This window comes from Poeciliopsis prolifica, unplaced genomic scaffold, assembly GCF_027474105.1.
Source record: "Poeciliopsis prolifica strain line A6 unplaced genomic scaffold, Auburn_PproV2 SCAFFOLD068, whole genome shotgun sequence".
NCBI classification, from domain to species: Eukaryota; Metazoa; Chordata; class Actinopteri; order Cyprinodontiformes; family Poeciliidae; genus Poeciliopsis; species Poeciliopsis prolifica.
This window is the reverse complement of record NW_026562443.1, coordinates 2,011,982-2,130,314: the sequence shown is the minus strand read 5'-3', so window position 1 is coordinate 2,130,314 and position 118,333 is coordinate 2,011,982. Positions and strand designations below refer to the sequence as shown.

General features: G+C 40.8%; 3 protein-coding genes across 6 annotated transcripts; 1 reads left to right on the top strand and 2 right to left on the bottom strand.

The window, feature by feature from the left end:
* Positions 1–15,380: 15,380 nt before the first annotated feature.
* sfrp1a (secreted frizzled-related protein 1a) lies at positions 15,381–29,190 on the bottom strand. Its single transcript, XM_055020554.1, has 3 exons — positions 28,495–29,190; positions 24,338–24,418; positions 15,381–16,564 (listed from the first exon to the last, which is right to left on the bottom strand). Exons 1-3 carry the CDS (start codon positions 29,003–29,005, stop codon positions 16,239–16,241), a joined length of 918 nt encoding a protein of 305 aa, XP_054876529.1. The 5' UTR covers positions 29,006–29,190; the 3' UTR covers positions 15,381–16,238.
* A 3,675-nt stretch (positions 29,191–32,865) lies between these two features.
* LOC129351600 (golgin subfamily A member 7-like) lies at positions 32,866–80,249 on the top strand. Of its 3 annotated transcripts, none has more exons than XM_055020530.1 (7): positions 32,866–33,878; positions 34,963–35,059; positions 64,750–64,875; positions 69,875–70,027; positions 70,636–70,737; positions 73,206–73,260; positions 78,898–80,249. In XM_055020530.1, the coding sequence occupies exons 2-6, from the start codon at positions 34,994–34,996 to the stop codon at positions 73,245–73,247; spliced, it is 489 nt and encodes a 162-aa protein (XP_054876505.1). In that variant the 5' UTR covers positions 32,866–33,878; positions 34,963–34,993; the 3' UTR covers positions 73,248–73,260; positions 78,898–80,249. The 3 variants fall into 3 exon arrangements, with proteins under 3 accessions (XP_054876505.1, XP_054876504.1, XP_054876506.1); XM_055020529.1 differs by having other exon boundaries at positions 32,866–34,108; XM_055020531.1 differs by lacking the exons at positions 32,866–33,878; positions 34,963–35,059 and adding an exon at positions 62,600–62,705.
* A 6,490-nt stretch (positions 80,250–86,739) lies between these two features.
* On the bottom strand, positions 86,740–117,193 carry loxl2b (lysyl oxidase-like 2b). Of its 2 annotated transcripts, none has more exons than XM_055020547.1 (14): positions 117,113–117,193; positions 114,537–114,896; positions 113,066–113,241; positions 102,520–102,731; positions 98,771–98,987; positions 93,779–93,962; positions 92,625–92,776; positions 92,170–92,337; positions 89,811–89,976; positions 88,931–89,171; positions 88,577–88,692; positions 87,385–87,521; positions 87,185–87,296; positions 86,740–86,874 (listed from the first exon to the last, which is right to left on the bottom strand). In XM_055020547.1, the coding sequence occupies exons 2-14, from the start codon at positions 114,883–114,885 to the stop codon at positions 86,804–86,806; spliced, it is 2,301 nt and encodes a 766-aa protein (XP_054876522.1). In that variant the 5' UTR covers positions 114,886–114,896; positions 117,113–117,193; the 3' UTR covers positions 86,740–86,803. The 2 variants fall into 2 exon arrangements, with proteins under 2 accessions (XP_054876522.1, XP_054876523.1); XM_055020548.1 differs by having other exon boundaries at positions 93,779–93,959.
* Between the last annotated feature and the right edge of the window lie 1,140 nt (positions 117,194–118,333).

Here is a 118,333-nt window from a genome sequence, read left to right as displayed (position 1 = left end):
ATGAATGGCAGAATGTGTGGGCATACACACACACACACACACACACACACACACACACACACACACACACACACACACACACACACACACACACACACACACACACACACACACATACCTAGGGAGAATTTAGAGAGACCTGAATCTGTACATAATAGAAAGAAAAAAGCCATGCTGGCAGTTTCCAACTCTAATTTCAAGTAGTTTATTTTGTGACCCATCTTCAGATCATTACAGTGCTGATTGCATGCTTAGAAAAACGTTCCCTATGTGCTTTTGACCAAGTGTGACGTCTGACATTAAATGGTTTTGTACCTTATGCCATACATGTGAAGCTTGAAAACTTGTCCCTCAGAGCAGAACCGCCTTCCGGTCCATATAGGCACACAGACCTTTACACTTTGTATGTACAGACATTACAGAACTGCCCTCACACAGATACTTGTAGTGCCGGATCATTTTACGAAGAATGTGAATCAATTTACAATGTGTGATCAAAGGACATAAATTATTGCAGAGATACTGTGTGAGCGTTTCATTCCTGAGTTCCAGAAAACAGGCATGTCTGCAGATCCTTATATATAAAGTCTTGGAAATGCTTCAAATCTAAAATTAAGGATTCAAAAGGTCTTTAATTAAACAAAATACTCAAAATTGGCCTTAAATATATCAGTCAACCATCCACCCATCCATTATCCATTGTGGGGTCACCAACACCCCTGATGACCTCACCTCAGCATGTTGGATAATGGATGGGTGGATCTCAGCAGTTAAAGGGCGAGAGGCGTCATTATGTCATGTGTTTTATTGTGATAATTAACTGCAAAGAAATAAATGTTAAGGAAAAGTATTTTACAGAGCCTGTTCATTTGTCTGTGGTTAATTATTTCAGCTGAGGTTTGTAGAGCTTTTTAGGCCTGAAACTTATTCTGAAAAACCACCTGAACTCCTTCCCTTATAAGTGACAGTTGTTACTGAAATTTACCTGTAAAACTCGCTAAATTATCTGGGTATTAAATTCTTTAAAGATCATAACAACATAGGTTATAATTTTACACCTGTTTGTGAATCTATTAAAAGGACATTTAACAGACGGTTAGCCAGGAACTTCACTGTTTATGGTAGAGTTCTGTTTGGCAAAGCAGCGTCATATGTTCTTTCGTCACTAGAGGGCAGCAAAGTGCTACGTTCTGATCTGGATGAGATTCTCTTCAAGTGCGTGTGGAAAAAATAAAGCACAAAAGATAAAATGTAAATCTTCTTCAGCTAAATTCATTAGCTGAAGAAGTTTTACAAGTTTTGAAATTTAATGTCTTTTTGTCATATATTCAAAAATTAATTATATTAAAATATTTCAAAGAAGAAGAAGAAAAAAATATGTGAATATTTTCCCAAAAACATCCTTTTAGAAAACGAGGGGTTCAACATTTTTTGTTGCATTGCTCCTTCTCAGTTGTACAACTTACAGCCAAATTAGCTTAGTTCCACCAGCAGGTTCTGTCATGCCATGCTCTTCTGTATAAACATATCTAATCATAACTGCATCATGCACGCATAGACAAAATTGTTGGGACCACTCGGTTAATGAAAGAAAAAAACCCACAATTGTCGCAGAAATGACTTGAATCTGAAAACGATGATGAATAAAAATTATATAGAAATGAACAAATGGAAGTGAGTCATTGCTTTTCGAACATGCTTCAGCAGAGTTATTTAAAAATATAAACTGATGAAACAGGCCTGGACAAAAATGATGATACCTCTGGAAATAATGGGACCAAAGGGGCATGTTGACTCAAGGTGTGTCCACTGATTAGCATCACTGGGTCTATGTTCTTGTAATCAGTCAGTGGGTCTATATATAGGGCTAAAGGTGCTGTTTGGTGACTTTGCTATAATCCTAGCAAAATATTATATAAGATGAAATGAAGTGAAACAAAAATTCCCTCATGCATTAATTTTGAACAAACTAACTTACAAATATGTTGCTTCTATTGAAAAATTCAAAACTTGCAAGAACAATAATGCTACTTAAAAACTGTCTCATAAGCAGATACCTTTCTTTTGTCATTAACTTTTATTTTCCTTGTCGTCGTTGAAAATGGGCTTGAATGCACTTTTGCAAATCTGAAAAGAACCAGTAAAAATCGAGCAAAGCACACAAAATTCCTCTTGCAAGACCCAGCAGAAATGATCATTTACAACCTTTAGCTACAAACCTCGAATGTTTTATGAAATATTCCTGACTTTTATTTCGACTAACTGAAGAAAATAAAACATATTTCCACAGCAAAAACGCAAAATCTTACCAAGTATTTTTTTAAATCAAAGTTTTAGAGCAAATATCTCAGATCACTTGAAATAAGACAAAATGTAAAAATGTTGTTTAATTAAAATTCAAAACAAAGAAGACATTTTCCCAGGTTATATGTGAAATTATCTGCCAGTGAAACATTTTCAAGGCTTTTTGAGCTCATGAACAGTGAACATGAGCCAAATGTCAACTTGGCTATATATATAAAAAAATACTGTGCTGATTGTGCAAAAGTAGATCATCTTTGAATTACTCCCCATCCCCTGGTGCATAAAATCTATGCTTCATTATTGGAGCAGTTTATGTTGAAATTAGAAATGGGATTAAGTCTAGGAATGTGGTGAATGTTTTGACAAACCAGAGTTTATTTAAAGTTGGCTGTGGGCTTCTGGAGATGTTTTAATTAAGATAAACATTCACCAAAATCCACAAGCTGCTCATGTGGAAGAAAGCGTCTGAGCACAACGTTGGAATTAAAATCACATCACCAGCGTTTAAAAACACCCATCCGTCTCAGATTTTTGCTTTTATTGCGTTGTCACGTTTCATGTTTCCTAACATCTTCTTAATATAGACATTTGTTAGAAAAAGGAGCACAGCCAGATTTTTTTTTTTTTTTAGAGATTAAAACAAACTTGTCCTTATGATGTTTAGAGAGAAGTCAAACAAAAGAGTCAGAAGGGATTTAATTTCTCCTCGATGTTGCTGTTTTTAACAGTCCGGACCATCACTTGGCTATAAAACATGAAGGTGAGATCAACCTTCCTATTATAGAAACTTAGAAACTTATCGTAATCTAAAAATTGTCCAGAGTGAATTTGTTATTTTTCAGTTCTTGACTGTGTTTGATCTGAGTAGATAACAGCGGTGTTATAAAATGATCAATGCATCTTCTGTTTGAATCCTGACAGGGACTTTGCCTGCTGAGTTTTCGTGCTCCACAATTTAATCATAAACTTTCTCTCAACTTTCTACTGCGATAAAGATGCTCACAGTGGGGCTGAAACGATTAATCCTGTTATCAAAATGTCTTTTCGCAAATCATATTTCTAGGGTTTATTAAATTATGTTTCATTATTTAGTGCATTATGTTCTGCCTGGATAATTATTTGTGCTGCGCAATGCTCTCAGTTCTGCCAATGAGCTGTCAATGAATGCTAAGAGTTATTAGCAGCGTGATAAAATGTCTTCTTGTTGAAAAAGAGAACTGAAATGGCTTTTTATGACCATTTTCACTTTTGTGTTGTAGCTTATGTAGCTACCATTGAACAGGACCACTTCTTTTATTAGATTACTCGATTGATCCTAAGGATAATTGATAGATCGCACCATTACCCGAAATAGTTGTTTCCAACAGTCCGAGTTCACAAGTCATTTACAAAAAACAATTAGTCTCAACTGAACAAAAAACCATGTCATTTTGGAATTCAGACCTGCACTGTTTGTCATTAGAACAAGCATCAATATTTAACTTACATCTTTAATCAAATGCGTATTTTTGTATTTTTACTGTACATACAATGGGTAAAATGAAACATGCTCAATAACACACATGTAATTACATACAAGCAGCTGGTCCTGATGGTTCTTATATAGTCTCAAGCTGACTGCCTTACCTGCCAAAATGTAAGCAATGTGAAGAGGCCTTTGCTTTCCTACTTAAGTGGTTCAACAACAGAACTTTGAGGGACACCCAATATGATCTATGATGTAGTTGTTCCAATCTGCCAAGATAGGATTAGTAAATCAGTTCAGCATAGCACCAGACAATTACAGTTGTTTCTCCTGTTCAACATTCAGAAGTTACACTCAGCTGTGTGCAACACGCCACTGAGATCCAGTAATGGAATAAACCTGTAGCGTACTGCAGTGGAATGTGGATGAATTTGTCTCAGAAATGTTCCTAGGATCCTCGTTTCTTATCCGATTTCTTTTAAACGAGGCTTTAATCAAAAGTGAGAGAATTGCCAATGTTTTCAGATGAATGATCAAACAAGGCAATTAGTCAAGTTTATACTGTTTATTGTTACTGTCAGAAATGACAGCGGCTGCAGTGCGCCGCAGCAAAGTGAAAATAACGCCGAAAAATGGGTGAAGCACAACTCAAAACCACTCAAATTCTGCCGTTTTTCTCCCTTGCTCTCCTGTCAGGGTCACTCCACACACACACCTTTTGCCATAGCAACCGGTTGACGAAAGCAAACAGAGCAGCTCGAGTGTACCACAAACAGAACATTCTGCCCTGCATGGTTTTGTTTTCAGGCCTGGTGTTTATTTTGCGATTAATGGGAAGCGGTCGCCTGTACTCCAACGGTGGTTGATTAGCCGGTGAGCTCCCACCAGCAGAATCACTAATCGCCACCCTGGTTGTGAACTTTCCTGAAGATGCTGTTTTTATTTTTGGGAACCTTTTGTCATTCTCATTTTCAGAGTTTGTCAGTGATGTGCTGCCGCTGCCATAATTACCGGTATCCAATCAGTGGCGATAAACAAACTGGTCAAATAGAGGAACTGAAGAAAGCCAGCATCCAGAGTCAAGCAGAGGATAATTACTGACTTTCAGGTGGGTCTCATGTAACAGAAATTTGCTGATGACAGAGTGTTAATATCAGCAGTTGTCCAAAGTACATAAAGTGTTGTCCCTGCTTTTGATTACTGCCATGAAGACGACAGTTTGAGAAACGCAGTACAACACCATGACAGTTGGACCACACAGGGCACTTAGAGGTAAGTCCAAAGGAGAGAAGCCGAGGCACGGTTTTCACTTGATAAGTGTGTAAGCCTGTGCACACATGAGAACGACGCCCTCAGGGGATCTTCCTCACTTAAGAGAGCTGTATGAATAGAGCTGGAAAAATCCTTCTAGTGAAATATTGTTCCTACATCTAAATTTATGTGTTTCCCCAGGAGCTTGTGATTTCAAAGTTTACTTAATCAAAGCAATCTCAAAGGCCCGAGTCATCAAACATGTTGCGAACAAACCAATGTCAACAGCTGTGCCTGGGCTTGATAGGTTTATCACGAGGTGCCAATAGCCCCAGGTTCTCTTCCATGGGCTGGGAGAGTCAGCGGCGGTGATGAGCAAACAGAACGGGTTTTCTGTAATGCTCGGTGCACAGACGATATGTATTCTGTCTAATAGGATGTATTCTCTGGGGGTTATTCAGAAAAGCGTTTTGATATAGCTTAATCTCTGCCATGATATGTTGAAATTAGAGTTGGGTGTGCTCACACTTCTTAGGTTTTCTGGACCAAAACAGAAATGTAATTTTGAATGCCTTTTTTCACATTTAGAACGATTCTGCACGCTGAAAGTTTTCTCAATCAATTTTTCCTCCACTGCACCAGGAAACTCCTGCACTGTGCTCAATAGCGGTGTGGGATAGTTACTAATCTCCAGGTTTATACTATTCCTGCAAGTTAAAGTCGTAAGTTAGGATATAGTTAGTAAGATTCCAGAGTCCTGCCATAAAGCGAGCCTGGTAAATAATAATAATAATAATAATAATAATAATAATAATAATAATAATAATAATGATAGTAATTTAATATAATTTGATTTCTCTGAACAGTTCAGGGATTTTGAGATATCTCACATGTTTCTATTGCCACTAGTAATAACAGAATTATTACTGTTGGTAGTAGTAACTGCAGTAACTTTTATAAATAATAATTTCTTTCATATTTGTTGAAACTATCACTATGTCATGATGGTACAGTATGAGACAGATGATCTGGGAAAAAATATCAAGCTGCCTCCTCTTCTCTCAGTGCTAACTAGAAACAATCAAAGCCAGGAGGCGGGTCTTAGCACTGTCAATCAGACTATGCATGTCGCTGCTCATCCCCTCATTTTGCTCATCTGCTAATCTGCAGCTAACATAGTCAGTTGTGAATTCTCAGACTGGTTAGCATGTAGCAGTACGTTGTTTTTCTACCATAGTCACAATGAATAGTAGATGAGATTGATTGACAGCACTAAGACCCTCCTGCTGACTCTGATTGGTTGTTTTTGGTCTGGATGACTCTGGAGCAGTTCATTTTTTCAGACATTAATAGTAGCTCAAGGAGGTGGAGGACATGGATCTTTTCACAGATTATGTGCCTCATAGCAAATTGTCACAACACGGTGACAGTTTTTAACAAATATGTAAAAAAAACAACCAAACATTCTTTGTCAAAGTTACACACTGTATTTTTAACTCAAGTTAGCTGGTTTTATTGCATATATTTGTCGCAGCTGTCTATAGACTCTTCAAAGGTCTTTCAAGTGGTTTTTAGTCAACACTTTGTATTTATCCCACAGCTTGGGCCTAGATTTTATTCTTAGATTTTTCTAAATATGTTTTTCTGTCATCTTGGTTTAATCATTGACAGCTGTAGATTCATCCCCCACTCATGGCATTTGCTGAAGTAAAGAAGGGAAAACAAGCATCAACAAAATGTTAATATCACTACAATAATCATATTTGATCTCCGGTGCTCTACAAATTCTTCCAATTCCGCTTTACAAAGTGACTCTGTTCATATCAATGGTTTGTCATCTTTAATATCAGTTCATAATAATGTGAGAAAACGCAAAAAGAAGTTTCCAAATGAAGAGTTAATTTACCCTAATCCTAACCCTAGGAAAGGCGTTAGGAATCTGGGATGCTTAAACAAGTGACAAGTGCAAACTTAACGGCATTGAAACTTTCAGAGCCAATCTTTGACTAAAGAGTACGTTTATAATTAGTGTGGAGACATCAAGCCTTTTCATAGTTAGATAACATATGAATTTTCTGTAAATCTGATTTTTCCGATGGGAACAGAGCCAGGAAAACTAAAGAGGCACCGTATTGTCATTTCAGACGGAAAACCCCTCTGAAGCTGTAATTCTTCCATCTGTCATTATTATTTTAAAACGACATAATGACTGGGGAGTTCTCAGTAGACAGTAAACCTCAAAAGTGCAAAAATGAAACTATACAGAAAGTGTTATCAGAACACAGAAATGACTGCGTCTCAGGAGGCCTGATCGTAACAACGGTCAGGGGCGACTTTCCCTCCATCCAGGACCTTCACAGCTCTTTGGTCAGGAGGGAGGCAACTAAGAATTCTACGGACCCCACACATTCTGGACAAAAACCGTTTTTAATTTTACATTTGGGTCAGGTCCACACAGCGCTATCATCCCTGACAAAAACAGTTTATTTTGGTGCATAACAGATTGCATCAGAAACAACTTCCTTGTTTGTACATCTGTGATTCTTGAGAAGAGGGACAAAACAGGTCCTGTGGATAAAGCACAAAATTTGAATAAAATATACACAAACTATAATTTTTTCCAATACCTGACTAAGCTACGGTAACCTGGGCCATGTGAGCACAACAATGTATGTTTCCCTTGTGTTTGCTGAATATTTTTTATATACTAAGCTAATATATTATGACAATTAAGTATAAGTATTCAAATAAATAATTATAAAAGTATCAATAAATTGAATTAAAAGTCATTTTTATATATTTTCCAACTGAAATTTGTCCCATGTTTTTGTCAACACCGTCAGACATAAAAAGAATGTAAAACAGAAATGAGGGATTATTGCAAAGTGCCTGGCGTACGACTCTAGGCAACAGTGACAGCAGCGCCTGCAGGCAGCACTGCTCCATAGCAGGCCAGGAAGTGTTGTGTGATTCTCCACATGACAGTGTGACTGGTGTAGCCCAAAGTGTATGGCCACTGGGATTAGTGCCATGGGGCTATTTTGTCTGTTAAATGATACCTTTGTCAGCCAGTTATTTGCACAAACTCCATTTATTTTCTTGCCTTTATTTTCTGTAACTGTAGTAGCTGTTGTATCATTTTTTTAAAAAACTTTCCACTCTGACTTTGTGCAGGAGACTAAAACAGCCTTTGTTTTTAACATTTGGTGGGCCAAAAGCCACATCTTTGATGTAGCAAGACATATTTCCTAATCCTGTCTATGACACCTTGTAATCAAAGCTACACCACTTCTAAAACACATCTTTTCTTTTTGAGGCAGAGCTTTTTTTCTATCAGTTTGCCTCAGAGTGCTGTTGATGTTTATAGGGAGCTGGGTTTATTGTGCTGTACATTGCGTGAATTTTTCTCTTTGATGCAAGAAACTGTAGTTATAGTGAAGTCTCCATATAGATGCTGAGCTTTATCAGATCCGCGTTCTCGATGAACACTGGGTCCTTACTTCCTCGCTATTCCACTTCTTATGCATCAAATTTTTTCTGACACAGTAATGACAAAAATATCTACGGAGCTGGATTCAAACTAATACTACGCAATAGACCAACGAAATATGTCCATCATCAGCGTTCATATTTTTAGTTTGCCATCAGTTTTCTACAGGCCTAAATTTGCAGTGAGCTACACTGCATCCAGGGCTCTGCTACAGAAAGGAATTGAAAGGCCCAGATGGAGCTTTGGACTTCCATTACGGAGCACATGGTTGAAATTTTTCTTTTGTGCTTGCGTCCAAATCTTTATTAGCTGGCTCTGGTTTCAGCTGTAATAGCTTTGCTGCACACACTGCTCATATCGTAGCTGATCGGGCCTCAGCCTAAACACATCCTGCTGTGTTGGATGGGAACAGGATCTTGACCTTAAGGCTTTGTGTGCCAGCTCTCAATCTGAGAGAGCCTGTAAACTTTTGGAGGACTATTTGAATTATTATATTATCGATTCTTTTCTTTTTGTTTTTTTGTCAAACTCTTCATTAAGGCACCAATATCCCTTTGATATAAATCAAAGAGTTGCTCTTTAATGTGAAAAATGAATAACTGATAATAACTTGGATGATTTGGAATATAAGTGTGAGTGAATTAACACTTTTTGACTGTTGTGAACTGGCACTATGTGTAAACTGAATTGAATTTTAGCAAAGGTGCTTGCTCATAATCTTTATTAATGAGGATAATGCTGACAAAGTTTCAATTTGCAGTGTTTGTTTTTGTCTTTTGTTAACTGAAATATTCAACACTCAAGCTTTTGACATCCCTCTCTGTACGTACATTTACACACGTTGCAAATCATTCCACTTCTCCTTTTTTATGCATCCATAAGGCTCGGAACATCTTTCACTAAGAATGAAGTGTTCAAGCTGAGGACTGAGTAAACTCATTTTAAGTGGTAGTAAAAGAAGAAGAGAAAGAAGAAAACAACAGTTCAGAATGGGTTTACCCCTCCTTTTTTTCCAAATAATTTTCTGAGTAAGAACTGTTTGTTTCTGTGAGCAGAACTGATGAAATTCACCTGAGAATTTTGGCTTCAGAAACCCGAGAATGCGGCGTTGAGCAACAGCTAAACATTTCTGTTCTGATTATCTGAAGTTGAAGTCTGAACGCACTTGACATTTACCGCATTTAAATATCAAGAGTAAATTTTCCATGTAAAACATACTTAAAGTAAAAGCATAGAGTAAAAGTAAATGGCTAGAATTTAGAAAATAACATTTATTGGGTGCGATATTCAATGATAAAAGAAACTTTTAGAAAATTAGAACCGGACAATGAAAGTTTTCCTCTCATCTCTCTCCAGTACAGAACTACTGTATATAGATAAACAGAGCTTGTCTTTGAACTGGTATGGAGCTGAGTAGTTAACTGAAGCTGTAGAGGTGTTTGTTCATCTTCAGAAGGAGTTGTTTTTCCAAAGTTGTGTGAATTCAGTCTTGCTCTTCTTGGACTGAAGACAAATCCTGCAATGCTTAAGAGATTTTCGTCAGCTGCTGAGGAAGGGGGAGGAGTTTTCTAGAACTTTATTCCAGACTAACGGTGCATAAAAGCTTAATCCTACTTCTCCATGGTTGGTTCTGGGGATACAGAGCAGAACCTGAACCAGAAGACCTGACAGGTCTGGAAAGCTGATACAACAACAGCAGATTTCAAATATATTGTGATGTTCAATAATTTATAAACTGACCAAAGTATTTTGAAGTCCTTGCCATCAGTTAAAGACCTCACAGGTTTATTAGAGAACAAACCCGTGAGGCCTTCACAGAGCAGCTGGATTACAATTAAACACAGGTGTAGTGCATTCACTGACAAGGTGACTTCTGATGGTAAACTGGATTTGCTAGATCTGACTGAGAGATCCCAGAATAAAAATAAAAAAAAAAGGCCACACTGAATACACATGGAACACTTTTTGTACTTTTAAAGAGAAAGAAAAGAACATTTCTTCCACACCATCAAACATAGAGAAGTTCACAGGGAGTGAACAGTTTCGCAAGCCACCGCAACAACAGACAGTTGTAGAATTAGCCATTGAAAACATTTTTTTAAGTCTTCAAAGTAGAAGCAGCTGTTTCTGATTCGAAGTGGTGTTTTTTGTTTTGTTTTTGACAAGTCTTTATTGGTTTTAAAACAATAATAAATCTTCATTTTTCACGCCGCAGCTCTATGTTGTTTGGCCGGTCACACACGGCTGATGGTCACCCACAACTGAACCCCCATGTTGGCGCTAGCAGTTCAGGACTGCATGCAGAAAGTTATACCTTTTTAATGCTGTGGAATTCTAGATATGATGTTTGGATTTCTCTGATTATGCTAAAACTAAATGCTCTCTGATAACTGCTTGGTAACTAATAACCTCCTTTACTGAGAAGGAAGACTCAAGCTATGCAGGAAGTACTAAAGCCAGAATCGGGCGAATATGGTTACTGGAACAACAATGCACCTACGATGATATCACCCTCTTAAAACTAATGGCTATTATTCAGAAACATGTGGCTGCTGCCCATATGTGGCCCACACTAAACACACACACGCATTTGCATGGCTATCTTTGTGGGGTCTTTCCATTGACTTCCATTCATTTCTACACCCTAAACCTCTTATTCTAACCCTACCCATTACATACCTAACCCTAACCTTATCCAAAACTCAGTAACACCTTAGTCCTGAATCTAAGGTGTGAATTGTGGTCCCCTTGTGGGGACCAGGCTTCAGAGCGGTGGGTCCCCACAACGTAGTAAGTGTCAGGAAAATGGTCCCCATAAAGTATTAAAAACAGACACACACACACAACTCCTCCTGGCTCCTTGTGTACTTCTGTGAACACAAAGGTAATTGCTCCTCTGTTTTCCTTAAACTGGTGTCTGGATTTTGATGACTGTTCATGTCATAATTGTATGCTTTAAGTGCTACTACCAACATCAAACTGCCTGAAGTTCAGTGAAAAAAAAGAAAAAAACCAAGATTAATGGGAACAATGTGCCATATTTTACTACGATCTTAGAATTCAGCAGCGATATGCTCTGTAATCCCTTTTGCCGACTCATTCCTCCTCAATCCTGCAGACAAGCCAGAGACATTAACTAAGAGCTCTGTGGCAGAGAGTCAACCACAGAGGGAAAAACACACTTCTGGATTTCAAAGACAAAATTTATGTGGTGACACACACACACACACACACACACACACACGCACGCACGCACGCACACGCACACACACACACACACACACACACACACACACGCACACACACACACACGCACACACACCCCGCGCGCACGCACACACACACACACACACACACACACACAACACACACACACGCACACACACACACACACACACACACACACACACACACACACACAGACGAAGCTTCAGTAAAGCCAGTGGTGCTCTTTTGAAATGACAAAAGTCAGCCCAGTGTGTTAAAGAGGGCACATTAAACTTCATGCTGCATCAGGAAATTATTTTATTCCGACATGTGAATGTGATTTGTGAATACGTTCTTGATCTGTGATGTCAATCTCATTTCTTCCATCAATCATAATGGACGATGCTCACATCCCAGACCCCAGCGTCTCTCTACAAGGCTTTAAATCTCTTACAACAGAGATTTAAAGGAGTGGATTAGCAGCGCTGCCACCGATTGATAGTGAGAACCAGGATATGTGGAATTTTGTCTTTGCTACCTGAAAATTGAGCAGTTCACATGTGATCACTGTCACACAACAGCAGGCTTCAGTATGTCAGCTTCAGTCCAAGACTCTCCGCTGCCAGAGATCCTTCTTGCACACAACCATTCTTTGAAGAAACTTGGATGACATGAATTATGATGACATTTTATTTTCCTTTGGAATAAATTAAGCATTTTTGAATTGCTCTTGGTGGATTGTATACAATCCACCAAGAGAATACAACAGACTCTTGGTGCAAGTATCCAATAGGGACTTCACTTCTGGTGATCTAAAAAAGAACAACACTTTGTTTGGGTCCCCATGTTGATGTCAGAATAAGGTTGGGGAATCTTTATAATAATCACCCAGCTCTGCAAGCTCAGCAGAGAATTAGTGCATAAAGCATAAACTGAATTGCTCAGAACTGAAAGTGGCTAACCTTCTAGTTTCTATTGCCCAGCCTCAAAATGTGTCCCCTAGAAAAATACTAAATAATGCAAAAATAACAAAATCCTCTGTTAGTAAGTGATTTTGAAAAACCAGTAGGTCCACCAGCAGTCTGAGGTTTTCCGTGAACAGGATGCTATCTCTCACATCACCTCTTAATTGCACAGATGCTCTGGATTTTCTGGCGCTCCTTCAATGGAAGTTAATGTAACGATTAAAAAGTAAAATCCACATCTGAGATATATTTTTCCACGATGAAGCCATTACTGGAACCAGATGGGCAAAATGTGGGCCTGTTAGATACCTCCTGGTTTTTAACAGGTTTTTTTATTGTCAAGCTGGTTTTATATTTTTTTTCTGTTTCAAAAAAACGTGTTTTTGCTTAGCTTTAGATGGTTGCACACATTACATGATTCAAATGAAACGGCCTTACAAAAGAGACCTGTTGAGTCCGCCCATCAAAATTGACTTTATGAAAACATTTCCTTTTCAATTCAGTCCCCCTTCGGGAAGTATTGTTAGGAACGGTTAATGATGCTCATCTCTGGATTAGAATTTATAGGGCAACATACCGAAATGCCAACAGTGTGTGAAGCAGAAAATCCAAACAGAAAGACAGTGAGATATCGTCCAAAAAATGGAGATAAGACGTGTCACGCTTCAGAGATTTTCTGGTGCAGAGATCTGGCAACCTCACGGCTTGTTCTTTCAAAACACCGTGAAATTGATCGTTACAAACAGCTTCGTTTGATACATTCGTCAAAGCAGCAGCTGTCTGCACCGGCCTTTCTCTGCTGCGTTCTAACAGGGTCACAGGTCACACGTAAAGACCCAAATGTGGGCTGTGACAGATAAGAGATCGCACAGTTGAGGAGATGGTTTCAATTTGGCAAACATTCAGGTATAAGCCTGAAGATGCCTGCTTCTCACACATGACTTGCCTTTTGAAAAATGTAAATAAAAAAAAGTGTCACAACTATATTGTTGTATTTTTCTAACTTCAACATGTTTTATTGTTAAGGCTGTGGAATATTACTTTCCCAGCACTTGAAACATTAACAGTTGGGATTTATTGTTCAGATTGCGACTGATAAACACTTCCCTGTGCTGTTATTTCTGCCCAAAACACAATCTACAATCAGTTCTGAAGCTGTTAGCATGTTATGACAACCCCGTTCTGGGGTCAAGCTGGAGTCAGCTTGTTGATGGCAGTCTTGGGAAACTTGTAATTACAAGGCTTATCCTGCAGAATTCACAAGAAAACCAGAATGAAGGTGTATTTCTTCTGTTGGGGCAAATGCAGTGCAGTCACCTGTATGTTTTGGATCCAGAGCTCCTGAGACATGGAGTGGACCTTCTCTCTGCCAGCAGGAGGAAAGGTTTTCAGATAGCAAGGTGAGTGCTGGTCTCTCTGATTTTGCCCTCCTCAGAAACAGGAAACAGAGACGACTACTGCCTTCTGCTGCCCAGTTTTGTAATCAGATGTTGGGTTTTCATGCAGTGATATTTCTCTTCCTGTTGAAACTGAAAGGAGGTTAAAGCAGTGCAATATTTTCACAGTAGCCTCCCGTAGTCAGTTGTCACTGGGCTGGAGGTCCAACACATGAACTGTTTTGTCTTTAGAGGTTTTTAAGTTTAGATTTGGTGTGAACACTCTTTCAGTAAGCTGCCTTCACATAAAGAACATTGTGTTTAGTATAATGTTTGTCATTTAGAAGTCAATATTGCTTTTAACTGTAGGGATTTAAGAAAAAATAAAACTGTAAACTGCAATGTTAAATGCAATGCAATCAGAACTTCTCTGCAGGTTCAAGTCAGATAAAAAGTTGCCATGTTGCTGTGTGACCGTCTCATTTCTGTCATAACATCCTAACAGCTCAACATACAGGCAGCAGAGGTGATATTGAACAATAATGCATCCATACATCAGTTGCTAGCAAGTACCGTTAATCATCTTCATTTCATTAGGGAGAAAAAAAAATGTGATTGTTCTCATGGAAAATGTGTTTGAAGCGTCACTTTGAAATCTGTTATGGTCGTTGCACATCCTTCATCCAGACCGAACACCTTGGACTTGTGTTTTGTTGTATTTACACTGAAAGTATCAGTTTTCAGTTGGTGCTGTTCCAAGTGACACATTGGGAAAACAATGAGTTCTGCTCACATTGCACTTGTTAGCCAGCCTAGTAAAGCCGGTGCTTTTTGCATCTTGAAAATGGTCAAAGCAAAAATGTTCACGAACAAGATATATGTGTGCAACTCACATCAGTGATGGACAAAATATAAATGAACACTTTGTTTCTAAATGAATTGTTTTGGTACTGTGGCCAAAACCATTTTGCTGTTTGAGGGTTTAGAGGCCCTGAGAAAGCTTGGAGTGTCAGGCGGCTCTGCTGTGCAGAGGCTGTTCTCCTGGATTCGATTCCTTCCCATGGGTCATTTGCTGCACATCTACCCCTTCTCCCTCTCCTGATTTCCTGTCTGTTCCCTGCTCAATAAAGCCCATTAGAGGCTAAAAACAGCATTTTTAACAAAGACTCCTCCAGTTGTCCAAGTGAGATTCTAATCATAACATGTTAGCATGTTTTCTACGACCACATGTGAAAAATTGAAACAGTTCAATGACCACATATTCCACATGTGGCCATGTGAAAAATGACCACAAAACAAGTCAGCATCCTACAGGGAATTAATACTTTGTGACACCGTTTTATTTTTTCATATTTTATGTCAAATTTATATGTACAGGATACGTAATAAGCAATACTGACATTCAAATATGAAAAAAGAAATTGTGCTAAAGTGGACCAGAAATGTCAAAGCAGAACAGACATGAACACCAAGTTTAGATACACTGTGCCAGATTTTAACATTTTAAACAGAGAAAAACACAAACCAATGCTAAAGAAGACTTTGCAATGTACATCATAAAACCCAACAAAAAGCAATTCTTAAATGCTAACTGTGTATTGCTCAGCTTGACACTTATTTATCATACAGAAGCTATGTTTCATACTTTTTGTCACTGTCAAAGCTCAAGCACACACACAAAGGTTAGAACAATACATTTTCTAGACTCATGAATAGGTTTTCTTGCCTATTTTCAGGGTTAGCCAGCATATATTAGCATATTGAAGCAGGAACATGCTGGTAAGGCCTATCCATAGCAACAGTTATATAATGCTTGCTACTTTCAGCTACATACATCAAAATAAAATTGACATAACTTTATATTTACCATAGAAAATTTGTAAGTAGAATTAATCTGACTCTTAGAAATACAAGCATTTGGTCAGAAAAACCAACCCACCCTCATGACTCGGCAGCCTTTCCCATTGACCTGCAGGGCACACAGGAAACTCACCTTTTGTCGTCATTGGCCGCCGAGTTTATCCTGAACCGAACAGGGGACATTCTGAAGAATACGTGTAAAAATACAGAGATATGCAGGAATATAAACGGGACAACAGAAAGCAAAGTGTGGCGTTGCTTTTGCCAGTTCAAATGTAGAATGTAATTCGACCAGATTCGGGGGCTGCGGTTGTAGGCTACTATTTAAAGACGTTGGTGAATTCAGGACATTGGTGGCTTTTCAGTGTCTTCATGGCCTTTTTGAACTCTGTGTTGGACTTGTCCCACTTGTGGATGCCTGTGAGGAGGTACTGCTTATCCACCTTCCGGCCCATGATTAGATACTGGTTCGCTGTGTTGTCCAGCTGTTGGCATGGGCAGTCTGCGCCATTCTTCAAGTACAACACCAGCTTTTTTAGGTCTTTCTTCTTCAGGTTCCCTTGTTTTATCAACTTCTTTCTTTTTTGTAGGAGCACCTTGCGGTCAGCGTTTTCTCTTTTCACCTCCTTTATCTTGGCCTTGATAGCTGTGATGAAGACATCGACACAAAAACATAAGATAGCTTTAAATCCAAACGTGAGGGGGAAAAACATTTTGTCTAAGCATATCCCTACCGTCATGTTAGAGTTTAATACGCAGGAAAACATAGATTTAAGACTGTCTTCACACTGCAGGTCTTGATGACCAATTCAGATTTCCTACTGAAATCAGATTTTTTTTTTTTTTTATAGGGTGATGTTTGCAAAGTTAAAACTTTACAAACAACAATTTGGATTATTTAGCCAGTCGGAGAAAAATCTGAGGCTCATTTCTCAAGGTCAGATTTTCACAATGTTACACTTTCAAACTAAATATTTAGCTCCAAACTAAATGCTAAGATTGCTAAAAAAGTAGTCCAAACTAAATATTTAGTTAGCAAGCTAAATATTTAGTTTACACACTGAATTACATGGTGATTAATTTAGCATATAAAGTACTAACAATGATTAATGACTACGCAAAAACAATCTCATTCATCTGATGAGCACCGTCAGAAATCTTAAAACCAAAGTCTTCATCATTAGACCGCTACCAACGGTTCAACGTGAAGAAGAGAGATACACTTAAAACATCAGTAACCTCTGGCGACAATCACAGAATCTTCCATCTCCAAACCCGACAGATTCTGTCTCAGTAAAATCTGGACCGGAATGAATCACATCAACCACCTTCTGCTCTGTAAATCAGAAACGGGACTCCATGAACCGGCAGAACATGTGAAACAACGACCCGGTGGAGAGAACACAAGATCTTCGGGCACAGATGAGACAAAGAAAGATTCCCACATTATCACAACGGCTGATACCAATTGTACACCAGGAGCTCGCTGTTTCACAACAACCAGATAAGACGCTGTCTCCTAGAAAACCACCGGGTAACTGAGCCGCTGGTGCTCCGTCTCCTGGCTCACCCTTTCTAAACTTCACTGGAAGAAAATCAATGGATGGCATATAAATGGCGTGACCAAATATTCAAACAACAAAGACCATATCCTCACCAACTTTTAACTGGATGTCTGATATACTGACATGGACAGGAACCAGACATCAGTCCTGCACCTGATGTACCCCAGATACAGTAGAAAATACAGTAGAATCCCTGTAAGAGAAATACCATAGCTGAAAAAAATGTAATGGGTCTGAGACCAAACCTCATTTTTATTCCATCTCTGAAACATTCTTTAAAATGTCAGCAATGCTTGTGCCTTGTTGATGACACCAAAACAAAAAATGAGTTCAACCACCAGGGGACTTAAACTGCGTGTGCTGAAAATCAGATCTTTATCAGAAAAATATGTCTTAATTATGACTTTATTACTGAGCATAATATCCATAATATGCTGTTAACAAAATCATGGCTTTATGGAAATAGTGAGACACAAAACTTTCAAAAGTGTTGGAAATATATATAAAAAAAACAAGTTTAAATAAAAACGACAGTAATGATATACGTTACAAGATTACAACAAAAAACACTGAGCAGTTATCAGAAATAGAAAATAGACCAGCGAACAGAAGAAGGGGTTGCTTCCAAGTAATAAAGTGCTTCTCTTTCCGTCCACTGTATTAACGGCATCTGAACACCACTTTACCAGAACCTGCAATGGGTTTGCTAACTTCTTTGCAGAGAAAATTCAAAGATTTCCAGGCATCACTTTAAGAGGAATGTTTGCAGCAGGAGGAACTGGCAGATCAGCCAGGATAGAGGAAATTGTGAATGTAGAAATGCACAAAGATCCTGATGAAAACCTGCTGCAGAGCATCTTGACCTCAGTCTGGGTGATGTCTCATTTTCCAGCAGGACAATGACCCAAAGCACATGGCCCGAATCTAAAAGGCTTCAGAACCACCGTGTGAGTCCTGGAGACAGAGCCAGAGTCCAGACTGGAATCTGACCGAGCGTCCCCAGAGGGGATCTGACCAATCCCATCCAACCTGAAACGAACTGCAGAGAAGAACGAAGCAAACTGCCTAAAGACAGGAGAGCTGAGCTGGAGGCTTCATGTTCAAAAAGACTGCGAGATGAAACTGCTGCCACAGGAGGACCGACAAGGTATTAAATTCATTTAATAGAATACGGAGACATGCTGTAGCATGACAAAATGAGGGAAAAGCGAAGAGTTGTGAAAACTTTCCAGGTGCACAGTAAACCCCACACACCCTGAGAACACAAGACCAAGTCACAGCGCTACAGCTGGGAAAAAAAACAAAGCAAAAAAAAACATCTGACTTTGACATACAGCGCAAATAAAATAGATAAGAATAATTGTCAGCCTCCAGCAAAGAACTGAAGCGGTTAAAAATTAAACAAGTTTTTTATTTTTCCCCAGTTTTAAAACATTACATCCCTTTTGACTTTCTGAACTTTCCCTTTCCACTTGTGTCTTCCATCTCTAATTAAAGTAATAAAGTGCTTCTCTTTCCGTCCACTGTATTAACGGCATGCAAGGGATTAAAAGATTTATCCCCCTCGCTGTGAAAGGGCTTAGTGCTCTATGGAATCATACTGGACAGCATTCATAATTAGTGAGCCACGATGGAGACATCCTGGCCAATACCTGCAAGACGTTCATCTAGATAAGTCTTCCAGCACCTATAATCTCCTGAAGTTTGAACTTTCTTTGCCCTTGCTGTTGTCGGGGGACCTGATCTTTTCAGCCGGATCACATAGGAACAGTGACATCAAGTCATTGCTTTGAAACGGACTCTGCTATTCCTCCAAAAGCTTGGTGTCAGTGGCACAAAATCCACCCTGGGTCCATTACGGAGGAAAATTGCTGAGTTAAAGCTTTGTAGTTAAAACCACTCAGTTTTAACTACTGGGTAGTTAAATACAGTCATCTACGGGTAGCTTTAATTATTCAGTAGTTAAATCTACTCTGTATTTTTAACTAGCTACTCAGAAGCAAATGAGTAAATAGACAAGATTCAAACCAGATGCCAAAGAACAAAACTACCAAATCTGATGGAACCACGAAGCAGGCAGCATAAAGTGGCTGCTACGTGTCGTCTGCATCAGAAACTATGAAAAACCCAGGATCAGAAACGGAACTCCAACTGAAAACTGTCAAAAACGAGAGACCGTTTTTACTGTCAAGAATGGTGATATTTCACCTGTTCCCTAGCCTGGCTATTGCCCTGTTGTGCAACTTGGCTTGATTAAAATCTCGCTTCACAGACAGTCTGGGCTTCCTCCCATTGACTTGGATTCCTCACAGAAAGAAATCCATTGGCCAATCAGCGAACAGAAGAAGGGGTTGCTTCCAAATATTGAATGAATATTAACAGCAATCTCTCCTCGCAGTAGAGGATGGTTGTTTTCAACTCAAGGTATTTCCAGTCAAATGTTAGCAACTGGGTATTAATTGCTGACTTCAACAGAGTCCATGCCTCAGCAACCACTGAGAGTCCAGACCCTCTGGATGAAGCACAGCGTAGGACAAGGGGCTGGTTCCCAAAAATCCAACGAAAGCTGACATTTTGATCAAGACAATGTGGGGTGTCGCTGGCGCTGGTAGCATGATCGACCTTGGCACTATGTTAGCTGAACTTCAGTTACATTATTCCAAGTTCAGTGAATTCAAAACCCAGCTGGGCACCACAGATAACTGTCACCGTACATAATAACTCTAAATCAAGACATGTTTACAGAAACCACTGTTTGCAGTCAAAGACACGAGTTCATGTGATGGAAGGCTACAAGTTCAGCTCTCACCAGATCTCAACAAGCCTTTTCTCTCTGCTGCACTTTCCAATGTCTGCAAATGTAAAAACAAGAGCTACATTCTAGCAAAAGTTCAATTTAGTAGAGTTTCCAGCTCCATTGTGTCTTGACATGCTCAGCCGAGCAATTTAAAGATTCTGGAGTTGCTGTCATAGTCTGTGTTTGGTTGTGTGCTTCAGGAAATTTGCCATTAATATTGCTCACTTGTCTGTTACGATATGAACTTTTTTTTTATCGGCCGATCAGCAAAACACACACGCCTGTTCGAAATTATGGAGAGATGCCAGATGTCCATCTGCAAAACAATAACTTCCAAAACACTGCAACCTCTCCATCAACTCAACAAGAACGGCACCCCTAAGGTAAAAAAAAAAAAAAAAAAAAAGATTCACCAGACTAATTCCCTCTTTGGTTTAGATCTGTGTTGCGCTTCTGGGAAAAGACAATTGCGCAATTACTTGGAAGTGTGAAGAGAACAGCAGCATTCTACTTGACATTTACCTCAGCTAAGAAGAACATGTCTTTCCCAGATTCCAGTAAATGAGGTTTAAAGAGAACCAAAAAAAAAAGAAAAACATACTCCCTTGCTGCCAGGTCGTGAATATTTTACACGCGATTGGTCCGTGCCGCTTAATAGAGACTCCGGTGTGAGTCGCTGATTCTTTTCCCGACCCTCCCCGCAGTTTTCCCGGCCGAACGGTCCAACGGGGATGAGGAGCAACATCCTGTCCATCTATCATATCTGCTTTTGCGTTTTCCCCCTCGACAACAAAGATCAGGCAAACATGCCCGTAACCGCGATGCAGAAAACCCCCTGGATCCTAAAAACACACTTTTTACCCACTAAACACTGTAGAGTCAAGTTGAAACCAGCAGAATGGAATCCGGATGATGGCCTTATCTGTTGGGGAGGATAAAGTGTTTTGTGATTAGAGCCAGGCTTTTTCCACCAGTGTGTTTTCCTTTCTACTCAAAGACAAGACACTAGCCCATGTTTGGCCTTAGGTATCCAGAGGCATATTTATAGTTGCAGTTTTCTCTTTGGACTGAAACCTAACTCTTCTGGAAGAAAGAAAAAAAATACCAAAAATTTTTTCATGTATATTCTTCTCGTGTCAGACTCTCTCTCGCTTTTTGGTCTTAATAAAGTTAAATTGACCTGAAGGAAAAATCTGATGCTTTGCAGAAATGATGAGCTCTCCTCCCCCCGTTACACACACGTTCACTTAAAGCGGTGTATCGTCTTCAGCCTGACAGTAAATCTGTTTGTGTATCCTCACTTGTCAGCTGGTTAGGGGACTTATTGCAAGCAAGCAAAACAACATTTGTCTTCAACAGACATGAAACGAGCCAAAAATGTCCCTCCCCACCGACCCCTTCACCACTCGCCCCGCTTTCCTTCTGGCAAATGAGGACACAGAAAAAAAAAAGGCGAGTCCCATCGCCGCAACATAAACACCAAGGCAGTTCGTTACAACAAACGTAACCTTAAACTCCTCTTGAGAACCGCTGGAAAGTCTGGTTCCAATGTGCGTCCGGGCGGGCTGTGCTCACTTGGCATGGCACTGGTTCTCAGGGTGTCACGGCTCCAAGTTCCAGGCTCCAGGCCCCAGGCTCCGGGCCCCAGGCTCCGGGCCCCAGGCTCCAGGCCCCAGGCTCCGGGCCCCAGGCTCCAGGCCCCAGGCTCCGGGCCCCAGGCTCCACGCTCCAGGCCCCAGGCTCCGGGCCCCAGGCTCCACGCTCCAGGCTCCACTTGCAAGTAAAACACCAGGGGACTGGCATGTGTTGCTGGAGTCCCCTAGAGATGCAGTTCCAATGGCTGTTTTCTGTTCAACATGGGGAGTAACGGTGAACTCTGCAGCTGCAGTTTCTTTGTACTTTGTCCATTTTTTTTTTTTTTTGGATTTGTTTGGTTTGCCACAAGCATTTCAATGTGCAGATACATGCAAGGTGTAACATTTTGATTATCTCTGTTGAACTTGCTGAACCCGATTGGATTACCAAGGTTACACTCTTATAAATACCCACTGCAGTCAGCTACGTTCCTTCCTCGCTTGCTTTTTCGGTTTGTTGTTTATTGGACATTTTCCATTCAAGTCGGTCTGAAAACACTCTGCTAGACATCTATTTTAGCTGATGTTAGCAATTTAAACACAATTCAAACTGGATCTACGGGACATAAAGCTTCACTGTCTGATATTGGCCATCTATGATTTCACAAAAGACTGATGTTAGGATGCATGTTCCTCAGCAGAACAATTTCCCCATTGCTATGCAAACAAACAAGCACTGGATCAGAAGACCTCATCAGCATGGCTGTGCATGTGAGGAGAATCACCAAACAACAGAACCCAGACAACTACAAAACTGTCAAGATGCAAAAGATGCAAAATTCCTCTGCAAGCTTTCGGACAGACAGACCCGAGGCAGACTCAACAAACAGAGGTCTGATAGCAAAGCAAAGCTGCTTGAGACCTCCAGACCTTTTTCTTTTTTGAAAATATGTGCATTAAATGTCTGTTTAAATACATGTAAATCCCAAATTATTTATTCTGCTGGTAAAGTGAAATATTCTATTATGTTTGTGAATTTTTTCTGATAGGAAAATATACAGGATGTATAATTGAAAAAAAAAGTCCTATTTATGTTTTATCAAAACAAACTGCAGGTCAATAACCTTTAATGCTGTATTTAAAGATGAATAAAAAGACCGTTGACGACATTAAAGAAACTAAACCATTCTTTGAAATTTCTAGTCAGTTCTGGTTTTCATCTTTTGTTATAAATCTTTTGTGTTTTTTAGGTTGGAAGACCATGTCTGGTCGCTCGACTTCAAACATTAATATTATTTCCACTCAAAAGAGTACTTTAAATCTCCATCTGTCAGGAAAATAAATAATTCCAGGCTTCAGTGCAAAGTATTGGAAAGATATGTACATTTTCAGTCTGAGTGGTTTAATCACTTTGATCAGCTGAAGAGGGGGATCAGTTTGACTTCCTGTAAACTTTCTTCTGCTGAGGATTCCTTCACTTTTGTAAAATCTTACTGCATTATGATACTTGTCTGCTCTGCATAGACGAGCCATTACTGATGAGGAATTCACTGAACTTCTCTGGACTATCCCTTTAAAGTAGCAGTGGTCAAAGCTTTCCATTTGTCATTGGTGGCGTCGCTAAATGCTAAATAGCTCGCAACAGGCTATGCTAGCTGCAGCATAGCCTGTTCTGTTCCTTTCTTTGTTTTACGTGACCAATCAAGTTAGCCAAACATTTTGGCTGAGTTGTAAAAAGGCATCACTGGATTAAATATGACACTTAAATATCGTGGATGACTTTAACTAACTCTTTCCGAGCACGGCTAAGAATCAGCAAGCAATGTTTCGACAAACTTTTACAAGACAAATATGTTAAGAAAAAATGGTTTATCCAACAGAAAGGGCAAAATCAAGAACCCTGTTCAGGAATTTTATGAACTTCTGCTTAAATTTCTAGCAAAATGTGTCACCCTGGTACAAGTTTTTCCATGTTACTCACTCGCCTTTTATTGGCTAACAAAGTCCTTTTTTCTTAATTAGGTCTCGTAAAATACGCCACAGTAAAAGAAATGGCAAAAGCATTTCGAAATGACTGTTGAATTCAGTGTTTTCAGGAGATCATTTCTCGTCATTTTTAACGTTCTGTACAGTTTGTTGCGGCTGACCGTCCGCCATATGGAAAAGTTCGCCTGTAACACGAACCGGCCCAGACGGCAGAGCAAACATCCAGCTTTACTACTGCCACATAAAGACTCCAATGACCCCAATTCATTAGTCAAACGACCTCGTCCTCCACCAAGGCCCGAACACAGATAACCCACATTTAACTGAAGGGCAAAGTCTGATGAAACGTCTGTATCTATGTGCGTTGAAAGCTTTGCTTCAAATATTTGCGCAATTTCCCCTAATCAGAGAAATAACCTGAATAAAACCAACTGAACCAGTTAATAGTTGCCAAGGTGGAGAAGAACATCTTTAGTGAATGTCGGCGGGACGCTTACCAAACTCGCTGGCACACATGTGCTCCAACATGGTGTCTGTTTTCATTTCATTGTCACATGGAGGACAGATGGGAGAGGAGCCTGGGAAGGAAAACAAAACAACAACAAAAAAAACACAAATAAATGGAAATATAATGAATAAAGCTGGTGAAATGTCAGAAATTGATTAGTCATGACCCATCTGAAAGAACTAAAACTTCTGTGCTTTTTGGATTCCAAATTTTCCCGTGTCTCTCTCTCTCTCTCCGTGTCATCTTGTTCTTGATGTCATTCAACTTGTTTCTTTAGCTTCACGTGTCCTGGCGACCTGACCTCAGAGAAGAATGTCCTCCGCTTTTATAGCCAGCTGTAACTAAGTGCGGCAGTAAACACTTCTCTTCACTTTCTATGCAGCCTTCGCAGCGAGCCTGCTCAACGGTAACATTGTTCTATGTGGAAAACAACTACAAAGATCTGAGAAATGCATAAAAAAAAGAAAAACGAAGAAGTAGAATTGATATTAAGTTACAGCTTACTGGAATGGTCAGACATTCCAAGAAATGCTAGCTCATGGAGAACAACAAGGAAAGCCAACATAGGTTTAGCCAAAAAGTTCTGTCTGGAGGCATATCTGCAAATACTTTACTACCACAGTTTAATTTTTATAATACTGCAAACGAAAGCTTCATGCCAAACAGCAGAGCTTACTTTTCCGAAGTTGAACCTTCTATTTTTTTTCCCTGTTTGTGGAATCCTGCAGCACTGACCTTTAACAGAGCCTGGTATCTCAGTGTTGACTGAGATCAATCAAAAGATAGGGGCAGGTAAGGTGGAAACTAATAGCCTCTTTTAGTTGCCAGATGTCAGTTACACATGTTTAACGGAGGCTTGTGAAAGTAACACCCAAGGCGCAAAGTGTTTGGTGCAAAGTAGGCTCTGTTTTCAGAGTCACTGGATCTTTTGTCTGTCTGTACCCTTTAAATCTATTAACACCAGACTACCGCATGGAAACCTCTGCTAATATTCAGTGATGGCCAAGAAGATCAATCTGGATTTGTTCTGCCTTCATCCGCCTCAGCATCAGATGCAGGCCCTTTCTGAGCCGTTACCGATAACAAAAACCACAAAAAGCTTTGAGCTGATTAGCTATGAAGGGGCGTTTTTATGCCTTTATATAGGTCAATCAAAAAACTGTCATATTCAGTTGTTATAAAGCATGTTATATTTATGAAATATGACTTAGAAGAAGCTTAACTTCATAATTTAACTTCTCTGCCTCTTTAAGAAACGCTTCATCTTTCTGAAATTCCGCCTTCAGAAAGTCGTCACAACATGGCTCCTCTCTTAACCCTTCAGCAGTGTTTCTACCAGCGATGCACTGAGAAGCAGCTCCTATCATGAGCTCAGCTGATGCGCAGTTCCTTCAGGTGTTTGCTAATTGGTGCTGGCTAGTCCGAAGAAGCTGAGTGTGGAAGTCGCAGGGGAGGACTGATTTGAAACGGTGGTGCATGGTCCCACCGGATTTCTCAAACATGGACGAAAGAATCAAGGCAACAACCCTGGTATGTTTTTGATGGGGGAATAACAATAAAACATGATGTAAAGCTAAAAAAAAAAAAAAAACTAAAAACTATATAACACTGCCCCTTTAAGGAGCTTGCGTGAAATCACTGTCTTAGTTTATTCTTCGAGTTGACAAATGACAGCAGGTGGTGTCTGGGGATGGCAGAGCTTGTGTGGTCCCTGACCTCAACCTGCAAATGCAAACTTTTACCAAAAATCCCCCTAAGTCCCTCAATGCCACTCTAGGAGTAGGTACTCCACCCCCCAAAAAAACAGTTAAATGTTAACACACACACAGAAACATTAAACTGCCCTGAGCTCTGTCTAAGTTATGTATTTTAGCCTAATGTGTTCAGTAAAATAAAATAATAAAACGAAACGTCTCTGAAAGCTCCATTTACACCTCCAGGTGGCAGTAAAAGTAAGTTGATGATGTGATGATGGAAGGTCACACGGTGTAGTGCTTAATGTGAATGAGTCAGTTGTGCTTTCTCCACTCCCTCCTCTGTGCAGTTCGTTAAAGTGCCCAGCGCCGACGCTGCTGGCACACCGGCCCACCTCCCAAACCTCAAGTATTTAGAACCGGTCCAAGCTTGATCCCTTTCAGAAACTGTGTTATGTTTGTTTGTGGTATTTTATTTGTTTCGTTTCACAACAACCTGAGCTAAGCCGTCTGATTCTGACAGGACGCGTGAAGTGATGGTGGGGCGCGTCCTGGGCAGCGCCGCTGGAATCCACCCTCAGCCTAGGTTGCAGCTCGTATCATTATTCTGACCCGACTGTCTTGCGGCTTTTCATCCCTCATCAGATTTAATGTCTTTGTCAGACAACGAGCATTAATATATGCAGGTACTGGCTTTTTCACTGCAGCTGGACTACCTCCCAGCATTGTCCTCCAAAACTCGGCAAACACCTTAAAATAATCACTACCATCTGGAGTTCCTCCCCCACTTCACCACCCCCTCCAATATTTCGTGATCATTCAAAGTCAACAGCAGGCAGCTTCACATTCACACTACAGGGAGTGCCTAGGTAGCCGATTATGTTGAAAATAAACTATTCACCTCTAGTTTTAGCAGTTCTTTGGGCGGAGGGGGGATGGAGGATGTTAAATGGGAGCAGATTTGGCTTTTCACAGCTCAGTTTTCTCTTCCAAAAGGTCCTATTTGGTTTCTTTGTGGGGGATTTGCATGTGCAAATACACCGTTACCCCTAAAACAACATTCCCAAGCTCATTTACGGGTGTTACGAGGATTAGAAGGGTGTTGACTTTTGCACAACAGCTAAAGTGCCTGGGACTTGTTTTCTGTATCGGGTAATTTATTATTTTATTTTAATTTTTGTTGGAGAGCAAAATCCTACATTGTGTTATGATACAGAACATAAAAATAAAGCCGATATATTCGATATATTCCAATTCTTAAGGCGCATCTGAATAAACATACACTGCTCTGCCGAAAACCCTTGTATTTCTGTTACAACATAAAGAATTTTTTTTTAATTCCTGATTATTTTTCTAACATAAAAAGCTGCCTATTAAATTTAAACATCTAAAAAGCGCTGCAGAGGATGGATCTAAGAATCATCATATTGTGATTGCACATTTTAACTGTTTGTCCCCATGATGGTTGTTATCTTACAGTCTGGTTTTGTAGAAGTGACGTTTGCTGGAGATTTCTAGTCTGAAGTATTAACTAACTGGTGGCCTTTGTTTGTAATTCAGCCTTCATCCAGACTGGACTAAAGTTGCAGCATTTACACTGGAAACTCACCGATTCCTCGACAATCAATCACAGTTTCATGCAGCATTAATAACAGAATTAACAGAGAGGCGTTTATTTGTACAACTTTAAATCAACTTTCTAGACAACAGATTTATGGACTGATTTAGAGCCGAAGTTCGTAAAACTCAGCTCCTCATCCAAACAGCGTTAACATTTCAGACTGAAGATCGAAAAGAAAAATCCTCTCTTTTTTATTGTTTTCTCTTTATTTGTTGTCATAGCAGCAGATATTATATTAATGCTCTATATCATTTCTTTGAGACCTTTACAGACTGAGGGATGATGTTGATGAATGTTCAGGTAAATGATGCAAAACTCTAACTTCTCCCAATTTGTAGGAGTTGAAATGTTTTTCATTTGTCCTCTTTTACAGCAGAAATCTATTTTTATCAAAAGTGTTGATTAATTTGCAAATACCACATAATACTGAACCTCCTTCAACTAACAATACATGCCAAGAATTCAACTTGAAAATAATCCTCTTTGTCAGCATCATATCTGGCTTTTGTTTTTTTTCATTGTCTTGTAATAACAGAAATGAGGGAAATGGTTAACTGGGTTTTTTTCTTTGTCGCTTTTTTGGAACTCGTATAAATAATTCATTGAATCATGATAAATATGTTAAACTTAGTCATCATCTTCAGTCAGAACCGAGGTGAAGAACTAACCTTTCATGTCGTCACCTTTTAGTAAAAAAATGATTTAGGCAAAAAAATAATAAAAAGGACATTAATTTTAGGAAGCCAATGATATTAAATCAAAACTATCAGTCGTAATTTGCTTTTTAATTAATTAACTAAATGATTATGATTATTAATGGGGTGTCGTTACCGGTGGTCTCGGGGGTCTCGGTGACGTTGGGCGTCATGGAAATGCACACGTCATGTTCTGGAAACTTGTCGCAGGTGAGCATCTCCGGCCACGGGTAGCCGAACGCCTCCATGATCGGGGTGCAGCCGTCCCGCACCGCCTCGCACAGCCTCCGGCACGGGTAGATGGGGCGATCCAGGCACACTGGAGCGAAGAGCGAGCAGAGGAAGACCTGCGTGCCCGGGTGGCACCTCTTGTGCACCAGTGGCACCCAGCTGCTGGCCTGCTGCTTCACCTCCGCCATGGTTTCGTGCTCCAGCAGGTTGGGCAGCAGCATCTCGGGGTAGCCCACGCCGTGGCAGAGCCGCAGGTCCTCCGGGATCCCCACGCACTGGGGGGTCTTACCGTAGATGGGCCCCGCGATCTCCGTCTTCCAACTCAGGTACTCGTACTCCGATGCTCCGCACGCCGACATGAACGCCACCGTCACGACCGTCCCGATCGTTCTCCAGAGAGCAGAAACGGACCTCATGTTTGTTGTTGTTTTTCGAGCCCGACGCGCGGCGTTCACTTTATCAGGAGACTCGGGAGGCGAGTGCGGAGGAAGGCTCTCCAACTTCGCTCTGCCGCTCTGTGCGTCTGCAGCTCTGTGCGTCTGCGTCCGACCGGCCTCCGCGAAAGTTGGACGAGCCGAATCCCCAGTGCGCGCTGAGGGTGGAAACAAGAGGGGATTGTAAAGCGCTTCCTCCAACCAATCACAGCGCGTCTGCGCCTTTTGCTTCTCTGCTGTCAGTCAAAGGTTTTAATTACCTCCAGAGTAAAACACCGCAGGAGCCTTTTGCCCACCTTACACTCCCCCCCTGCAGTCCTGCTGCGCGCTTCCATGTTCGGTTCCGTTGATGCTTAGAGGGAGGAAACACATAGGTGGTTTTGAAGGTTTTACAAATCAGACTACTTATTGATTTCACAGACCTCTTCTTGTCGCAATTACAGCTGCGAGTCTTTTGCAGGATCTAAACAGAAACTGTTCCCGTTTCTGTTAGATTGTTCGAGCCCAGACAGACTGGAAGGAGAGCGACCCAACAGCAGGTTTTAGGTCCTACTGTCGATTTGCAATTGGATTTGGCTCTGGACTGGACTTTGACTACGCCACTCCAATGCATGACTTCAGGCCTGTCTGGCCAGACAGTTTAGAGAAATTTCAAAACGAATGAAACGACATAAAAGTACAGAGACCATGTAAAAATAGACAAAGAGAGAGAAAGAAATCATAACTCACAAATTCAGGGACCTGATTCCTGTGGAGGTCAATCATCTGTTGCTTTTAATCCCAGGAACCCAAACCTCCGCCCAGAGTCTAACACCACAAATAAAAATCTCATGAAAGGGAGGCTGTGCTATCCCAGTTGTCTGGTAGCAATTTTGTTCACTCAGTTATTATTCTGAACACTCTCCATGATGCTGCTGCCTTCTTGTCTCGCCGTGGTGATGATGCGTTCAGGGGTCAGCCTCGTGTCACCTTTGAACCTTAAAGTTCTCATCACTTGTTTTTTCAGCTCTTACTTAAAGTCTGCAGACAAAAGGCTGGCTGGCTGGCTGGCTGGCTGGATGGATGGATGGTTGGATGGAGTGATGGATGGATGGATGGATGGATGGATGGTTGGTTGGATGGTTGGTTGGATGGTTGGATGGATGATTGGATGGATGGATGGTTGGTTGGATGGATGGTTGGATGGATGGATGGTTGGATGGATGGATGGTTGGTTGGATGGATGGTTGGATGGATGGTTGGTTGGATGGATGGTTGGTTGGATGGATGGATGGATGGTTGGTTGATGGATGGGTGGGTGGATGGTGGTTGGTGGATGGATGGTTGGTGGATGATGGATGGTTGTTGGATGATGGATGGTTGTTGGATGGATTGGTTGATTGGATGGTTGGATGGATGGTTGGTTTGGAGGATGGTTGGTTTTGGATGGATGGTTGGTGGTTGGTGGTTGGTTGGATTGGATGGTTTGTTGGTGGTTGGTTGGTTGGTTGGATGTGGTGGTTGGATGGTGGTTGGTTGGTTGGATGGATGGTGGTGGATGGATGGTGGTTGGATGGTTGGTTGGATGGATGGATGGTTGGTTGGATGGATGGTTGGGTGGTTGGTTGGTGGTTGGTGGATGGATGGTTGGATGGATGGTGGTTGGATGGATGGATGGTTGGATGGATGGATGGTTGGTTGGATGGATGGTTGGATGGATGGATGGTGGTTGGATGGATGGTTGGTTGGATGGATGGTTGGATGGATGGAAGAATCCTGACATTTCCTCTCATTACAATCAGAAACATCTGACTGGGTTTTGTATCCCAGACCAACACCAGTGACTGTGACGATGTCGCTGTCAGAATCTGGGTCTGTTTTGTGTTCATGGTTGTGATTATTTCTTGTCTGTTTGTCTTTGGTGTTTATTTTGATCAGATCAACCTTGTGTCTGTTCCACTTTAGTTCAGCCTGTTTTAGTCATTTTAGTTCGACTCTTTTTAGCTCTTTGTCCTCGTTGGATTTGATCTCTGTGTTCGCTCGCCCCCATGTGTCAGGCTCTCTCTCTCTCTTCATACCTGCAGCCTGTTAATCAGCCTGGTCTGCTGCTCTCTCTCTCTTTCTCTCTCCTGGTATCGACACGTCTTTCTCTGAGCTGTTCTCTGCTACTGGGTCCAACTTCGTGTATGGCAGACACACGATTTTCTACATTTTATGCAAATAAAAATCAGAAAACTGTGGTGTGCCTCGATGAACCTGGTAAGCTCAAGTCGTGTGAATACTCCTTAAAGCAGCTGCAGATGACTTAACCTGCAGTTTGATCTTTTCATCTACGTGTTTTCATCTGCTGCGTTTCAGGGAGTGACGCACAGTGAGTCTGCAATCTTCTTCAGTTGACCTTCATTCACGCAGGTTGCCTCGTTGTATAAGATCCGAGATCTCATTTACATCCGGCGCCTAATTTTGAGGAGAGCTCACCGTTTCACAGAAGACACGCTGTGCAAATTGTCAGCCGCTGCTGCTAGTTTGCAGGAGCTGAGCGTGGCAGTCGCAGGGCCGGGCTGCTCTGCAATGTGAAAGCTCGGCCTGGAGGAGCGTTGCTCGGCTGAATGGTTGCCAGGAAAGGATTACTCGAACATAAAAGAAACAAAGCAAACGCTCCAGTTATGTGTTTTTTTTTTCCTTTTATGAGAGAATACGTAAAGCTAAAAAAAAAAAAAACGCGGATTTAATCTAATACTTTAAAGAACTTTCAAGTCAAGCCTCGCCGACACGGTCCAACGATATGTGCTGTTCCTCTGGCTTCTACGTTCTTAGTCACATCTAACACACTTCCCAACAAGAGGCAGTAAAACTCTTTGCGAGCAACTCACATCTAAGTGCTTCTTTTTTGTTGTAATCACCCAAATAAAACTGCTGACGGAAGACAATTTTACCGAGGGGCCCCAGAGAGACCATGTCAGTCTGTCCCCACGCTGCGACAAAAACCCTGTAGTGTGAAGATCCTCCAGTTAGAGAAGAGCCCACTTTGCAATTCCAGGTGTTCCTGAATGACGGTACGTTTCTCCGTTTACCGCAGCAGCAGCTTCAGCTTGTTCATCAGATAAATGTGTTTTCACCCTATTCTCCTTTTCCTTCTCCCCACATAAACACACACACACACACACACACACACACACACACACACACACACACACACACACACACACACACACACACCACACACACACCACACACACACACACACACACACACACACACACACACACGCACACCCACCCACACACACACACACACACACGCATACACACACGCACACACACATCGTGAACCTCAGCCAGCAGAAGCTCCTGTGGAGCGAGACGCGGAATGCGTAAGGAAGGTGACAGGTGGCGCTGCAACGCGCTGCTGAGTGCGCGGGTTGGAGCGAAGCGCGTAAATGTCAGAGGAACCGCCGTAAATCACCCACAAGCTGTAATCACATCCGAATCAAAAACACAACCTGGCGACGCTCATCAGCTAAACAGAAAATTACTTTGAGCTCTGAGCTAAATAAATAAGTAAATAAAATGTAAAAGAAAAAAAAAATAAAATCCGCATACCGACGTGATGGTGCGATAAAAAAAGAACAAACAACAACAACAAAGAAAGAGAGGAGCAAGTCATCAGTTAACATATCTGAATAACTGATGTTTTAACAAGGATGCTTGTGTTTTTGGAAACGCTACACACACACCGCCTAATGGGCTGATGGCACTAAACAACTGTTTGTGCATCTGGTTGCTAAAGCAAAGAAAAAGAAAAAAAAGTTTTTTTTTTCTTCTTCTTCTTCTTCTTCTTCTTCTTTTCCCCCCTTCAGACAAGAACCTGGCTTCGCTCGGCTGCAAGAGGAAGCGTCCTATCTGGATGAGAGGCTCTCCCACCGGGACAGCGTTCAGCCAAAAGACCCGCGGAGCCAAATAAACAGGAGGAACGCGAAGTGGGAGAAAAATGCATTTTGCAAGCAAAAGCAGATGAGTATCGGAGCGTGCATGTCACTACAACATTCAGCCTCTAAACCTCGGTGCCTTAAAAGCTTATGGCGAACAATAGAGAGACTAAATATTTACACTGTTGGGCCCCTGGGAGCGACAGTTTCCCAAAGAAGCGGCATTGGTCCACCATGGGGTCTGGTCGGCTATCGCGATGTTCGAACAGTTTTTTTTTTCTTCTTCTTGTCTTTTATTTTTTTATTATTTATTTTAAACCCATACATAAAAACCAGACCCGTCGCCCCCCGGACTGGCATTTCTTTCATTTTGGCCCACTTCCTGTTAGTTCTATTTTCGCATTTTCCATGTCTGTGCCCTCTGCCTCCCGCGTTTTTGATTAATCCGTTGTTAACGTCTTGTAGCGTGTTTTCCGAGCCGCATTTAAACGCAACATGAGGGCCGAGACGCTCGCGCTGTGTTTACGCCTGGGTGAGCGTTCGAAACACGGCAAAGAACTGTTAGCTCAGTTTCCCCCGCAAGTGTAACCTGGTTGAATTTATATGTTGTTATAATTACTCAAAATGTTTTTCTTTGGTTATTTGTATGGGTTCCTACCTGACTGAAAATCTCTGTTATTGTTTTAACTGTGTTACTTTAAGAACGGAAGCCCCTCCCCTTTTGTTTCTTCCTCTGTGGTATTGCCTTTAAAATGTTTGCGTCCCTTAGACCCTCCCCTTTTGTCATGTTGTCCTGTGGGAGAGGTGTGTATTATTTATTTTGTATCTAAATACATCCATTTTATTTATAGATTTATTAAGTTAATTTCTGTTATGTACTTTTGTTTATGTAGGGCTTGGAGCGGGCAGCCTGTAACACGGCTATTTCCTATTTGTTATTCTTGTCAGGTATGTTGTATAGAAAGGTTTATTTTGCATATTTAACATGTTGTGAGCTAAGACCGCCCCTTTTGTCATGTTGTCCTGTGGGAGAGGGCTTGGAGCGGGCAGCCTGTAATACGGCTATTTCCTATTTGTTATTCTTGTCAGAATAAACCCTTTTAAAGGTGAACCACGGCCTGATCATTTAAAACCAGCACAACGCAGATCGGATCCGGTTACACAAGCTAACAGAGCGAGTTGAGTAAAGCAGCTAATGTTAGCTACAAGATGACCAATATATCACCTTGAGCTTGTTAACATCGACAGACTACTGATTTTGTTGTTATCTGTGTTCAAACGTGGGCAGTACTGGTAACATTTACTTTAGTAACTTTTCTTCATCATTATTAAAATTCATGGGCTCAGTCCAGTGTCTCCTGTACTAAAGGGAAATGTGAGTGGCCACCCAAAGCGTCAAAGGGAGGAATAAAGAGGAGTGTGTAAAATTAGCCAACATACCACAGCGAAAGAAGAAAGAGGGGAGTGGAGCTGGAAAGCCTAGAAAGAAAAAGTTAGTGCGGGACGCAGCAAATGTGCAGAATTAGTAGATATTTTCCGTGACGGTCGGTAATGACGACCAATCAGCAGTTCCGCAATAGGCTGTCAGGCTGCAGCATCCCGTCTCAGGCTTGGCGTGAAGAGTGTTAGTGTGTGTTCAGGGCGCACAGGACGTTAAAGGCGGCCGAGCAGCCGCGTGAGACCGCAGATGTGTAAGTAATTAATCTGCTTGACCAATTAAAGTGAATCCATGTGGCTGCATGTCCACAATTTATCACAAACAGACATTTTAGGAGGCAGTCTGTGTTCAAAGCAGGAAAGACAATATCTGAATTTACAAACTAGGACAATATGTTGTGTTTTTCATTAATAGGCAACATTGCTTTTAAAAATAACAGCTAAAGACCAAATATATAAATAAATCCAAACATTGATCCCTGTGTGTTTAGTGCTTTTCTTAAGTTGATTGTTATGTTGTTTTTTGGCTCAACACAATAAATTCTGTGCAAAAGAGCAATAAAGCTGATCATTGTTACTGTCAAACAACTGATAGGACTGCAGAGTTGTGAAAGAGGAACAGGAGAATGTCAGCAGGAGTGAGGAAGAGGAGGATGAAGGAGGAGCGGGTGCAAAAAAAGAGCCAGGTGGAGGTAAAGTGTGTTCTTGTCTCTTTCTTTCAGATTACCTTTTAGGAGCAAAGGATTGTGGTCAAAACATCAGTTTTTTTTGTTTTTTTTTTACATTTGAAGGAAGTCTAAAAAATTATTCGTTTCCATTCTAATATATTTAATTGTGTCTACTGACAGACCTGCAGTTGAATTTTAACCTGGTTGAATGTTTTGTATCCTCAGCTGTTGGGTTTGGAAGTTCCTTAGATTTTTTATATATTTTTTTATAAACTGCTTGATTAATAAACTGTTGCTGACTAATTTTTACTCTAAATTTTATCATCAGATACACAAACGCATTAGTTTTGATTGTTTATTAAATGCTGTGCTTCTATACCACAAATGAAACTGCACTGTCTTTAGTTCATGGCTCGTATTAAACTAAGACCCTGGGCTGAATTTCTTTGCCCTCAGTCTGTTCTACAGCAGGAGTTTGACTTTTCACTAGAAGTTAGATATGTGTTTCCTCTTCCGTTACAGAGAAAGATGTAATTTATTTCAAAGGTACGTGAAAATATGTTCAGAGGATCAGGGCCACTGACAAGAAAAAAAGAAAGGAAGAATTCTGATTTCTTTCTCAGAAGAATAAAGTCAGAAATTTGAGGGGGAAAAAAAATCAGAATTTTGAAAAATAAGGTCAGAATTCAGAGAAAAAAGTAATTTTTTATTGGCCCTCATTCTCTAGAGATGAAGCACCTGCTGTGAAAAAAGCAGCGCCTAAGCAATTAATGTTCATCAGAACTTGACTTCTCAAAAGTGATCTTCAGATGTATCGTGAAAAACGACACAATGGGGAAAACATATATTGAGTTCATGATGACGTAAAGAAAAAACAATCAACATCTTTTAGCATGTGTATTTTTCTCTGATGCTACAGCTACTAGAACACTGGCAACCTATATAAGGCCGTATGACATCAGTTTATTGAGGAACAGACTGTCCTAATCTGATTCTTTCTGGACTTGACTCAACTTTCCGTGATCAGATTCTGACCGAGGTTGTCATGGAAAAAATTATAATTGCTGCATCATGGCTGATGGGCTACATGCCTGGATATAAGTGCGTGATTTTCAGCCCCGAAATTGTCTCATCAATCTTGTTTATTGTTTTCAGTTGTTGTTTCAGTGTTGCTCATGACAAATTACGTCTCGGATTCTTTACCAGCTTGGCGTTAATTGAGAAAACAATGAAGCATTGAGAACATTTAAACGAGCAAAAACACTAAAACTACATACCAAATTTTAAAGGTTGATTTCTCGCTTCATTGGCTCCTAAGCCTTCCTGTGTCAGACTGAATTTGGTAATTCTTTGTTTGATGTAGAGTTATGGGAACAGAACGTGTGATGTAAAGCATTCCATTTTGTTTAGGGACACGGTTGCATCTTCGTCATGAAAGACTTATGAAAAAGTTAATTCATCACTACAGGAGTTGAAAAGAGAGAGAGAGGGGAAAAAGCCTTTCCGCCTTTTCTGGAGCAACTTCTTTAGAGATTTTTTTAGCTTTATGTCAGGTTTTAATATTCCTTCATAAAAAAAAAAAAAAAAAGCAGACGTGGAGTGTTGCTTTGATTCTTCCATGCATGTTTGAGGAATTCTTCAATCTCCCATGCCAACCATGACTTAGCGCTTGATCTTACCAAGAGTTGGCTTTTCTTCACAGCTCCCCCACTCAGCTCCTTCAGACTAGCCAGCAGCAATTGGCAAACAGCTGGTGGAACTGTGCGTTTGCTGAGCTCATTGTAGGAGACTTCTCAGTCCAATGCTCATAAAAACAGTTGTAAGCAGCAGAATGGAGAAGTACTGTCTTGATGGCACGTGCCAAGACGGAGTGTCGGAAAGAGTAAGAGTAGGAGCTTCTTAAAGAGACAGACGTCCAATTTCAAGGCATAACTTTGAAAAGTCAAATTGGATATGTACATTACTTTTACAACACTAAAAGTAACTTGATTTTAAAAAACGATGTTCCTTGTCATACAAAATAGCAACCCTTTAAAAAATGCTTTCTTTATAAGTGTGGACTGTAGATGCTGACATTAGTGTTGCAGATGTTTGTGCTGCTGCAACATGTGTTGTATTGAGATTATATTTTAATCTTCAATAGCTCCAGTGACAAGCCAACCCCTATCTGGAAAGTACATAACACCGCTCCTTTAAAGTCAGATTTGACTCCAAGCGATTTTTGTGACAATTACGCAAGATTTCAGTCTTGATCATTACATTCATTCTTCATCCATATCGGCCTACTGGGCTGGTGTATCAGTAATGATCAGGAATAAATTTTAAAAAATCAATTGAATGTGTGTGTATGTGTGTGTGACTCAGGAGATCTCAAACTTCATTGCATGGAAAGCTGTCAGGCCACAATAATCAAAATAGCCACTCTGGCTCCACAGAGCCTTAGAAAACCATTGTCCTTCAGCTCAGCTCCCCACAACAACCACAAGAGAAACCTGAAACTGGATAAGGCAGGAAGAAAACAACACATCAGTTCAGCTGAGAAAAGCTGCACAGTTCTGGTGATGTTCTGCATGTTCTAAGCTCAGATGAAATTACCATAAAACTTGTGTTTCAGCTGTTTTGGGGAGAAAATTTTAATAGTAAAAAGATATTTTCAAGACAATTGAAAATCCTGCGAAAAAAAACAACAACCCTATATCTCCGTTTCCATTAGCCATAAAACTTTTCAAATTGAAATTCTGAATCTAAATTTGCATAATGGAAACATGGCAATTTAGAAAACGCTCATGTTTTTTGCTAAACATTTTTTCCACAAGGGTGTCGTGGTAATATGGCTGAGAAACCATATTTTGATTCTGTTTCTCAGCCGTATCTAAACGCTGTACTCAGTTACGTGGAGTACCCTCAACAGGTTATGTTGTACAGAGAATTGGTGGAGCGGAAGTTGAATTAAGAGTTCACTGCTGGATTTAGTTGGGAAACTCCCTGGTTGATGTTTTTATGAATTACAATTAGCAAAAGACACCTGCCTGTTAGCATTGCTACAGACTGGTCCCAGGTTTGATCCACCTGCAACTACAATCTCTATTACCAGAAAGGGGTTTTAGTGGATGTTATTCCCTATATAACCAGGAAAGGAGATCCAGTGCTGTTATGAGAGTATATATTTTTGGCTTAGTAAATTACCAACGCCTTAACAAGCTTGTCGTCTTTGTGCGCACACTGAAACGGCATCTCAAGAGAGGATGAAATATAGTTCACTCTCAGTGCGGTGGCATAATTCCAAACAGACTTGACTGAAGTTTATTTTTACATGCTCAATGAAACTTTTTCATCCTGTTATTTCCAGCAGATGAGTAGCAATCTTCCTTTAAGGGCCTCTTGAACAGCTTTCCATTGAGCAAGAAGGAACCTGTAGCATCCGTCTCATTCAAGCTCACACCAGTTGTTTGGGCTCTGCCCAATTCCGTTCTATCAACAGAGTTGTGTGCTGGTGGACTTCTTGGTTTCCTCATTATTCTCCTTTTCCAGGGTGAGGCTGACAGGTGCTGCTCCCAGCTAAAGCCCATCAAGCCCCATCAGGGAACTTTCCTAAGACACCCGAGTGTCCGTTCATTCCCACAGGATTACTCCTGGTTTCTTGGTCTTTGTTCATTGCTTCATTGTTTGTCTGATTATTATTTTTTTTGCCTGTATCTGATCTTTTACTGACAGCCTGAACAACACAGATTGGATTTTTACCAATGCAACCCAGGCCACTTGGATATATCATTCTAAATTCAATCTGAACTTTATAAATGTGACCAGAGTCTGTGTGGCCAGATAACATCTCCTCAACCTGAACGTCATTGATTCCAAAGAAAGAATCATGGAGGACGATAACGAGGACTAAGTTGGTCAACAACTTTGAAATGACAACATGCTCTCCTTCATTACCATCCACGTTTTCTGAGCACATAGCTGAGCACCCTAGCTATGTGTGACACCACTGTGTCCTTTATAGCGCACGAGGGACACTTTTAGCTGATCTTTCATTCACACAGGAGATCTCATACAAGTTGCATATTTATTGAAATTGAACATTAGATTCCTTGTTTAAAGCAGCTGAACTGCTACGTCAGCAGATAATGTCTGCCTGTGGTTTCTGTCCAGTGATGACCTGCCCCTTGATCCCCCTTCATCTGCTCCGGCGAACATACATCACCATCAACCAGCCAACCTCAACACCTGCGGATACACTTCCTTCCTTCTTGAATCTCCTCCTCTTCACTTGCAGAAAGATCTCCCTCCACAAACATCCTGCTGTCCCCTTATCTGCATTATTAATGACTCACATTTCAGTTTTTCTCCCCCACAGCCGACAATCTCCAGATTCAATTTTTCTGTTCAACAAACTCTGCGTGTCCGTAACCGTTGCCTGCGAGATAAGCTAACTTCCCATTGTGACAAACACATGACGTCGACCTAACACAAAGCAGGGTTTTTTTTTCTTTTTTGTTAACATTAACACGCATAAACATTACAATTAATGAGTCCAAGTGACAGCAAAAGGTATATGTCTTTCACTCTCCCAATAACGGAGGCATTTATCACGCGATCAATTATATTCTCTCCTTCACCTCGAAGGAAAGACTTGAAATGTAATGTGGCTGATAAACAAACCCAGCTGCACGGCCTCCCTTCAACTTGCACAAACGCTGCAGCTACCAGCACCGTTTCCTACCCAAACACTGAATATGTGGGGCCTTTTTTTTTTCTTCCTCCTTCTCACTCCCACCTAAGAAATGTAAAACTGCCCATACTGCAACCACAGAACAGCCAACAGCTTTTCAAATACAAAAACAATCCTGCGTCACGACTGCAATGCTCCAGCTCACAATAGACAAACAATTCAAGAAAAACTATCAGAATGTAAGTAACGTGATCCAAACATGTCAATTTGGATCAAAGTGGACAAAGCATACGTCCGTTCCATGCAGCATTTGACTGAGAACTCATGCCAGCCTCTGTGCAAGGTATTTGCCGTGTGTTTAATGAGTGCCTACGGTGTTGCATTTCATTATTTGCTGCTGCCCATAGCTCAAGGGAAATGAGCCAAATGCACTATTGTCTAAGGACAACCAAATAGGAATCCTTCCAGCTTCATTTCTGCTTTGTTTTCCCAACCAACCCCAGAGTAGCTTTACCAGGAACTCAGTGCAGTTAATCAGGAAAGCATGCTGACCACAGTTCATCAGTTCACAACTGGACGTTTTCTCCACCACATTAGCCTTTGTCTTTATGACAAATTTACATCTCATTCTGAGACATCTTACCCATGCCAAGTTTAGTCAAGTTTATTTATTTAGCCTGTGTCAGGAACAAGGAAGTTCACGCTTTAAAGCATAAGAACATACAGTAATACCAGTTATGAAATAAGCATCAAACTTTACATTTTGTCAAATGTTATCATCAAAGTCATCAAGAATAATTGTGAAACGTATTGATCAATGTTCCAGTTATTAAAGGGGCAGTATTTTATGTTTTCCAGGCACAGAGTGCCATTTTATATAACAGTCCAGCATGTGACTTTCACTTGTAATGAAAATGCTGTGTACGTCAAATATAAGTTAAAAGAAAGTTTACTTTGTAATTTAACACCTTGCAATTGGGCGTCTATCTCTTTAAAAACTGCTGCGCTTTCTGAAACTCCGCCTTCAGGAAGTGATCGCAACATAGCTCCTCGATTAACCCTTTATGAAAGCTTTTACCAGCGAAGCACGAAGAAGGAGCTCCTATAATGAACTCAGCTGGTACACAGTTCCACCAGGCGTTTGCTAATTGCTGCTGGCTAGTCTGCAGGGACTAGATGGAGGAGTCACAGGGGGAGCACTGCTCTGAGAGGCGGAAGCTTGAATACTGCAGCAGTCCCACTCAACATTTTGCACAGCTGAACGGTTACCATGGGAGATTAAAGGATTTCTCAAACATGCATCAAAACAACACGCCAGGTGTGCATTTAAAGATTACAACATGATGTGAATCTCAAAAATGTTTATTGTACATAATACTGCCCTTTTAATAACTAATAATTTACTAATACCAGTCTAAATAGTTGACAGAACAGTTTTTGGCAATCTATACAGAGCTTGTGTTCTACTATATCCCTTCATTAAGGGAAAGAGATGAAAAGAGACGGTCTGGAGGGAGGTCAAAAGATTGTGTGGCCTGGTCGTCATCTACTGGTTTTCTGAATGGACAGCTGTTCTGTCTGACTACACTACAAAGGGTTACCAGACCTTGCGGAATGTTTTGAAAAAACCTGCAATAGAGCATCTGATCTCGTCAAGTTTGATATGAGTCAAAATTTCCCTAAGCCAATTTTTATGTGAGGGAGCATGTTTCCATTTAAAACAGAACGAGACGCCTGGTTAAAAGGGTTTGTAAAGACAAGTACTCTGCCTTTAATCTTTGAGAGCTTAGATAATTCAGGAGGTCGGGTACCAAGCAGAGCTGAGCAATGGTGAGAACCCATGTAGGAGCGCTTGATACTTGGCTTCAACAATTAGAGGGGTTTGGACAGGACCAAAACATGTGGATGTAGATGCCTGGAGATTGTTGACATCTGTTGCAACAGTCAATTGTGCTTGGATCATTTTTGTTTTTGCCAGCCCAGCATTTGTGTTGTGCACTTTAAAAAGAACCTTATATTGTAATAAACGTCCTTAGAAAATATAGAGTATGAATGCACTTGCACAAAAGTACCGATACGGCGAGGAACTAACTTCTCCAGAATCGCATGTACAAATCCAAAATTCAGTATAAAAATTTATAGTTCAAATTGAACTGAACTGATTAAAGCTTTTAATTATGTCTAAATCAATTCCATACAATTGGAACTGATTGATGCACATCACTTCACTGAATGGGAATAATTGAGAACAAGTTGTTATTCTGTCTGATTTTTCCTTTTCTTGTGTACTGCTGAGTTTCTGTTTTTCAGTCATGCAGGGGTTTAGCAATACGCAAATGTCTTTGATCAATTGCCTTATAGTAGCTTAAAGGTCAAAGAATTACTCTAAGCTCACCAACAGTACATAGCTGCTTGTTCCTCAGAGATGGCACTTCAAGCTGCCGTGTCGATTTGCACTCCCCCCAGCAGAAACAATTCTGCCAAGATATCTACCAACCGTAGACATCTTTGACTTTTTTGGTTTGAAAAAGTCACATTTTCTTGGTTTGAGCCTAATTCCATGGTCTCTGAGGCATTGCAATAACTTTCTGACATCCTCAACATGGCCCCCAAAGGTCCTGTTGAATATCTCATCCCATCGTCCTTCCAGGCATTGCTGCATGCATTGCTTGAATGCACCAGGTGCACTCATAAGGCAGGATGGTATACCAAACCATTTGTAAAGGCTCCAAGAGGTCACAAAGGTGAACATATATCTGCTCTCTTTGGACACAAACCTCTGGTGGTGTGCCTTACCCTGATCCAGTGGCAAGAAGATAGTGTTTCCCCAGGATCCCCATCACATCCTGCAGCTGGGGGATGGGGTGTCTGAGTGTTTTGCAGTTCAATTCCCTGTTATCAATATCTAAATGCTGCAAACCGTCTCACTTTCTTACACAGACATCAGGAGACAAGCAGGAGGAAGTGGACTTTTCCATCCATCCTTCTGTTATAAATTTCTGTAAAGGTGCTTTTCCACTTTCAAGTTGCTCGCTAACCAGTTAATGTGTAGTTCAATTCTGCCCCAGGCAGCGAACTTTTCAATTATATGGTATGTTCCTCACTATTGTGGGCGGCAGCTGTGGTCACCTCTCCTCTGATGTTTGCAGTGAAAACAACCCTCCAGATTCTGGTTCTGATCCTGTACTGTGTCTTTGGTACAGTTGAGGTAGGTCTTCAAAACTGATTCTCTCCTTTTAACAAAATATCCACATGTAAATCTTTCACACATCCCATGTTGTTTTGCTGTGTAGGGTTATGGTTACTAACCCTAATCCTAAATTTGCTGTATTTTGCTCATTTTGCTGATCCCAACCCCCACATTTGTTTTCAAAAAGGACATTGATTTCTCTCTTAGTATCCATTGAACAATCTGTCTCTTGTTTTCATCCAGATGAGGATGAAAACAAGAGACGCACTAATGGGGGTCCATCCTGTGTGCAGATCTTATTGACAGCAGTGAATAGACTCAGCCGACAGCACGGTACCAGTAATCTCCCTGATGGTAAAATGTCATGGTTGGTAGGATTTTGTACACTAACATTAATCTTGGGAATAGACCTTGCTTTCACTGAAATCAATCTGTCTCAAAACTCTGGGTCATCTGGCCACTGCAGATTTTCGCACAGCTAAAAAAAATCAGTGTCTCACTTAGACCCTACATTCAGTAAACAATATACTCCATCAAAGCTCTCCCATTTGCAACTCCCAGTTATCACATTGTACTCATGTGTTTGTCCCTCCCAAACTCCTTGTATAAAGGCCGGGGCCTTGCTGTTTCTGCTAAGAGCTGGAAAAGCCGATTTCTCTGCTCAGAAGTTTCTCTTTTCAACCTGAGTTAGTCGCATCGTTCTTACTTTCCAAAACCAATTGGTTATTGATAATGTTAAACACCATAATTGGACACTGCTGCTGGTTACTTTCAAGCGCTAAAACAGTTATGAGTAACTCTGAATCATTGGCTGTAAGCTTAAATAGTACCTCAACCCACCCCAAAACGGCGTTGTTGCAATGCTGACTGCTTCTTGACGAGGGCTTCATTCGGGCCAGTAAGCTCACCCACATTGTTCAGTGGTACCTCAGAGAAGTTTGTTATTCCATGACTCATATATAGTGCAAACTTGTGAACCAGAGTCCCAAAGTGCTTCAAGCTTGTGTTACCTAAAAAGCACCTAACCAGACAGACTAATTGCCTGACGCAAAGTATTTTGTCTTTTTCACAGATTTTCCTGTTGACTGATGTCTCAGAGAACTTCCTACCCTACCACATCTTTATGCATACTATCAGAGGTGCAGGGCATACTTTTGGTTTTGTGTACGAACCAATACGCCCCCTGGTAGTTTTAAGAGCAGTAAAAGGCGCTTTTACACACTGAGCAACATTTTAAACTGTGATTTTTACTTTGCATAGTGCAACCATAACAACACTGGAACCTGTCAGTGTCAATGTTCACACCATATCCTGTAGGAGTGACCCCTTCTAGTTTAACTGGCTAATAATTGGTTTCATTGGCCTCTGTACAGCCAATGTCACTGCTCCCTTATCTGACACAATGCTGGCAGAAATCATCGCTTGTCTGAATACAAGAATAACACTTTGGTTGTGGGTGAGGCAGATAGTACCGCCGAGGAGCAAGGTGATGCTGGAAATGTGAAGTACCTCTCTTTGGTGCCAGTCTAGGCATTCGATAGTAACCCTGAAGAACTGCATGGGAGCATTGAGATTAGTACTGGTTGGGCAGATGGGTCAAGCTGGTACGATGAGTGAGGCATGGAGGTCTGCACTGGGTAGAGATCCTCAGGTCCTCTGCTGGTATGCTCCTGTCATGGCATTATCTTTTTCATGGTTTCTTTGATTTGCAACACCTAAGTTCACAGGTCTTTTAAAAACCCCATCTCAGACCTCACCTCTTTAAACTTGGACAATAGATTAGGTAGCCAGCGATGTGCTGATAAAAGTGCTTTGTTTTCGGACAGTGGGCACTGAAGAGTCGCTGGGATGGACAGCATTCACGGCAGTCACTCATTGGGGGAACAGACTATTTTTCAGTTCTTGTCGTTTCTTTTCTTTTAAACATGCTTTACTCACTTTCTCCAGGAAAAACCACATTACACTATGTTCCAAATTATTATGCAAGTTGGAATTAAGTGTCATAAAGATAAATTTTTTTTGTTGTGCTATTAAATTTGTAGATGGTATTGTGTGGGAGGACTCTATGAATCACTGTAATTCATTTCAGAGAGCTGGTTGATTCATTTATCTGATGAGCTCAATTAAAGGGAATCTACTTTAGAAGGATGTTCAACATTATTAAGTTTCAAGCAATATGGGAAAGAGAAAGGATCCCTGCTGACAAAAATCATCAGATAGTGTAGTGCCGTATGACAAGGTATGAAAACATTAGATATTTAACTGAGGCGTTATTGTACTATGAAGAGATTTGTGGCTGATTCAGAACAAAGATGGGTTTGTACAGATAAAGGCATAATGACAAAGGTTTCTGTTAGACAAATTCATCAGATTAAGAGAGCAGCTGTTAAAATGCCCTTACAAAGCAGAAAACAGTGATTTGAAGCTGCTGATGCCTCTGGAACCTCAAGGTGGAGGATCCTCCAGAGGCTTGTGGTGGATGAATTTACTATTGGTTCTACTATTGGGCCCCTAACCAGAGTTTACAAGCAGAAACGGTCACAGTGGGCCCAGCTGTACATGAAGATTAACTTTCAAACAGACTTGTTCACTGATGACTACAATGCAACCCTTGATGGTCCAGATGGACTCAGTATTGGATTGGTGGTGGATGGCCAGCATGTCCCAACACGGCTGTGACGTCAGCAAGGAGGTGGTGGAGTCATGCTTTGGGCTGAAATCATGGGGAGAGAATCATTGCTAAACCCCTTCAGAGATCCTGAATGTGTGAAAATGACCTCAGCAAAGTATATGGACTTTCTGACTGATCACTTTCAAGAACCGGACCTTCAGTAGCAAAGTCATCTTCATGCATGATAATGCACCGTCTCATGCTGCAAGGAATACCTTATCAAAGAAGGGATCCTATGTTAATATGTAACTGGGTTTGTTAAGATGTTTTTGATTGAAATAGCTTTTGATTTTAGTAGATGTGACCACTTACATGTTTGCAGTTCTTTATAATCCATAAAATGTTTAGAAAATCTGCTGTGCATAATAATTTGGAACAGTGCATGTTGTTTTTTATTTTTGAAAAAAAATACTGTTCTCATGGGGCGCTTTGTTCAGTAAAATTTGATTTATACTGTAATAGTTCATGACTTGAAAATTATACTGACCATCATTTGCATTGACTGTAAGAAAATCGGAGAAAATATCACTTGCATAATAATTTGGGGCACAGTGTAGATGTAGTGTGCTGGAGAAGGAAGGGCTGCAAGTCAGTCTTTACATTGTCAGTGTGTAAACCTGTTAGGATGGTGTGCCGGATCGAACTCTGAACCAAGTAGATCATATTTTAGACCTGACTCAGCCTCTTGGGATGTGAAGAAAATCTTCTGATGAAGGTCCACAGCTCTCAGAAGGACGTTTTAGTCACCAAACTCATAATGAGTTTACATGGTGAGTAAACTCATGGGTTTACTGCTGTGAACCTATGATGAGGACTTGTTTTGTGGCAAAATAATGCCTTCATGATTTGGCATTGTGTGTGTGCATGCGTGTGTTACTGGGTGGCGTCACACACAGTTACATCTTCTCCAGAATGCCTCTGCGAGAGTCCTTACCCAAACAAAAAAAGATCTGCATCAGTCCAGATCTGAGATCACTGACTTCCTGTTGCGCAAAGAATAGAATTCAAAAATTCCATTAATTCATAAAGCACGTACTAGATTTCTGATCGTCTTTAACTCTATATATCACTAAGACCTTTTAAGATTACCGGAATCAAATCATCATTCTGGAATAAGATTCCTGTTCACTGTAAAACTGCTCCCACCCTGAGGTTTTCTTTTAAATAAGGTTGAAAACATTATTTTCTGTTGCCTACTCTTAAAAATGTTTAGTTTTATTTATTATTATTAAACCTGTTCAAACGTAATCTGTCTCATTTTAATCTGTTTGATGTGTTGTTCTTCTTCTTTGTATGTTGCTGTTGACCTCTTTGTACAAACACTTTGACTTGTTTCTGGCTGAAAGGTGCTATCCAAATAAAATTGCCTTACCTTGCAATTTTTCCATGACAAAAAAACCCCTGAAAACCTCATAAAACATGCGTTTGTTAATATACCAATATTTAAAAAAAAAAACACTAGTTAGTTCTTTATCGTTTTTAGCTGAAGTTTTAAAGCGTTGGTGGAAAGTTCAAAGAGTCGCTCACTTGTGGCGCCGGAGCTGCAGAGACAGAGATGTGGGGACAAATGGAGTTAACAGTTGAGTTCCCAGCCCCTTCCACACCATGGGAAACCCAGCTGGGTGAGCATGGGTCAGATCAACCTTGTCTCCTCGACTGACTGTCAAAATAACTTTACCTTCCCTGTGGCTTCCAGCTCTGTCAGTCAGAGCCAGGCCAGGCCACCGAGAGCTTAAAAGCAATTAAGTCAAACATGAGAGAGTAGCTGCAGGAGGAATGTCCAGTCAGCTATTCACAGCTGAGCTTTATTTTGTGATGAAACGCGTTCATAGAAATAGGGTGGGTGGGGGGGGGAAATCTTCTTTAAAAGAACCCAAAGACATTTTGTGTCTTCAGGGAAATCTGTCCCACTTCATGTCACTTTTTCTGCTCCAATGGTGCCTTAAAGCTTAGGGTCAGACGCATACTGCGACCCTTGACCCCTCCCGCTTCACTTCTGCTCATCATTACCTTTGCGCATCATGCTCCTCTCCGGCCCCCTCCAAAGATAATGTAACAATTTGTCTCCAGCTGTCTGTCAGTCACTCTCTTATGAGCCTTTTCAGTGAGCGTATTTGGTTTCCTTTCCATTTGTATTTATTTATTTATCTTGGTTGGAGATGTGGGGGGTTGTCCGGGCCTAAAAACAGGGAGCCTTTGTTTGGGCTCGTTTCACATGGATATAAACGAGCCTCTTCCAACCACCCCCAACCCCTTCACACTCTTTTCTTGCTGCTCCCTGCCATCCAGTCCTGCTCAGAGCCGTCAGTTTGTTCTGGGGGCTGGAGGCCGGCTGATCCCTAGATCATTGTACGTGGTTTTACCATTACCATAAAAATAACGTACTCCCTAACAAACATTCTGAAATTGTTTAAGGACAGACAGAAGATATATGAGCTACAAATAAGCACGTGTAAATACTAAATTAAAAAATATGTTGATTGAAACCTTAATGATGGTGACTTAGTTGTCTTAGTTAACCTTTTTCTGTTTCTTTGGTGGGACTTAACTGGTGATTCTTTTTATCCTCCTGACATTTGCTATGCTGAAACAATAAAGAGTGCAAATAGTCTATTGAAGATGTGAGAGATACTTTTATAAGCTGAATAGCTTAACATTTTTGAATCACATTTGACTTTGAATCTATTTGAATGCAGATGAATTGTTTGATGTATATTTTTTTCGCTCTGGATATAATAATCCATCTAAGCCTAAAGCTAGACAAGTAAATGAGTGTTGTGCATTTTGTAGCTCATTATTCACCCGTCTTAACAAAACATCACTGGCCTGGAGGTTGTAGAAACCCTGCTGTCAGACTGATGAACAAATCAAAGTTTTCTCCTTTCCCATCACTCCTCATCCAGTTTCATTGGTTCCCCGTCCTCTTTTCAACACATTTAATTTTTTTAGATGTTTCCTGAAACAATACTTCATTGAGCAGTTGTGCAGTTACACAAGATGTTTGCTAATTGCTCGTCTGCTAGTTTGAAGGAGCTGGGTTTTTGCGGGGGAGGGCTGCTCTGTGAGGCAGAAGCTTGGAAACTGCAGCTCAGAGGAGGGGCTGTGCCTCAAAGGCGGAGCTAGGTCCACCAAGGCGTTTGCACAGCAGAATGGTTGCCATGGGAGACTAAAAGATTTCTCAAACATGCATGAAAGAGTGAAGGCAACACGCCAGATATGATTATGAAGAGGGAATTTCATCCTTACATGATATAAAGCTCCAAAGAGTTGTTTTTATATAATACTGCCCATTTCAAGTATTTGATGATACTCCAACACACATCTTTCAGGTCCCACTCTTTCCAAGTCAGATCAGGTGTACCTCAAAGTTTCGACCTGGGTCCCCTTCTTTTCATTACATACCTTCTTCTTGTTGGCAATATTTTCTGTAAATTCCATATCAGTTCCTGTTGCTTTGCCAGTTTCACCTGTCTCTTCTTATCCTGCTTCACCATACTCCACAATTTCACCCTCCCTCCTCACTTCCTGTTTAGTGGAAATAAACTGAACAGTGGTGAAGCAGTTTCTCTTGGTCGACCAAATCTCTCTCTTTGATTCCCAGCTCTGGAACTCTCTATAAATCTCATCTTGAAACCCATCTGTTCAAGCTGTCCTTTCCATTGTCATGTTTCTTTGTTCTCTTTTTCCTCTTCCACATCTGCTTTGATTTTTAGTGCATTGTTGTATTGTTTTGTTTTGCAAAGTGTCCTTGGGTGTCTTGAAAGGTGCTAAAAACAAATGTTGTCCTTGTTCGGTTTACTTCTGACTCTTATGGAAAGGAAAACTACAAGACCTTAATTCATAAAAACCAAAACCAACTGTCCTATGAAACATTTTTCTTGACAGTTTTATTTCCCACAATACTTGCACTAATTTTATTTTCATCATCTGTTTTACTTTTTTTTTTTTATTGTTTCAGTAAATTTGTTCAATACACAGGGTAAAAACTGCAGTTATCCAACTGAGCACTTGGGGGTGAGGGGGGGAAGCTTTTCTGTGATTGATGCCTAAGAGGGTTCTGAACATTACCGGTCAACAATTTGGCTCAAAATGAGCATCATGGAGGGTGGTATGTATGTGTTCTGGTATAAAGTTTTTTTCAGCACCTTATTGTTTGACAATCACAGCATGAAACAACTGTTCCCATCAATGTTTTAATACGAGGGAATGAAAGGCACCGGGGAGAAACGACGTTTTAATTTCAAATTATGTGTTGTCACATGGCTTTTGAGGGATAAACACGATCTGTCTTCCAGACAGCTTGCTTAGCTTTGCTAAAGTCACTCATTGTGATTGTTTTGTTTCTTATGAAGCTCATAATTACAGCAGCGTTGGGAGGGAGATTTGTGCAAAGACTACAGTTTGCTTTGATCAGTTCAATTTGCCCCGTTTGAAAAATGGTAAGAATTTGCTCGTGGCTGAAGTCGGTGTATCAAGAAACAGAACTGGTAGCCGTAACATAACAGCACAAATTGATCCTTTATGGCATATCAAATGGGGCATCAAGTATATATTTACTGTATTTACTCAATGTTCCTTATCCTAACCAGTAACATCTGATTGAGGTGAGGCAGTAGGGCGCTGATGGTGCAGATTTGGAAAGAATTGGCCTCGTTGGTCAGGACTGAGTGCACAAATAAGAAATTTCACTTTGGTTTCAAGCACTCAGACATAAATTGATAAAAGTAAGAAAAAACAAAATAAAGAATAAAATAAAACAATATGTATATCTATGTGTATGTACAGTCAATTTTCTATATGCAAAGAAATCAAAAACCAAAAGCAGGTTGAAGTTAGAAAATTGGCTGATTTTGTTTCACAGCAGAGTAGATGACGACTCAGACTGGAAAGTGTTTGTTCTGTTCATCACAGAGACTGCCTGGGGGGAAGAAACTGTCTGTGGCGCCTGATTTTTACTAACAGAAGTGTTGTAGAGCGGCGACCCGGAGGTGAAGGTCTGAGCAGTTTGAGGTAAAGTGCACTCACAACAGAGCACTTCGAAATCCATGGGGAAACTTGAATGTTACACAGAATCATCACATATCTGACATGGTTCAGGCCAGGTGTGAGCCTTCATCGCACCGTTTATCATTTAAGCACTTCTTCTCATGGTGAAGACTTTGATTTATCTTTGTTGTAATAAATTGAAATTATTTTCAACATAAAAAAAATCCAAAACTGACAGTGTGGTTGGAAATTATTATTTTTTTCTTACTATTTTCTCCACTGCTTGATCCACGAATGCTTCAATAAGCATCAGTAAATTTGAAGATGTGATTAAATGCAGTTACTGTGTGCACCTTACTGATGTAAATCTGACTTTTTTTTTAAGTAAGTGGCATTCTGAAGAAACCTAAATAGGAAGATTTTTTCTAAATCAACAGTTGTGTTTGTGGCAGTATGAATGCTGTACCATGCAGTCACATCCATACAGTTATCTAAAGAATAAGTAGTAAATGGTGTTTTTTTTCATGTTCTTTATCCCTACCACAAAATATTGTGACAATACTTTAAGTTTGTATCGCCAACCCCTATTACAAGTCAAAATTCAGTGACTGATAATAAAGCACTGTGACAAAGATCATGGTGTCATACCCTAATTAACTCAAAACATCTGTGTCAGGTTCGGTGTTTTTCTGTGTTTAATTCTGAGTTTCTGTGTCCTGAGTTCTCCTCGTTGTCCTGTCTTCCCCTTGATTGTTCCCAGGTGTGTCTTGTTTCTCCTGATTACCCTCAGCGTATTTAGTCCCTCCTGTGTCCTTTGTTCCTGGTCGGGTCCTTGTCGTTGTCGTACTTTTGTTGTCAGCCAGATTGTCGTTGTTGTTTCTTTGCCGCCCTTAAGACCAGTTGCTACCGGTGTGAGCCCGGGCTTCTGCTCAGCCGTGCTGCTGGCCGCGGACTACTGTTTGGACTGTTTTTGTGATTATTTTCATTAAATTACTCGCCATTCAATTTACCTGGGTCTCTAGCGTCTGCCTCACCACCTCCACCACCTCACTTTATGACAGAAGGACCCGACCAAAAGGAATTACGGTGAGGCCGCATTATGGACCCAGAGGGTTTAGAGGAGCTGCTCCGAACCATTCGCGAGTATGAGGAGTCAAGGAGTACGTCCTCGTTTGCGTTGAGGCGACTGGGGTTCGCCATACGCCTGGGACTGCTGTTGGACTACTGGGTTCCACGTCTCCAGCACCCCGCGCTGGTGGAGCTGCAGCGGAGGCAGAGGATATACGCCAGACAGCCTTCGCAGCGTGGGATGCTAAACCTCTGCCTCCCAGGCCAGACATCCGCTCCGCCAGCCCAGCCCCAGCTCCAGCCTCTGCTCCTCGTCCTGCTCCGCCGGACCACGCTCCGGCTGCCGTTCCTGCTCCGCCGGACCCCGCTCCGGCTGCCGTTCCTGCTCCGACGGACCCGCTCCGGCTGCCGTTCCTGCTCCGCCGGACCCCGCTCCGGCTGCCGATCCTGCTCCGCCGGACCCCGCTCCGGCTGCCGTTCCTGCGCCGCCGGACCCCGCTCCGGCTGCCGTTCCTGCTCCGCCGGACCCCGCTCCGGCTGCCGTTCCTGCTCCGCCGGACCCCGCTCCGGCTGCCGTTCCTGCTCCGCCGGACCCCGCTCCGGCTGCCGTTCCTGCTCCGCCGGACCCCGCTCCGGCTGCCGTTCCTGCTCCGCCGGACCCCGCTCCGGCTGCCGATCCTGCTCCGCCGGACCCCGCTCCGGCTGCCGTTCCTGCCGCCGGACCCCGCTCCGGCTGCCGTTCCTGCGCCGCCGGACCCCGCTCCGGCTGCCGTTCCTGCGCCGCCGGACCCCGCTCCGGCTGCCGTTCCTGCTCCGGCTGCCGTTCCTGCTCCGCCGGATTCCGCTCCGGCTTCGGCTCCTGCTCCGCCGGACCCCGCTCCGGCTGCCGTTCCTGCTCCGGCTGCCGTTCCTGCTCCGGCTGCCGTTCCTGCTCCGCCGGACCCCGCTCCGGCTGCCGTTCCTGCTCCGCCGGACCCCGCTCCGGCTGCCGTTCCTGCTCCGCCGGACCCCGCTCCGGCTGCCGTTCATGCGCCACCGGACCCCGCTCCGGCTGCCGTTCCTGCTCCGGCTGCCGTTCCTGCTCCGCCGGATTCCGCTCCGGCTCCGGCTCCTGCTCCGCCGGATCCCGCTCCGGCTTCGGCTCCTGCTCCGCCGGATCCCGCTCCGGCTTCGGCTCCTGCTCCGCCGGACCCCGCTCCGGCTTCGGCTCCTGCTCCGCCGGACCCCGCTCCGGCTTCGGCTCCTGCTCCGCCGGATTCCGCTCCGGCTTCGGCTCCTGCTCCGCCGGATTCCGCTCCGGCCTCCGTGGACTCTGCTCCTTGTGCCGCTGCTCCTCCCGAGATCCCCAGTGCTCCTCCCGAGATCCCCAGTGCTCCTCCCGAGATCCCCAGTGCTCCTCCCGAGATCCCCAGTGCTCCTCCCGAGATCCCCAGTGCTCCTCCCGAGACCCCCAGGGCTCCTCCCGAGTCCCCCAGTGCTCCTCCCGTGCCCCCTAGTGCTCCTTGGCGCCGAGGACGCCCTCCGGACCTCCCCTGTGGGGTCTGCCGCGGGCGCCGAGGACGCCCACCGGACCCCCCTCGACGCCTCTGCCCTCTTTCTGTTTAGTTTTGGACTCTTGGCCCCTCCTTGTGTTTCCGCCCACCTTTTGTGGGTAGTTTTTTGTTTTCTGGACTCTGGCCCTCTTCCGTCGCCCCTCCGCCCACCCTGGTTTTTGGGTTTTGGATTTTGTTTTTGGGCGTCTGGTAGCCGCCCTTTAAGGGGGGGGTACTGTCAGGTTCGGTGTTTTTCTGTGTTTAATTCTGAGTTTCTGTGTCCTGAGTTCTCCTCGTTGTCCTGTCTTCCCCTTGATTGTTCCCAGGTGTGTCTTGTTCTCCTGATTACCCTCAGTGTATTTAGTCCCTCCTGTGTCCTTTGTTCTTCGTCGGGTCCTTGTCGTTGTCGTACTTTTGTTGTCAGCCAGATTGTCGTTGTTGTTTTCTGTGCCGCCCTTAAGACCAGTTGCTACCGGTGTGAGCCCGGGCTTCTGCTCAGCCGTGCTGCCTGGCCGCGGACTACTGTTTGGACTGTTTTTGTGGATTTTTTTAATTTACTCGCCATTCAACTTACCTGGGTCTCTAGCGTCTGCCTCACCACCTCCATCACCTCACTTTATGACAATCTGCAAAGGTTTTCTGTGCCTCTAAATGGTCTTTCTGGCTCAGTGGGCCACACAGTTTCTGAAATGACCAGTGAGACATTTTGCACTTTTACAATCTAGAAAGTTTTATTGACAACTACTTGTTAATCTCCATCCTCTGAGTTTACATGACAGTCTGGATTTTAGCTCGTACTACTTGTGAGTTTGATGTTCCGCATGCCATCGCATTTAGGTTGAAGGTAAATGAGAAAGATGTCACCTACATGACAGGAGCAGCTTTGTCGACGTGAACTCAGAGATTCTCGTTGAGCTAAAAACAGCAAACATCCCATCACAAGGATGATGAAAGGCATCCACTTCTGTAATTGTATGTCTTTTGTACTTGTATACAATGCCTTAAACCAAATCTGCATGATTTTTATGCTTTCTTGAAGCCTGTCTTCTAGTAAACGTTGCTGCGCACAGACCCTTTCACAGTTGGTCTGATGTGTTTGTTTATTCTCTGCAGATAACTCCAGAACAATGCAAATTGGAGTGTTGTGATGGTCTACTTGATATGCTGTCAGGCAGAAGGACGGTTTCAGCTGCAGATAAAAGAGCAGTGGCCTGACCCAGATGGATTCTGGGGTATTTTATTAGCTCCATGGTTCAGTTCAGTTTATTGCTGGCAATACTGAGCACATTACAAAGATGACTAATATCCTTCTAATTTATTTAATCTAATAAACCTTTTTTCCCTAACATTCCTGGTTTCAAAAGCTTTCTGTTGCTAAGAAACTTAATGATTTAACTGTTCAGCTGAACTTTTAGAAAAACAAAAACTGAGATCTGTTCTGAAAACTTTGGAATGAGTGTCTAAATTTGGCTGCCATGACATTATAGTGTCCAGCTGTTTCATTAAACCTGGTTGTCAGGAAAAGGATTACAATTTAGTTAACAGGGATTCTTTTAGCAATTTTCTTACTCATGAAATGCAGAAAATGTCTCATGCTCATGGTTCAGTGACTCTAACTTCAATAAAAGAAACAAAGCGAGGATAGTTTATGACTAAGTTTATGAAATGTATAGAAAAACATCTTGGGGCTAACGTTCAGCTCTGAGGAACCTGGAGAGGTGATTTTGTGTTAGCAAGACAAAGCTACTCCACTGTTGGGTATCTTGTGTCCTTTTGGTCACTGAGTCGATGGCATATTTGATTTATATAAAAAGGCAGCCTTGTTATTTTCGTACGATCCTGTTGTGTTGGACCAGGGACATGTCTATATGTTAAAGGACACCAGACATCAAGGCCTGGAGTTGAAGACCCTTGGGCTGCATTAACAAATCTAATATGATTCTGAGTAAAGGTCAGAATCATATCACAAAGGTCACCTGAAATGTGCGCCATTGTCATTTGATGTTCCTTTTACACAGTTAGTCTTCTTTCAGCTCACCTCCTCCTACTGGTGATGTCATTGAACTGCAGAGGTTAGCATGTTCACCAAGTTTTGGTACGAGTTATTGGTGATTCTGCTCGAAATGTAACCTACTGTGGTTTCAGGTAATCGTCTACAGGCAAAGGTTACAGAAAACATTGCTCTTCTTCACCTTCCTTTTCGCAAACTCCTTGGTTTGTGAAGGGGTTCTGATAAAATTTTAATTATATCTTGAAACTATTATAGTATAATTAAAATAATATTAATAATTTTCTGGTCTGGGTTCACTATTTGCTGCAGAATCACCATGTTTTATGACCACAAACTGTATGAATACAGTCCCTGAAGCTGATCTGCCTTCAATTTGCATCGTTTTCTCTGCTGTGTGACAGGGAACAGGAGGTTTGTCAGAGGAAGATACAAAAAGGCTGTCCTGCAAAAATCCATTCTATTGGGATGGACGCCAAAAGAAGTTTTTGGTTTCTTACAGTACAAAAACAGCTGTCTGTGGACGCAGAGCTCTAATGTGATGAAATATTGTCAGCATGCATGTAATAAATTTGTAATTCCCTTGGAATTTGCAGTATGCTTTTAGGATGCTTCCTGTAGACTTAAAAAAAAAAAAACTTAGAATTTGTCATCAAGAAAAAGTGGTTACCAATGAAGCTATAGTTTCATCAATACAGAGATGCAACTGAATTGAATGCAGGATAAATTAAATTTAGCTTTAATTACTGGTAAATTCAAGAAAAAAAATTATTGGTTTTCAAATTACAACATAAATATTCTGTGTTAATTTAACTTGATTTCTACGTGGGGTAATTATCAGGATAAAATCCAGTTTCCAACTTATTGTCATGCAATTGATCTTCTGGGTCATCGATTTTCTGTTTAACAATGTTTTTCTTTTAAAGTTTTAGGCCACTTACAGAGAACCCTTGCTACCATTTACTCTACATACTCAGATTTTCTTTCCTCCACTCTGGGGCCAGTGGTTTGGGGTTTTCCTGTGTTTGCCCAAGAGAAGAGACATTATGAAGTAATAGTGAATGTAATAGCTGTTTGTAAGTGACATTTACTTATAAAATTGGATGCTAGCGCCATTTTTGCAGCCTCAGCGTCAGGAAAGTTCACAAAAGCTCCTGGATCATGATCAGCACTTTTGTGGAAATGATTTTATACCATAGAATAGGATTGTGATCAGTGGCGGCTGCCCCACAGGGGGCGCTGAATTTGCTCATGAGGTATGGGGAGGAAAAATATTATTAAAAAATTGCATTAGCCTGTTTTTCTTAATACTGTGTGTCTAAATGTGCATTTCCACCAGATGACTCTCATTCTGCTGTAAATTTTCCGCTGCAGACTCCTGTCAGTTCTCTTCTTGGTCGCTGCGTATAATCAAGTGGGGTTGCTGGGGAAAAATAAACATTTGCTCAATCGGAATTGGTGAATATAATCTTTGGGTCCCTGGAAGATGCCAGAAAGTCTTGGGTCACTGTGGTGATGCATTTGATGATTACAGAAAAAAAGAATAATGAGAAAAACGTCAGAACTCGTTTTTGTTGGCCCTAATCCTTTTCCATAGTTGATGGTGACATCAGCAGTCAGGGGAAAATTTGATGAGATTTTCCACCTTGTCTGATAATGCAGAGGATTTTACAGATGTCTTGGTTGACATCATGATGTTTGGGGTCACTCTGATGTGGTGAACAGTCCTGAGCTCCTGTTTGTTAGATAAATCCAGGGGGGATTGTTTGGCGTTCTGGTTCCAGCAGAAGAAAACGTCCTTCTGATTTTGCGAGTAGATGTGATTATTTTATCAGACATCAGTGTGTTGTGGGTGGTAAGGCCTCTTGTCTTGGTGTCAGTTGATTCGCTTCTGTTTGAAAGCAATTTAATTTGATTGGAGCTGTAAACTTACAGCTAATCTAACGTCTTTCACAGTTTTGGGTTTGATTCACGGTTATATTTTATAAAAAAATTCTGTATATTTTGCAATTTACTGAACACACCTCCTATTTTAGGCTAATGTAATTCCTCATGTTATTTTACTGTATGATGAATGTTAAATTATTGTGGAAATGTAGTCATTTTGTTATCATTTATTTGAATCCTTATACCGGATTAGGGACTGAAATCCATTGGCATATCCGCCCCACCAAATACTGCTTTTTGTTCACCAGCCATCACTGATTGCAGCCATAGGGCAAATTAGTCAAGACTTTAAAATATGAAGCAAACCTAGCTCTTTTGGTCCCTGGGGGAAATTTGAGATTTATGCACACTCGATCTCCGCCGATCTGGCAGGCAGCGCTGCACAGCGACACGAGCCACAAGAACCGGTGGATTCAGGTCTTTTAGTTCACTGAAAATCACCTTCGCCTTCAAGATGAACCAATGTTAAGAGCAGGCCCAGAGAACTGACAAAGTGTTGGCGAGGGAATAACGTGCAGGAATGTTTCGGTCAGTGACGCTGTGGAGGAATGCCTAGCTCTACAGACTTCGGCCATTCGGGTGCACAAGTCTGGAGCAGATTTATGTACGTTCTAAACATTCCCACACACGACACTATAAAACTGTCTGGATTTATCAGGAAGATTAATGCCTCTCAAACTGCTTACTGAAATATGAAGTAATCTGATCCCCGTCCAAACATGCCCAAAACCGTCGTCAGGATATGCTGAGTAAAGCTGTTAACATTTCGCGTAACATCTCGCCTCACAGGATGTCCGTCGGTTGAAATTGTAGTTCTTTTAGTATCGGAAACTAATTGTGTTAAATTACTCAGGTGCCATGTGTTTACGTTTTAAAACTCAGCGAACACTTGCGCCGAAAAGAAACAGTGACTTAATCAAGGGGGACCGCACTTCACTACACTGATAAAAGAGACCCTAAACAGGATATTAAACAGCTAATAAACATTTGGAGGCATGCACGCTTTCCTTTATGTCCCCTCTAGGCATCCCGGGGAAAGTTGAATGTTTGAATTTCCACGGGCCTTCGAATACACCCTGTCGACCACATCTGACGCAAGTGAGTCATGTGGAGGTGAGGTAATAACGTCATGTCATTACTCTGGTAATTTGTGGTGATATGAGGGACCCCTGAGTGGGTACATAGAAACCAGCTGTGACCGAGGCACTGAAGCATAAAATACAACAGAGTTTCAAAGTTCCTCCGACGGGGACTAGAAAAAGCACACTCCAGCCGCACATTCCTTATGTCCAAACCAAAATAATAAGATTAAATGATTTGTTTTCCTGTTTTGTGCTCAAGTGGTTATTGTGGTGGCTGATGAAAGTCAATGGCTAAATAATTATGTGGGCAAGTGATGAGATTTCTGGCTTTCATTTACCAAGCAGACTGACACCATAAAATGTTTCAGAGTATTCTTTTTGAAGGCCGAGACTTTCAGTTGCTCTGAAGGACGTGACTGCTGCGAGTAAACAAGGGCTGATTTCATCACTATATTGAACAGTTATAAAACAAACCGCCTCATGGCCTCGCAGCTACAACGTCCTGGGTGTAGATCGCAGGCGGGATCTCCCTGTGGATTTTGCACGTTATGTTTGTACATGTTGGATTCCTATGTGGTTTTCTCCAGCAGACTAAAGCCAAACAACTTTGCTTAAGTAGAGATTTTAAATTATCCTTATGTATCTCTGAATCGCATCTTCTTCTTTTTTTAATTCATTACCATCAATGTTTTTTAAATGTAACATGCTGAATGTTTGAGTCATTTAATATGAAAACTTTCATGACTCATCACACCTGATTGGACAAAATTAAAGTCTGTCGACCACATCTGACGCAAGTCATTTTTCTTTTTTTTTTTCTTTTTTAAATATCGCCAGCTTACTTCTGTAACATTGGACTTTCCTTTATTTTTTCCAGCTGTCGCAACCCAGGGTATCAGAAGACTTGAGTATCTCGATGCCGGCGTCTCCATAATGACTCCTCTCGCCTCGCTTAACAAAGAAGAGTGTCCAGTTACATTTCAAAATAAGAGCTTACAAATAAATCACACTGTTTTATAACGGTAGGGATTTTTCAGAGGAGGCCTTAGGTGGCCTGGAAGCATGCTGAACTGAAGAGATCAACCAATGTAAAAGTGCATGTGCAAAGAAAAAGTTTAATGCTATGAAAGAGACAATAACTGGCTCGTAATTCATTGCTTATGTCTGAATTATTTTCACTACTTGCTTCAGAGTGAGGAAAACCTTTCTTGCTGTGACTTTCTGGAAGCAGATCCAACAAGTTGATGACCAGATTTCTGTGGTTTCTCATAAACACAGCACTAAACCTGATTCCTCGACCGCAGTGAGTCAGAGAAATAACTTAATGTTTATTCACCTTCTGAAACATGCAGGGACACCTCCACGGCTCAGAGGGGGAAAATAGAAAAAACATCCTCATTTGAAAACTGCATTTCATCTTTACTTGTGTTGTCTTTGACTGATATTTAAATTAGTTTCATGTTCTGAAACACTGAAGTGCGACACGTGCAAAATATCAGGAAATTGGAAAGTGGGTGAGTACTTTTCACCCCCTGGCAGGTAGACAATGTCTGTAGTGATGCTGCTGTAGGTTTAGACTGCTGGAGGACAAACTGATCATTTTTTTCTCACTTTCTTTTGTCTGTTCTCCAGTATACAAATGCATACTTTTTTTTAAACTGTTAACTTAGTTTTCTCTCAGTTTTTTTTCCACCTCAGTCAGCGGGTTGCCAGTTCTAGTCCTGCTCTGCCTGCCTCTGTATTTGTGTCCTTGGGCAAGTTCCTTGCCAGCATCAGAGTGTGAATGACTGACTGCGGTGTGAAGCGTCTTCTCAACCCCTCCGTCGGTCATGACAGATGATTGCTTGTGATGACGGCTTCTCCCTATTGAAGGGCAGTTTTTTCCTTCCACTGTCGCTACGTGCACGCTTGGTGCAGATTGCTGTAAAGTCAGCGACACAACACAAGCAAATGTCACTACGTTCTTGTTTCTGCAAACACACACCAGCCATGAACATTCCACTGTTTTCTTTTTTTACATAGAACTAAAGGGGAGGGGAGAGACCTATATGTGCTGAAGTTAGTTCTTGATTTTGTCACTTCTTTAATGTTCACTTATTTTTTGTGCTAAGTTAGCAATAGTTTACATTTATAAACTTTTCTAAATATAGTAAGGGGTAGATTTAAAATAAAAATTGTGCAAGACAGTACTGACAAATTAGAATACTGGTTTGGAAGTCACTAACATAATTCAGTCAAAGGATCAGGACTTGGAGTTGCCATGAGTTCAAACACAGAGGCAGAAGTTAGCCTTTCCTGACTTTGACTTTAATTACATTGTACTGTGCCTTGTTGTGTGTTGTTGTTTTGGAACAAACTGAATTTGATTTGAATAGAACTTGTTTACTTTCTCTTGGAAGTGGCCCTCAGATGACTTGATGACCGTTCGACGCTGGCTAAATAAACTGAAAGGAAATTTTTGTTTTGACCAGTGACTGCTTGTGAAGGACTTTGTATGTATTCACTCTGTTTATTTATGCTTGCATTTATTCACAGTTTTACCTAAATCAAATATTTATTTCTAGATTTCCACACATCTTTTTTTTGACTTGATCTTACATTTCTCTGTATTTTTGTTGGTTTTAGATGACAAAATCTTGTTAAAAAGAATTAACAATCACAAAGAAGGTAACACAGACCTTTGAAATGCTGCAGTTGAAATCAGAGGAAAGTAAAATGCAAATGAGGAGATGTAGAAGGGATCAAATTATCTGCTGATGGTGGGCACATCGGATAAAGTCTTCCAGATATTTAAGTATTTTTGTCCCGAAGGGCTGCCACTGCATCACTGAAATTTCTCCATATCTTCTGAACTGAAACACCTAGAGAGAAAAACGTTAGACCAACTGCAAACAGAAACGGTTCAGCGAACTCTGATGGTGCCGTTTGTTTTTGGCCTGCAGAACGTCTCCACAGAGAAGCAGCTGGAATCCTTGGCGAAATTACGTTTTCACAGTGCAGAAAGAGTTCAACATAAACTCACATAAATGGAAAATGACTGCCGTTGTTGTTTCAAATTGTTGTGATAAATCCTACTTTGGAAAAAATATTGATGTTATTTTTTTGTGATTTTTTTTCTTGTGGTGTGTATGTTTATCTGAACTGACTTTTGTGCGTGTGCAGCCAAACCATGCAAAAAAAAGAAAAACCTCCCTGTGATCTGGAACGGTGTAAGCCGAGAACTCCAAGGGTGAGTTGCAAACCCAAATTGCCACCGGGGACATTGTTTATGGTATAATTAAATCATGTTTTGCAAATTCTCCCAATGCTTCGTTACTCATAAAACATTTGGCACACATCAAGTATGAGCCGGTGATTGGTGAGTGTGAGACACAGTCTGGCATCTGAGCAATTACCTTGTCAATAAAGAGATCACGGTTGTTCTCAGGATCAACTGAAACTGTGGGTTATTTTGGGTCAGAAATGGACAAATCTAATGACCCAACAAGATTTAGAGAAATGTATCCCTGCATTTATCCTTAGTTGCATTGATTACTGCAACAGTATCTTCCTAAAAATAATTTGACAGCTACTGCCCGTGTCCTCAATAAACCAGGAATGTCTAGTTCGTAAATCATCCCACTTCTAAAATCCTTTCACTGGCTCACCATCAGAGAATTGACTTTAAAATACTACAATCGTCTAAAATCACTGAATGGCTTAGCACCACAATACATTAAAGATCTACTGTTGTATCAACTTTCCAGAACTCTCAGGTCTTCTGGTTCTGGTTCTAGTTCTGGTCCGCTCTGCTCTACATCCCCAGAATCAGAACCACACATGGAGAAGCAGCATTCTGGTTTTATGTGCCACAAATGTTGTGACAAACGTCCAGAAAACTGCAAAACAGCTGAAACACTGAGAACCTGTTCAGAGTTGCTCTCAAACCATATAATAAATTGAACACTGACCAACTTATTTGATGTATTTAATGATGGAACTTGAGAAAATGCAATGTGTCACCAGTTGGTTTTCACAACTGGTGACTACGTGATGTGTTCATGATGTTTTTATCGTTTTATGATGTAAAGTGCTTTGAATGGCCTTGTTGCTGAAATATGCTGGACCAATATACTTGATTGACAGAATTTTAAAGCTTTCATACATACAAAATGGGTCCAGAAACTTGCACATGCAACTTCACATGCAAAAGGTTGTGATTTATAAAACAAAATAAACTTGATGAGGGCTGGAGTCTTTAATCTGAGAATTTATTTTCCCTGCTTAAGTAATAATATCTTTTCCTTGTACTTTTATTAAAATAGTCTTACAATAATTTCTACATTTGCTTGCTAATATTTTAAATATGTCTGTATCAATTTCATATATTGCATTTTTGCACGTTTGCTTCAGCAGTAAGCCTGTATCTGTTGGCCAAGTTTGAACTGGAACCGAATATTACACAAGTGTTTCCCGACGGAACGAGTACTGCGTAGCACGTCGTGCGGAATTCAGAAATCTTCAACATGGCGGAGGTAGGCTATGCAAATTAAACCTCTGTTTTTCCTCTCATGTGGAGAACATAAACATGTCCTGAGATGTCAGTAGTGGTGCCGGGTTTGGCTCACTATTAAAGAAGTAAACCGAGAGTGAACGGGTGGTGTTAGCCCGCTGCTAGCTCCCGGTTTGGCTGCTAACATGCTAAGCTATTTTGTTGTGAAAAGAGTTTTCAATTAAACCGGGCAAAGATTGGGATTGGTTGATTCCGAAAGCACTAAGCTATAAAACCATTTACTGCTGACAGCAAACTGGCTCATGAAAGAAGCAAAATCCGTGACGACTATGAAAAATGAATGGGTAATGTGTTATCCTCTATAATACAGTCTGTGTTAGACAATAAACAAATATCAGCTAAATGAGAAGCGGAATTAAATAATTTCTCCCATTTTCGGTCCACATTTGTCCAGAGTCAATATTTTGTTAAGTAGATTAATGAGAACGTCAATGGAAAAAGTTGTAAAATTTACTCAGCCATATATGAGGCTTTTATTTATATAAATTTTGATACTTGCTTGTAGCAGAGAACAAAACGAACAAAATAATCTATGATTTTTTTTTTTAGACCAATTGAACAATTTCTATCAGACACATCGATTTTACATCATTTTTAATGGACATGGTCCTGGTGGGTTTTAAAAGCGAACAAATTGGTTTGACCCTGAGAGTGCTGCTGTCATAGCAACCTCAGCAAAACCACAGGCTGTGGCTCCTAAATGCTACGCTGCATTGATGCAGTAATTCATGCAAAAAGGAGGCCCAACCACGTATTGACAACATATACTGTAGAGTACATGGACATCCGCTCTACAGGGTGTTTTTATTATTACAGGGCCAGTATTATGTATTTTCCAGGGGCACAGTTCCATTATGGTTCAGTCAACTAACCATGTTACCTTCAGGTGTTATAAATGTGACTCGGTCTAGCATCTGGATTAGACTTGGATGCCAGCCATTAATTTGATTAATTTATGCTGAAACATGGTTGCATCCATGACAGTTACTGACCTGACCTGGACCATTTAGGCCAAAGGTCAGATTAGATTACAGGAACGTGTTTCCATCTGCAGGTCCAACGTTCTCTTTATATCTGTGTTCACTTGCTTTACGTCTCTGAAGTTCAGATAATCTGTGATTATAACAAGGCGATATAAGTCACCTGCCCTGCTTGCTTTATTAATGGTTCTTTGTAATCTTGACATAAACCTTAAGACAAAGCTGAAGTATCTCGGCTTATCTGGTCCTCAGTAGGGCTGCTCTCTATATCACAAATACGTTGTCGTGCAGAGCTGGGCGATATGGCAGAGAAAACAAATCGGATTATTTTTATAGCAAATTTGTTTTGTTCTTTTTTTTCTTTCCTCCCGCTTTATCTTTTCCAATAAAAAATAAATAAATGAAATGACAACAGTGAGAAATAAATTTTCAAAAAGTTTCTTTTGTTTGGATTATCGCTTCTGTGAGTTGTACTTTGGAGCATTTGAGTCAGGCTGCAGAAATATTTGTCTAATAATGGTGATGTAGTCTTAATATTGCTGGAATAAAGATGCAGCGTTTTGCGCCTTAAAACTAGGAAAATAAAGCTTGGATAATTTATTTCTTTTGTTTTTTTGTGTTTGAGTTCTTATAATATTACACCTTAAATCTTGTATTATTTTGACTATATTATCACATGACAGTATTCTTGTATGACTCTATTCTCGGGGGAGGGGTGGGGGGAATTAAATCTTAGCCTGACTCTTATATTTCATCATAGAGTTACCCTAAATTCAAAGTCCAAATCCTGCAAAGCCTGCCTAAATTGTCAAATTAAATCTTTAAAAACCAAAAATATAAATTGATAATATCAATTTATCACCTAGCCCTTGCCTTTTATATTCTTGATATGGAGAATGCACAGGAAGACCTGTTTGGAAAGCAGTTTTTGATTTTTCTTGAAGTCCAGGAGTTTGTGTTTTGCTGTGATGAGTTCCCTGTGCCTCGCCACCACAGACGTTGACGTTCTGACTCCTGTTTCCACAGACCCACAGCTTACAGGACATGAGGCAGCAGGCGGCTGTCGCAGCCAAAGTCTTCATTCAGAGAGACTACTCCAACGGAACCATGTGCCAGTTCCAGACCAAGTTTCCTTCAGAGCTGGAGACCAAGGTGGGAGACGTGTTTTACACTAGGACCCCAGCTGGTCCTTTCATGAGGAACAGCAGAGTGTTCCTCGTAAAATGAGAATCCTAATAGGAGGCCGAATGCCTTGATGACGGCCGCTGCCTCTCCGTGTCTCTTCTGTTTTCGGTCACGATGGAAGATCTGAGTTTTGTTGAAATCTGAGGAGTTGTTGTTCTTTCTCAATGTTCTCCATTATCAGCTGTGCATTCTGGGCTAATGGGACAAAATGATGTTCATCAACAACCCACGGCCCAGAGGTGGTCTCAGTGTTCTCCCCTGAAACCTCCAGCCAGCTGGCAGAGCAGACCGCCGGCCCTCACATCACATTCCAGCTGAGTACAGCTCCACCGTTGTAGGAAGAAGCCGATAAAAGGCTTCCTATCGCTCCCTCTGGCAGGAAGTGAATTTTAAGACTCTTTGTTTCAAAAAACATTCAAAATGCCTCAAAGTTTTATCTGAGGTGTTTAGTGAGACTGGAGGCTGGTCTGCAGGGAGAGGAGTTGCTATAAACATCAGTATTTATTTATGGTTAGGAAGGCGCGTTAGTCGCTTTCTCTAGTGATGCGTACCTTCAGGCACTATTATTATGCATTGAGTCATGAAGATAAAACCAAAACATTTTACTTACATTAAAGTTGAGACAATTGCAGATGTTTTGAAATGTGAAAAAAAAAATGTTTATAAAGCCATAAACAATTTGTTTATTGCCAAGATCCAAGAAAACTAAATGTATATTAATTTTTACATAAATGCCACTGTAAGAGATGTAGTTGGTTAAATACTTTATTAGATATTTAACATTATTTGGTGATTGATATAAATAATGGCAATATTCTATTAATAAATGAGTTTGTTTTTTTGCTGTTACCTAACTTTCAGAAATTGCAGTGCGCCACAACAAAAGAAAAATTATGCTGAAATGATCTCAGAACTACTTGTGTTCTTTACATTTTTTAAGCGCTTACTGAACCAAACAACTACATTTACAAAGCACATAAACATTTTAAGGTTATCAAAGTCAAAGTAGCATAACTGACCCACTTCCCACTTTTTTTTGCCCATATTTTTAATACAAATTAAAACATCTAACTGGCCTGTTAAATGTAAAACCAGTGGAACTTCTCTAGCTGTCGTAGTGTTAGCTATTAATAGCAAAGCAATGCTGTCCTTCCTCAAGTTCTTCTGGGTGATTGGGTCATTTTCCCGACTTAATGCAGAGTAATGGCACATGTGTGTAACTATGTCCAGTCTAGTAATAGGCCTGAGTATCACTGGAAAAAAATGGGATAAAAATAGAATATGATGGAATTATTTTTTTCATACAGTGAGTCCAAATGATGGAAACAGAAGTTTAGCGCGACCTCTTCTATAAATACAACTGGCTGTAGTTGGGGGGGCTTCAGTGCAAAAACAGAGTTTACAAGAATTGTAAACAAGGAGATTACAATTCAGTGTTCTCAACAGAAGAAGAGGATCACTGATTGGTGGAGACTCCAGAGTCACGGTGATGAGAAGAGAGTGGAGGAATACCTGCTTCTTTGTACAATATCGACGTCATCAGAGCCGCCTGATGACGGCTCTGAGCGGCGCTTCGTAGCCAGATTGGCTCACTCCTCTCCCCACTAATATACTCCCATGGTGCAGCAGAACATTTCCTCATGGCTCAGTCCACAGCTGGAACCCAACCAGGCTGTGCAACATGTGTTTGTCATTTCTATGATGAGGAGTTTGATTTCAGGACTCATAGGAGCTAGTCAGCATTGTGTAAATGATTGTTCTCTTATTTGAATTTGAGTCATTGATGAAACAGTTTTATTAGTTTTTTCATATATGTTTTTTACTGAGAATCTAAATTGTAATGTTTCAAAGTTTTTCCTCCCCTAAGAAAACTAGCTAAGCCTGGTAGTAGGGGGGGTAGGGCGGTCCACCGGCGGCGGTCCGTCATTTAAAAAATGTTAAATGTTAACAGGAAATTTGAAAATATGAGGTTATTATGTGGAATACACTATTGACAATACATAACCACTTACAGAGACTCAGACACAGTAAAATGCACTTAAAATTTATGCCGTTTTTTTCTTGCACTGAAGTTAAAATCCAAATTACGGTAAGTAATCAACCAGTGGATCTTCAAACCAGCTATGTAATACTGGTCACATTTTCGAACAGTCAAAGAAGCGCTACCTTTTCATTTGTTTAGTACAAATGAATAATTATTTGGTGTGAACAAAAAAATGATTAATACAACAAATTCAGGCAATTATTGTGTTAGGCTTTCTTGTGTGTTCCTAAATCCGAACATGTTGTTTAGCAGTGTCTGCTGCTTGGAGCAGAATTCTTGATTGGCTGGTTGCGATTGGTTGTTATTTATCCACTTGACTGCACTGTTTACAAGAAAAACTCTGATTGGATGAAAAAGATCCGTCTGTGTTTGGTTGGTGGTATTTACATAGAACTCATGTATGCAGCCTTTTTCAGTGCACAAATATACACATGCATATTTTGTAAAAATTTTTTACAATAATTCTGCTCAGCTGCACATTCCTTTGGATCTGAGTACCATACTCTATTTCTAATTGCAGATTGTTTTGACGTTGTTGGGTACGCGACAGTTCGTGAGCGCCCCCTACTGCCTAGTTCAATGCACCAACTGTAATATGTCTTTGCTGTCCCTGCTTTAGACATGCATATTTGAATAAACTAATAAAAATGAAAAAAAACAAATGACGCTTTGCCTGGAAGGGGACAGTTAAAGCCTGGAGGCCTGCCAGGCCTATAAACCTGGAGGAAACTCCAGGTTTGTGTTTCCTGCGGCAGTAGCTGGAACTCGGATGTCTAGATGGAGGAGCAGGTTGCTGAAGTTAGAGCTGTGGCTTTGACGCTCATTACCGCATGAAAGAGCTGCTTCCCATCATTTCAGAAGCTTTATTGGCACTTCCCCAGGAGTCTGGTGGTCTTCAGTGTTTTTCCGGTATTTATTTCATATCCACATCAACGCTGGGCAGATGAGGCTGTGGAAGAAGTCATTCTCACTGCCATAAAATTCTTCCCCCCACACATTCGTTCAAGATTAGCTGTACCTCTATTTCTTTTCTTCTCTTTTTTAAGCGCAACACAGTGCCAAACTTTTTACAGCCTGCATTTTTATTTAATTAGTTAATTTAGCTTTTTTGTTATTTGAGCCAACATTTTTTCCCTTTTTGCAGGGTTTGCATATTTTGTGGTTTTCAGAAGTCACGTGTTTTTTTTTTCCTTCAGGCATGTTTGTTGTTTTAGTTTATGTGATTTTCTTTTCTGTTTGTTTTATATCTATAGAGAGAGAGAAATATATATATATACTCTGCATTAAGTCTATATATATATATATATATATATATATCAGTGGAGTTTCATTAATTGTCTGGTTTTGCTGGCCTGTGTCCTGAAGCTCACAGTGGGAAGATGCTGAGATGAATCACAGCCTTCAAACTGGGAAATTAGTGGGAAAATAAACTTTAGATGGGAAGTGCCAGATATGATACATTCCTCAGGCACAAGAAGCAGGTTTCTGCTGCTCCTGGTTCCACTTAGAGGATATTCACTGACTTGTCTGTTTTTTGGGTTTTTTTTCTGTGTCCCGTCTTGATACAGACTGGTACAGAACCACTGGTACAACAGAACACAAAAATTAGAGTTCAGTAATTACTACATACTTATTTTTATTTATTTTTTGTTTTATGTTTAGCTTTAATACAAGAGGCACTTCACAGAACTGACTCAAGATAAACATTTTAAGGTTATCAAAGTCAAAGTATTAGTATTATTTCTCACTGGTGAGATTTTTTAATGATTAGTAGATGCAAATGGATAGGTTGTACAACAAAAAGTCTTAAATGAGTGTGAAATGAAGACCTTAAAATGTCTTATTATTTAAAAAGTTTATAGTAAGCTGACCTTAAATACATTAATCATGTATTAATGTGTTTAATACAAGATTAAATACATGTATTTGAATATATTTAATCCTATATATTCAATTTTCAGAAAATACAATCTTCAAAACACAGAAGTTCAATTAATGTATATAGTTGATTAATCGCCCAGCCTTTGTTTTAGCTTCTTCTGACTGGAGAACCTTATTCAATGTGCTTTTCCCCAAACATGATATTGTTCAAGAAAACAGGCCAGAAACAGCTGGATTTATATTTGTTCTACATCTAACCGAGCTGCTTTGCTTACTCATTTGTTGAAATCTGAGAATTATACTGCGTTTCATCTACAAGTATCAAAGTGAAGGAGAGGCGAATAAAAATTCACTTTGTCATTAAGCACCACTTGAAAGACACGCGCAGAACAAAATCCAAAAATCAGAGAAAGCATAAGCACAGTTCTAAAAAGATAATAAACATAAAATAGGTTGTACATATTGAAAAACAAAAACCCTCTGATTGCACCAAGGAAATGTCTGGTAAATGTTTTTAACAGACTTTAGTATATAAAACCTTTATAGGTTTTTATTTGTAACGGCTTTAAAAATCCTCTTATTTTTATGCAAACTTTAAAGCTTTGTTCAGGTCACGACAAACTCAAAACAGTTCCAGGATGTAAATACTTTAGAGCTCTGAGTCCAACAATTTCACTTAGAAACCCAGGTTGTGTCTTTTGGGCCCGTGTCTCTGAAGAGCGAGCGCTTCGAGAGTTGCTTTGCTTTGTATACTTGTGATGTTTGTGTCCAAGTTGGACCGTTTCCTGTCTGTTGCTGAGTAGAAACATCCCCGAGCCTCGTGGCCGAGACGACCCGATCGGCTCAGGAGGTGTTTCGAAATGCGGGAAGGAAGCCTAGAACTCTCTTGATGCATGACCGGTCTGAGAACATCCAGCCCCTCATTTATCAAGACGAAAAGAACTGCTAAGATAAATCATACACACACCTTTTAAGTAATTGCCCTTCTGATGCCCTAATTTGACCTGCTTGGTCTTGTTTTATTGCTTCCGTATGTTTCAGATTGACAAGCAGCAGTTTGAGGAGACGATCCGGTCGCTGAACAACCTTTATGCGGAAGCAGAGAAGATGGGAAGTCAGTCGTTCATTGAAGGCTGCCTGGCCTGCCTCACCGCTTACACCGTCTTCCTTTGTATGGAGACTCACTACGAGAAGGTGAGAGATGGAGGCTGTGCAAAGTTACACAGTGTTCACATTTGTTCCAAGTGAGTCCACTGTACCCAAATAAGTTTTTTTGGGGCTTAATGAATATTTATACCTTTAAGGCTGGAACTAATAATTATTTGAATAATTGTTTTTTCTATCAATTGTTATGACGACTAATTTGATATATATTTTTTTCTTAAATGGCACACTCTACATTGAGAGATTCAAATAAAAAAATAAAAAAATCTGTTTTTTTGGGGGGATGAGAAAAATGAACATTTTATTGTCTAAAATGCAGTAGCAGCATTCCTTTAGTAAATTTGAACTAGGTGAAGCTAAAACGGAAGTTTATATATATATATATATATATATATATATATATTTGTACAATATTGGCTAAATTACTGCTCTGCATCTGATCAGCAAATAACCTTTCCTGAATTTTTTATGATCCAGACTGCAATCAATTGATTACTAAGTTAGTTGACGTGCACTTTCATAATCAGTTAGTCAAGATCAAGACAATCCTTTCAACCCAAATCTTTTTTCTTTATACTTTAGGATTTGTGTTCTCAAAAGTCACAATTTTGTTTTAAAACTTTGTTGTTTTTTTTTAGGTTTTGAAGAGGATTGCCAAATATATCCAGGAACAAAACGACAAGATCTACGCGCCACGAGGCCTCCTGCTGACAGATCCCATCGAAAGAGGACTCCGAGTCGTATCCTCCCACTCTCTGTGAAACCATAAATCCAATTGAAAATAGTTTTTTTTTTTATAATTGTAAGCTACAGTCCTCATCATAAAAACAGCCATCTTGTATGAGCCTCTGGATTTCCAAGAAAGGGCGCACAGCGGGTCTGAGTGTTGGTGGGGTTTTTTACCGTCCTTCTGATGGTGGGTAAATATGGAATCTAGCAGTCAAAGCTGCTTACAGGAAATCTGCTGCTATGAATGTAAGCGCTTCAAAAAGTTACATAAAAGTCCTATGTAATCTATAACATCTCCATAAAACCAATAGGTGCCCCAACATCCTGACTGTCGGTGGGTGTGTGTGGATGTGTGTGTGTGGTGGCTCACCATGCTCTTTAATTCCAGCTGGGTGGGAAGAGGAGATGAAGGTTTACAGAATATGACTGAAATTGTTAGCAGCTGAACTTTGTTCCCCGCCTCGCTGGTGGAGTGACAGCGATCTGGATTATTTCTCCAACGCTGTCAAACTGCTGCGCTGATTTTAGCAACAGATGGGGGAGGGGGGGAGTTGACGGTCGCACTTCACCTGAACTACTACGGTTTTAACGTTTTGACAAAATGAATATGACAGTTTAATATTCTTCTGTAGACCTACAACAAGCGATTATTGTTGCAATCGATTATTTGATCATTTATTATTTTGACGGATCGATCAGGTGAAATTTATTTTTTCGTTCTGCAGATTTTTTATTTAACCACTTCTGCCTTTTTAAAAGAGTATTAGAAATACATTAACGAATGCAAATAGACAAATCAATTTCCCTTTAAAAATAAGAAAACATTTTATTGCCTACCATGCAATTACATAACATTAATTTACAATGCCACTTGAGGAGTTCTGGATGAAACATAATTACAAGCATTTAAATGCAAAATGTATGTATTTTTTGTATACTTGTACAGATATGTTTCTGTCTGTATCCACCAGTTAACGATGAATCAATTACTAAATTAGTCTCAATATCAACTAAAATCATAATTAATCTGATTAATTGTTTCAGTCCTACTTTTCAGATCATGTTTCTACGGTTTTTTGCTCATTTGTACATAAACTGTTCCTTTGCCTTATGTACAAAATATTTTTCACATAAACTTACGGTCAGTCATTCTATGCTGATAAGCTTTTCACAAGGTTGGCGCGTACAGAATTGTACTCAAACTGTGTTGGTAAAAAGTAGACAAGTCATACAAATACCCATGAATTCATGAATGTGTAAAAAGGTTTTATAGCATCAAGAGCTCATAAATTCAGAGACCAGATTGCAGATTATCTTGTTTGCCACCTGAACGATTTTGATGAGACGTTTTTTATTCTCAAGTTTCCAAACCAAGAAACGGTAGAAAAAATGAAAACCGATTCAGTAAGAAAGGCTTTTGTGGAATTTAACTTCCTTAAAGAATACACACTCTGCTGCCTTTTTGTTCAGATTACATCACTGTTCATGAAAAAGATCAGGTTATAGTCAGCGAAATGATACCCAAATAATTGTAACTTCTAACAATGTAGAGTAAACTATGACAAGTGAACTTCTGTTATATTTAAATCCAAAGGGAGACAAAGAGCCTTTGAATTACAAATAAAAAGTTTCTGGAGATCAAAACCAAAACTTTTAATGCAAATTCACTCGGCATTTTCAAATGTTGTACTGACTTGCAATTTTTAACAGTCATCACAACTTTTCTGCAATGAGCTTAACGTTTTCTGTATTTCCTTTGTTTTGGACCAATCACTGCAACTCAGCTGGATTTTGACCAATCACTTAAAGCTTCCTGTTTTATGACGCCTCTTGAAAGCTGAACCAGCCAGATGAAAACATGCGCATCGTCTTTTTTAAAAAAAAGTTATTTCTGTTCTTGGCAAAAAAAACGTTTAAAATTATTCTGAAGGATTTGTTTGTACTTGGCATTCAGTTGGTGTTCAAATGAGCGTGAAAAGCAATTTTTCAATAAGGTACTTGAAAATGTTATTCGCACTTTAAATATTAACTATTAACCTTCACCAAAAAACACAGGATCTTATGTTCATCAATTCAAACCCTTTTTGTAAGACTGGCAAAAGTAATGCTGAATTTTATTTCTACAACTATTTGAATAAATCAGTTCTTTTAGGCTGCAACAATCACAAAAAAACCCACTGCACTATGTTGGAGGGACTGACTGTTATGTTTCCCGGGTTATGAATGCATTAGTCAAATGTTAAGAGTTTCTCAAACTTTCAGTTTGAGATTGTGATATTTCAATCAAGCCCATTACATCCAATTTCTGGACGAAGCTCCAAAAAAGAAAAAAAACCCATCAGTTTTAAGATTGACGGATGTTGTACCTTGTTGTGTGGCTCAGGCCAGCGCACAAAACAAGTGCGCAGCGTCTTTTGGTTTGGGTTGAAACTCGGTGCGAACTCGCAACAACTGCTCTTCCCTTAACAACCTCCACCAGATCGAGATCACCATCTATGAAGACAGAAGCTTCAGCAGATAAGAGCCATCCCATGGTGAGTCTAACCACAACCAGAGCCAGTAGTTCAGATGGTGATGTATGACGCTCGGCAAGCTAAACATTTCGACAGCACGCACATTTTTTCCCAAAGTGGTAACTGAAGTTTGGAGCGCCTTGGCCCTAGAAGTAAAGAGGAGCAATAAAACGAGCCGCTCTCCCCTTTCGCCCCTCTGTCCATTTCTCTTAAAAAGAACGCCTCCTACCCACTCGGAGACGGATCCCACATCAAAGATAGGAGCTGTGAGTAATATTACCGAGCTACTTCCCCACCAGGAAGCCTGTTTTTATGGAGCATTTTTTAGGGATTATTCTTCCTCCTCAATGTTCACATTGTAGAGCCCAGTGTTTAGTCATACTGTAAATTAACCGAGAGCCTGATGTTTAAAACACACGAGTTAGCCAAAACCTGAGCAAAACATCCAACAACAAAGTGGTGGAGAATCTCTTAATCACAGGAGTCCTGTGGATATTGTTCAAGTCCTTCAATAAGTGGGATTAATTAAGCGATTATCACACTTAAAAAGTCATTAGCTTGCTGACTGCGCAGGCCAAATTTGGAAGGAACTAAGAAGAGTTCCAACGTTGCTTTCGGTCGCCTGAGGGCGAGAATCGAAGCTTTGATTTAAACTGACTGAGGCTCCAAGCGTGTACGATTTGTGACAACACGTATGGCGCTTTTATGTCAAAGCAACAAACTTCAGTGTGTTTTAATGGGATTTTGTGTGAATGATACAAAGTAATGCATAATTGAAAAGTAGAAGGACAGTGATGAATGGGTTTCAGCTATATATTACCATTTCAAAAAAAAAAAATTGAAAGCTTCTGAGTCAGGTTTGATTGCGCCGCCTCCCACTTTGCCCCGGCTTGTTTGGGTTGCTTCACACATTTGCATAGTAAAAAAAAAAATGCTGCCCATTCTTTTTACAGCTTAGCTTGAACTCAAGTTTTTCCAGACATCGGCTTTGAGGTTTAGGTCAGGACTTTGACTGGACCATTTTATCACATGAATTTGCTTTAAACGCTTAATTGGTTTTCGCCTAGGATTTGTAACTCCATCTATCTGCACTCTGACCAGCTTCCCTCTGCCTAACAACATCATGCTGCGACACCACAGCATGATGAAAATAGCCGTCTGGATTATGTTGTGCTATTCATATTGCATCCTGTTTAATCTGTTAGTCATAGGAGAATAACGATACCCAAAACTCACAAGACATGAGGTTCTACTATTAAGATCTGACAAAAAAAAATTCTGAAGATCAAACATAGGCTCCTAAAAGGCCTTTGTCTTGTATTTTTATGGATTTTATTATTGCCACAAACTCAACACACTCTCTCTATGATTTCTTTTAATCTCTTCAAAACTTGGGGCAGATCTTTGACTATGCGTTACTGTACATTACTGTTTTTTGTTATTTCATGGAATAAAAAGATATCCCGTGGCTTTCCTCATGGCAGCAGTGACACCAATGTAACCATGCAGGGAGGACAGAGAGGCGGCGGTGGCTGAGCTGCCGATCGTAACCGATGAAGTAACTTAGTTTGAAAATCAAGTAATCGTTAAAGTAATTAGGTTACTTTTTCAAGGTAACTGTGCCATCTCTGTCTACTGACAGGGTGAACTCCGATTGTGACGTAACCTGGACCTCCTGCTGTTGGTGGCTATAGCGATGTCTCTTGCCTCCATCCTTACCTGTTGTTTGTGTCTTGTCCATCACTCATTTATCGTTCCTACTGGAAACCCAAAATGAAGCAAAACAAATAATTTAAGAATATTCGGCGCCTCTTCTTCAAGAACTTGGTCAGATGAAGCAATGCTGACCACAAGCGGCTGGTAGCTCTTCATTCCACAGTCAACCTCAACGAGAAACACTGATGTTTTCACATGTCAAAATCTTCTTGCACTCTAGTGAGTCCAAATGAAACTCAGAGTAATTACTTCAAAAGTTCCTCAACTCTGTGTAGACTGTTTCTTCAATTTGCATCTGGGCTTAATGTTGCTATGCTTCCCACTGTTGCCAGTTGCTGCATATTCAACACATACAGACGATTGTATTGGAAGCCTTTTGCTACCATCTAACGGTCAAATTTATCCCAAAGTACATCTTATGAAGGTACAGTTAGTACTGATTTCAGAAATAAGGTTTCCAGCATCTCAACCGTCTCCACCTCGTTTTGCTGTGGAGTATTTCTGATGCTCCTCCCTCTTGAGGCAGCACAGCACGATCGTCAGCCACAGATGGTGCTCCAAATACCTACAGATCTTCCACACTGCTCATCTCATCAATCTTTCTGAAAGCCCGGCTCATCTAGGACCTCCTGACTCCAGATCGTCCTCAAAGGTTCTGTTGTGTTAGAGGCAGGACGGGGTAAGGCGGAAGCTCTACAGTAGAGACACCACCATCAGTCAGGAGCGAGACTTTCTCAGTAAATACGTTACAGGAGGTATATTGTGTCTGGCAACGTCTGTGTGACCACAGACCCCTGTGGATCGCTGTGCTGTTGGCTAACTACCAAAAGGATTTCTCTGCTCATCTGAAATTCCTCGCTGAGAGCCTCATCTCACATGCAAGTCCTTTGGAGGAATGTAAAGCCAGGACTTTTATAAGTAGCTGTTGATAGAAGTGTGCATGGGATATTTACCACGGTCAAAAGCAGGGTGAACCATAGCCAGAGATCCGACTGCGGGGACCTGCAGAACATCCATCTCAGAGTTTCTATTTCCTGCCAGGGTCTCTCCTCCAAACTGGGCCTGATATATCCCTGCTGAAAATGAAGAATCGCCACTCTGGTCCACAGCTCTGATCTATGGAATGTTCAGCTTTAATCAACGGGCTCCTTATTGAACTTGAGCTCCTCCAGAACACATAAAACCTTCGTCTCCCTCGCGTTGAAGGTCTAGCAGGCTTAAAGCAGGAATTCTGCTTTCTGACCGTCTGCCAGGTGAAAAGTTGAGCGGCGGTGATGGATCAGTCCCCGGTGGGAGGGAAAACGGGCTTGGCCCTATACCGTCCCGGGCTGTCGGAGGCCGACGGCGCCAAGTCCGTGTTCCGGCGTCTGTTTCCGAACACATTCTGCCGTCGCCGCACTCTCGCATGGCTCGGTGCACAACCTGTAAAAATGGAGTCTGTGCAGACTGTTGGACGGGGCGAGTGCAGAAGAGATGTTCGTCATTAGCACCGTGTTCCTTTTTTCATTCCCTGAAAATGGAGCTTTTCTTTAGCTGTCATGTTCAGTTTTCACAGGCCAAAACGGGATCATTTTCACCAGTTTTTTTTTTTCTTTCTTTCTTTTTTTTAATTGCTGTTATTATGCAGGGCTGTAAATCATTTCAATAAGGAGTCAGCACTTCTCTTTCAAACATCCTGATGCATGTACTTCAATGCTTCCACTTGTGTGGTCACATTAAGGCTGATTCACATGTTACTACAGTAACATGTGAATCTGCTCTGGACCAGCAGAGGTGACAGCCTCTTCCTTTCGTTGCTTTACACCAGTGATATAGAACATTGCTAAAATATCACCTGCTCCTCAAAATATCTTCAAATAAATGGATTCTGACCTGAAAAATGACTCTAAATATGTTAATCTTAGTAATAAATTTTCTTCTCATATATTCCATGTAGTTATTTTTTCAGTCAAGCTAAAGTCAGTCAACCGCTGATGTCGAGGCTTCTGTGGACACCGGCCGCTAGCCGCTAATGTACCCTTGGCAGCCAGCTAGCTTTTTTAAATTTTTTTTATGTCCGTTCTGGTTAAATGTGAATTTATTGCCGACTCAGTCATTTCTTTCACAGTACAGGTTTTCAACTTTCATAGTCTTTAAAACTACACATGAGATTGAAGCTTCATCAAATTTGAGTTGGGGAAACTGGCAGAGACCATGTGAATATCTCAGAGTCCTTTTGAAAATTGTTACAATAAAATTGAAATTGTTGAAAGAAGTGAAAGTTGAATTGAAATACTTGGAGGTAGATGCTGCTAAGTGTCTCCAGTTTAAAAGGCCTGGTGTCTATTCAATAACAGCAGGATTAAAATGATCCCATTATGCATCCAGACAGATTTCTGTACATGCTTTGACCTCAGGGCTCTACAGAGGGCCGTTGCTTTTAGCTCTGCTTCCTTTTAATCAATTTCCTTCCGATTTTGTCACCATTGCTGAATTAACTTTTCAAATAAATCCTTAAAGGGCTCCGTTGTCTGTTATCACTTCAGTAAACAGAACGCAGCAGTGTGACGTCTCTGGGTCGCTCTGAGGTTCTGCTCTGGGGTTCTGCTCTGGGGTTCTGCTCTGGGGTTCTGCTCTGAGGTTCTGCTCTGGGGTTCTGCTCTGAGGTTCTGCTCTGGGGTTCTGCTCTGAGGTTCTGCTCTGAGGTTCTGCTCTGGGGTTCTGCTCTGAGGTTCTGCTCTGAGGTTCTGCTCTGGGGTTCTGCTCTGAGGTTCTGCTCTGAGGTTCTGCTCTGAGGTTCTGCTCTGGGGTTCTGCTCTGTGGTTCTGCTCTGTGGTTCTGCTCTGGGGTTCTGCTCTGAGGTTCTGTTCGGCTCATACAGAAGTCTGGTCGCATCATTTGTTTGACCTAAACCCAATTCTATACCATTTATAGTAAGACATCAAAGTCTAACCGCTTCACACAAACTTTATCAAATCACCTCTTCCTAACTACTTAATCGCGTGATCAATTTTATTTATTTTTTAACTGTTTCCTAGAAACGAGGAGTAAGGCTCAACGCTCTCCCTTAAACAGTTTAATGAGTGGAACCGAACCGTCTCTAGGTTTATATGGCGGAACGAGGAACCGAGGGTACACTATAAAACGTTACCAATTACCAATAGATAAAGGATCAATGTTTGGGAAATGACTAAAGCACAACTGACTGCTGCTTACTGGTGTGAAGAGAGGTTTGATGCAAAGTGGAAAGAACTAGAATGAAGTCAAATTGACATTCGTCTTCACGCTCTGAGCGCCTAGAAACGACATGTTGAGGAAAGCGTCTGGTTCAGGGGGTTCAGCTCTTTGAGAAGGGGACTCTGTCGTTAAGATGTTAAACATCCAGAATTCTTTGGCAATTTTATTTTATTTTTTTTCCTGGTTAAAATTTGACTTTTATTCTGATACTGTCAGAATAAAAGTCTTTATCGTGACTAAATTCTTGTAATTAAGCAGAAATTCTTATAGGTGAGCCCTAATAGTCCTTTATAAAACTCACAGAAGGGAAGTTTGGATCAAAATCCACTTTTTTATTTTTCGTTCAGCTGATCGTTCAGCTGATCGTTCAGCTGATCATTCAGCTGATCGTTCAGCTGATCATTCAGCTGATCGTTCAGCTGATCATTCAGCTGATCATTCAGCTGATGGTTCAGCTGATCATTCAGCTGATCATTCAGCTGATCATTCAGCTGATGGTTCAGCTGATCATTCAGCTGATCATTCAGCTGATCATTCAGCTGATGGTTCAGCTGATCATTCAGCTGATCATTCAGCTGATCGTTCAGCTGATCATTCAGCTGATCATTCAGCTGATCGTTCAGCTGATTATTCAGCTGATCATTCAGCTGATTGCCATCAATGCTCCTCTTTTTCTTTCCAGTCAGCATCAGGTCATCTTAATGATTTCTGCTTTTGTTTGTGCAGAGGCGGAGCAGCAGAACCAGCCGCCCTGGAGACCTCCACGACCTTCGACCTTAACGCTGCGTCTTAACAATCTGTCCCCCCCACCTGGTACAAGAGCAGGTGTCTTTCAGAGAATCCCTTTGAAGAAACGTTGTAGCGACATTTGACTTTTAATGTGTTTAAATATGATGAAATAAGAGTTGAACTCAGAATTGAACCAGTGTTGTTATGCTGAACTAACAGCTGTTTGAACGTTAGTGTTTTTGGAGAAATACCCTCATTTTCTTTGTTTTTTTTCCTCCCCCGTTTGGAATGGGGTGACCCTGTTTCAAAATAAGTGACAGAATAAGTCACTTGTTTTGTGATGTTTTCCAGAGCTCGCCTGTAGCGTATGAGATCATTAGTTATTGGGAGGTTTTACCTCACAATTTGTTGTTTTCTAAAAGGTGTTTGCTCATTTAGCACCCATTTTTTTTATTTTTTTGCACCTTATTTGCCTGTTTCATAAACATCACTGTTTAGTTAAAGCTCCAGTGTCCAGCAGCAAATTTTCATCCTTGTAAATATTTGATTTGTACGCATTGATTTAACTTGTGTATCATACTGTAGGTGCTGTGAATGTGTGCTATGCATAATATTTGACTGCTGTTTATTTTTATTAGTAATATGTTCATATATTCCAATATTGCCTTCGACAGAGGTATTGAAAGTGCTCTTGACGGCTGACAGTGTCCAGAATTAGAATAGTTTTCCGTTAACACATGGTTGGCGTTAGCACGTTACAAAAGCACAAACTTCACTGAAGTTCTGGGTTGACATTCTGGCAGGTCCAAATTGAAAATGTGTATTGTGTTTTTTAACGATTTTTTTTTTTGAAGAGATGCAACAGTCGTGCTTCAAATAACTTAGAAACTCAAACCATCCAATCAGCGATTCATAAATCTAATAATGGTTAAAGACGGATGCTCCAGTGTGCCATCAGAACCTGCAGCACATTTTGGTTTTGAGTTCTAGGAATCGGTTTGGGCCAGGAAAAGCCCGATCAGTGTTGGGTTCCTTTTCGCTGAACCTGATAGTAAAGTTTGGCGTTAATTAATCCTCCCGTCTCACAGTGGGAGCTGGAAGCTGCTGACGTCGGGCTTCGCTCGTCTTTTAAAGGTAAAGCCTCTTCATGTTCAGATATCCAGGTTCGACTGTGAATCAGGTGGAAAGCCTTGATGTCTTCTGTAAATAATAGTTTGACCTGTTTTGATTCTGTAGATTATGTTGCGCCCACTAATGAACCTTTAAGTTTCTTTTTTTTATTTTGCCAAATGAAATTCAAGTGTATTTATATTCTAGATGATATGCTAATAAATCATGTTAATATGTGACGCTGTGCTTTGCTCAGTTTGTTGAGTCCGTGGAAAAAAAGTGTAGGTTTTAGTTTATAATTTTCCCCAACGATAATTTACTCATATTAAAGTGAAGCTCAACATTTGGATCAAGGCTTCCTTCATGTTTGCCAAGCGCCACAGTGAATTCAACACCTAACAGTATTGAGAATGCAGAAATTCTTGATTTTTATTTTTTTCCTCTACAGGCAAACATTCCTACTGCTGTACTTAGATTATAAGTACATTAACACAACTTTATATTGTTCATCCTCTGCGCTCGACTTCCCTCGGTCTTGGTCTTGACTTGGTCTCGGATCCTAAAAGTCTTGGTCTTGTCTGGGTCTTGGGTTAGGTGGTCTTGACTACAACACTGCCCCCTTGTCAAACAGCCAGGGACGCAGCTTTACATATGCATACTGTATGTCTGTGCATATTTGGCTTATCAAAGCGTCCAGAATGTTTGCCCAGTCGTCAAAACAAAACTGGATGAGTTTCTACGCTGCGAGGCAAACTTTCAGTCCAAGCATCCATTCTGGGTTGAAGATTGGGTCGTCTTGAGACGTGTGGGAGACTGAGGACTCGATATGGTTTCCGCCAACTGTTCCTTGGACTTTGCTCCTGTGTACTGCCATTCCCAGAGGTTGTGACTGGAATCTGGTGAAGCCGCTCTGCCAACTCGAGTTTTAACAGTCCAGACCGCTCTAAACTACCAACACTGTGTTTTCTCCGTTACTGGTCTGAGCCTTTAGTTTTCCTGGTCATATAAACTGTTTAATTTGGCCTCATTTAGCCTGCAGAACTCAGACCTTCACTTGTTTGAACACCAACTCACAGATCAGAAGGCAATTTAGAATTATGACATACTGACAATCTTCCCATGGGAAGCTGGACCTGGCTTTTACCAGATGACTGGGCCACAGCTGCTTTTTGAAGAGACAGAGACAATTGGACTCTGCGATCCTGTTTGCATTTATGAGGTTTTTTTTGTGTGTGTTGTTTCGGAAACTGACGGTCTGACAGATCTTTTTCTAACTAGCTCGGCGAGTTTGTTGAGTGAATTTGTTGATTGTTTCATTCAACAAACTTTCTAAGCGAGTTAGAAAAAGATCCGTCAGACCTTCAGTTTCTGAAAACACACACACAGGTGCCAGTCTGCAGCGGTCAGCAGGCGAGAGGCGGGGTCACCCTGGACAGGCGGGGTCACCCTGGACAGCTCTTCAGCCCAGCTTATAATAACATAGTTATATCCTGTATCTCTGGAGTGCTGTCTCTTGTTTTGCTTTCTTTCTTTTCCACTAATAGCTTTTAAAGTCCCAGTCCCTGAGGATTACTGGTCAGGAGTTGCTGGTGGGTGAACACTGTTGTCTTTGTGTTTTCTTGTGGGCAGCAGTTGGCAGGATCGATGCTAAGCTGTTATTAACTTCGGTGGTTTAGCTCCACTGGAACAAACATCTTTTGCAACTGTTTACATTTGATGATTAGTGAAATTGTTTCCAATAGATAAAAATGATGATGGAGAGAATTTTTCTTTTATTTCTAATTTTCTCTTAAAATAGTTTTCCATCTCCTGGACATTTTCTCACACTGTGTCGCTTTATTTGAAGCTGCGTTTCTCCCGGGACCAAACTTGTTCTTTTGGGTTTAACTCCCTTCACTTTGTGGTGAAGTGAAGTCAGTGAGACTCCGGGTTGCTGGAGTGATTTTAAATTCAATTCGATTTGATACAGTTTAGAAACTTCACTCCAAATAACATCACAAGGAACTTCACCAATAAATAAATAGTTTAAATTTAATCATACATATTTTCCAGTTGATCCTCAATCTATGCAGTGAGTTCCGTTTATTATTAAATCAGTTTAGGAAGTTCTTGTCTAAAGAAACCCAGCAGATTGACCTCCTGCTTCTGGACCAGCAGGGGGCGCCCCGTGCGGTCAATCACTTTCATTGTGTTGTTGTTGTGCAGCATTGTTGGATTTGCAGCGGGCCTTCATTCTGAGAAAGCATGTTGCGACAGCAGAGAGAACAAAACGCCTCTTCATGTCAATGTCAGCTTTATTTATAAAGCATTTTAAAACCAGCTGTCAGCTGCGCAGCATTAATACGAGCACCAATAAAATGCCTGCTTGTAAAGCTGCAGTGTTTCATTTTTATGAAATTATTTTTTTTTATAAATACTGCAGCATTAAGATACGTTATAAATGATCTATAGGTGAGATGAGGGTCAGTGTTCAGACACAGAGGCATTTTTGTTTGTGGCTTGAGAAGTGACTAAAACATGTCACTGATTATCAGCCTGTGGATAATCGATAGTTTTCCCTGCAAACATGAACCAATGACTGTTTGGAAAGAATCCGCCAGCAGCAAACTCCAGTCACTTTCATTGTGTTGTTGGATTTGAGTCAAAACATGTAATGACTCCTGTGAGCCACGAGAGGCCAGTGTTGAGTTGCCATCATACTGTTTTTTCCTCCCTTTTGGTGAGCTTGTATTTGTATTGTATTGTTATAACGTGTATTTTTAGTCACACGATCATGTGTATGTGTAAGTTTTATGGATGCCACTTGCGTCTGGAATTTCCCATAAGATGAATAAAGTATTATTTTATCTGATCTGATCGTATCTCTGCTGGATCCAAAGCTCATCTGTCTCATGGGATGAAGTTTGATTTTGGGAGACATTTAAACACTTCCTCAAGTGTCAAGACTTTGAATGCTGGTGAAAACTTCCAGCCTTACTTTGAGGAAAATTTTCCATCAACTTGAAGAACAAAAGTAAAGCCTTCTGGAGAAAAAAAACATCACAGTTCTCAGAAATGTGCTGAGTATAAATCCATCAATACACTGAATCCTGTATGCAGGTTTCATGCAATTCTTTTCAAATACAGCATAATTAATCGAACAAAAATACAAAGACAGGCTTGAAAACCTATTCATCCTCCCTGGACCTTTTCCTGTTTTGTCATGTTGTGCTTCAAACTTCAATGTGATTTATTAGGTTCTTACACCAAAGCAAAAATGATGAATGATTGTATTGTTGAAGGAGAATGTAAAAGGCTTTTCTTATTTTTATGTTCTGTCTCCCTGAAGCAGTGCTTTATAGAAGGCCTTTTGTAAAGTAATTACAGCTTTAAAGGGGCAGTATTATGTTTTCCACACACAAATCACCATTTTATAGCACAATCAAGTAATTATGTTACTCCTGGTTGTTATAAAAATGCTCTATACTGTTGTGTATTATACACACTAGTTGAATAAAACAATATTTAAGCAGATAATTGGAAGCAGCACCTGGCTATGTTTATTTTAATCAAAGAATATCTCCTTCTCTGAATGAACAGGAACAGCTCACATTTCTTGTGCGCAGCAAGAGCGCCCACCAGTGGTGATTTGCTATATTTCTTTATCTTAAAATCTGCAACCAAACCACAGCCTCCACCACCCAGGAGCATAATAACATAAGAATCTGAAAACTAGAGGTTCATTCATTTCTGTGTCTGGAACACCACATATACATCAAACTTGTCTCAAAAAGAAATTTGACTACTTAATTTAACTCATTGAAAGAGTTTTCTCTTTAAGAAACTCGTCTTTCTGAAACTCCGCCTTCAGGGAGTCGTCCCATGGCTTCCCTCTTAACACATTAAACAACATTTTTACCAGTGTTGCCCTGAGAAGAAGTTCCAATAATGAGTTCAGCTGATGTTCTGTTTGCTAATTGCTGCTGGCTAGTCTGAAGGAGCCGAGTGAGGGAGCCGCAGGGGTAGAGCTGCTCTGCGAGGCGGGCTGTTGGAAAAGAGGAGGAGCTTCGACATTGAAGGCGGAGCTCAGTCTCCCCAGATGTTTTGCACAGCTAAATGGTTGCCGTGGGAGATTAAAGGATTTTTCAAACATGCCTGAAAGAATCAGAGCAACACCAAGTTTTACATAATACTGCCTTTTTAAAGGTGCGTCACTTTTCCTATTATTATTAGAAAAAAATCATTTTCATTTTACTTCCCTGTTATATGCAACATTGCAGCGGTCTACATAAAATGCCAATAAATTGCTTTGAAGTTTGTTGTTGCAATTTGACAAAATTAATTGTTTTTGCAATAAACACACAAAGAACATTCAGTGGCTCACTGATTCAGTTGCTTAACTCTTTATTATAGGTCAACACACAAAAGCACATTGTTTCAATTCAAGTATACTGTTAGTATACACATAATGCATCTATTCAACATGAACTGAACCCTCAGAAAACAGAGGACCAGTTAGATAGCACCATGACGAAAAAAAGCACAAATAAACTGAATTCACATCCCTTAAAATACAATTACAAACAAGAAATAAAATTAAGTAAAATAAAAATGCCAAAAATGGTACCTGTGCCATCGACGGGGAGAAAACCTGTGCTGCTGCTGGAGGAACATTTGGACGGTGAAAGAGACCCACAAAGAATGTTCCACAGGTTTCACACTGGCCTGATCGTCATGCCAGTTTGTTGCAGGTTTATACTGAATTCAAGCTATGCACTGAGTTAGTTCCACTCATTGCTTGATTATTACAAGTGCTTTGTTGTGAGCCAACAAATGAGTTTAGGTATTTAAGTAGGAAGCCATCTGGATTTGTCAATGTGAAGCTATTTCACGTGTGTTCCGAGTTAGAAAAACTAGCTTTGCTCCTCCATAAATCTGGAATTCCAACTTCAAAAGTGCCAGAACAACCATGACCTCAAGATCCAATATAGTTGACAGATTTAGAAACAAACTGTTCCATCAGAAGTAAAAATGCATTTCTGATTTCTTCTGTCTGTTCCCACATAGCTCCATGCTGTTGGTGCAGATTCACACTGCAAAACCAACCAAACAATTTGAGCAACTTGTTCCCCTCCTGGCCTGTGGTGGTGGTGCACCAAAACCACTGAAGGAAATATGAAAACCTCTTTTGTCTTTAATAAAAGACCATGAGCCATTTCTCTAACTTGACTAATTTGTTGTTTTGGTTGTATTTACCCAGAATGCCCTGCGCTGTAGTCCACTTCCTGCATTTGGAGCGGTCTCCCGAGCGCCTGGTGTTCACATATGAATTTGAACCGCACCAGAGTTCACCTCAACCGAACTGAGAGGGAGGTTTGGTTCTGACCAGTTCAATTAATGTGGACCAAACAAGGCTGGTGTGAAGGCACCCAGAAAGCTCATTTGCAATCAGTTAGTTTTGTTTCCTGCAGTAAAAACAAGGGGCACGTAGAATAGAAATACGTTCTTGTATTGCTTTGATTCATAACTACTGGCAAATCCAAATAGTTTCTGACTTGTGAGGAAAATCTCACTCAGAAAGATGGAGAACTTTGTTTCTTGGTCTGCAAAGGTAAAACAAATGACACGTTTAACTTGTTCCCACTAAGTTTAGCTTCAGTCAGGTCGCTGAAGCCAGCTGACATCCCTGAGCTCTGACATGCTCCAAAGCCACGCCTTTTTCTGAACCTTTTATCAAAGTTTTTCAAGAATGACCTGTGACTGAACTCATGTTCATCTTACATTCAGTCACAATCTGCTTTGGAGAGAATTTACAACAAATGATGAATGATGACTTTGACTTTGAAGTTCTTCAAGATCATTGAACATGAAGTGACAAATAAGCACAAATAACAAGAGTTTTTTGATAGAAGGGAATCAGGGACCTCAGTTCTCACACCTCTGGCACTTTTATACCAATGGAAAAGCAAGGATTTCCTATGCAACAATACATGTATATTAGTGCCGTATTTAGTTCTTAACTGAAGTGCATACATGGGTTAACCAGCAGGTGGCAGTGAATGAATGACACACTGGTTTATATGCAAGTTCGGCATCAACAACCACTCACTCCAGCTGAATTATACAATGAAATGACGATTCACTTTTTGAAACAGTTACAATACTTCTAACACACTTTTCTAACAAACCCACCCCCGACCCCTCACCTCGGCAACTCTTTGAAAAATGGGTATAGGATAATTTACTAAGTCTGGCAAGGAGAAGATAAAGCAAATACTGCCAATGTTTCAGAACCGGCCCTTATGTCCTGATAGAATGTGGCAGTTCAAGCATCACTAGTGATGAGTAGACTTCTTGTTTTCTAAAGACTGGACGTCAAACATTAAAAAGTTGATCAAGTTAGAAGAAAACAAAAAGTAGTTCTCCATTGAAGACAATCTTCCAGCTAGACAAACAAAATCCACAAGGTTCGGCAGTTGAGAGCTTCTTAAAGTGCTACACGTCCATGGAGAGATGTTTAAATGAAGCTCTTATTTGATCACAGTAAGTGAAATAGTCTCTCTGCCACAGACCCAAACAAAACTTCACCAGTCCCGTGATCATCACGGAGAGTGATGGACAGAAGAGGTCAACACATAATATGTGCTGGGAGGTGAGAGGAGGGCAGAGGAAGAAAGGTGAGGAGAAGAAGAGATGATTGATTCAGGGACAGGAAGTAGAATCCAGCCCAGATGGAATGGGTAGTGGAATGGGTAGTGGTTGGTGGGACTCTTCTCATCGGAGGGGACCACATCTCGACTCCACTCTGTCAGTCTTACCTGTGGGTCACCTGATTGTTTAGGAGGCCTGGGAACATCATCTCCGTCTCAGAGCTCAATGAGCCGTCTGGAGGCAGAGCAGCAGAAAGAGAATTGAGCAAATACTGCATAATAAATTATATCAAAAACTTCCAGAGTAAATTGATTATAAGGTATTAATAGCAAAGAAGTTTGGCGAAGTCTTCAGCTCCAAGGAAAGAATGTTGCTGCGAAGTAGTTAATTCTAAGAAATATGAAATCTAAAAGAAATTAAAATAAGCTAATCTTTGGGTCACCCTCTTTGAACGTCTCATCAAATCCAGAAAAGACTAAAGTGATTGTTTTGGTGAAAAAAATAACAAGACCCCCCAAAGATCGTAAAATCTGCAGCCACTCACCATTATGGCAGCTGTACATCCACACACGATGACCGTCATATCGACATCTGCATTTGGTGATGTTATTGGTGTAGTCTGATTCTGGCACTTCGTAATTTGGGTTGATTACAATCTGTTAAAGAATGGATAAGAATGAAACCAGCGTTGAGGCTGCAGAGAGAAGTCATGGACAGAAAGAAGAAACCAACAGGACAAATCACCTGAAAAATGTAATCCCCAGGTTTGACGTCGGTGATGTCGACCCACTGGCAGTCAATGTCGTGCCTGTAGGTATCCCAGCAGCCTACAGTGATGCCCTGCTCTCCAAAGTTAGCACATTCATACTTCTTTTCAATACCTACAAAGACAAAGTAAGACGCTGTAAGATGCCTTGGAGAAAATGACACATTTGCACAAGATGAGCCACAGTATATGACCACTAGAGGGTGACACAAGAAGGAGTGATCATTTGCATCTTCACTTCATAGACATACTCAAGACAACCAGATATTCTCCCCTTTGGGAAAAAGGATACTATGTGTCTTGAATAACAGTAAATGTAATTTCTGAGACGTTTGTTGCAAAAAAACCACAGAGAAACAAATAAATGCATTCTGTAGGTTTTTGGTGCCTGGACATCTGGACAGACAAGCTAAGAAATGATATGATGTTGCTTTGCAGAACAGCTGGTTTAGTCTTAGACTTATTCATACAAAACTAAGACAGTAGGACTTTGGGACAACATCTACTTACAATATTAAATCATATAGCCTCTAATTCAGTATCATTTCAGTTTTTATACTCTCTGTTAGCTTTTGCACATAGGTCTCTAGATATATAAAAGCTGAAGGTATCAAGGCCAGGGAAGTGGGAGGCAGAGTGGAAATGAATGACTTGAGTGAGTGAAATATTGTCATATTGTATCGAGGCAGCATCAGACACTGACTCCAATTTAGACCATGCTGTCTCATTTTGACCAATAGGGGGCACATGCTGATGCGGTGAAGTATTCGCAGTCGTTCTGCCTGGAGTCAACAGGTTGACCCAGCCCACAAGTTCTGCCCCCTAGTGGCAGAGCTGTCACAGCACATCTTTGGTACATCTTTTCCATTCAGTTATTTCTGATAAAGCACAATTAAAACCCCCCAGCATGTTTACCCAAAGTGCTGTACAGTAAGCACAGATTACCCAGGACAATAATAATAATAACAATAACAGTGAAAACCATTAAAAGCAGAACATAATTACAGAAACAAACTATGGAAAGACCTTTAGCTTTCATACTCACTTGAGGCAACATCTAAGTAAAAAATATCTAAGACTTCAAATGAAGAATATTTGAAATGATAACATTTTGAAAAAGTTTTTTTGTTATTACATCATCATTAAAAACAGCAGCAGTGAGATTCCAACCTTCATCACACTCTGAGTCCTCCAGGCAGAAACTTGCTTTGTGTCCCTCTGCCACTTTGGTTCCATTGAGGCTGAACAGGTCATATGTGGTGAACACCTCCATGCTGTGATAATGCCTACACACACACACACACACACACACACACACACACACACACACACACACACACACACACACACACACACACACACACACACACACACACATTTTTATCATCAATAGCTGAAATCTATCATCACAACAATGGATCAAAATTCTTATCATAAGACTTTTTTCACAATAGATGATAAACAACGCAATAAATGCCCATCCCAGCATGCTTTGTTTCAAGAAACATTTCCATCCTGACAGACCTGTGACAGTCGTGCCACACCCACAGGTGTTTGGCGGCTTTGGGCTTGAAGTCGGACTGGCCGTTGTTGTGGATCTGAGAGGAGAAGCGCAGCAGGCGGCGGTACGCGTTGGCCGGCGTCTGGTCAGAGTTGGAGGCCAGGCAGTTCTCCTCGTATGCACACTGCAGCATGAACATGGGCCGGTCCTCCATGTAGGTGGTCTGCTCCACCACCTGAGGGTTCAGTACCAGGTCGGGAGCCGCTGAAGGTGGGAAGGAAAAACAAGAAGAAGAAAAAACAAAGATATTTAGAAACACAGAGCGATGGCTGCACGCAAAGTAAACAAGTGTTTTCTGTTCCAAACAACAGATTCCAAGAAAGAACCAGGGATTTCTCTCTCACAAAGGTTCTTTAACAGTTTAACACTAATTTGGTAAACTTTGTTGGACTTTGTTGGACTTTTAAGACTGAAAAATAAAAGTTTGGAGTCAGTTTACATCTCTTTGCAAAACTATTCGTCCCCCTTAAACTACTATGCGGTTGAAACAGTGTATGCTTCAAATGTTGACAACAAGTTTTGACACAAAGAAACAGAAGAACCGACTGGACTTTGGGCTTTTCCAAGCCAAGGAAAACTTTTGCTCCATGTTAGAGGAGACTGTGGAATAAATCAGGGTTTTATTGGCCCAAAAAACCCCAGAAACCTCTGGAAACCACATATGACTATTAATACGACAAAATATCACAATAAAAGTCTGAGTCCATATCGCCCACTCTATTCTGTCACATAAAATACATGTTCAAATTCACAAACTGAAATACAATTTATGACACATTTGTAATGTGTTGCTTGATGCTGAGCAGAAGTGAGGCTCTTGACTAGCCTTTCCCAGAGTCTTACTTTCAGAGCAGGAGACTCCGGCGGAGTTGCGCCCCCCTCCTCTGGGGCAGCTGAGGTGGGGTCCGTGGTGCTGACAGTGGGACAGAGACATCTCAGTTCCGGAGCAGCGAACGCCGCTCATCACCACACCGTCAGCACTGACCTCACCCGGCCAATACCACGTCTCCTGTGGACACACAAGCATTCAGAGGCAAAATTATTTTTCTAAAGAACAGAAAAAAACAATAAACAAAAAGAAGTTTCATGAGTAGAACTGACACAATAGACCCCTTCAATTACAGAACATTGTAAAAGTTGCTGAAATTCCTACATATGTTCCACGTCACTGTGATGGGACTAAAAATAAAAACGAGCAAATATTTAAAGGGACAGTATTATGTATTTTTCAGGCACACTGTGCAATAAAATGACGTTATCAAGTAACTACGTTACCTTCATTTGTAATAAAATGCTAAGTATCAGATATGATTTTTAAGAAATTTGACTTTGTAATTTAACGCCTTGAAATTGGGCCTCTGTCTCTTTAAAAAAGGTCCTGCTCTTTCTGACATTCCACCATCAGGAAGTCATCACAACATGGCTCCTATATTAACCCTTCAACAATGTTTTTGACAGCATTGCTCTGAGAAGCAGCTCCCAAAATGAGTTCAGCAGATGTTCACTAATTGCTGCCGGCTAGTCTGAAGGAGCTCCAAGGAGGAGCTTCATCTTCAAATGCGGCACTTGGTTCCAGCCAGGTGTTCTGCAAAGCTGCATGGTTTTCATGCGTGTTTGAAAGAGTCAAGGCAACACACCAGGTATATTTTTGATGAGTAAATAACATTATCACATGTTATAAAGCTCAAAATTGTGTTAAAAATGATGTTGCCACTTTAAAAACAAACAGAAATTTCAGTGACTTTTAGGACAGAATTCTTTTTGGAATTTTATAAGCTGAACTTTGAAAGATTTTTCAGACTTTTTTTTTATCTGTCTACTTAAAAGTCAAATTTTAAAATTTTCAGTCACTTGAAAAATGTCGACTTATGTTCGAAAGCAACATCTACAAATTCTTGTACTAGGAAATCTCAGTAGGATTTCCTATTAGGTCAAATACATTTCCGTATGAAAGTTTTCACACTCAAAAAATGATGTTCCTATTTCAAGACTTATAATAACAGAAGCACTGTAAGCACATCCGTTCTGTTTCTGCTGCCAGGCCCGGTCAGGCTTGTCTGGAGGCGTCCTCTCGGTTTCCTCTCATTCCACTGCTCTGCAGACACTTTGAAAAGCTGTTGGAGCTAACCGCCACATTTCCGACTGTAAACGATGTTATGAGACACTCACTTCATGCCAGCAGCCCGAATTTTGTTTTTTATCACTTACTCCTGTCAGGCTTGCCAAAAACAAACAGGTCACTGACACTGAAATTTTACCGTGTTAACATGATGATTTAATTAAGATGGAGGATGTTACAGTGCTGGGAATAAGTGTTCGCCCCTCTTCCCTTTTATTTTGTATGTTTTTCACATTGAAGTGTTCCAGAATATCAAAATAATTTAGCTATTAGTCAAAGACCAAACATGTAAACACAAAATGCAGTTTTTAAGTGGAAAGGTTTATTCTGAATGGAAAGATTTTTAAAACCTCAGAAATAAAATTTCTTTACTGTGACGATTTTTGAGTTTTGATGACTGAAGACTTAAGAGGATTTTTTTCCCTGATTCGGTATGAAAGCATCTCCCATTTTATATAAGGAATATATTTTACTGACCTTAAAAGATACATAATTCTAAGACCAAGCTGTTTAGCAAGGAATGCATGTAGCATCACATGGGTTAGCCAACGGCAAAGACAAAGGTTGTCCAAGCAACTGCTGATAAAGCTGCACTTAACCGTGAAAGATGCAAAAAAAAAAAAAAAAAAAAAAAATCTAGCTACGTAGCAAGGTTATGTTAGCAGCTATTATTAGCCTCAACCACCTCGAGTCACAAAACGGAGTGAGGACACAGTGAGGACGCAGTGAGGACACAGTGAAGACACAGTGAGGACGCAGTGAGGACCTCTGCTCGCAGTTAAAACGTTTGCTTGACAGAAAAATCCTGAGAAAAAAAAAGCACTATACCCACAACAAAAGATGTTAATATACAAGATGAAATAGTCCTTCCACAAGAACATTTGAGGCTCGTAATTAAGGCATTTAAAGCCAAATTACATTTTAAAACCTTTTAATGCCTTAATTGTAGAAAAACAAATTAAAGACTTGCGATTTTAAGACCACACATTCTCATGAAACAGGATGTCAGATCCATGCGAGTTGACTTGAGGTTTTCTCTTTCTAAGAACACATGCAAACTTGTTCTGCTAAAGGCACCAGTACCTGGAAGGCACTGCTGGCGAAGCCCAGGCCCAGCTGTCTGCACACCACCATGGCCTCCATGGTTCCCCAGCCCTCACTGCACACTGTGCCCCACACCAAAGAGCCGTTCCTCTCCATCAGCACCTCCACACGGCCTTCGAAGGGGTTCCGGCCTCCTCTCAGACGCAGCTGTAGGTTCAAAATTAGAAGAGAAAAAACCCCCCAGCTTAGTGCAACATCACTGAAAAGTATTAAGAACTTCAACATTCCCCCAATACCAGTTAGAAAAGCCATCAGAGAATCATTCTGTGATACAAAAAAAACAAACAAAAAATAAATTATTTAGCTTAGTGGTTCAGAATATGTCTCATGCTGTTCGGCAAGCAGACCCTCATCAACATCCTATTAAATCCTTAACTGGATCTGGTTTCCCTGTTAGAGGTTCAGATTTGTACCGAAGTGGAGGAGAGACTGACCCTCTGCTCGAAGCCCATAGCTGGGATGTTACATCGGACGCCTGCGTCTTCTTCGTGGCTGCAGCCCAGGGCCTCCTTGTTGAAGAGACACTCGGTTACGGACTTCTCAAATCCGGAACACTTCACTTCATTCATGTGCACCGGCCCCATCCCTGAAGGGCGCACAAGCACATAGGACGTCATCAGTTTTTCAAACTTATTCGTATGATTCGAAAGTGAAGATTTTATCGACGAGATAGTTTCATGCACTCAAATGTATAACTCAACATGGTTCCCCTAAACTCTAGTGGATATTCAGACAACGCATGGCATGGTTACCTTTCTTTTAAGCTAATCTGAGGTTTTATTCAAACTATGTTTAATGTTATGTTCCCCAACATGAATTAGGTTTACTGAAAATAATACAAACCAGCAGTACAACACAAAAAATGTCCAATATTACAAGTATTTTCTTAAAATAAAGAAGACATTTTTTCAGTTAAATTCAATTCTAGTTCAATTTCAAAACATGGAAAGGATGAAAATAATGTCTGTCAGTCAAACCTCTCTCACAGCAGAGCAGAGCAGGACAGTGGTTTGAGTTTTAGACTTTTGCAGATCAGATCGGCTTCACATGTAAGTATCGGCCGATCACAGATCTTTCAAAATGAAGGAAGCCGGCGTTGATAAACCCATCGGCCAATAAATCGCTGCATCACTAATGTCTTTTATAGCTATACGAACTAGAAAACTGCTATAAAATTTAATCCACATAAGATCTGAGAGGTCATGACCCTAAGAAAATCTGCACAAGGTTTAACAATAAAAGCACAGAATCAGTTTGTGAAATTTGACCAAGATGTGGTTTTACTCGACAGGGAAAGTGACGGCATGTTGAAAATTATAGACAAAGAGTTGTTCCAGCAGTAAAAACCGTCATTCTCAGCTATCTATTATGGGTTAGCTTCAGGTCTGCTTTCTAATTAGCATGGCCGTTTGGCTGCTCTCCCCCCCTCTGTACATGTTGGCCACATGTTTCTGTAGGCCATAATCACTGGTGAATCTGAATGTGCATCAAACAGCAGTGGGGATGAAAGAGCTATATGACAAAACATTTAGAAATAAATCAATGGATGTGAAACAAACACTCCAGAGACGACATGCACGATGCGTGCCTTGTCCAAGTTGTCCTCCAGACAGCGCTTCCTTTGCTGAGCCGAAGCCCAGCTCCCGACACACCACAGTGGCCGACAGCAGGTTCCACTGGTCATCACATATGGTGCCCCACTCTCCATTCTTCATGATCTCCACCCTGCCCTCCCCTACGATGGCTCCACCACGGAGGCGAACCAACGGCTGCTGAAAACGACAAACACACGGCGTCCACAGGAGCCTCCGTTAAAGCAGAAACGACCAAACTTTTTAAAGAGAAACCCACGTTTTGATTATCCTAATGAGTGGCGTTGTAACGAGGATTTCGATTATTAAAATTTCTCGAGGTGAATTATCGGTCCAGAGGTTTTGATAGCTTAGGTTTTACTATTTAGCTCACTCTCTTCCAGCCGGGTGATTATTTGTGCTGCAACAATTTCTCTTCCACCAAGGAGCTGTTGATGAATGCTAAGTGCTGTTGTTTTCTTATTTAGGAAAGAACTGAAATGAATATTTTTTGCATGCATCTTCTCCTTCATATACGGAATCCGCCTAGTGACAAGAGAGAGAGAGAAAGAAAAAAAAACAGTCAAAGCAGACAAGTCTTTCCATGCAAGGTTTTTACTTTCATTCCGACATCACCAACTGTTGAAGCTGCAGGCGTGGGACACTGGACTGAAAGTTAGTCAACGATGGAAGTGGTTTGGGAAGAGGGAATTCACAAAGTCCAGATTTAATTTTCAGAGATCTTCAGCAATCATTTCAAGACAAGTTGTGATAGAAACCATCATTTTCTGGTTGCTGCAGAGCTGTTTGTTTAGGATGAAAAACTTTATATTTTGTGTCGTTGTAGACTCCAGGCTGTTTTTATTGGCTTTGTGCATTTTCTAGTGAAAATAATCCTCCATTGTATGTTATTAAGTTTGTGTACATGTGGGTTTCCTCCTCATTAATGCACAGCTGCAGTTTTACTGCATTGGACCGCAATTATAAAGTAATAAAGGTGTAACAAGGCCACTATCAGTCTTCTTTAGCTTGTAAAGCTGTTAATTTCCAGATGTACAGCAGGAACACTTGTTAACATTCAGACTTTAAGTCATATTTGTTCAATTAGTTGAGGAGACATTTAAACACTCCCAGCGACAGGAGAGGACGTGTTAGAGGAGGTAAAGTTACATTTTATACATGACAACTACAGTCATGTATAAAATGACTGTAGTCATTTTAAGAGTCATGGGAGTCACAGAGACTGACCTTGAATTAACCCACATCAGAACCAGGGATGAGACTTAAACAGGCTCAACAAGCGAACAAAGAAGGCTGGTTCTGTTCTGATCCGGTTCTGATCTGTTTTGTTCGGGGACCGACTGTGGAACCTCTGGAGATGATGGAGCAAAAAATTCCTTTCACATAAAATCAAGAAAATTATGGACAACCTTTCGCATCCTCTTGTTTCACAAAAAAGGAAATACTGTTTACATTTCTAATTTTTCTTTCATAAAAGAAAAACAACAACTCGATTAATATCATAAATCCGACCCGGTAGGAAAAATTAAGAAAAAAATTAAGCCACTAAAACGAAAGCATTAATGCAGCCAGTCGGCCTGTTTGTCATGGTAACTAATTGTCCCAACAATTATTAGAATAAATAATAACGTCGCTGTTTTGAGAACGTGTTCAAGTCATCTATTGAATACAAAAGTCAAGTAATATGATGTGTACTTTAATATACACAATCATAGCACAAAATTGGAAGATTGCTTTCTCAAACATCATAAAACTTGATTTTAATACTAATTTTGTAAAGAGCACTTCACATGGGCAACAGGAAGTGAAACAACCAAAAATATAAAATGAAATGGAAATAAAAACCAGACAAGAACAAAAACATAAGAAAATATTCTATTAGATCTCTGTAAATAAAACTGACCTTCAAAAAAAAAAAAAAAAAAAAATTAGCATCAAGATGGAAATGTTCAAGCTCATTTTAATTTATCATGCAATTAATTGATTAATTGCTTATTGGACAGGCTTAGCAGCCAGTGTGTTACAGTGATATCATGTAAGCTAGCTGTAAGAAGCAGAAGCTCTCTTGTTGCCCATCTGCAGGGCAGACAGAAGGAAAACCCATAAGAACAAAAACAGCTGTCTTTTGTAAACGTAGCACAACCACCCCGGTTGGGGCCGGAGCTCCGCGCCAGAGGACCGCTGCCCTGCAGACATCGGGAGGTTCAGAGCCTCCCAGCTCAGCTCCCAGCTGTGCAACGTGATATGAAGCATCAACGCTCAAACTTTGCACAGCAACTACCAGTGAGGTCACCCAGACAGAAATTCATGTCGGCGCCGCTCGTGGAAAAGGTATTAAGATGCTCAGGACAGATGGGGGGGATACTCTTCCCTCTTCTCCATGGAGAGGTCAGAGGTCAGAGCAGCTGAGTGACACAAAGTAAAACTCACCCAGATGTAAACGCTGAATTAGTAAGATAGCTGAGATAAATGGAGGCTTTTACACAGACACAGGCCTTTCCCCCTCCTCCTCCTCCTCCTCTCCTTTGGTTTCAGGTTTTCCACCAGATGTTAAACCAGCAGGGCGGCAGTCATTTTCTCCCACTAATAAACATCCACATGACCACAGTGGTGGGTGATGCAAGGCCAGCCTGGCTCACATGTGGCGTTCTCCGAGGTTGATCCAGGACCTGCATGGAGGCCTTCGCCGTGCCCACCCTGTCCGTTCCGTCCCGTTTTCAGTTTGGATGGACAGGAAACGTGACTGACTGCTCCACCGGAATGAATCAGCAAGGTTTCAAGCTGAAAGTGTTTTGAAGGTAAATACATGAGGGAAAAGGCGAAAACACTGTCCAACATTAACTTGGAATAAAAGTGCAGCTTTTTATTTTTTATTTTTAAGAGATTACTACCGACTTTCAGAACCATAACCAGGCAGACGTTTTAGAGGCAGCGAAGCGGTTCCAGATGTTTGATCATGAGCGGTGTGATAAAACATCTGCGTTACGAAACAATACACACGTAGGCTAATGAGACCATATGAGGTTAGCAGAAATCATCAAGCACAGATCTCACAAATAAAGTTGTCAGGGATCATAAAAGTTAATTGGTGTAGAGCAATCCAGTCCATGTTTGTCTGGTCTACATACTGAGGTTCCGCTGCATGTCTCATCTAATGTCAAAGAATTTTACAAGGACGTTTGTGGAGACAGAGGCTTTGCTGTGGCTCTGGAATGACCTGCACCCTAATATTAAGCCAGTGCAAACTCTGGAGCTTTTAAATCACTTCTGAAGACTCACTTTTATGATCTGGCTTCTGGTACAAGTTGTCGCAAATGTTTTTGGTTTTTTTTTTTGTCTTGTGACTTTGTTGGTCTAACTGTTTGATGTTTGTCTTTTTTTTCCTATCTTTGTACTGACAGTTTTTGCTGTCAGAAATATGGTGTACATAGAAATTTTACCTTGACTTTGACATTTTTGTTATTTTAAGAATAGAAGAACGATTTCAAAAGTGTCTAATTTTGCTTAAATGATCCAGTTCAGTCCGATCAGTCGAAGTAATTTACATTTTCATCTAGAGGGGATCAAACATGATCCAGTCTGCTTAAGGAATCGTTCAGAGTTCACAGGAAGTTCTGATGCTAAAGAAGCAGACGCTAACTTTAGCATTGTTGGCAGCTGATGTTTTCTAACAGCGCACATCTTTGTCTCTGTCATCATTTCTTTTTTCAACCAAACATCAACAGAGCTGTCATAAATATGGAAGAGGTGCCTTCAGTGCTTTTGTGACTACATGATGCAGATTAGCATGCTAGCGTCTGTTTTAGCCAACACTGTCTACAAAGCGGAATTGCTCGCGTTCTCACTAAAACCAGGAAGATAAGAGACATAACACCAGTTTTAAAGTCCCTCCACTGGCTCCCTGTAGCTCAAAGAATAGATTTTAAAATACTGTTGTTAGTTTCAAATCACTGAACGGTTCAGCACCACAATACATCAAAGATCTGCTGTTGTTGTATCAACCTTCCAGACTCTCAGGTTCTGGTTCTGGTTCTGCTCTGCATCCCCAGAACCAGAACCAAGAGAGGAGAAGCAGCTTTCAGCATCTATGCACCAAAAATTTGGAACAAACTTCTAGAAAACTGTAAAACAGCAGAAACCCTGACTTCTTTTAAATCTCAACTAAAAACACATCTGTTTAGAGTTGGATTTGAAATGTAATATGTAACAATGTATTGTTTATTCCATGATGCATGACTTTGTGTTTATGATGTAAAGCACTTTGAAATGCCTTGTTGCTGAAATGTGCTATACAAATAAAATTTGATTGATTGATTGATTGATTGATTTGTTTTTGCTTGCTACACAACTAATCTCAAAATTAGGGCTGGAGCGATTTCTCGAGGTAATTAAAGCACACCAATTATTAAAATTCCCTAAGGCAAATGATCTGTCTCGAAGCTTTGTTAAATTATGTTCTGTTATTTGGCGCACCGCGTTCCGGCCAGGTGATCATTTGTGTCGCGTAACCCTCTTACTTCTGCCTATGAGTTGTTGATGAACGCTCAGTGCTGGCGGCACAACATCCAATTTTCAACTTCAGTCTGGGGGGATTTATTTGGTTTAATGTTATCATCAAACCTGTTTGATGATAACTACTTATTTTGAAGGTTCAGACTTCCATATATTTTGTAGTTCATATTTTAAACATCCTACAGTCTGTAGATCCTTTAAGAAAAATGGCATCACATTTTAAATATAAACTAAATATAACATAAAATTAAGAACATTATGGACAATCCTGACCATCCTCTTGTGTTTTTACTATAAATTGTCTTCTTAATCATGCAGATCTATGATATCCATAATACTGTACCACTAATTTATTATAATCTCTGGAAGAGCTGAGAGATTTCATAAGCAACTACGGCTTAAGTTTAAGTAGCAAATTACTTTACCCAATTTACTGCGACACCCCAAAAAAGCTTCTGACTTTATTCCATGTTTACCTCTTGTCTGAAGGCCTTCCTATAGCCTGTCATGGGCGCCGGGGCGAAGGCTCTGCCAGGCACGCAGCTCACCACCACAGGCATCCCTCCAGTGCACGTCTCATTGGACTTCATGGCTAGTATCTGACCCAGCTTGCAGCTGGACAGGTGGGCCTCGGTGCCAGTGCAGTTGACAGAGAAGTCCCAGTACGTTGGCTTCCTTCTGCGAGCGAACATCCTGGACAGATGGAGGAGCAGAACAGATTCAAGCTTGATTTTGTGAACATAACTAAAAAAAAAAAATCATATGATGTGGAAGAGCGGGTGAATCCAGAGCACCCTATAACAAGAGATTTTTCTCCATGTTATAAGTGAATTAATCTGCCAATGACAGTAGTGATTTAATATCAATATTAATGAATTAAAAAAAGCTCCTATTTCTTGCTGAAAAGTTGTTTATAAGTTAGTTTTGTCTTATTTCAAGTGAACACATTGCACAAGAATCTAGACAATAAATACTTGGTAAGATTTTCTGTTTTTGTTGTGTATGAAATTAACAAGTCACACAATATAATTGGGGCAAGTTATAATATCATTAGCATATCATACAACAGCATGTGGTAACCTCATCCATTCCGGTTATAAATAATCCTCTGTTACGTATTCAATGATCTTCCTGTGTCTTCCTGTCTCATCTCTATTGATAACAATAAATTCTACCCATAAAACGCACTTTACATTGACAGAAATCTTAAAATAATACAATCAATAAAACCGTCTCTGTCGTGCAGATACAAGAAGCAAAGCAGGTCAGCACAGGCACTGATGGTTTTTCATTTGGGAGCTGGCAATGAGCGGCGAGCTGCCGACTGGAAGCTCTCCACGGCTGGTGTTCAAAGCAGCCGGCTTACGACCGGCTCCGCTGTCTGTTCACAAGCTGCTCGTTCTGTTCGGTCCATATGGAGCCCAGCGCTCCTTCCTTTCATTTCCCTCACTCGCTTCATCACGTTTAGGGCCGCTGAGAGGCTCTGAACATGTTCCAGCAGCCACTGGGTTAGTCACAGGGATGCGTCTCGATTCATCCTGAGGCTGTGCAGCTCAGCATTTCCAATTACAGGTGAATGAAACAACATTTTTAGATATTGAAATGGCCTCACATCGAGCTGTGACTAGAATAATTTAGTAAATAAAAGGAAATCACTTGAATTTTGTGAACTTCACCACTACGCCTTACAGTTGGTGTGATGTTGCTGCATGTTAGAGCCAAAACTAACATGCAGCGGATCGATCCACTATATCGGGATATTGATACCAAGACGGTATCAGTATCCAGATGTCTGCTGGAGTGGTGAAATCGATACTCTACACTCCCTCTTGAAATTTTACTTTATTTTTGTGTTATAGTTTCTCTACTTTACCTCAAAGAATAATTTGTTTCAATGTGTTTTCAAATGTTTATTTAGAAACAGCTAACTGTCATTCTTAGTCTAAAAGCAGGAAGTAAAAATCATTCACATTTTCACTCTGAAAACAAGCAACCAGCCTCAATCGATCCAGAAAACACTCAGAACAGCTTCAGGTAGAAACATGAACATAATCTGTGAGTTTATGGTTGGTTATGATTAAGAACGTGTAAGAAGATTTACACCTTTCTTAAAACGTAAATTGGTTTTGATAAACTTTTTAAATGTTTTAAGACGCATCAAAGGATGCTACACACATTTAGCTTATCTACTTCAAATCAAATATTTTACTCTTTATTAATTGATCGTAAAAAATAAAATATGTTTAAATAAAAAGTGGACATTTTCTCATTTCCAAAACCTTCAAAATGCAACAGAGCCAAGACTTCTGAAAGTCGGAATTATGAAACTGCTGCTGTTCCTGGCTCTGTCCTCATAATGGCAGACTGTGGAAGCACACTGTATGTTTCACGAGGCTGATGCACGAGCAGCCTGACACGTAGACGGAAAGTTGGGGAGCATCTGTTCTCTGCTGCGGTTACCTAAAGCAGGAGGCTTCCAGCGTGAGCAGACAGAAAATGTACGGTTATCTAGAGTCCTGGAAGTTTTAATGGAGGGCCGCGTTTAATTTGTGGCTAGTAGGACGGAGAGCTTCCTTACGTAAGCAGGATTTATGATCCATCAGTGGTTTCTCAGGCATTACATGAGCTGAGTGCAATGCACTGATGTCAGACAGCCAGGAGTCAGGTACGGGTTGCAGTGTCTGTTGTCAGACACACACCTGTGCTACTCTGGATACATATTTAAAAATCACACCAGCATGGCTTACATATAGGATTAAAAAAAAAAAAGAGAAACAGTTTTTGAACCTCTTGTGCTCTCTGTGCAGCACTAGCACCAGGTTCCTCCTAAATTGGCCCAGAAAAGAGAAAACTTACCAAAAGTTCTTATTGTCTGTGACGGGACAGTCAGTGGAATATGGATGTTAATGATCAACCAACGTTTGAGGATAAAATCAAAATTATTTTCCAATGACTTTAGTGACATCTTCTCTGTTTCATGTATTGATGACTGTTTCATAATTGTGGGAGATTTCAAAATCAGACAGAAAAGCAAAGAAGCTGTGATATACTTCAAAACTTTGGTTTGACTGAACATGTGAAACAGGCAACATGCAGTCAGGGACACGCTCTGGGCTTGATTACAAATACAAATTTCCAAAGTCTTTTAATTGACGTTGCATTGACTGATCATTTTTCTGTTATCTTTGAAAGTGCAACGTCCGTTGACTAAAACTTTTTCTTAAGAACAGCACTGTCGAAACTTTCAGTCAGATCTATTCTGATGAGCTGGTTGATTGTTTTTGAGCATCAACTCACTTAGGTTACCTAGCAACAACTTGTTGTGTAATATGCACAGCAGCAGTTTCATGTTGCTCCCAACATCCCGACAGTTGAGAGGCGTCAGGCCAGGAAGTAAAAAACATCCACATTTTCACTCGGAAAACAAGCAACCAGCCTCAAATCGATCCAGAAAACACTCAGAACAGCTTCAGGTAGAAACATGAACATAATCTGTGAATTTATGGTTGGTTATGATTAAGAACATGTAAGAAGATTTACACCGTTCTTAAAACGTAAATTGGTTTTGATAAACGTTTTAAATGTTTTAAGACTCATCAGAGGATGCTACACACATTTAGCTTATTATCTACTTCAAATCAAATATTTTATTCTTTTCAACCCGTTCATCAAACTCACTAATATCCATTGGGATTGTGGGAAATGAAGGAGTTTATCACGAGAAATTTTGGCAGTCAGTACTCTTGACTCTGACATGTCAACCATCTGCGTACAGAGCACTTCATCATCAAGTCCGGTATGAATGATAAGCCCAGCAGACAAATGTAGAGAAAATGGCTAAATTTCACCAACTCACCCATGAAGGTTTAGAAGAAATTAGAACCAAATTAAGCTCCTCCTCCTGAGGCATTTATATCATTCTCTCGTCTTGCTTCAAGAATGGTCTGTCATCACATCTAACCTGATTCATGTAGAAAGACCATCAGCAATTTGTTGATTTTGCAACTCTATAAGGCGATTCAGAGGAAGATCAACAGTCAACGTGGTTGAAGACATTCCTTGAATAAACTTCCCCCTTCCATGAAGACTCTCACTGAGTTACACCAATTGGTTCACAAAGTTGGTGTGTTGAACATTATGGTCTCAAACACACTGCACCAATTAACATGTTGAATTTCTGTGCAAGCGTTTCATTGCCCCACCAAAACAACACACCCGCGCTTACTTGTAGACTCTGGCATTAAACTTCCTCTCCCCTGGGAAGCCAAACATGCCACAGATGACTCTGCTGTTGAACTCGTTCCACTCTGCGTTACAGATCTGCTTCCATTTGCCGCCATCTTTCACCTCTACGTAGCCCTCAGTCACAGGGATCCGCTTACGGTAGGAGGACAGGATGGCTCGGATTCGCACGTCCTCCACGTGAATGTCAAGGTTCTGTGGAAGAACATTGAGAGAAATATGTCAGGCAGAGCGCTTTTAACACGGCCCTTCAAATAATGAGAAGCGGTGATGAACAGACTGCAGCCCTCATACACCTCTGGTTTTTACCTGATGGAGCTCTCTTTGGTTAAAAAGACCTTCCGGGACTTTAGATTCAGCGAAACCGAACTTTGAATCATTGCAGTCAAACGCAAGATTTTTTTTAAGTTTGTTGCATTTGTCTAGAGACTGCACTTCCTGTGTTACATAAGATGGAACCAGTGACGCCCTGGCCCTTCAAGCTCCATGTCTGCGACCCTTGACCTCTATGTGCCATCAGTAAATCTCTTCCAGTTTGCAAAAAACATTTTCACAACAAAGTAGCTTGTTAACGTTTAATGCCGTGACAAGCTTTAAAGGTATAAAAAAGCGCTTCAATGTCCCACCAGTAAATCTGCAACTGGAATTATGTTTCTACACACGTTTTTATCATGTTTTTTTCCTCCCGTCAAACTATTTCTATCTACTCTGTTGATGTACATGGCCTAATGCAGTGATTGCACAACTTAGACATACACATTGAATTTAGCTTTAGCTTCCATTTTGAATGTTCCCAGTAGTAGGTGCTCCTGCAGGCCTCAGCATTTCAGCATCCCAATATACGTTTACAACCTGAATTATAATGTTTGCTCAAATAAATGTTACTAATTTACCTCCATTACTGAATTTGTTTTTTTCTTTGTAGCTTTTCCCTTGGCTTCCCGTGTGTATTACCCGTATTTCCTTTAGATTTCAGTCTCGGCGGTCTTAAGAATCCACAGAACAGGCTGACATTAATAAAACGATATAGCAGAGGAACTGCTGTTTTTCACCCTGTCAGCTTTCGAAGTTGCCTCACAGATCAGAACAGTTTTGATAGCGAAGACCACCACACTCACATTACGACTGGAAAATGATCTCTTTTTAAAAAATCCTTGATATGAGAGACATATGTGCCAGTTGACATTTGTTGTATTCATTCACAAAGAAACTGGTTAATTGCTCTCATGCTTTTTTAAAGATGGAAGACAGAAATGTCAGGGTTTAATTAAAAATAAATAAAAACCTGTGACGTATACTGCATAATGCATTCATTGATATGCATGTGAAAGAGCTCTAAATCTATAACAGTAGCAGCTTGTCTGTCAGTCTCGTTGCATTTTGGCCGGACAAAAACACAGTAGACGTTCCTGTATGTTTAGGCACTTAACTTGAACATAATGTCAGGCGATAAAGCGCTGCTTTTCAGACTTTTTTTTTTTGGGGTATTTTTAAAGTGATAGTATGGACTGAGAACATCTAATTAGTGGGGAAATGGGTCAGGTTCCTCACAGACCTTTCTCATGCTGAGCCAAAAACAAAACCCTGACATGGAATAATGAGAGAAGAGGTTTTCCACAATTGACATGTTCCTCCATGGAAGGGCAGACGGCACGAGAGAGAAAACATCATCAGTTTTTCTATCCGCTGCACATTAATCATTTTAGTCTGGGGGAATGAGAAAGTTTATAAAAACTAACATTTTGGTACACAATAATTACTGGACATGAATATATGTATATACTGAATATAGAGTACATGATGGGGGAAAAAAATCCCTTTTCTTTGGCAGAGTTGGATTGTCTCACTGAGCTTAGTGAAACGGATCCTGTTCGGTCCGTTTCCTGGTTCCAGCTCCTCCTCTTTACACGCTCCCTCTTGGTCCTTGGGATTTATCTTGATGAACTTCCTGTTTAGATTAGGAGCATGATTCTGGGGTAAAAAAAAACACCCAAACCCTGACTAATCTGACATGGAAAAGCACCGACTTCCTCACATATGTGTTTTGTTTCAACTGAGTCTCAGGAGTGAAGCCTTTTCCTGAAAATGGCTGCAGATGGAAAAAGCATCAGGGAGATGAACTGATGGGAAGATTTAAAGGAGCCAAAATGTACTTCATCACAGGCTTGACTGAGACAATGCTTGACTTTTTTGTGTGTTTACTCTTTTAAGTTCATTTTATTTAAATGACAGTAACAGGACACTAAGCTCAGCTAATTATTCAAAGTAGTCCAAGACTACAGAAGGAAACCCATCAGATTGCATTGACCCGTTGACTTTACAGGAATCTATCGTACTGAACATGCATGTGGTGACAGTAAAGAGGAAAAGCTCCCCTTTAACAGGAAGAAGCCTCCAGCAGAACCAGAACATGGTTCAGTATGAGCATCCAGCTGCTACCACAGACTGCTTACGTTTATAAGAAATGGAAAATTTGCTACAGCAGACATATGTCAAAACAATCAAACTTCTCCAACATTTGTGTGTCCCTTTTTAATGCTTTTTCTTTTAAAAGTCCATATCTTATGAGAACTCAATACCTTTCTGATTCCTTTCCCTCGGATCAATAGAAATGAGAATTAATTTGCAACAATTTACTACAGTTACAGCAGTAAGTGCTAGTTAGTGTGTCAGGCAGAGGCGAGCTAACATTATCTTTGGAATAAAGGTTGAGAAAACTAAAAATGCAGAACGATTTCAAATGTCAGATTTCAGATTTTGTGCTAACTACATCAACACGGCCATAGTTCTATAAATAAATAAATAAAAAGAAACAGAAAATATAACTTTTATAAAAAAATATCTCTTTTATATTAAAACTGCCCCAGGTTGTGACAGTATGAGACAGAAAATCTATGAAAAGATGGCTCTCCTTCACCTCCTGCCTGAGCCACTACTGCTGTGAAGAAATGCACCACTCCCAAATAAAACAACCAGTCAGAGCCAGGAGGCGGGTCTTAGTGCTGTCAATCACCCTGCTGTTGAACATGCTGAACAACAAAATGTTACAGAAAAACTGTTTATTCGCTGTCATCGGTGGCCATGCTAACTAGCTTGAGCAGGAAAGAGAATGAGCAGTGCCTCACAGAAGGTGAGTGACAGCACTAAGCCCCGCCTCCTGGCTCTGATTGCTTGTTTCTAGTTCCTGGGAGAAGGCAGATGAGTGGATTCTTTTCACAGATTATATCTTATGCCATATTGTCACAACATGGTGACAGTCTCAACAAATATGAAAAAAACAAACAGTTTTTCATATAAGTTACATGCTGCAGCTTTAGTGAGCAGAATCGCTCCAGTGCAGATTTGAAGCTAAAATATAGTTAGCAAAATTTTGACAATGCCTAACTGACCATGTGCATAGGAATCTAGGATTATGTGTTTTTTGCAGTTATTTACAGAAAACAGGGAACATTGCCTCTCACTTCCTCAGAGCCATTAAAATGGATCTTTAGTTAACAAACTGGAAACAGATGCTTCACAGCACTGGGACACTCTGAGCCAAACTGGAGCATAAATTACAGAGACAATGACTTAATGGAAATGAAGTGATTCAACATGACATAAAAGTTGAAGCTTGTGGAAAATGACTGCAGTACTCAGGGATCAGAATGTCTCATAATGAGCTTAAACAGGTTTGAAAAAAGAAAGAAAGAAAAAAGAAAAACCCACAGCGCTGCTTTCCACTGAGAGTACATCAGGCGTTTGAGTAATAAAAACTCACTTGTGCTGAAGGGAAACAGTTTCGCTCTCTGTGTTTGGTGGTTTTCCCATCATGCCTGGTCCAGTGCGGGGACAGCAGGTAAAGAAACCATCTAACTTTAGGTTATGCGGTCAAATCTTTAATGTGAATCGTGTTCGCACCGGATAAAATCCACACCCAGAAACCAGCAACACATGGCTCTAATTCTCAAAGAGAAGGGATGCAAATGCTGCCATCCGCCAAATGACTCCTAATCCTAATTACTGAGAGCTCTGAGCCAGCGCCGAGCGCCGTCCTCAGACAAATGTTCTGAGTGTGCCCAGCGTAGCAGCCTGATACCAGAAGACCAAGCAGCTCCAACAGTGAGAAACCAACATTTGTCTCTCTTCTGTCTTTGTCTTCTTACAATGTTAATGTCACATCACCTCAGTGCGATGGTGATATATCTACAATATATCATGCAGCTCTACTCCCCATGATAAACAGAGATTATATGGACCTTTAATAATAATATTACTAAAGCATTTTATTTAAGAGCAGTGTAACAAAAACATAATAAATCCGCACTGCATGCTCACTACATACTCTCCTATAATATGCACCATTTACTTCTTCAACCAAAACGTTTTGGTTTGCAATGAAATGCTTATTGGTTTTAAATGCATTTGTTCTGTTTGTAAACGGGCTCTTTTCATTTACTTTTGTATTTTTATCAACTTATTGTTCTTCTTTCCTTGTTTCTTTTACTAGTTCTTACCTGCTGTGGTCTATTTGGTTCTTTCTGTCTCTTTTCAGTTTAAGGAAGTTGGCGCTGCTCACTGACACAAACTCCTAAAGTGGAGGGGAATAGTGGGATTAAGAGACAAGGCAAAAAAAAAAAAAAGAAACCCAAACAAATAATTTCAATTCAATAACAAATACATTTGTTAATTATTCAGAACGATTAAAAAAGTTTCTAAGGAAACCCAGCAGATTGCATCGAGCCAGTGACTCCTCCTGGACCAGCATGTAGCGACGATTGCCTGTGCTGAGTCGTTGACTTAATTTAAATCCCTCATACAGCACATGCATAAGGGAGTGAAGAGGAAAAACTCCCCTTTAACCGGAAGAAAGCTCCAGCAGAACCAGAACCGGGCTCAGCTCGAGCCAGGCTTAACCGACTGCGAGCTTGAGAAGAGACACACAAAAAATAAATAAAAAATGGAAGAACTGAGGCAGGATTATTTCTGTTTTCAGACAATTGAAAGTTGAATCTCAGAAAAACTTTTCATGATATGAGGATTTCATATCCGTCCGTAGCAATAATTATTGATTAATTCTTTGTTTTAAATATCTGAAATAAACCCAAACTTTCCTGTTTTATCTACATTTTTCTCTTGAGGCTTTGCTTCATATTAATTTTTTAGTTTACCTGGTTATAAGGTATGAGGGAAAAACATAAAACTCCAGCGCAAGCTACTCAGTTGCACAATATGCTAGTTGACTGATCTTCCTTATCTGGCTGTGAAAGGTTGAGCAGCCAAAGCCTTTTCTTTGCCTACATCTCCCAGAATGCTGTGCAATTCTGGACTAGAGTTCAGTGAAATTATTGAAAGTTCTATCTGATGTGTTTTCTACTGATATTAATCGTCTGACTATCATTTATCAAACCCTTAATCAGAATGAACTGAAGGTCAGTGGACTTCCTCAAAGCCATAAAAGGACAGATAAGCAGGAAGTGGAAAGTTGAGGCGACAGCGACTTCAGAGCAGCACAACTGACGGTCACTGTGTTATTTACTGGACCGCTGAGAGAGACGGAGCTGAATATAGCCAGGCAAACCGAGGGAACCTCAGACCGCAGAGCAAAGTCATGGAATGACATGTTTACTTTGCGTCTATCACAAAATGCCAGAGAATGCAGGAGAACGTGAAGGGGGCTCACGGGGCTGACGGGGGAGCAGCAGCAGCCAGGAGGGCTTCACGTTTCACCTCCGCCTTACCTCACTCCCTCACCATTTCCTGTGTGGGTTATTCTGGCTCACCTGATAGAGCCTCTGCATGCAGCCTAATAATCATCCCAAACCGCTAACTCTCCCCCCAGCAACATACAGTTGATGGCTGCCATTACAGAACGCCTGCCTGGATGATAGGGCCAGGCCTCAGCGGTGGAGCGCTGCTCCCAGCTGGGTGTGTTTTACACGCTGGGGGCCCATCTGACAGTAAATGGAAAAGCTGAGTCTGAAGGTCTTTTTTGTTTGGCTTTGTTGGGTTTTTTTTTAGGTTATGAGCCCAGTCTGGCTCCATACGTCTAGACATGTCCATCTGCACTCTGTGGAGAAAATCACAATCTACTTCTTGGCTCTAAAGTTCAAGGACTTCTCCTTATAGATCCAAGCTCATCTATTAGCACTCCTGGTTATAATTAAGCTAAACATCGAGAGCTTTCATTTAGTGAGAGAAAAAAAATCCTCCGTTAAGAAATGTCTTTAACCAAACTGTCGTCTGGAAGATGGGACCTGCCGCTCTCAGCAGGGCTGCACTGATTGCAGTTTTCTGAATGTTCACTGACCACCAATCGTTAAAAAGCAATTTTGGCCAATACTGATTTTTTTTAATTTTTTTTTTATATGAAATGTTGATAAATATTGCAATAAAGTTGCAGAGTTGGGAACAGTGGAGTGATTTTTATTAACTGCAATCACTGCTGATCCCTGATCTCCCAAAATCAAGGAAATCTGGGCCAATTTATCGGTGCACCACTTCCACCTCACAAACGGAAAATGATTTTGACTTTTTGCACGGGAGTTGCAATAGAAATTTTGTTGAATCCTGTTCAATGACAATAAATGCTATTCTTCTTCTATTCTTCTTCTTCTAGGCGAAGTATTGTTAAGAATGTTACAATTCAATTCACTATAATATTGTTTGAAATAATCCCATATTCGTTTGGTAGTAAGTAGCACACAAATATTCCATCCTTTTCAGTTCATTTTTCCAAATAAATATCGATTTGAAAACGTCTGCAGCTCTCCTGTCGTGCCATGGAGAGCAGCTCACACTGTCTCTATATCAGCTCAGTGACATATAAAACAGTTCTTCATATTGAGTTTCTTTGCTGTTTGAGAACAACTACTGTTGTAAATCAGCCTTTCACAAATAATATCATCTGTTCAGACGCACAGACGTTTCCCCCAAAATACACTAAGCAATAACACCATGGAACAGCTCACACACTAGTCCAAACAACAGTGTGTCTGAAATAAAACCTCCTGTGATCTGAGCTTGTTGTTTTTAACTCAAACAGGAATGTCAAAGCAAACAATTGTTAGATTGAAATATCCAAGCAAAATTTTTATGTACTGATCGGGACCTTAATAGGACAGTGTTATGGGTTTTCCAGCGTCAATCAAGTAACTATGTTTCCTTCAGTTGTTATAAAAATGCTGCAAATTTCAAATATGACATGAAATAAAAATTACTTTGTAATTAAATACCTTGAAATTGGGCCTCTGTCTCTTTAAGAAAATCTTGCTCTTTCCAACACAACACCTTTGGGAAGTCATCACAACATTGACGTTCTATTAACCCTTTCGCAACATTTTAACCAGTGCTCCTATACTGAGCTCAGCTGGTGTTCAGTTCTGCCAGATGTTTGCTAATTAATACTGGCTAGTCTCAAGGAACCGAGTGGGGGAGTCACTGCTCTGTGGGACGGAAGCTCTGAAGCTTGGAAACGGCAGCGCTGAGGAGGAGCTGAACCTCAACGGCGGAGCTGAGTCCATCCAGGTGTTATACACAGCTGAATGGTTGCCACGGGAGATTAAAGTATTTCTCAAACATGCATAGAAGAATCAAGGCAAAACTCCTGGAATAACATTATAACATGATGTAAAGCTCAAAAAAGTCCATTTTATATAATACTGCCCCTTTAATAAATCTTCTGTATTGACTTGATCAATTGATGTGACTTGTCAAACTTGCTTGGCACCAAGCAAGTTTCTGTAGGCAAGTGTGGTACCACAGTTATTAATTGCTTGCTTCATAAATGCCCATTACTCCCTCTTAAGCTAAACTCTATTTTACAGTCACTATTAATTTCTGGAGGAAACGTCTGTGTTGGTTTCTAAGCTTAACCGAGGAGAAGACAAAAAAAAAAAAGGTTAAGAGTCACAGCATTAAGTTCGATCTGCAGTGAGCTCAACACGTTGGAATGTGTGAGGCCTGCAAGGAGTGCAGAACACATCGGGCTGACGGTAGTAGCTCAGAACTTGCTGCTCAGTCTAGTCATAAGGGCTTTAAAAAGGTTGGCTAAAAGACTGAGTTACGAGCAAAACACAGCTCATAATTACCTGTTCAGGACTATTTTTAAAGGACCCAGTGATTAGCTATCAATTTTGAGTTTTGCAGTACAAAACCCAGAGATTTTTATTAGCAGTACTGTTTTCTGAATGCAGCACTTAATGGTCACATCTGACACAAACATTCTAAGTACAGCCTCAGTATTCACTACTGTTGGATTTTTCTGTGGAACATAACTCCAATTTATTCATGGAAAATCTGCCTATTTGTGGATCACAGCGTGGTAAGCTGAAATGACTGGGCACAATGCTACTCGACACACTGTTGGCTGGTGTTTGCAAATTCAGAACAATCCGGGAGCTACGTTTATTTTCTGTGAAACTGATTGCCCCCCTCCCCAAACACCACCCCCCCCCCCCCCACCACCACCCCTTCACCCCCCACACACACACACGCACACACACACGCACACACTCCAAGTGTGGACAAAGCAAGACAGAAGATGTTAGCTTCTACAGCAGTGTTAAGTTAAAGTCTGTTTTACAGTCACTATTGTGAAATAGTGACTGTAAAATAGACGGTATGTGTATTAATGCTGCTTCGGGTATTTTTGGTGTGAACTATTGCAAGCGGCAGTTAGAAGCCTTTTCAGAGGAGACCTCAAGCATTCACAGATTGGAGCTATGCACAGGCAGCTGTGGTTCCAACTCCCTGTGAACACCTCGGGTCCACTTTACTGAGATTTGGGTTGGGTAAATGTTTATTGAATACAAAAAGTCTGACTCTAAGAATTTCCCATGTAGGGATTGTGTGGAGATCCTCTGCTGTAAGTAACATGGTGAATATGAAGCATCAAGACTTTTTGACTTCCAACATATCAGGAAACTTTATAATTTTTTTAAAACAAGACATTTTTACAGTCCTATAGTTTGATAGAATTGCATCACACTATTTGTAAAGTTTTCTTAACATATGCATCATCACAACCCTTACACAGAGTCTGAGGTCTTCTAGACGGTAGGGCAAGGCCACACAGTCTGTCCCATCTAAATTTGAATGTTACCCATTTACATTTTTTTGACAAGCATTCGGTCTAAGCTGTCCCTTGTATAAGTCAAATCTTGCAGCCTTTTTCCTTTACCTCTCCTGTGTCAGGCGCATCCGGTTTACCTTCAAAATCTATGTGGAGCATCGGACACGTTGGATGTGCTCGGTGCTTCAAACGCTCAAAACACTCCAAACATTTCAAATCTAAACACTCGAAACACCCCGCAACGGCACCATGCGCCTCCCCACACACCTTGAATGTAAATCAGACGCCCTTAAGGCTCAAAACATGTTTGGTGTGAACTCAACACTGGCTTTAGAAGACTTTGGAGACTTTGATTGAGGAGGTGTTAATGCTCAATCGAACTGCGACGCAGACAAAAGAAATGAACTCTGGTCCTCCTACAAACCTCGACATCTCTTCAGTTGAAGTGAATTCTGGCACAGTTCCAATGCATATATGAATGCAAGTGGATCAGAGACCACTCCAAGAGCAGGAAGCAAACTATAGTACAAGACATTCTGGGCAAATAGAACCAAAACAAAAACAAGAGTCTGGTGCAAGCAGGAGAAACGGCTCATGGCTTTCTCCTGAATACAAAAGAGAAATCCTTCAACCTCTAAAATCTGGTGCTATCTGGTTTGCATTTTGTGAAGATGGAAGTTGCACTGAGTGTCTTCTTCAGAAGTATTCTTGTCACATCCTTTAGTAGTTCTTGATGCAGGTTTTTCAGTTAGTTTGGATCACTTGGCAGAGTGCAGTTTGAAAGAAAACCACATCAACTGAAAATGTAACAATCGTAAATTTGGCCCCCAAATGACTTGAGTCTGCTGGACTACCAGCTGTAAAAACATCCTTAATGACTCTGAGTAAAGCGTTGGGACAAAACATTTTGTGCTTGAAAACCTTTCTACAAACTAGACTTTTGAACTGCCTTGTTGCTGAAAAAGTGCTATATAAATAGGATCTTCTTCTGACAATTTTACCAATAATAATGATTGTTATTGACCTAGAATTTAGATTTGTTTTCAACTTTCAGAAAATCAGAAATTCTGATTACAAACCCTACTTTAAGTGAAGACTGCATATTCACCACAAGGACTCATAAAGCCTCATGATGCAACAAAATATCTCACCTATTCCTAATGAAATAATTCATAATTTATAACCATGATATGTCTTTGCCAAAGAGAACTTGAATGTTTTACTCTTCTGTTTTTGGAGGTTCTCCTATTTTGAAATTAGAAAGGAAGTAAAGCCATATTCAATAAATTGGATTATGCATTTAGAAGAGGTCAGTTTGTCAAATAACATGAAAAACTACATTTATAAGCTGTTGTTGGACAGAAGTTACATCAGAACAACCCAAAATCACCAGCTGGTATTTCCAAGGCCCACAAACCACAAGCAGAATCATGAAAAGAAAATATAAAAGACGGATGCAGCTTTTGCTGAAGTTTACCTCCACATGATTGGGCAATGTGTTGACAAATTTAAATCCAGGGATCCTGCGGTCGCTGCACACCACGCCTACATCTTCGGTGTGTTTGCAATCTGAAACACCAATCCCGTTGGATGGACACAGAGCCAGCGTCCTCTCTTTTCCAGTGCACTGCAGATTGTCAAACCAGATGGGTCCTTATGGGATAAAACAGAAATTCAGGTTTCATCATATTGTAAAGCGTTCAGCACTCTGCCTTGGTTTTGTTGCCATACGATATTTCAAGCTTACACTAAGGTTTTGCGATATGTAACATTTTCCCAACCAATGTTCAGATCAACAAATGACTATGGCTAATAAACTCGCACAGCCGACATTTTCTAGGCGGAGCGATTATTTGCCAACTTAGAACACAAAAGTCCAGTTCCAGACACATAGTGCCATTTTACACAACAACCAAAACATACTTTATTGATCCGAAAGGGCAATTAAATGTTGTGGCTCATATCAATTAAAATTCTTCAAAAAGTTACTGTAAATGGTGATGGCTTTAGGCAGGAAAGATTTCCTGAAGCAGTTTGTATTATAGCAAACTTGAAGAAGCCTCTGACTGAAGACACTCAGTTTTTCTAAGTCAGTCTCATGAAGATGATGATCAGGTTTGTTCATTTTCTTAATTTTATGTAAAGTCCTTCTTTCCATCATCATCATATCCAGAGGTTCCACAGTCGACCCCAGAATAGAAACAACCAATCAAGTAACTGTTACCATCAGCATGTTACTATATCCTGCTTGTCCTCATTCTGTATAGTTTTTGAATTTTTCTGTCGTTTATTTACTTTGGTTGTGGCAAATTGCTCATAGAGGCTTAAACCTGCAACATATATATATTTTTCTATTTTTAATATTTTACAGTCATACTCGATTCTGTAAAATTTGTACTTTGTGTTTATTTGCCTCCCCACGTTCAAGATACCATCAGTCCATCTATTATCCAACACACTCTGCACTAGATCTCCAGTGGTCAACGGATGAGAGGCAGGGTAAACCCTGGACTGGTCACCAGTCCATCACAGGTTCAGGGTACCATTTAAATAAATGTATTTTCCTATAAGATGCTGCCTTTCTGTTATAAGTTTGAGTAAATAAATCATCACTGAACTTGGAGGAATTCTGGGGAAAATAAAAGCTTTGCTTGCAGCTGCAAGTTTGCATGCACCATGAAAAACTGATTTTTTTTTTTTTTTTCCATGGGCTGCATCTTGTGGATTCAGTCAAGCATTGTTATTAATTAAGACAGTAACTCAAAGGCCAGAAAAAAAAAGAAAATCCCTACTAAAGTCGACTGGTGAATGGCTCGGCCTATTATCAATGGTCAATAAATTTGTGCAGTCGCCCAACCTTAGTTTACACACCACTGGGATGTATTACCCCAATAAATACCATGTACAAAAGTAATTGATGTGATGTATTGTTAGTGTCTGAGCCTTACCATCTCCTTTCCCATATTTAGAAGATGGGACCCATGACACTGCTTCCTGGTAGCCCAGTTCCTTGCACACCACCTGGGCACCATGGATGGAGAAGTCATCGTCACAGACAGTACCCCAAGTACCGTTGTAGAAAACCTCAACTCGACCCTCATTGTGCTTCCTCTTTTGTCCTGCTAGTCGAAGTTGAATCCTGGGGGTATCTGAAGCGAGGACCGGGGGGGTGTACTGTTCCTGTTCAGGGTCTGGGTAGCCCGGCGGGTAGCCAAGGTACTCGTACTGGGCGTGGGCCAGCCTCAACACCACCAAGAAGATCCCAACGCAGTAGGATAGCTTTGGTTTGGCCAACATTTTGATAGAAACTGTTAAAACAAAAATAAGTAAGAAGGAATAGTCATTAAAAGTTGCTAGCAGTCGATTAAAGATTGGGACAATATTCGCCCCAATTTTGGCCTAAATTTCCAGTCAGATAAAGGCGCCATCAGTCTGCACTTTAGTCAGCTGGCAAGTTGGGTCGGCGCAAAAAAATCTATTAGTGTTAGAGTGAAGACTGGAGTCTGCAGGTGTATGAGTGGAAATGACCCGACCTGACCCAACTTGACCCGACCAGACCCGACCTGACCCGACCGCAGTCACAGTCAAACAAACTGGTAACACACTCAACTGCAACTCCATTAATAGACATTGAAAAAGAGACACTGGAACAGTGTAAATTTAAGGGACAGTGCCTGTTCAGTGTCACAAAACTAAAAGTTTATAGGGTGCCAGATCATTCAGTCAGCTTTACACAACCTTTTTTGAATTAGCTGTTATCAAAGAGCTTAGGGTGTTTTCACACCCGATAATCCAGTAAACATGGTTTGACCAGAGACCAAAATTGCCACATTTGTTACAATTTCAACTGGTGCGGTTCGCTGTCACACTGCGCTCTGTTAGATGAACAAAATCCTTTGAGCTACCTGTTCACCCCGTCACCTCTGGCGGCACTGCACCAAAAACCAGTAAAAGAAACAACACAAACACCTCAGAGGAAGTGACTGAGTGTCACTTTTTTCTTCACAAAATGTAAATAAAAATAAGTGCCATCAGATTTTAGTGGTTGTATGTGTGTTTAGTCAATGGTAAAAGCCATTTCTCCCGCTATCTCAAAGGTACTGTGTTTGTTTTGGTTGTATTTCCCCAGGATGCACTGCACTGAAGACCACTTTTTTGTAGAGGTCTCTGGTCCACTTGACATCCACATGTACAATTGAACAGCACAAAAGTTCACTTCAACCAATCCCAGGTCTGTAAGTGGACAAAAGTTTGCCTTTCTGGTCTTTGTCAGAGTTCAATTAAATATCCCCAAACAAATCACACTTTCTAGGCAAACAAACTAGACTGAACAGGGATGGTGTGAACGCACCCTAAAATATGGCCGGTGAAGCAACCCTGTGTTCTACAGGTAGGACATAGAATGAGTTGGGTCGACAGAGACACCACCTCACATCCCAGAAGAACCCACAGGACCGGTTACATATAGTTCCCAACTGTCCAGTTAAAGTCCTGGACTGCAAACATAGAAACTGCAGCTGGTGGATGTCATGTTTTTTTTTTAAACTGTTAAGCCTCACATGTAGAAACAAAACAAACAGCCATAAAACAGGATTAACACGTGAAGAATCAAGAAAACATCCACTACTGGACTGAAAAACATGCAGGAAACTGATGTTTTTGGATGACTTCACCACAGATGTGTCTGTCCTGTGTGGTGTGAAAACATCTGGCTCCAGACTCTCTGCTTTCCTCACTGTAACGTGGCAGCAGTTACACAAGCTGATCCGCACACAGGGAACGGGTGGAATGAGGCTCCGGCCTCTGGACCGCCATCATTAGGCAGTTAGTTGTGCTTTGATCCGAGCTGGGTTTTCTCAGCGGCTCTCTCTTCCCACAGCGATCATGAGGCATGCAGACTGGGTGACGCTGGAGCTGAAACATCTGAGCACATTGAGGCTGTGCAGGATTTCCTTTGGTTTGAGGGAAAACTAAACACGGATCAGAAAACCTGAATATGAAACGGGAATTATGATGTCTGATATTTTCCTACAGGAGCTCTGCTCTAAGGACTATTTAAGGGTTTGTTGTGACGTGAACCTTTTTTCCCCCACCGGGGATGGAAGGGGTCCAAGGATTGACTGAAAAGGTCAACATGTCAATTTGCAGGAATGCCAGCAGCTCTTTGAGTGACCCTTGCCAAACAGTGCAAGCAGCCACTAAGAAGAAAAAGCTAAATCGCTTTGTGATTTCAAGCAGGCTCCATTTTATCTGATGGAGAAACGTAGTCAATCTGAGGCATAAAAAGGAGCTCCCACAGTCAGGGCCTGTCAACTGAAAGTCAGCTCAGGCATAGAAACAGACTCCTTGGGTTCTGAAATTATTTCCACCGTGCTCTTAAACTGTGTTGACATTAAATCAGTGCAGATTACAACACACAAGCATGTCATGCACAGAATAAATGAAGGTTTGAAAAGGCTTTTCTAAAGACGGACTCAAAGTTTGGGCTCAGAGACTGAGAAGTTCCAACTGCAGCTGAACTTACTGTAATTTCCCCCTCTGGCGAGATGAAGCTCCTTCTCTGGGTCCTGAAGTCAGCTGCTCCTCTTTCTGCCGCGCTCCGAACTTTCACTGCTCTTTATGCAAATCAGGACCAGTGGAGGGAGTGGCCCAAACCGCTGAGGCCCCGCCCACTGACCGTGTCCGATAATGGGCTCTGGCCCAGCTGCAACGTTTAGAGAACAGTTCTGGATGACGCCTTCACCTAACCACAGAAAATTTGAGAGACTTTATAAAATCATTACAACATTATTGTCAGTAGCAAACAACAAACTCAATGGTTACTTTGGCAAAGAAGAAATTAAAACAGAAATGTATTTAATTTTCTTTCCCCAAAGATCTCAGAAAACCCAGTAAAACTTTCCCAAACAATATAAGCTACAAATAATTTACGTCTTAATAAATTAGTCACTTCTCAAAATATTTCTTTTTTTTCATTAACTTTTTTCCAAGATAAACAGATAAAAACACAGAAAATGTTTTTCCCAATCCAGTGGAGACATCTAAAGACACAGGAAGAGACCAAAACACAGAACAGAAACACAGAAGCATCCGGTATTGTCCCACAGGGGGGACAATGAGGTCTAACAGCTGCAAAGTGACAGAACACTGAGGTGGGCTCAGTGTACCAATACTTTATGTGAAGATTAATATACTCTGCATGAAGGGCAAATTATAACATGAAATACAGCTATCCATCTGGATACACTCAGTTATTTTGGTTCATCAATTCAACTCAGAGAAAAACTCAACTCAATTCACAACCCTAAATAAATGTAGATTTCAATTTGTCATTCAACCAATAAAACTGATTTCTGATAGGAAACACAACAATTTCTAAATGTAGCAAAGGACAGTCAGGCTTGGGAAAAAATATGTTTTCATCTACCTTTTCTTAAAGATGTAAATAATCATCGACCGGTTGTTTCAGTGGCGAGCCTCCAGTTTTCAGCTCAGGTATCTTATTCGTTCAACATCTCGCGTGTTCTCAGCCTGATCTGGCCTGCTCTCTGCTGCCATCTGGTGGCAGACGATCGTCCTTTTCTACTCGGATCGCGGATGCCCCGAAATGTTCCGCCCTGCGCTGCTGGATGCGATTCTTTTAATCCACATAAGTGTCAGATTATCCTCTCCTTTCTGATCCTTCTCACAGCACACATCATGCCGCTTCTGGTAGAGAGATATCTCCAACCTGGAGGTTGTTTGA

Bases quoted from the DNA above. Each gene is read 5' to 3' on its own strand.
- sfrp1a (XM_055020554.1), bottom strand. From the start codon at position 29,005: ATGAGGTCCGTTTCTGCTCTCTGGAGAACGATCGGGACGGTCGTGACG. The intron at 24,419-28,494 runs GTAACGACACCC...TTTCCTTCCCAG, and splicing joins CGAGACCCCCGAGACCACCG to GCTCCTCTCCCATCTGTCCT. The intron at 16,565-24,337 runs GTAAGCGTCCCG...TCTTCATCACAG, and splicing joins CATGTGTGCCAGCGAGTTTG to CTATCAAGGCCAAGATAAAG.
- LOC129351600 (XM_055020530.1), top strand. From the start codon at position 34,994: ATGTCAGCAGGAGTGAGGAAGAGGAGGATGAAGGAGGAGCGGGTGCAA. The intron at 64,876-69,874 runs GTGGGAGACGTG...CGTATGTTTCAG, and splicing joins CTTCAGAGCTGGAGACCAAG to ATTGACAAGCAGCAGTTTGA. The intron at 70,028-70,635 runs GTGAGAGATGGA...GTTTTTTTTTAG, and splicing joins TGGAGACTCACTACGAGAAG to GTTTTGAAGAGGATTGCCAA.
- loxl2b (XM_055020547.1), bottom strand. From the start codon at position 114,885: ATGTTGGCCAAACCAAAGCTATCCTACTGCGTTGGGATCTTCTTGGTG. The intron at 89,172-89,810 runs GTAAGACTCTGG...TCCCACCTTCAG, and splicing joins CGGAGTCTCCTGCTCTGAAA to CGGCTCCCGACCTGGTACTG. The intron at 86,875-87,184 runs GTGAGTGGCTGC...CTCTGCCTCCAG, and splicing joins GATGTACAGCTGCCATAATG to ACGGCTCATTGAGCTCTGAG.